This window comes from Phyllobates terribilis, unplaced genomic scaffold (assembly GCF_046119375.1).
Source record: "Phyllobates terribilis strain yellow unplaced genomic scaffold, ASM4611937v1 Scaffold_3__8_contigs__length_932513732, whole genome shotgun sequence".
Classification (NCBI taxonomy): Eukaryota; Metazoa; Chordata; class Amphibia; order Anura; family Dendrobatidae; genus Phyllobates; species Phyllobates terribilis.
The window spans coordinates 485,096,807-485,240,985 of NW_027362763.1; the positions used below are offsets into that span (position 1 = coordinate 485,096,807).

At 44.7% G+C, this 144,179-nt stretch overlaps 1 protein-coding gene across 1 annotated transcript; it reads left to right on the plus strand.

Annotated features, from left to right (window-relative positions):
- The first annotated feature begins 41,713 nt into the window (after nt 1-41,713).
- On the plus strand, nt 41,714-118,805 carry LOC141258198 (G-protein coupled receptor family C group 6 member A-like). The gene is made up of 6 exons (XM_073673194.1): nt 41,714-41,969; nt 59,204-59,501; nt 60,949-61,806; nt 109,723-109,935; nt 114,333-114,450; nt 117,479-118,805. The coding sequence occupies exons 1-6, from the start codon at nt 41,785-41,787 to the stop codon at nt 118,528-118,530; spliced, it is 2,724 nt and encodes a 907-aa protein (XP_073529295.1). The 5' UTR covers nt 41,714-41,784; the 3' UTR covers nt 118,531-118,805.
- Nucleotides 118,806-144,179: the final 25,374 nt, after the last annotated feature.

The window sequence follows — 144,179 nt, forward strand, 5'->3', positions numbered from 1 at the left end:
GCATTGATTTCAAACAGTTGTCCACATAGAAATCCTTCTCTACAAAGAGATTGGCATCCGTCTGGTACTTTGCTTCAACCTCTTGAGCTCTGCGTCTCAGCCGCCCATAGATGGCTACTGAAGGAGAAGGACTATTACCGAAAATATGTACCTTCATACGATATTCTGTGACCTTTTTGGAAGGATCATTATCTTGGAACAACAAGAACCTCAAGAAATTTCCATGTTCTTCTTTAACGAAGAAGCAATGGAACATCTGTTGGATGTCTGCTGTGAATGCGATAGAGTCTTTACGAAAGCGGAGAAGCACTCCTAGGATCTTATTATTCAGATCTGGGCCTGATAGCAGGACATCATTCAAGGAGACGCCTTCACACTTGGCACTTGAATCAAATACTACCCTGATCTGACCTGGCTTCTTCGGGTGATACACTCCAAACAGAGGCAAGTACCAACACTCTTCTGAGTCTTGAAGTGTAGGTGCTACTTCAGCATGACCGTTCTTAAATATCTTCTCCATGAAGGTAAAAAAATGGTCTCTCATCTCTGGTTTATTACGGAAGTTGTGCCTGAGGGAAACAAATTTTTTCTAAACTTGTTCTCTGTTGTTAGGCAAGCGTTGTCTTTGAGGCTTGAAGGGTAGAGGTGCAATCCAGCCCTTTTTTTGTCCTGCATCATCCCTTGCTCCATTATTTCTTGAAACAGCCTATCTTCGAATGACATTGCTGTATGATTGTCTTCTTTCATCTTGCGGAAGACTGTGCATCCAAGGTGATCTTGTTTGCCATCTCAGATGCAATCATCATGGGCAAGACTCTCTAAGATACTTGGTGCTGAAGTACTGTGTGTCATTTCTTTTGTGAATAAGTGATTTTCACACAGTTGAAGGAGAGATGGGAGTCCATTTTCAAGTGTACTGGTAAGCATGCTGTTGACCATTGCTGGTTTGTGTGCACTTCCTAAAGAGACCCTCCTACAATGACCCATCCGAGATCGAGTCTCTGGGCATATGGAGCATTGTAAGGGCCATTGATCTGCTGTCAAACCTTGTGGACTTGTAGGATATCTCTCCCAAGGAGAAAGACTATCTGAGCTTCTGGATCAAGGTTGGTGATCAGGCGTTGTATACGCTTCAGGTGAGGATGATGCAATGCTACTTGAGGTGTAGATATCTCTGACCTATTGTCGGGAATCTGATTACATTCCAGAGGGGTTGGTGAGGGTAGACACATTTTGCCATCTATAGACTCGACTATGTAACCTGTTGCTCTCCTGCCAATTGTCTCTACAATACTGGCACAAGTTCTTAGAGAGTAGGGGGCACTGGGTCCTCTGACTTTAAAGCTATCAAAGAAGGCAGACTTTGCTAACGACTTGTTACTCTGATCGTCTAAAATCATGTATACTTTGATGGCTTTGTCTTTTTGGTTTGCTGGGTAAGCTCTCAATTGGGAAATTTTAGAGCAGGACTTCCCTCCTATGAGGTTTCCACAAACTTCTGTACACTTAGAAGTAATTGCTGGAACATCAGTATTTGTTTCCTTTAGCTCCCGGCAATGCTCTGGGACTTGGGGCAGAGACCGCGGTAGTGGTCCAGGGCGTAGAGCTGTGTTATGATCAGCGCCGTCACTTTCGGCACACTTTGCATTAACGTCACAGTCCCTGGCAAAGTGGGATGTTGAAGAGCAGCATTTGTAGCAGATGTGGTTCTCCTTAAGGAAGGCCTTTCTTTCTTCCAACGACTTTTCTCTGAAAGCTCTGCACTTAAGTAAGGAATTTGGCTTCTTGTGTAAGGGACACTGTCTACTTGGATCTTTGGATTTGTCTTCTCCTTGACGGGAGGTGAATTCTTTGTGAACTGAACCTGTGGAGGAAACGTTAGTTTTGTGGACCTCTATAGTTGCTCTCCGAGGTTTACTAACATAGGTATTGGCACATAACAGCGTGAAATCAAAGCTAGGATTATTTATAATTCTTGCTTGTTCAGAGACAAAATCTACAAACACATTGTAAGTCTGTTTATACCTAAAACCATGCATAAGCCACTTGTCTTGCAGATTGAATGGGAGCTTTTGAGCAATGGAGTTCACACCTCTAGCAGTGTCAACATATGTGAACCCCACAAGATCCCCTTCTGCTTTTGCTACTGTCAACTCCATTAACAAGTCAGTTAACTCTCTAAGCTTTGCATAGTCCTTATTTTCTATTTTAGGAAAGTCATCTATTCTCTTAAACAAGGCACTTTCTATAACCTCTACTGAGCAACAGCATTCATCAAGTCAATTCCAAATTCTTTTGAGGCCGACATCTGGACAATTTACATTAATGTCTCTGATTCTCTTTGCGTGCTCGGCAGACTCGCTTCCAAGCCATTTTACCAGGAGATCCACTTCTTCACTACATGATAGACCTATGTCTCTGATAGCATTTTGGATGGAGCCTCGCCAAGATCTGTAGTTTTCAGCGCGATCACTGAACTTTACAAGTCCCTTTGTGACCAACGTACGTCGAGCAAGGAATGTGGCAAAGTCTATTGTAGCTTGATTAGCGCTGATACCAGCTGATTGTGTGTTGTCAGAGTACATGTGTGGTATGTGGTCATACCTGTCAGATGTCTCTGGTGTAGTACCTTTCTGAAGCGAAGGGAATCTCTCTAAGTTGGGTTCGATTCTGGATCTTCTGTTCTGAAGAAAGATTATTGTAGTCAGTCTTACCCCAATGTGTATTTTGTGTATTTTCTTGTTTTCAGCAGGGCAACTGATAGCTGGCGTCTGGCGGTCCGAATAATCTGGTTGGCTTGACTTGTTGACAAAATGTTCTGTCTCCGGCTGAAGGTCTGGGTAGTCGTCTGATTTGGAATGTTGATGGACGTACTCTGAAGTGCGCTGCTGTGAGTCATGGGGAGCTTGATGTAGGCCTAGTACACTGCCGCATCTGCTGTGTTCGCCATCAGAAGATATGGCAGCCTCTAATGCATCCGCTTCCGCTATGGCTGCTGCTGTTTCTTTGTCGATAGCAAGCTTCTCTAATGTCGCTTCTAAGTGTGCCTTTTCTATTACTATTTCTGCATCAAGGGATGCCTGTTGGCATGCTCATTCTGCATCTAGGGATATATGCTGTAGTATCAGTTGGATCTCTTCCTCAGCAATGGCGGAACATGCTTTCGCTGCTCCGGCTTTTGCGCTGGTTATGGTGGCGGCATTGCTGATGGATGATGCCTTGGAGGAACCAGCTCGTGATCTCATCTTGATAGAGAATGCTCGTCCTTCAGACATGATGCGACCATTAGAAGACCACTGCAATATCTGTATGCGGGCTCTGCATGGATAATGGCGGGCTCCATATGGTATGACAATTCAGTGTGAACGCTAGGAGGCTGCTGCGATATCCGTTGCTGGCTCCACGTGTATAATGGCGAGCTTCATATAATCAGATCTAAGAGCTTGTTCTTAGCAGTTGTCTCACTATACTGTCCTGTCAGGATAGCACGATGTATTACATGAGGTAATGGTACAACCTAATATTTACCTAATTACTATATAAACATACTTGTAGCAACACTGCATTAAACACATAGGCAATAACTCACCAACTATGCTTGAACAGGCTGTTTTGCAAGAACTATACAGAGCAACTTGTAAGGTAGTTTCTCCTCAGAGGAATGAAGGAAAATGGCTGCTGGTTTTCCCTCTGTGTTATAATAAGACGAGAATGCATTGCAAAATCCAGAATGCCTTAGGAATCTCCCACAATACATGGAAACTGAAAGTAAAATGTATACATAAAAATCACCAGCAGATGATGCTGTTGCTAAACAATGGGAACAACACAGTTCAACACACAGGATCTTTGTAATAAACACAAATATGACTTTATTTTTCGGACAGCAGATTCCCTGTGTCAGGACAGGATGGGGCGTATGCCGGTGACAAACCTCCTTGCTCGCAGATGTTAGACCTACTGCATCTCGTTCAGAAGTGGTTGCATCCAGAGTCCTCCACTCCTGCACATATAGTTGAGCGAGTGGTGATTGATAGATTCATACACTACCATCCCAGGTCGGTGCAGACTTGGGTGGCCCAGGGCGACCCCAGAACACGGACGACCTCGTTGGCCTAGTAGGTACCAAGTGGTTGAGAACTCACTGGGGAAATCAGATATAGTCACTTCCCCATACTGGGAAACCCAAAAGGGGGCGGGTTCACCACAAAAAGGGTTTAGATCCACAAGTGGGGGGTGTTCCACTTCCACTGAAGGTGCCGCAAAGACTGTCATTAAGAATGTGGTTTGTTGGCGGTGTCACAACCATGGACACGTAGCCGCCCGGTGTCATATGTCCCCTGAGCTAATAGACTGCAGCCTAGGCAGACGGTGTTCCTATTATGCTTATCCAGTCTGCAGTGTGGACTGTCAACCCAGCGAGGGGCATCAGGCGTATGCCATGTCCATTAATGGAGTAATGGTGCTTGGATTCTGGGAGTCTAGTGACCCTAATCAGAGCCACCCTTCCCCACCAGTTGGTCCCTACCAAAACCTTTGATGTTTGGTGCATCCATGGGGACGCCAAGGACTACCCTGTGGCCAGAGTGACAGATTGTGGTGCCCAGTTCCACGAGGTCGGGGTGGTCAAGGACCTGATACATCCCGTCATATTGGGCCGCAATTTTTCATTGTTTTGGGACTTGTGGGGGAAGGGAACCGGGCTAAGTAGCATGAACAAGAAACAGATCCCTAGGGAAGAACCCCCATTTAAATCTCAAGTGGATGAGTTCCCACTGTGGGTCCTTGCCAGTGATGAGGGTGAGACGGTGACCAAGGTGAGACGGTGACCATCTTCCTGAGTTAGATGTGTCCGGAGAGAACTTTGGGACTGCTCAGGTTCGGGACCCGACCTTAAAGGGGGCATTTGACCAGGTTACTGTATGTAATGGGGTTGCTCAAGAGCCAGTGGCCGACATCAGATTCCCCCACTTTGCAGTTCAGGGGGAGTTGTTATATCGGGTGACTAAACTAAGGGGTGATGAGATAGTGGAACAGCTGTTAGTTCGGGGGCCATACTGACGGAGGGTATTAGATGTGGCCCATTCACATGTTCTGGGGGGACACCTAGGGGTCGAGAAAACCCAGGAGAGAATATTGACGAGGTTTTATTGGCCAGGATGTTATCGGGAGATCCTAAACTATTGCAGGTCCATCCCCACCTGCCAGATAACAGCTCCCTCTTCCCACTTCTTCTGTAGTCCTCTAATCCCCCTACCAGTGATAGAAATCCCTTTTGAGAGGATTGCCATGGACCTAGTGGGGCCCTTAGTTAATTCAGCACGCGGCCACAAATACATTTTGGTGGTCATGGACTATGCAACCCGGTACCAAGAAGCGGTCGGCGAGTAGGAGCATAACCTGGGAACTTGTCCATATATTTGCCAGGACTGGTCTGCTGAAGGAGATAGTAACCCATCAAGGAACCCCATTCATGAGCAAGGTAATGAAGGAGCTGTGTAAGGTCCTCTAGATTGCAAAGCTGCGAACCTCCGTTTACCACCCGCAGACAGACGGCCTAGTGGAGCGCCTTAATAAAACCTTGAAAGCGATGCTCAAGAAAGTCATAGAGAATGATGGTCGTGATTGGGACTACCTGCTACTTTTCCTGCTCTTCTCAGTAAGGGAGGTTCCGCAAGCCTCTAGTGGTTTCTCCCCGTTTGAGCTACTGTATGGACGACATCCATGAGGGCTCCTGGATATTGCCAAGGAAAGCTGGGAAGCAGAGGTTACGCCACACCAGAGGATCATTGAACATGTTGGCCAGATGCAATAGAGAATGGCGAAAGTGATGACTATCGTGAAGGCACATCTCCTCCAGGTGCAGGAGGCCCAGACAAGGGTCTATAACCTATCAGCGAGGCTGAGGCAGATCCAGCCTGGGGATTATATTCTAGTTCTAATCCACAGAGTCGAGAGATTGTTTCAAAGACCCATATGAGGTGGTGGAGAAACTCAGCGAACTTAATTATAAAGTCCATTAGCCCGGCCGAAGAAAGCCACATCAGATATATCATGTAAACCTGCTCAAGCCATGGCGAAATTGGGAACCCTTGGGAGCTCCTTGCCTGGGAGCCGCTCCCAAAGACAAGGTGGAAGATGTCACGATAGCAGAGACTCTAAAGCCGGCCCAGAAACAACAGTGTCAAGAACTACTACAGTGGAATCGGGACCTGTTCTCAGAGTTGACGGGGCATACACAGGTGGTAGAGTATGCCCCATCACCAGGGTGAAAAGGATGTTAGACCTCGGTGTGATAGAGGAATAGAGGAACGTGCACTGTGCTCTCCGACTTCCCGGACATGCGCAATGCGCCGCTCACATCGAACATGCTTTGCTTCATCCCGGCCCCTCTATCTGTGCACTGCGCCACAGAGTTCTATTGCACAGGCACTAGGAAGTGACAATGACTCCCCGGAGCCTGTGCAATAGAACCTTGCGGCGCAGTGCACAAAGATTTGGGCCGGGAGGAAGCAAAGCGTGCTCTATGAGAGCGGCGCTTTGCACATGCCCGGGAAGTCAGGGAGCACAGTGCACATCATAGGGTCTTGTGACGTGCAGGGGAGGGTGGGAATATGATAACTAAGCATATAGGCAGGAATTTTGGGGAATAATAAACAGATAGGCGGGGATTTTTTGGCGTCCGGGGGACACCAAGCATGTGCAAAACAGAGTTTATAAAAACAGATTTCTCTGCAATCAAACCTCTACTATGGGCCATACAGGTATGTACAGATTTACTTTTCTATAACCTGTATGCCCATAGTAGAGGTCTGATATCTCCCAGGGGGTGACAGATTCCCTTTAAGGTGCAAACAGCCTTGGGGGTTAAAGAGGTTAATTAAAAATTCCCTATCCTTCCCTAACTACACTATCTATATTTTTTTTCTACTTTCTTTTTGATGATGCTTCATTTGAGAATCCCTGTGCATGCTGGATACTGAAACGAAGTTTCAGTGACCGCTGCAACCTTTATGAAACAAAGCTTCATCAGTGACGTCTATTTCAGGGTCTGGACTAATTGCGCTCTACTGAGTATGCACCGGTTGTCAATTCCGATCGATGCTCAGTAGATTCCTGTCACTGTGCACTGTTCTTCACAGTGCAGAGTGGCAATGCGCTCTCTCAATGGCTCTGATCAGCAGTGACGAGCCGGCAACAGAGTGCACGGTTAGTGTACATTGTAAGGAGAGAATGCAGCGAGCAGAGACGAGCTCCACCCCCGCAAGTGATGTCACTTCTGATCAGAGTGAATGAGAGAGTGCACTGTCACTGTGCATTGGGTAGAATAGTGCATAGTGACATGAATCTACTGAACATACATCAAAATTGACAACCAACACATGCTCAGTAGAGCAGGGACCAGCTCAGACCCTGAAATGGATGTCATTGATGACGCTTCGTTTCAGAGAGAGGGAAGAGGTTGTGGCAGCCACTGACGCTTAGTTTGAGTATCACAGCATGCACTGGAATTCTTAAATGAAACGTCAAAGAGGAAGTAGTAGAAAAAAAATAAAAGCTATTAGTGTAGTTAGGGAAGAATAGGGACTTTTATTTAAAAGGTTTTCCTACGAAAGTTAATTTTAAACAACATCTTAATCAACATACCTTTGAATAATAATAAGTTCCACAATTGGATGTGGGGGGTGGGGCTCGTTCAAACTCACCTGAGGCAAGTAACAGGTGTGAGCAATATGAAAATTCCACCTGAAATCAGATAAAAAGGGAAAAGTTGACTCATTCTTTGCATTGTGTGCCTAAACAATTTCAAGGATGCCAATACCTTCGGCCATGACTGTATATCATAAACAAAAATGTGTATAGAACTTTCCCCTATAATGATTTTCTAAGAAACAAGCTCACCAAGAATGTAAGCTTGAGTTTCAGTAATCAGGCATTTAAACAATTGTAAAATAATAGCTTATTAAATATTTGCTGACATCTGTCATGGGAAAATCAACTGGAAACACACGTTTAACAAGGTGCTTATTAAAGTGATGTGATGACTATATTGCAACTCAATTCATGTGAAATTTGAAAAATGTCAACTCTGGAAATGTCTGGAGTTTCTTAATCGTCATTAAAAAATTTTGAACAGACTACAAAATTGCACAAATGTATCCACTGTAAGTCTGTCATTTTTAATCGCAAACATCTTTTCCTAGCTCACTGAAGATACTCAGTTAGCACCTAAGTGTTGTTAGCATTTACCCCTTCACCACCTTGTGATTTTCCATTTTTTGAGCTTTTGTTTTTTTCTCTCCTTTTTCCCAGAGCCATAACTTTTTTTATTTTTTCGTAGATATAGTCATATGAGGGCTCTTTTTTTGTGGGACGAGTTGTACTTTTGAATGATACCATTGGTTTTATCATATAGTGTACTATAAAACGGGAACAAACTTACAAGTGCGGTGAAATTGCAAAAAAAAGTGCAATTCCACAGTTGTTTTTTTGTTTTTTTATTTACCATGTTCACTAATAACTAAAACTGACCTGCCAATATTATTTTCCAGGTTAGTATGAGTATGCAGATACCAAACATATATAGATTCTTTTTTATTTAAGTGGTGAAAAAAAATTCATAGTTTACAAGAAAAATTTTTTTTGCCACTTTCCAAGACCCGTAGCATTTCCATTTTTCGGGATTTGGGGTTAGATGAGGGTGTCACGGGGATACTGCAACAGAGATGGGCCAGAAGACCATGGTGTCTGGTTTAATGAACTTATGCACTGGTTAGAAGTACTTCACCATCTTATTAAACAGTGCAGATTTTTTCCTGCTAGCAGTGCAAGGGTTAATCTGTTCAGTTGGATCTCCTGGAGCTTAACTGCCTGGATTGCCTTAGCTGTTCAGTGTTGGTCTGCTATATATACTTTCTTCTGGCACTTAGGGATTGTCAGTGTTAGTTCTTACTCCCTGGTTCTGGAGTTGGAGGTGTAGTTCATGGTTGGAGTTGGAGATTTGTTCAGGAGATTTTTACTTGGAGTTTTGCTTGTGTGCACATCCTCATCCTTTCCTTGGTTTCTCATTCCTTTAATTCCCCTTTGTCCCACTCTGTTGCTCAGTGTCTGTATTTTGTATGGTTGTTATTTTCATTTATCACTGTCCATCTTCCCTTGCTTGTCTGATTAGTGTGTTCATATACACTTCAGCTTTCCACTACCCTGGGTGGGGCAGTTGATGAATAAGGGTTGATTTAGGAGCATAGCAAGGCACGTGAATCCAGCGTCTCTACCTTCAGGAGTAATCCAGGGGACAGGGATGGCACTAGTACTTGGAACCTGGTTAGCGCCCAAAGTCACAACACCATTATGACAGAGGTCTTATTTTTTGCGTGCTGAGCTGACACTTTTATTAATACTATGTTGGGGTAGATACAATGTTTTGATCGCTAGTTATTGCATTTTATTGCAATGTTGCCGCAACCAAAAAAACAGAATTCTGCCATTTTTTGTTTTTTTTCTCATTACGCTGTTTACGAATCGGATTAATTTAGTTTATATTTTGATAGATCGGGCATTTCTGAACCCAGCAATGCCATATATGTATATTTTTTATTGTTTTATTTTGAAAGGGGCAATAGGGGATGATTTGAACTTTTATATTTTCTTAAACCCACCCATGGCTGTTATATGCACATGATAGCTGATCAGTTTAGCTGTTATGTGCAGGGAAAGATATGGGCTCAGCGCCGGAGCCCGCATCAAATGAAGGGACATGACATTGGACGTACCTATACATTCAAGGTCATGAAGGGGTTAACATAATATAGGAGTGTGAGCTGGGGAGACAAAAATAATATATATATAAGCTATATTAAAACAGTCTTTTGAAGTGTTCAAAAATGATTAGTTTTTCAGTGGAAACTGCTTCAGAAAAAGGCTCCTTTTTGAGGGAATTTTTGTTTTTCTGAACCGTTTCTTGAAACTTTTTTGACGAAGTTTGAAAGAGCTTTTTCATGAAGTTAAGCATGTGCACTGTCATTCTCCTTTCATTCTAATAGACTGACGGCAAAAGGGTTTAGACCACCAGCTAGTTATTTTCCTTTGAAAGATATACAGTATTTGTGGGGAATTGAAAGTCCTTTTCAAACTTTGACATAATTTTTATGTAATTTATTTCTGCATACCTCTTCAAAACTGATCAAATGAAAATTGGATAAAGTGGATAAAGTCCAGGACATTGTTATGTTAAGAAAGGAAATAACACTTAAAATGTGAAACAATACTGTATATACATGAATCCTATTTGACCTATTTGACTTTAACAAAAAATGTCAATTGACTTACTGACAATTAACATTATTTGCGAAGAACCTGTTTTTATACCTTAAAGTCACATTGCTCTAACTTGTTCTTGTGTACAGTTTAAAGATGTCAATAAAACTTGAGGTTGCACAATCCTGGGTCTATGTTATCAAGGAAGATGTGAAAACTGAAGTAATATTTCTGTTTCTATGTAACTTATTATTTTTCACATACAGTAAAATGCAAAAAAAGTATGCCACATATAAATGATTGTTTCAACTTCCTTTCTGCACTAGTGCCATCCAGCCATACAGGAAAAAGTTGACGCTAATGCCCACAGAAGGGCAGAACACTTCGCAAAGCATGAACAGTGGTGATTGCACACGCCCAAGCTTTCATGACGTCATGCAGTGGAGCGGATCAGTTAACATACAGAGGCGGAGTGTCAGGAAGATCTATGTTACACCTAGAGATCTTAACACCTCATTTACATATTAAGATATATTTGGACTTTTCTGCAATAACTGATCAGTTCACATACAGTATATGAAGGTATTAGCTCATTCAACTTTCTATGACCTGAATGCTCACATGGATGGTTTAGAAGGGTTGATCCTTTTAGCAAAGTCCCTTTAAGTTGCTTACAGACTAAAACAATAATGCTGTAATTATATGGGAACAAATATTAGCAACTTGTATGAGTACAAAGGAGTAACTAAATATGAGTGTTAATATATACTACTGTAAATGTACTCCAATTATTGGGACTTATGATGGTTTTGCTTCAAAATTTAGAGAATCATAATAGAAAAAGGTGCTTAAAAAATAATGAGAAGGTTTTGAAGGGTGTAAAAAATGCCTTTATTAAACTATGTTAAAAAATATAATTGTACAGGTTAGCCAAAGGTAGGCACCACATACCAGCAAAAGGGAAAATTTACATATAATAAATATTAGACTGATAGATCCTAAATATACATAAGCTACCATTATTTAACCATAGAGGTTTAAATAAAACAGCTGTATAGTATAGAGTAACATGTATATTGCCCCATAAAGTATGTGCAATATTCTAAACAATGGTTGGATCTCCCTATTAAAACATGAGTGAGGAAATACAGATAAAAGTTGTAATTAATTAAGATTACCTGTGCTGGAAGGTGGTGGCAGATCCCCAAACGTGCATTTCGGAGCTACAGCCTTCTACTGGGGGAGTCACATGTAACATGGATTAACATAATAAATAAATAAGTAAATGAAAAAAATTACGTGGGTTCCCCCTATTTTTTAACCAGTCAAGGTAAAGCAGACTTATATTTAGTGTTGAGCCACATCCGTAGTGTTCGAGTTCGGTTCGGTTCGTCGAACACCCGTATGTTCGCCGGACTGTTCATCGAACTGTTCGTCGAACACCGTTAAAACCAATGGCAGGCAAACCAAAACACATAGAAACACATAGAAAACACTTCAAAGGTGTCCAAAAGCTGTCAAACTGCTCAGAAGACACAACTAACACATGGAAAAGTGACAAGTACATATAGTCATGCGAAAAGAAAAGAGGTGGAGGAGTAAAAGGAGGGGGAGACACAGATATAGGCATGTCATGCCCTTCTAAAACCAAAAAAGTGCGAAGCCGACACGGCCAGTCCGTTCCTGCCCGTGCGACCTCCATGTCGCCGGGTTTGTGCCAGAGCCGCGGTGGACCCTGACGGCCAGCCCCCCTCTCCCAATACTGGTGCCTGTCCGCTGGTGGGTCGAGCGAGCCCCCCTGCGGTGGAGGCAGGTCTAATCTTTTTAATTTAAATTGTCTCTCTAATTTAAATCCTTTTACAAGGATCTATTGGAGGGCAAGTCTCATGCCAGCAGCCGCGGTAATTCCAGCTCCAGTAGCGTCCACTAAAGCTGCTGCAGTTAAAAAGCTTTCATAAGGATCGAGCTTGGTGGTCCACTGCAAGGCGTCCTACCGCCAGTCCCAGCCCCTGTGCCTTGGGGTGCCTCCCCGATACTCCTCACTGAGTGACCCGGGGGCCCGAACCATTTCCTTTGAAAAAATTAAGTGTCTAAACTATAGGTGGTGTAGCTTGCTTAACAGCTGGGATAATCTGCTGACTAGCAGACACTGCTACTAGGCACAAAGTATTTCCTGGGCTAGATGCAGTTAAAAATTTGTAATTAGATACTCTCGTTGGACGCTGAGAAAGCATTCCATAGAGTCTCCTGGCACGCCATATATTATTCTCTTAAAAAGCTTGGGGTAGGGGTCTAGGGGACCCTTTTATAGGCAAAATCACGGCCCTGTATCGCAATCCGTCACCTAGGCTGAAGATAAATGGAACATTTTCATCACCTTTCATAATCACCAATGGGACAAGGCAGGGATGTCCTATGTCCCCTCTCTTATACATCCTAGTGACGGAGCACCTGCTCTCATCAATTTGCCATAACCCCAATATTAGGTGGATTGAGGTGGGAGGCAACGAGTACAAGTGCTCTGCATTTGCTGATGATGTCCTAGTATATATCACTCAATCACATATATCCATCCCTGCTGTTATGGCTGAAATAGATCACTTTGTTACATGGTCAAATTTTAAAATCAATGCAGCGAAGTCTGAGGCCCTCGATGTCTCCCTCCCCAAATCCATACAGGATTCCATCTAGTCCAACTTTCGTTTTGCCTGGCCCTCACAGGGTATCAAATACTTAGGAATTCCTTTTCATAGAGACCTCTCCCATCTATGTTATCTTAATTTTGGGCCCTTTATTGAACAACTCCATACAGACCACGGTTGGCAAGTTAGAACTGTAAGATTCACTACGTGAACCACTGGTGTTTTGAGGAAAAGCACATGTACACTGTGTTCCAAATTATTATGCAAAAAGTGTTTAGGAGTGATAAGGTAAGAATTTTTTTGTTTGTCAGTTAAACTCATTGATGGTGATGTGTGTCAGGGCTCTTTATATCACTGTAAGCAATTGCAGACACCTGTGCTAATTAGTTTGGCAGGTGTGTCCAATGAAAGGCAAGACTACTTAAGAAGGCTGTCCCACATTGTTAAGCAGCCTACATTTTCTGCCAAAATGGGAAAGAAAAAGGATGTGTCGGCTGCTGAGAAGCAACAAATTGTGGAGTGTTTTGGTCAAGGCATGATTACAATCAACATTGCTAAGACACTTCATCCTGATCATCGCACAATCAAGAAGTATGTAGCTGATTCACAGTACACACGTGTGCGTGCTGATAAGGGAAAATTGAGGACTCTTTCCTACAGGCAATTACGTCAGGTTGAAAGAGCAGCGGCAAAAAAGCCTTGTCATAGCAGCAGACAAGTTTTTGAAGCTGCTTGTGCCTCCAACGTCCCCCGAACAACAAGAAGCAGAAACCATCCAAAACCTGACAAATTCAATGGACGAGAGAGTTCAGAAGCTCCTTTCGAACAAGGGGTCCTATGTGAAAATGTAACATCACCTAGAATAAAGTTTTGAGTTGAAAACTGTTTGATTTCAGTTTCTAACAACCTGCTAATGCTTATAATTTCAAAAATGACCATTTTTTTGGTCTTTATTAAAATGAAAAGGTTGATCGAAAAGTTTGGGGGATCTAAGAGTGTGGCAACCCAGTAGTCATGATTACTTCGAATTCTGACAATATGAGGGTCATGCTGCAGGTAGTGCAGCAAGAAGGCACTTATGTGTCTTGCGCATCTCGGAGCCCCAAAATTATTTTCCGGGCTAGATGCAGCTAAAAATTATTTTTAATTTTAAATCTGGTGAAGCTTATTATAGATGGCCTAATAGGATCAGTGCTGCACACTGCTACAAAGCCCAAATTATTTTCCAGTCAAGATACAGATAAACATGATTAGTAATTTGAAAGCTTAAAACGGTTGGTAGGGTGATTTTAACCAATCATCAAGCTTTTACTCTCCCCAGGATGACACAGGGGTAGAAAAGTCGTTTCGGATCCATGATTTGTTCATCTTTATGAACGTGAGTCTGTCTACATTATCAGTGGAGAGCCGCGTGCGCTTATCTGTCAGCACACCACCAGCAGCGCTGAACACACGTTCAGACAGAACGCTGGCTGCGGGGCATGACAAGATCTCCAAGGCGTAAGTGGCTAGCTCCGGCCATTTATCCAGATTGGAAGCCCAAAAAGAGCAAGGGTCCAGTGACACAGTCGTGGCTTCAATGTTTACTTGGAGATACTCCTGTACCATCGTCTCTAGGCGTTGACTATGTGTCAGACTTCTTGTCTCCTGTGGCCTTGCAAAGGATGGGCTAAAAAAGTGGTGAAATGATTCCGCAAAATTGATGTTACCAGCAGATACTGTGGTTCTGTTACGGTTTGAGTGCTGAACACTTGACGGTCCCACGGTTGGCAAGTTGGAACTGTGAGATTCACTACGTGCACCACTGGTATTTTGTGGAAAAGCACATGTAAGATTCTGCAACAGTCTCTGCTGATACTCCTGCATGCGTGCATCCCTTTCTATGGCAGGAATAATTTCTGCAAATTTACTTTTGTACCGGGGATCTAACAGTGTGGCAACCCAGTAGTCAGGATTATTTCTAATTCTCACAATTCGAGGGTCATGTTGCAGGTAGTGCAGCAAGAAGGCACTCATGTGTGTTGCGCATCCAGGAGCACCAAGTCCCTGTTGTGTTGGTGGCGAGGTAACAATCATGCTTCCTTCCTCTGTCCTCTCCCCCCAACCTCGCACAACAGAAATGTGATCAAGGTCTCCCTCATCTGATGAGTCTTCCATCAGTTCGTCCTCCACTTCTTCCTGGGCTCCTGCACCTTCCTCACTAGTTTGGCTGCTACCATGCGCCCTGGTAAAATCATCTCCCCCACCCTCACATGCCTGCCGCCTTGGTGCTGCCGACCGTCTGGACCTTGCAGATGTTAGCCCTTCCGCATACAACTCCTCCTCCTCTACTTCCTCCACCTCCTCTTGTGCCACCACCTGACTCCGAATTCTGTTTAACATGTGCTCCAGCATGTAAATCACCGGAATAGTCATGCTGATAATGGCATCGTCAGCACTAAACATCTTCGTCGCCATTTCAAAACTGTGCAGAAGGGTGCATAGGTCCCTGATCTGAGACCACTCCTCCAGCATGATTTGCCCCACCTCTGAATCTCGTTGGCCCAGGCTATACGTCAGAACGTATTGCACCAGGGCTTGTCGGTGCTGCCACAGTCGCTGCAACATGTGCAGAGTTGAATTCCACCGGGTAGGCACATCGCATTTTAGCCGGTGAAGTGGCAGGCCCAACGACTTCTGTAGAGATGTAAGTCGCTGAGCTGCGGGATGCGAACGGCGGAAGTGAGCACACAGCGACCGTGCCCTCTGCAGAAGGCCATCTAGTCTGGGATAGTGGGCTAAAAATTGCTGGACAACCAGGTTCAACACGTGAGCCATACAAGGCACGTGTGTGACATTGCCCCGGCGAAGGGCCGCACCCAGGTTTGCAGCATTGTCGCACACGGCCTTCCCTGGTTTCAGGTCCAGTGGAGACAACCATTCATGAAATTGGTTCTCCAGAGCTGACCACAACTCCTCAGCTGTGTGACTCACATTTCCCAGACATTTCAATGTAAAAACCGCCTGATGACGTTGAGCCCTACTGCCAGCATAGTAAGGAGGTGTGCAGGATCCCTTCTGCGCAGTTAGAAAGCTTGTGGCATGACCAGACAGGCTTTGGGTGCAGGTGGAAGACCGAGAGGAGGTTGAGGAGGCAGAAGCAGTGGAGGAACTTTGACATAAAGAGGATTGACGCACAACTCGTGGGGACGGCAAGACTTGGACAGCAGCCCCTTGTCCTGCTGTCACCATAGTTACCCAGTGCCCAGTCAGCGACATGTAACGCCCCTGTCCATGCCTACTCGTCCAAGTGTCTGTGGTGAAATGCACCCTGTCACACACAGAGTTTCTCAAAGAAGCGGTGATGTTGTGTGCGACATGCTGGTGGAGCGCAGGCACACCTTTCTTTGAGAAGTAGTGCCGACTGGGCATCTGGTACTGGGGCACTGCGACGGACATAAGGTCTCGAAAATCCTCTGTGTCCACCAGGCGGAAAGGCAGCATTTCTGTAGCCAAGAGCTTGCAGATGGTGAAATTCAACCTCTTAGCTTTCTCATGGCTAGGAGGAAATGGTCTTTTGCTTGTCCACATCTGAGGGACCGAGGGCTGGCTATTGTGCTTAGACGGGGTTGATAAGGGTGTCCCCGGCAAACTGCCGGTCTGTGAGGAAGATGCAGGCGGACATGTTAGGTTGCCTTGATCCAAAGGTGGTGCTATCGATGTCGGACAGCGCTCAAGACCAGCTGGTGTTACCACCTCCAAAGAAAATGATGACCTGCCAATCACGCTGGCTGTTGCGGGTAAAGAGGTGGCAGGTCTGCGCCCCAAAACAGGTGTGACTGCTGTCCCCCCAGTCACAGAGGATGAAGAGGCCACGGATGCACAAGATATGGCAGACGGTGGTTGGCCCGGCCGGCTAGGCCGCATTGTAGCACACTGAGCTTCCCACTGCAACTTATGCTTCATGTCCATGTGCCGGTTCATGCATGAAGTACTCAAACTATGTATTTTTTGGCCTCTACTTAGCTTTTGCTGACAAATGTTACAGATAACACGAGTTGGGTCATCTTTATCGATCTGAAAAAATGCCCAGGCTATGCAAGGCTTAGCACCCATGCGACCTGAAGAGCCACCATGACTTGTGGTGAGAGGCAGAGTTGTGTTTGAGGATGCAGTTGTTGACGTGCTTCCAGTACTACGTCTCTGTCCAGGAAGGCGCAACCTGACCTCGTCGTCACTAGCATCTTCCTCCACCTCCTCTGCTGACCTCATCTCTTGGCTGACTGTGGGTTGACAGTAAGTGGGATCTCCGACCTCATCATCATCACCCTGTGCGTTATCACACCCGTCGTCCTCAGAGCCAACCTGTTCCTGCCCTGACAAAAAACTAAAGTTGTCGCTCCAATCAGGTATTTGAGTCTTATCATCGTCTTCCTCATTGTCTCCACTAACAGGAGTTACAGTTTGGGAATGAGGGTCTACATTATGGTCAGAACCTTCTGCGTCTGGTCCTGGATCCGACTCATAAAGATTCTGGGCATCAGTGCAGCTCATTTCCTCGTCTGGATTCACAGAAGCGCTGGAGTCGACCTCTGATTCCCAGGCTATAGTATGAGTAAACAGCTCTGCAGACTCAACCATCTGTTCTACCTCATACTCAGACGGGCAGCTGGAGATTTGGGAGCTGTGAGGAAGCAAGTGCGATTTGGGTGACACCTTTGAGGACTGGAGTATTTGTGATGTTGAAGTTGATTTGGAGGAGAGCCCACTTAAAGGAGCACTTGATATCCGTTGAAGCACCTGCTGTTTTTGTGCCTCATCTGGAATTTGTAGCGATTGGCGTGGCCGTAAGAAAGGGATCTTATCACATTGTCCGCTAAAAGAAGTAGACATTTTAGTTTGGCTGGAAGATGGTCTTTCTTCTGCACCTACCCCACGGACACAACCTTTTTTCCCCTTCCCAACACGCCTATTCCCCTTTCCACCAGCAGCAGGCCTTTTTCCACTCATTTTGGTGGTTAACTAATTCACAACTCTGGAGTTGTTTGCACAAAAAACAATGGATGGTAACCGAGCAGAGCTGAGTGGCCAAACTGTGGTATTAGGCCAAAACTATTGGCTGGGTTAGATGCAGAAAAAAATTATTTTTAATTTGCAACCTGATGGAGGTCAGTATAGATGGACTAATAGACCAAGTCCCACACACCGCTAGAAGCCCAAATATTTTTTCAGAGCTAGATGCAGAAATTTTTTTTATTCAATTTGCAACCTGATGGAGGTCAGTATAGATGGACTAATAGACCAAGTCCCACACACTGCTAGAAGCCCAAATATTTTTTCAGAGCTAGATGCAGAAAAAAATTATTTTTAATTTGCAACCTGATGGAGGTCAGTATAGATGGACTAATAGACCAAGTCCCACACACCGCTAGAAGCCCAAATATTTTTTCAGAGCTAGATGCAGAAAAAAATTATATTCAATTTGCAACCTGCTGGAGGTCAGTATAGAAGGACTAATAGAACAAGTCCCACACACTGCTAGAAGCCCAAATATTTTTTCAGAGCTAAATGAAGAAAAAAATTATTTTTAATTTGCAACCTGATGGAGGTCAGTATAGATGGACTAATAGACCAAGTCCCACACACTGCTAGAAGCCCAAATATTTTTTCAGAGCTAGATGCAGAAAAAAATTATTTTTAATTTGCAACCTGATGGAGGTCAGTATAGATGGACTAATAGAACAAGTCCCACACGCTGCTAGAAGCCCAAATATTTTTTCAGAGATAAATGAAGAAAAAAATTATTTTTAATTTGCAACCTGATGGAGGTCAGTATAGATGGACTAATAGACCAAGTCCCACACACTGCTAGAAGCCCAAATATTTTTTCAGAGCTAGATGCAGAAAAAAATTATTTTTAATTTGCAACCTGATGGAGGTCAGTATAGATGGACTAATAGACCAAGTCCCACACACCGCTAGAAGCCCAAATATTTTTTCAGAGCTAGATGCAGAAAAAAATTATATTCAATTTGCAACCTGCTGGAGGTCAGTATAGAAGGACTAATAGAACAAGTCCCACACACTGCTAGAAGCCCAAATATTTTTCAGAGCTAAATGAAGAAAAAAATTATTTTTAATTTGCAACCTGATGGAGGTCAGTATAGATGGACTAATAGACCAAGTCCCACACACTGCTAGAAGCCCAAATATTTTTTCAGAGCTAGATGCAGAAAAAAATTATTTTTAATTTGCAACCTGATGGAGGTCAGTATAGATGGACTAATAGACCAAGTCCCACACACCGCTAGAAGCCCAAATATTTTTTCAGAGCTAGATGCAGAAAATTTTTTTATTCAATTTGCAACCTGATGGAGGTCAGTATAGATGGACTAATAGACCAAGTCCCACACACTGCTAGAAGCCCAAATATTTTTTCAGAGCTAGATGCAGAAAAAAATTATTTTTAATTTGCAACCTGATGGAGGTCAGTATAGATGGACTAATAGACCAAGTCCCACACACTGCTAGAAGCCCAAATATTTTTTCAGAGCTAGATGCAGAAAAAAATTATTTTTAATTTGCAACCTGATGGAGGTCAGTATAGATGGACTAATAGAATGATGCTATGCCCAAAAGATTTTACTTCACTAGGTGCAGTAAAAAAATTGGTATTCTATACACAGGTGGTATATCTTGCAACACAGATAGGCTACTCCACTGACTAACACACTCTGCAATAGGCCAAAAAGGATTAGCTTTGCTAGATTCAGCCAAATGCTGTGAAAAAAACTTGCACAGCACTGGCACAGACCTGCCTGGCAAAAACTGATAGGAACTGATGTAACCTAGTCCTGAAAAGGACTCCAATTACAATTAGTCTTTACTCCCACAATCTATCTATTTAAGAGCACAGACCTGCTTGATAAAAGTCGTAGGAAATGCTGTAACCTAGTCCTTAAAAGGACTGCAATCACAACTATTCCCTACTCCCAAGCTATCTGTATATTTGTGCAAAAATTGGCTTGAAATTAACAAGGTATAGCGCACACAGCAACAGCGGTGCCGTCTAACACGCAGCTGCAGCAGTGAGAAAATGGTGGCGACGGGTAAAATGGCTTGGTCTTATAGGGCAAGGACATGTGACATACACTGCCAATCACACATGCCCTTGCTTGTGTGAAAAAAAGCACTTCGCTCCGTGTGTGCGCTGCTGATAGGCTGACAGATTGCACCTCCCCACTGCAAATGCGGGAAAGAGAAAAAAAAATGGAGATCTTCATTGTTCCTGCAGAGATCCATCCCCTGCCCCTCCCCCCGCCCCGCTGTACACTCAAACTGCGTATTAACATTAATTTTCATCATTACTGAGAAAAAATCCAGTTATGATTTTGGTGCACGAACAGTTATCGAACATAACCTCGAACAGCCGAATTTTTCTCAAATTGTTCGTGTTCGCCGACCGGCTCGAACACCGCCCAAAACAGCTCGAATTTGAGATTGGCGAACAGTTCGAGTAGAACAACGCTCATCTCTAGTAATAACCTGCTAATGCTTATAATTTCAAAAATGACCATTTTTTTGCTCTTTATTAACCGCTTCGCGACGGCCCACTGTAGATAAACGTCGGCGCTTGCTGGGCTCTATGCAGGGTCCTGCAAGCGCTGCGATTCCGGTGCAGAGCGTTAGCTCTGACAGGGAACATCATCGTAACCTGATTGGATCAGGTCCCAGTGATGTTAACCCTTTGCTGTCTTCTATATGCCGCGATCTATAGTGATCGCGGCATATAGAAGACAGCAGGAGGAGAGGGGGTCGTCCACTTACCTCTCCGACGGCCCCCTTATACCTTCCAGTACCTTGCGTTGCTATGGCAGCTGGAGGTCACATGACCGCCTCCAGATCTGCCATATATGGTGTCCTGCCTGGCTCAGGCTGAAGCCTGGCAGGACACACTGACTGTGAAAGTCAGCAAAGATCTCATGTAATGTAATACATGTCTTTTACATTACATGAGATCAGTGATCAGAAAAATAAAAATTAATGTCCCATACAGGGACTAAGTAAAAATGTAAAAAAAAAGTAAAAAAAAATGTTTTTAAACTGTTAAAAAAAAATCACAAAATAAATAAAAATAAATAAATAAAATATTAAACCAATAAATCCGTATATTTATGCAAAGCCAAAAAAAGTACACATATTTGGTATCGCCGCGTCCGAAACAACCCGATCTATAAAACTGTTACACTAATTAACTCCTTCTGTGCACACCGTAATAAAAATAAATAAAAAACTAAGCAAAAAAATATGCTTTTTCATCATATCACCAGACAAAAAGTGGATAAAAATGCGATCAAAAAGCAAAATGGAAATAAAAATGGTACCGCTGAAAACGTCATCTTGTTCCACAAAAAAAAGCCACCATACAGCTCCATCAGCCGAAAAATAAAAAAGTTATAGCGCTCAGAATAAAGCAATGCAAAAAAAATATTTTTTATATAAAATTGTTTTATTGTGTAAAATCGCCAAAACCTAAAAAAAAATACAGTAAGTGTAGTATCGCTGTAAATGTACTGACCCGAAGAATAACGTTGCCTAATCACTTTTACCACACGCAGAACGGCATAAAAAAAACCCTCCAAAAACATTTCCTGAATTGTTGGTTTTTGTTAATTTTACCTCCCAAAAAACGGAATAGAAAACGATCAAAAAATGTCACGTACCCAAAAATGGTACCAATAAAAATGTCAACTCGTCCCGCAAAAAACAAGCCGTCACATGACTGTCGGCCGAAATATGGAAAAATTATAGCTCTCAAAATATGGCGATGCAAAAACTAGACTTTGCAAAAAAAAGCGTCTCTTAGTGTGTGACAGCTGTCAGTCATAAAAACACGATATAAATCTGGTATCTCTGTAATCGCACCGACCCAAAGAATAAAGTAATCTCATCACTTATACTGCACGGGGAATGGCGTAAAAAATAAATAAAACCAATTCTTCACCTGCTACTGATTTATTTATTATGTCTCCCAAAGATCGCAGTAAGGCTCTGCCCACATTTATCCTGCGCTCTGCGCTGAGCTCTTACACCAGAGTTTCCGTGTAAATCTCTGAAATACGTGATTCAGATGGAACCCATGATGGAAGATTCCCTGTAATGAGGCAGATATAGGCCACTGTGGATGCCGTCTGGCCTGTGATCCCATGGTGTCATTTGTTTTAGGCGTGCATAAATGTGCGGGTGGCCACAGTTTTGTGCACTTTAGAAAAAAAGGACACCGCTAAACAGAGGGCAGATGGAGTGTAGCAGAAAGGCTCCGGAAAAGCGAAATGGCCCTTGCCCCACAAAAGAAATTCAGAAAATGTTGTGCTCCCAAATCCAAATGCCTATTCTGCAATAATTTGTTCTCCAATTGTCAAATAGCGCTCCGTCCCCCCCAGATCTCGCCGTATGGCTGAGCGGTACGATACAGCCACATATGGGGTATTGCCACTTTTAGAAGAAATTGTGTGACACATTTTTGCACCATTTTTACCCATTGCCCTGTGTGAAAATGTAAAATCTGAGGGTAAAACATTTTTTTGTGGTAAAAATGTAATTATGCTTTTTTCACTGCCCAATGGTAAAAATTAAAAAATAGTCACTACTTCCCTAGATGAATTCCTTGTGAGGTGTAGTTTACAAAATGGGGTCACTTGTGGGGGTTTCTGCTGTTTCGGCAAGTCAGCGACTCTTCAAATGTGACATGGTGTCTGTAACCTATCCCAGCCAACATAGCGCTCCTTTCTCTTCCGAACCCTGCCGTACACCAAAGCAGTGGTTTTCCCCCACATATGGGGTATCGGTGTACTCAGGAGAAATTGCACAAGTTTCTTGGTGCAATTTATCCTGTTACCCTTATGATAATGCAAAATTAGGGAATGAAAAACATTTTTTGTGGGAAAAATGTGAAAATTTTATTTTTACAGCTCAATATTATAAACTTCTGTAAAGCACCTTGGGGTTCAAGGTGCTCACCACACATCTAGATAAGTTCCCTAAGGGGTCTAGTTTCCAAAATGGTGTCACTTGTGGGGGGTTTCCACTGTTTAGGCACATCAGGGGCTCTCCAAACGCAACATGGCATCTGCTAATTATTCAAACAAATTTTACATTCAAAAAGTCTAATGGCGCTCCTTCCCTTCTGAACCCTGCAGTGCGCCCAAACAGTGTTTTTCCCTCACATAGGGGGTATCAGCGCGCTCAAGAGAAATTGCACAAAAAATTTTGGGGTCCATTTTTTCTTGTTACCCCTGTGAAAATAAAAAAAATTGGGCCTTACGTAACATTTTTGTGAAAAAAAGTTAAATATTAATTTTTTTCTTCCACATTCCAAACATTCCTGTGAAGCACCTGAAGGGTTAATAAAGTTCTTGAATGTGGTTTTGAGCACCTTGAGTGGTGCAGTTTTTAAAATGGTGTCATTTTGGGTATTTTCTGTCATAAAGACCCCTCAAAGTGACTTCAAATATGATGTGGTCCCTAAAAAAATGTTTTTGTAAATTTTGTTGGAAAAATGAGAAATCACTGGTCAACTTTTAACCCTTATAGCTCCCTAACAAAAAAAATTTTGGTTCCAAAATTGTGCTGATGTAAAGTAGACATGTGGGAAATGTTATTTATTAACTATTTTGTGTGACATATCTCTCTGATTTAAGGGCATGAAAATTCTAAGTTTGAAAATTGCAAAATTTTCAACATTTTCGCCAAATTTCTGATTTTTTCACAAATAAACGCAAGTGATATCGAAGAAATTTTACCACTATCATGAAGTACAATATGTCACGAAAAAACAGTCTCAGAATCAGGGGGATCCGTTGAAGAGTTCCAGAGTAATTACTTAATAAAGTGACAGTGGTCAGAATTGAAAAAATTGGCCCGGTCACGAAGGCAAAAACAGGCTCTGGTGCGAAGTAGTTAAAATGAAAAGGTTGATCGAAGAGTGTGGGGGATCTAAGAGTGTGGCAACCCAGTAGTCAGGATTATTTCGAATTCTGACGATCTGAGGGTCATGTTGCAGGTAGTGCAGCAAGAAGGCACTCATGTGTCTTGCGCATCTAGGAGCCCCAAAATTATTTTCCGGGCTAGATGCAGCTAAAAATTGTTATTAATTTGAAAGCTGGTGGAGCTTAGTATAGATGGCCTAATAGAATCAGTACTGCAAACTGCTACAAGGCCCAAATTATTTTCCAGCCAAGATACAGATAAATATGATTAGTAATTTTAAATCTGGTGGACTTTAGTATAGATGGCCTAATAGAATCAGTACTGCAAACTGCTATAAGGCCCAAATTATTTTCCAGCCAAGATACAGATAAACATGATTAGTAATTTTAAATCTGGTGGAGTTTAGTACAGATGGCCTAATAGAATCAGTACTGCACACTGCTACAAGGCCCAAATTATTTTCCAGCCAAGATACAGATAAACATGATTAGTAATTTTAAATCTGGTGGAGTTTAGTATAGATGGCCTAATAGAATCAGTACTGCACACTGCTACAAGGCCCAAATTATTTTCCAGCCAAGATACAGATAAACATGATTAGTAATTTGAAAGCTTAAAACGGTTGTTGAGGTGATTTTAACAAATCATCAAGCTTTTACTCTCCCCAGGATGACACAGGGGTAGAAAAGTCCTTTCGGATCCATGATTTGTTCATCTTTATGAACGTGAGTCTGTCTCCATTATCAGTGGAGAGCTGCGTGCGCTTATCTGTCAGCACACCACCAGCAGCACTGAACACACATTCAGACAGAACGCTGGCTGCGGGGCATGACAAGCTCTCCAAGGCGTAAGCTCCGGCCATTTATCCAGATTGGAAGCCCAAAAAGAGCAAGGGTCCAGTGACACAGTCATGGCTTCAATGTTTACTTGGAGATACTCCTGTACCATCGTCTCTAGGCGTTGACTATGTGTCAGACTTCTTGTCTCCTGTGGCCTTGCAAAGGATGGGCTAAAAAAGTGGTGAAATGATTCCGCAAAATTGATGTTATCAGCAGATACTGTGTTTCTGTTACGTTTTGAGTGCTGAACACTCGACGGTCCCACGGTTGGCAAGTTGGAACTGTGAGATTCACTACGTGCACCACTGGTGTTTTGTGGAAAAGCACATGTAAGATTCTGCAACAGTCTCTGCTGATACTCCTGCATGCGTGCATCCCTTTCTATGGCAGGAATAATTTCTGCAAATTTACTTTTGTACCGGGGGTCTAACAGTGTCGCAACCCAGTAGCCAGGATTATTTCTAATTCTCACAATTCGAGGGTCATGTTGCAGGTAGTGCAGCAAGAAGGCACTCATGTGTCTTGCGCATCCAGGAGCACCAAGTCCCTGTTGTGTTGGTGGCGAGGTAGCAATCATGCTTCCTTCCTCTGCCCTCTCCCCCCAACCCTGCACAACAGAAATGTGATCAAGGTCTCCCTCATCAGATGAGTCTTCCATCAGTTCGTCCTCCACTTCTTCCTGGGCTCCTGCACCTTCCTCACTAGTTTGGCTGCTACCATGCGCCCTGGTAAAACCATCTCCCCCACCCTCACATGCCTGCCACCTTGGTGCTGTCGACCGTTTGGACCTTGCAGATGTTAGCCCTTCCGCATACAACTCCTCCTCCTCTACTTCCTCCACCTCCTCTTGTGCCACCACCTGACTCCGAATTCTGTTTAACATGTGCTCCAGCATGTAAATCACCGGAATAGTCATGCTGATAATGGCATCGTCAGCACTAAACATCTTCGTCGCCATTTCAAAACTGTGCAGAAGGGTGCATAGGTCCCTGATGTGAGACCACTCCTCCAGCGTGATTTGCCCCACCTCTGGATCTCGTTGGCCCAGGCTATACGTCAGAACATATTGCACCAGGGCTTGTCGGTGCTGCCACAGTCGCTGCAACATGTGCAGAGTTGAATTCCACCAGGTAGGCACATCGCATTTTAGCCGGTGAAGTGGAAGGCCCAACGACTTCTGTAAAGATGTAAGTCGCTGAGCTGCGGGATGCGAATGGCGGAAGTGAGCACACAGCGACCGTGCCCTCTGCAGAAGGCCATCTCGTACGGGATAGTGGGCTAAAAATTGCTGGACAACCAGGTTCAACACGTGAGCCATACAAGGCACGTGTGTGACATTGCCCCGGCGAAGGGCCGCACCCAGGTTTGCAGCATTGTCGCACACAGCCTTCCCTGGTTTCAGGTCCAGTGGAGACAACCATTCATGAAACTGGTTCTCCAGAGCTGACCACAACTCCTCAGCTGTGTGACTCACATTTCCCAGTCATTTCAAAGTAAAAACCGCCTGATGATGTTGAGCCCTGCTGCCAGCATAGTAAGGAGGTGTGCAGGATCCCTTCTGCGCAGTTAGAAAGCTTGTGGCATGACTAGACAGGCTTTGGGTGCAGGTGGAGGACCGAGAGGAGGTTGAGGAGGCAGAAGCAGTGGAGGAACTTGGAGATAAAGAGGATTGACGCACAACTCGTGGGGACGGCAAGACTTGGACAGCAGCCCCTTGTCCTGCTGTCACCATAGTTACCCAGTGCCGAGTCAGCGACATGTAACGCCCCTGTCCATGCCTACTCGTCCAAGTGTCTGTGGTGAAATGCACCCTGTCACACACAGAGTTTCTCAAAGAAGCGGTGATGTTGTGTGCGACATGCTGGTGGAGCGCAGGCACACCTTTCTTTGAGAAGTAGTGCTGACTGGGCATCTGGTACTGGGGCACTGCGACGGACATAAGGTCTCGAAAATCCTCTCTGTCCACCAGGCGGAAAGGCAGCATTTCTGTAGCCAAGAGCTTGCAGATGGTGAAATTCAACCTCTTAGCTTTCTCATGGCTAGGAGGAAATGGTCTTTTACTTGTCCACATCTGAGGGACCGAGAGCTGGCTGTTGTGCTTAGACGGGGTTGAGAAGGGTGTCCCCAGCAAACTGCCGGTCTGTGAGGAAGATGCAGGCGGACATGTTAGGTTGCCTTGATACAAAGGTGGTGCTATCGATGTCGGACAGCGCTGAACACCAGCTGGTATTTCCACCTCCAAAGAAAATGATGACCTGCCAATCACGCTGGCTGTTGCGGGTAAAGAGGTGGCAGGTCTGCATCCCAAAACAGGTGTGACTGCTGTCCCCCCAGTCACAGAGGATGAAGAGGCCGCGGATGCACAAGATATGGCAGACGGTGGTTGGCCCGGCCGGCTAGGCCGCATTGAAGCACAGTGAGCTTCCCACTGCAACTTATGCTTCATATCCATGAGCCGGTTCATGCATGAAGTACTCAAACTATGTATTTTTTGGCCTCTACTTAGCTTTTGGTGACAAATGTTACAGATAACACGAGTTGGGTCATCCTTATCGATCTGAAAAAATGCCCAAGCTATGCAAGGCTTAGCACGTATGCAACCTGAAGAGCCACCACGACCTGTGGTCTGAGGCAGAGTTGTGTTTGAGGATGCAGTTGTTGATGTGCTTCCAGTACTACGTCTCTGTCCAGGAAGGCACAACCTGACCTCGTCGTCACTAGCATCCTCCTCCACCTCCTCTGCTGACCTCATCGACTGGCTGACTGTGGGTTGACAGTAAGTGGGATCTCCAACCTCATCATCATCACCTTGTGTGTTATCACACCCGTCGTCCTCAGAGCCAACCTCTTCCTGCCCTGACAAAAAACTCAAGTTGTTGCTCCAATCAGGTATTTGAGTCTCATCATCGTCTTCCCCATTGTCTCCACCAACAGGAGTTACAGTTTGGGAACGAGGGTCTACATTATGGTCAGAACCTTCTGCGTCTGGTCCTGGATCCGACTCATAAAGATTCTGGGCATCAGTCCAGATCATTTCCTCTTCTGGATTCACAGAAGCTCTGGAGCCGACCTCTGATTCCCAGGCTATAGTATGAGTAAACAGCTCTGCAGACTCAACCATCTGTTCTACCCCATACTCAGACGGGCAGCTGGAGACTTGGGAGCTGTGAGGAAGCAAGTGCGATTGGGGTGACACCTCTGAGGACTGGAGTATTTGTGATGTTGAAGTTGAGGTGGAGGAGAGCCCACTTAAAGGAGCACTTGATATCTGTTGAAGCACCTGCTGTTTTTGTGCCTCATCTGGAATTTGTAGCGATTGGCGTGGCCGTAAGAAAGGGATCTTATCACATTATCTGCTAAAAGAAGTAGACATCTTAGTTTGGCTGGAAGATGGTCTTTCTTCTGCAGATGTTACTGTTGCTTTAACACCTACCCCACGGACACAACCTTTTTTTCCCTTCCCAACATGCCTATTCCCCTTTCCACCAGCAGCAGGCCCTTTTCCACTCATTATGGTGGTTAACTAATTGACAACTCTGGAGTTGTTTGCACAAAAAACAATGGATGGGAACCGAGCAGAGCTGAGTGGCCAAACTGTGGTATTAGCCCAAAAGTATTGGCTGGGTTAGATGCAGTAAAACAATTTTATTACATACACAGGTGGTGGAGGTTAGTATAGATGGACTAATAGAACAAGTCCCACACAATGCTACAAGCCCAAATATATGTTTCAGATCTAGATGCAGATTAAAATTATTTTGAATTTGAAACCTGGTGGAGGTTAGTATAGATGGACTAATAGAACAAGTCCCACACACTGCTACAAGCCCAAATTTTTTTTCAGAGCTAGATGCAGATAAAAATTATTTTGAATTTGCAACCTGGTGGAGGTTAGTATAGATGGACTAATAGAACAAGTCCCACACACTGCTACAAGCCCAAATATTTTTTCAGAGCTAGATGCAGATGAAAATTTTTTTGAATTTGAAACCTGGTGGAGGTTAGTATAGATGGACTAATAGAACAAATCCCACACACTGCTACAAGCCCAAATATTTTTTCAGAGCTAGATGCAGATCATAATTATTTTGAATTTGCAACCTGGTGGAAGTTAGTATAGATGGACTAATAGAACAATTCCCACACACTGCTACAAGCTCAAATATATTTTTCAGAGCTAGATGCAGATAAAAATTATTTTGAATTTGAAACCTGGTGGAGGTTAGTATAGATGGACTAATAGAACAAGTCCCACACACTGCTACAAGCCCAAATATTTTTTCAGAGCTAGATGCAGATAAAAATTATTTTGAATTTGAAACCTGGTGGAGGTTTGTATAGATGGACTAGAATGATGCTATGCCCAAAAGGTTTTACATGGCTAGGTGCAGTAAAAAAATTTGTATTCTATACACAGGTGGTGTAGCTTGCAACACAGATAGGCTACTCCACTGACTAACACACACTGCTAGAGGCCAAAAAGGATTTGCTTAGCTAGATTTAGCCAAATGCTGTGAAAAAAACTTGCACAGCACTGGCACAGACCTGCCTGGCAAAAAGTGATAGGAACTGATGTAACCTAGCCCTCAAAAGGACTGCAATTACAATTAGTCTTTACTCCCAACCTATCTATTTAAGAGCACAGACCGGCCTGATAAAGTGATAGGAACTGATGTAACCTAGCCCTCAAAAGGACTGCAATTACAATTAGTCTTTACTCCCAACCTATCTATTTAAGAGCACAGACCTGCCTGCTAAAAGTCGTAGGAAATGATGTAACCTAGTCCTCAAAAGGACTGCAATCACAACTATTCCCTACTCCCAAGCTATCTGTAGATTTGTGCGAAAATTGGCTTGAAATTAACACTCAAAGTATAGCGCACACAGCAACAGCGGTGCCATCTAACACGCAGCTGCAGCAGTGAGAAAATGGTGGCTACGTGGAAAATGGCTGGGTCTTATAGGGCAAGGACATGTGACATACACTGCCAATGACACATGTCCTTGTTTGTGTGAAAAAAAGCACTTCGCTCCGTGTGTGCGCTGCTGATAGGCTGACAGATTGCACCTCCCCACTGTAAATGCGGGAAAGAGAAAAAAATGGAGATCTTCATTATTTATGCAGAGATCCATCCCCTGCCCCCCCCCCCGCCCCGCTGTACACTCAAACTGTGTATTAACATTAATTTTCAGCATTACTGAGAAAAAATCCAGTTATGATTTTGGTGCACGAACAGTTATCGAACATAACCTCGAACAGCCGAATTTTTTTCAAATTGTTCGTTTTCGCCGAACGGCTCGAACACCGCCCAAAACAGCTCGAATTTGAGATTGGCGAACAGTTTGAGTCGAACACCGCTCATCTCTACTTATATTATCAGGCTGGGAAGGTCCAGGATTATTTGGCTCTTCCCAGCCTAAAAATACAAGCTCGCAGCCGCCCCAGAATTGGTGCATCACATTAGTTGAGCCAAGTCTGGCGCTTCGCCTGGCTCTTCCCGATTGCCCTGGTGCGGTGGCAATTGGTGTAATGGTAGTTGAGTTTGATGACAGCTGTGATTTGTCAAAAATCACTGCTGGCATCAAGCCCTGGGGTTAGTAATGGGGAGGTGTTTATCACAAACCCCCATTACTAACCTGGTGATAAAAAATAAAATCACACACACAGAAAAATAACACTTTATTTGAATAAAGACTTCCTCACACTATCCCTCGTTCACCTATTTATTGAATTCTTGAAAATTCTTTTCTCATCACATTTTGGAGTGCCAAGTTTCTGCTATTAAATCTCCCAATAACTCACAGAATCATCCAGGTGATCATTGGAAAACTTCAGACGGGCCTGCACATGTGCCTTCTTGAGCAGGGGGACCTTGTGGGCACGGCAGGATTTTAAACCTTTAAGGCATAATGTGTTACCAATGGTTTTCTTGGTGACTGTAGTCCCAGCTGCCTTGAGATCATTAACAAGTTCCCCCAGTGTAGTTTTAGGCTGATCTCTCACTTTCCTCATTATCAAGGATACCCCACGAGGTGAGATTTTGCATGGTGCTGCAGATCGATGTCGGTTAACAGTTATTTTGCATTTCTTCCATTTTCTTACTATTGCACCAACAGTTGTCCCCTTCTCACACAGCGTCTTACTTAAGGTTTTGTAGCTTATTTCAGCTTTGTGCAGGTCTATGATCTTGTCCCTGACAACCGTAGAAAGCTCTTTGGTCTTGCCTATGTTGTAGAGGTTAGAGTCTGACTGATTGATTGAGTCTATGGATAGGAGTCATTTATACAGGTGACTATGTAAGACAGCTGTCTTTAATGCAGGTAACGAGTTGATTAGGAGCAACTAACTGGTCTGTAGGAGCCAGAACTCATAATGGTTTGTAGGGGATCAAATACTTATTTCTCACTGCAAAATGCAAATAAATGTATCTAATTTATACAATGTGATTTTCTTGATTTTTTTTTGAATATTCTATCTCTCAATGTTAAAATTAACCTACCCTTAAAATTATAGACTGTTCATGTAAACTTTGTCAGTGGGCAAACTTACAAAAACAGCATGGGATCAAATACTTATTTCCCCCACTGTATATACAGTACAGACCAAAAGTTTGAACACACCTTCTCATTTAAAGATTTTTCTGTATTTTCATGACTACGAAAATTGTACATTCACACTGAAGGCATCAAAACTATGAATTAACACATGTGGAATTATATACTTAACAAAAAAGTGTGAAACAACTGAAAATATGTCTTATATTCTAGGTTCTTCAAAGTAGCCACCTTTTGCTTTGATGACTGCTTTGCACACTCTTGGCATTCTCTTGATGAGCTTCAAGAGGTAGTCACCGGAAATGGTTTTCACTTCACAGGTGTGCCCTGTCAGGTTTAATAAGTGGGATTTCTTGCCTTATAAATGGGGTTGGGACTGTCAGTTGTGTTGTGCAGAAGTCAGGTGGATACACAGCTGATAGTCTTACTGAATAGACTGTTAGAATTTGAATTATGGCATAAAAAAAGCAGCTAAGTAAAGAAAAACAAGTGGCCATCATTACTTTTAGGAAAGTCAGTCAGTCAGTCCGAAACATTGGGAAAACTTTGAAAGTGTCCCCAAGTGCAGTTGCAAAAACCATCAAGCGCCTAAAAGAAACTGGCTCACATGAGGACCGTCCCAGGAAAGGAAGACCAAGAGTCACCTCTGCTTCTGAGGATAAGTTTATCTGAGTCACCAGCCTCAAAAATCGCAAGATAACAGCAGCTCAGATTAGAGACCAGGTCAATGCCACACAGAGTTCTAGCAGCAGACACATCTCTACAACAACTGTTAAGAGGAGACTTTGTGCAGCAGGCCTTCATGGTAAAATAGCTGCTAGGAAACCACTGCTAAGGACAGGCAACAAGCAGAAGAGACTTGTTTGGGCTAAAGAACACAAGGAATGGACATTAGACCAGTGGAAATCTGTGCTTTTGCCTGATGAGTCCAAATTTGAGATCTTTGGTTCCAACCACTGTGTCTTTGTGCGACGCAGAAAAGGTGAACGGATGGACTCTACATGCCTGGTTCCCAGCATGGAGGAGGAGTTGTGTTTTTCAACAGGACAATGACCCCAAACACACCTCCAGGCTGTGTAAGGGCTATTTGACCAAGAAGGAGAGTGATGGGGTGCTACGCCAGATGACCTGGCCTCCACAGTCACCAGACCTGAACCCAATCGAGATGGTTTGGGGTTAGCTGGACCGCAGAGTGAAGGCAAAAGGGCCAACAAGTGCTAAGCATCTCTGGGAACTCCTTCAAGATTGTTGGAATACCATTTCCGGTGACTACCTCTTGAAGCTCATCAAGAGAATGCCAAGAGTGTGCAAAGCAGTCATCAAAGCAAAAGGTGGCTACTTTGAAGAACCTAGAATATAAGACATATTTTCAGTTGTTTTCCACTTTTTGTTAAGTATATAATTCCACATGTGTTAATTTATAGTTTTGATGCCTTCAGTGTGAATGTACAATTTTCATAGTCAAGAAAATTCAGAAAAATCTTTAAATGAGAAGGTGTGTCCAAACTTTTGGTCTGTACTGTATATACATTTTTTAAATTTTAAAAATTATGAAAAGGAAAATGGGCTGATGCAAATGTTTGCTCACCCTTGGAGATTTGTGTGACCAAGGTTTCAGACCTTAATTTGCCTGTTAGGTTTATGGCTTGTTCTCCATCATAGTTAGAATAGGCCAGGCGATGCTCATTTCCCAGCTTTATAAAAACCCAGCCTCCTCTAACCTTGTGCTAAAAGAAAGCAGCCATGGGTTCTTCTCAGCAGCTGCCTAGCACTCTGAAAATGCTAAGGTGCAAAAGGCACAAGCTGAAGGCAAAGCAGACTTATATTATCAGGCTGAGAATGTCCATTATTATTTGGTCCTTCCTAGCCTAAAGATACAAGCCTGCAGCCACCCCAGAATTGGTGCATCATACTAGATGCTGTTACACACACGCCCGAACAGACTGGCATGAGTGTGGTTAGTGATCCCACTGGACCATGAAACGAGGAGTGCCTGGAGGGGCGTGACTAAGTATCAACTCGGTGTGACCAAGGTCGCACGGTGGCTCAGTCGACTCCGTGAACCAGGGAGGAACCAAGCAGAGCGACCAGGTGCTACTCCAGGTCAGACCACGGTCACAGCTGTTGACCCACACCGGGTGCTTTTCCTCACACAGCGCTATTCAATTATCCTAAACTTCTCTCCTGATCCTGTCATTGGTTGGTTGTTTCTACACATCCACTTGGCAGAACCCTGTTCCGATGAAGGCCATATGAGGCTGAAACGTTATTTTGAAGAATCATATAATAAAAATTCTTTAAAATTCTTTTCTCATCACATTTTTGGAGTGCCAGGTTTCTGCTATTATTTACATTGGAGTTGGATCCTATCTGAGCACCTAAAACAATAGGAGTGCCATGTAGCCTCTTTTTTATATTATTGGGAGATTTGTTTGTCAGATGAGACAAAAATTCAGCTCTTTGGCATTAACTCAACTCGCCGTGTTTGGAGGAAGAAGAAGGATGAGTACAACCCTAAGAACATCGTCCCAACCATGAAGTATGGTGGGGGAAACATTATACTTTGGGGGTGCTTTTCTGCAAAGGGGACATGACGACTGCACCGTACTGAAGGGAAGATGGATGGGGTCATGTATCTCGAGATTTTGGCCAACAACCCCCTTCCCTCAGTAAGAGCATTGAAGATGGATCATGGCTGGGTCTTCCAGCAAGACAATGACCCAAAACATACAGCCAAGGCAAAAAAGGAGTGGCTCAAAAAGAAGCACAGTATGGTCATGGAGTGGACTAGCCAGTTTCCAGACCTTAATCCCATAGAAAACTTATGGAGGGAGTTGAAGCTCTGAGTTGCCAAGCAACAACCTCAAAATCTTAATGATTTAGGGATGATCTGCAAAGAGGAGTGGACCAAAATTCCTCCTGACATGTGCGCAAACCTCATCATCAACTACAAAATATGTCTGACTGCTGTGCCTGCCAACAAGGGTTTTGCCACCAAGTATTAAGTTTTGTTTGCCAGAGGAATCAAATACTTATTTCTCCCTGCAAAATGCAAAAAAATGATCTAATTTATACAATGATTTTTTGGGGATATTCTCTCACTCAATGTTAAAATTAACCTACCCTTAAATTTATAGACTGTTCATGTCTTTGTCAGTGGGAAAACTTACAAAAACAGCAAGGGATCAAATACTTATTTCCCCCTTATATTGTAAGGTTGCAGCTGGACAGATCGTGGACGAGAGGTATATGTCCACGAGGTGCCATGCCTCGCTGATGTAGGACTCGGGAAAGCAGGCACCAGCACACATAGTGCTGAGACGTGTTTAATTGGCCCGGATTATGGGGCCGGGTTTTATGAGCAGCTGAAAGATCTGGGTGGGATCGGCTGCTCACTTACCTCTAGTCCAGGTCTTGGAAGGTCTGATTTAAGGCAGCTGGGGCTGTCTCACTCTGTCTGTGAGGAGGTCTTGCATGTGCTGCTCAGACCTTCTGAATCAAGGAAAAGCACTTGCATTTAAATGGCTGAGGCCGTGCTTGATGAACTTGTTATTTTGAGTTTTGTTCAGTTATACCTTTTTTTTACCTGAAAAAGGCTGTTATCAGTTGTTATCCTGACCGGTTTATAGACATTTAATAAACAGCCTGTCTATTTGCACCAACGAACTGCATCCCTGTGTGTAAACCAGCGCCTACAACAGAGCCAATTCTCCACAATATATATTGTAAGGTGGCTAACGGAAGCATAGTTGATGGGAGGTATGTATCACAGAGATGGCTGTCCTCAGTGATGTAACCCGGAGTGTTGCTCTAGTCCACGTAAGCACTAAGAGGATTGTTTGGTGTACCTGGGATTATGGGTAGTTTGAGAGATGGGTGAGTCTTGCTACTCACATATCTCACCTTTGGGTGTGGTTAAGGTATAAAATAGAGGCCATTGTTTAGCACCTAGTCTTTGTGTTTGGAGGGAGAAGACCTCCTGTGTGTTGTGATCTCCCAACTGAGCCACTGGACTGGATGCTACCCAGCCTGTGTGCCCACAGGACTGGATAACCAGAGACTTTGCCTTAAGGACTCTTTACTTTGTTTTTGCCTGAACTAATGGCTGTTTGTATTCCTTTTGCTTTTGCCTGGTTTATGATGTAAAAAACCAACATGGACATTTAAAGGATCATGCTTCCTCTTTGCCTCCTGACGCACCTGAGTGAGTAGAACCCCCACAATTGGTGTTAGCAGTGCGGGCAGCGTTCCCAGCAGATACGTGTGACTGCTACAGGGAGGACCGCATGTCCTGGGTGAAGTCTGTTACAAGCCAGCAAGTGACACCAGGCACAAAAAAATGGAGGACCTGCTGAAACATTTGGTGCAGGCGCAGCAGGCACAACACCTGCAGCACCAGCAATTATTGCAGCAGCAACAAATGGTGCAACAAGAGACCACTAAGCTGCTGATGCAGCAGATACAGCTTCATAAGCAGCATCAACAGGATCAGCATTGTCAGCAGCAGCAGATCGAGGTACTTGCAAAGGTGATCCATGGCACGGCGACAGCTCCGACAAGGTCACTGGACGAGTTTTCCATCCGAAAGGCGGTAAGGAGAGCCCTGCAGAAAATGACCCCGGGCGATGAAATAAAGGCATTCCTGACCATGTTTGAAAGGGTTGCTGAGAGGAAGAGACTTCCGTCAGAGAAGTGCGCAGAGATGCTGGCACCATACTTGACAGGGGAGCCCCTGAAGGCTTACTATGATTTAGCTTTGCAGGACTCCAAAGAGTATGGCAAGCTAAAAACCGAGATTCTGGCGCGCTTGGGGATGACGATGTCTGTCAGGAAACAGGGGGTCCACTGCTGGGTGTATCACCGGGACAAACCCCCTTGCTCCCAAATGTTTGACCTTTTGCACCTAGTCCAAAAGTGTCTGCAGCCGGAGTCCTCTACGCCTGCGCAGATGGTAGAGCAAGTGGTGATGGACCGGTTTGTACATTTCCTGCCGAGGCCAATACAGACCTGGGTTGCCCAGGGTGATCCCCAGAATGCTGATGAACTGATTGGACTGGTTGAGAGAAACCAGGGGGTTGACGGTTCCACTGGGTGTCCCAATGGGGGGCGGAGGCCCAAAAGGGGGTGGGGCGTCCAAGGTCCAAAGGGGCGGGGGAGGTAATGCCCAAGTGCCACAGCAAAGGCCATATAGCCGCCCATTGTCCCCTAACTCCCGAGCAGATGGACTGCAGCATAGGATGCCACTGTTCATACTATGCGTATCCGGCCTGCAGTGTGAACTGTCCACCCAGCGAGGGGTCCCAAGCAAATCCCGTGAAGGTGACAAGAATGCTAGACTCTGGGAGTCTGATAACCCTTATGAGGGCCACACTGCCTCTCCAACTGATCCCGGGGAAAAGTTTGGCATACGATGCATTCATGATGATGGCCCATTGGCCAGAGTGTACATTGAAATGGCCCATGGTACTGAGTCCCACAAGGTCGACGTCTTCCAGGACTTGTTGCACCCCATTATTATAGGTCGGGACTTTTGTTTGTTTTGGGATTTGTGGGGGAAAGGTTCAGAGTTCGCTGGTTCGGTTAAGAAAGCAGTTAACCCTGAAGAGGTATCACCACACCCAGAGTTGGACGGGATTCCCTTTTGTGTTCTTTTGGGGGATGAGGAGGTAGTGTCCCCTGAGTCTGACATTCCAGAGTTAGGGGTGACCAGTGAGAATTTGGGATTTGCCCAACATAGGGACATAACTCTGAGGGAAGCCTTTAACATTGTCACGGTCATAAATGGGATTGCACAGGAGCCGTGGGCTGACACAATATTTCCCTATTTATGATGAGTGGGGAGTTGTTGTACCGTATTACGAAAGTGAGGGAGGAGCTTGTTGGGCAGTTATTTGTGCGGGGCCCTATAGACGGAAGGTGTTGAACATGGCCCATTCACATATCTTGGGAAGACATCTGGGAGTGGAAAAAATGCAGGAACGGATCATGCAGAGGTTCTATTAGCCCGGATTTCACCAGGAAATATTAAAGTATTGCAGGTCCTGCCTTACATGCCAGTTAACCGCCCCCACCTCTCACTTTCAAAGTCCCCTCGTGCCATTGCCAATTACTGAAGTACCGTTTGAGAGAATTGCTATGGACTTGGTTGGTTCCCTGTTTAAATCTGCTCGTGGGCATCAATATACAGTACAGACCAAAAGTTTGGACACACCTTCTCATTTAAAGATTTTCTGTATTTTCATGACTATGAAAATTGTATATTCACACTGAAGGCATCAAAACTATGAATTAACACATGTGGAATTATATACTTAGCAAAAAAGTGTGAAACAGCTGAAAATATGTCTTATATTCTAGGTTCTTCAAAGTAGCCACCTTTTGCTTTCACTGCTTTGCACACTCTTGGCATTCTCTTGATGAGCTTCAAGAGGTAGTCACCGGAAATGGTCTTCCAACAATCTTGAAGGAGTTCCCAGAGATGCTTAGCACTTGTTGGCCCTTTTGCCTTCACTCTGCGGTCCAGCTCACCCCAAACCATCTCGATTGGGTTCAGGTCTGGTGACTGTGGAGGCCAGGTCATCTGGCGTAGCACCCCATCACTCTCCTTCTTGGTCAAATAGCCCTTACACAGCCTGGAGGTGTGTTTGGGGTCATTGTCCTGTTGAAAAATAAATGATGGTCCAACTAAACGCAAACCGGATGGAATAGCATGCCGCTGCAAGATGCTATGTTAGCCATGCTGGTTCAGTATGCCTTCAATTTTGAATAAATCCCCCACAGTGTCACCAGCAAAGCACACCCACACCTCACACCTCCTCCCCTGCTCCTCCATTCTTCATGGTGGGAACCAGGCATGTAGAGTCCATCTGTTCACCTTTTCTGCGTCGCACAAAGACACGGTGGTTGGAACCAAAGATCTCAAATTTGGACTCATCAGACCAAAGCACTGATTTCCACTGGTCTAATGTCCATTCCTTGTGTTCTTTAACCCAAACAAGTCTCTTCTGCTTGTTGCCTGTCCTTAGCAGTGGTTTCCTAGCAGCTATTTTACCATGAAGGCCTGCTGCACAATGTCTCCTCTTAACAGTTGTTGAAGAGATGTGTCTGCTGCTAGAACTCTGTGTGGCATTGACCTGGTCTCTAATCTGAGCTGCTGTTAACCTGCAATTTCTGAAGCAGGTGACTCGGATAAACTTATCCTCAGAAGCAGAGGTGACTCTTGGTCTTCCTTTCCTGGTTCGGTCCTCATGTGAGCCAGTTTCTTTGTAGCGCTTGATGGTTTTTGCAACTGCACTTGGGGACACTTTCAAAGTTTTCCCAATTTTTCGCAGTGACTGACCTTAATTTCTTAAAGTAATGATGGCCACTCGTTTTTCTTTACTTAGCTGCTTTTTTCTTGCCATAATACAAACTCTAACTGTCTATTCTGTAGGACTATCAGCTGTGTATCCACCTGACTTCTGCACAACACAACTGATGGTCCCAACCCCATTTATAAGGCAAGAAATCCCACTTATTAAACCTGACAGGGCACACCTGTGAAGTGAAAACCATTTCCGGTGACTACCTCTTGAAGCTCATCAAGAGAATGCCAAGAGTGTGCTAAGCAGTCATCAAAGCAAAAGGTGGCTACTTTGAAGAACCTAGAATATAAGACATATTTTCAGTTGTTTCACACTTTTTGTTAAGTATATAATTCCACATGTGTTAATTCATAGTTTTGATGCCTTCAGTGTGAATGTACAATTTTCAAAGTCATGAAAACACAGAAAAATCTATAAATGAGAAGATGTGTCCAAACTTTTGGTCTGTACACATATATATATATATACAGTCATATGAAAAAGTTTGGGCACCCCTATTAATCTTAAGCTTAATGTTCTATAAAAATTGGTGTTTTTGCAACAGCTATTTCAGTTTGATATATGTAATAACTGTTGGATACAGTAATGTTTCTGCCTTGAAATGAGGTTCATTGTACTAACAGAAAATGTGCAATCTGCATTCAAACAAAATTTGACAGGTGCATAAGTATGGGCACCTCACCAGAAAAGTGACATTAATAGTTAGTAGATCCTCCTTTTGCAAAAATAACAGCCTCTAGTCGCTTCCTGTAGCTTTTAATGAGTTCCTGGATCCTGGATGAAGGTATTTTTGACCATTCCTCTTTACAAAACAATTCCAGTTCAGTTAAGTTTGATGGTCGCCGAGCATGGACAGCCCTCTTCAAATGATCCCACAGATGTTCAATGATATTTAGGTCTGGGGACTGGGATGGACATTCCAGAACATTGTAGTTGTTCCTCTGCATGAATGCCTGAGTAGATTTGGATCGGTGTTTTGGATCATTGTCTTGCTGAAAGATCCATCCACTTTGTAACTTCATATTTATCACTGATTCTTGAACACTATTGTCAAGAATCTGCTGATACTGAGTGGAATCCATGCGTCCCTCAACTTTAACAAGATTCCCAGTGCCAGCATTGACCACACAGCCCCAAAGCATGATGGAACCTCCACCAAATTTTACTGTGGGTAGCAAGTGTTTTTCTTGCAATGCTGTGTTTTTTTGCCACCATGCATAACGCCTTTTTGTATGACCAAATAACTCAATCTTGATTTCATCAGTCCACAGGACCTTCTTCCAAAAAGAAATTGGCTTCTCCAAATGTGCTTTTGCATACCTCAGCCAACTCTGTTTGTGGCGTGCTTGCAGAAACGGCTTCTTTCGCATCACTCTCCCATACAGCTTCTGCTTGTGCAAAGTGCCTTGTATAGTTGACCGATGCACAGTGACACCATCTGCAGCAAGTTGATGCTGCAGCTCTCTGGAGGTGGTCTGAGGATTGTCCTTGACTGATCTCACCATTCTTCTTCTCTGCCTTTCTGATGTTTTTCTTGGCCTGCCACTTCTGGCCTTAACAAGAACTGTCCCTGTGTTCTTCCATTTCCTTACTATGTTCCTCACAGTGGAAACTGACAGGTTAAATCTCTGAGACAGCTTTTTGTATGCTTCCCCTGAACAACTATGTTGAATAATCTTTGTTTTCAGATCATTTGACAGTTGTTTTGAGGAGCACATGATGCCACTCTTCAGAGGAGATTCAAACAGGAGAACAACTTGCAAGTGGCCACTTTAAGTAGCTTTTCTCATGATTGCATACACCTGGCTATAAAGTTCAAAGCTCCATGAGGTTACAAAACCAAAAAAAGTGCTTTAGTAAGTCAGTAAAAAGTAGGTAGGAGTATTTAAAACAAGAAAATGATAAGGGTGCCCATACTTATGCACCTTTCAAATTTTGTTTGAATGCAGATTGCACATTTTCTGTTAGTACAATAAACCTCATTTCAAGGCAGAAACATTACTGTGTCCAACAGTTATTACATATATCAAACTGAAATAGCTGTTGCAAAAACACCAATTTTTATAAAACATTAAGCTTAAGATTAATAGGGGTGCCCAAACTTTTTCATATGACTGTATATATATATATATATATATATATATATATATAGAGAGAGAGAGAGAGAGAGAATTTCATCTTCAACAAACTTTTTCATGCCACTTTATATGGTGTTATGGTAAATATTTATGCTTTGCTTTGATTATTATTTTAGACAAGTAAATATACATATATATCTTGGATAATTTTGTATTTTTATATTATCTTTATAAGTGATATTTGTTGTATCTAATATAGAGCTGTCTTTGGATTAAAGCTTTCCTTTGTTTCTGAAAGTATAGTAAACTAGAGATAACCAGTCTCCTTAGGAATTCAGCAGAATACATAATTTATGACTTTGTTATTCCCATCTTATATATCTTCCTTTTTAGGTAATGAAATGTATTAAGCCATTCCCACTTTCTTTATCTTTGTGGTTTGTTATAAAAACTTGTGACCAGGCATCTGGGAGCAGACAAGCCTGGCACACAGACAGAATTGGTTGTGTTCTCTTGTCTCCGATCGATTGACTCCCTGATTTGATCAAAACGTGTGAAACCTTTTGAGTTTCCCCTAAAACTTTCCATATAGGTTTCTCCGTCAATGGTAATGTGAATAATATCATTGAAAACAACAACTCGTCCCACAAAAAAAACCACGCTCTCACACAGCTATGTTGCTGATTAAAAAATAATAAAGCTATGGCTCTTGGAAAAATGGGAGGAAAAAAAACAATAGCACAAAAATCTAATGACTACTCAATCTAATGTGTATGGAGGCCTAAACCTGCAAAAGCATGAAGTAAATAACATCATATATGGTGACCTAGAAAAACCTTTTACTGTTGCTAATACAGGAAAGGACTTCCCTAAACTGTTATTATAGTTCTAATATGCCAAAAATGATACTGGTCTGGATTTTTTTTTCAATTAAAGCCTCAGGTAATGCTCATACTATTTTTGTAAACTATTGAAAGCACGTCATTGTTTAAAGAAGAAAAACCAGAATGAGTTGCTGCTAACACAACAAGACAAGACACAAGAGGACTCAGTATCAGAGTGGTAGACTGGCAGAGAGATCATGATCTTGCTACTTTGTATAATTTCTTTGGGTCTCTGCTGGACACCTGTATATACATGTGAGAATAAGGAATATGCTGCAGCTTATTTACCTGGGGACATTGTAATCGGAGGACTATTTCCCATTCATCAAGGGGTATCAAATTTATTAGAGAAAACGGACAATAATAGTTTCCTGTGTAACAGGTTAGTACAGGTAACATGTTTTGTCATATAATTGTTTTTTCTTTTTTTCAGAAGTTTTACATACATCATACATGCATACATCCATCATCATACTTCCATTTATATATGTAATTTGTAAAATGTCTGACTTAAATAATAGATAGCAACAGACGAATGTAGACCTTTGGGCTAAAATTTGGTAGGGGTCACCTTCAAAGAAACAGTCATATAATGTGTTTATCTAACCTAAGTGGGCTGTGTGCAGTAGATAAGTCAGACACAGTCAATGCAAACAAGACCCAATGTGAATCTGAGTGAAATGGGACAGATGAGTTTTAGCCATGTAAAATTTTAGGTGCAAATTGCCTCTTCAGAGAGGAATAGGACTAGAACTCTAGTGCCACCTATTGGAAATAGCAATCCTGCAAGTCACTAGTGACCTTTTAACAAGCCTTTTTTATGACTTACATGGCAAGGCTCGTTAAAGGGTCAATAGTGACTTTTAGGATTGCGACTTCCAATAGGTGTCATTAGATTTCTAGTCTTCATCCTCTCTGTAGAGGCAATTTGCATATTTAATTTTCCAGAGGAGCATTGCATGGCTTATAAGCCTCCTCACTCTGACATGTCAGGCATGTCAATCTCCACAAGGAGATATGTTACTCCTTAGATCCCATCTTTTAGGTGAGAATAGCCAGAATGGGCTGCTATTTTCTTTTTCCCCTTTGTCACTTCTAGATTGTAGTGCTGACACTAAACTCCAAGCAATATGTAGGCATACATATTAGTAACAGCTGGAATCTCTGTTTTGTGGGTTGTATTATGAGTGAACCAAATACACAGTTCACCCCTTATATGAGATACAATTAGTGCCTTACCCACAGTTGAAATAAATGAGCAAAGCATTTCTATAAAGCTGTAACGTTCGGATGGGGAGACTCGCAGCCACTCCGTGCATTGTGGTCTGATTTCGGAATGATTTGTATGGACGTCTGAATGCACCCAAAGGCTATGTGCCCATGATGCAGAAATGAAGCAGAAAATTTCCGCTTCATTTCTGCATCTCCATGCCCAGAAAAACGCGTGCTGAATTAGACACGCGTTTTTCGCGCGTTTTGCACATGTGGAATTGCCTTGCGTTTTCTACTGCATTGTAGATGGCAATTCCGCATGCGTAAACGCACAAATAATGGACATGCTGCGGATTTTTCCGCACATCAAAAACACTGCGGAAAATTCCGCAGCATGGGCATTGAAAGTGCGGAATTTCATTGGGGACCATGGGGGAAGGATTACCAAGCGTTTTCGCTGCAAAAATTCCGCAGCATAAATGCTTGAAAAACACATCGTGGGCACGGACCCTGAAAAGAGAATAATCTTTTTTTGCTGTCACCTTATGGTGTTTTGTTGTGTTAAATATTTGCATACTTATTTGTTATCGCTGATGTAGTTCAACATATTATTCTTTCAAAATCCAAATCAAGGCAAAAAAAAAAATCTAGGGTATACCAAATTGCCATTTAGTCGAAAAATTCCACTATAGCAACATCCAACTAAAGTAACATTCATATGAGCACAAGGTTTCACACCATAATGGTTCACTCAGAGGTCTGTGATTTTTGTTGAACGCAAAAAAGGGTCCGATTTTCATCAGTGTTTTTGATCAGATTTTCATCAATGTTTGTTAAATATTAGTTTCTGCCATCAGAGTTATAATCAATGACAATGTAACAACATGATCAATAGTATTTGTTTTATCTGTCATTGGTTTTATTACTATGTCTAATCTTTGTATAAGTTTAAGTAATTTATATATAGCAGTAAAAGGTTTGCATCTATTTATATAGAACTATCAGTTCCATATAAATAGAGGCTAAAATAACGGCTTCCAACTCATATCAATAAGCTTACATGGCTGATTGTGCTGCAGACTTACTGCAAATTTGACCCACAAGCATCTTACTGCTTGATAATCCGCAGCATACTCATTTTCCACAATTGAAATGCATACAGCATGAGGATGAGGTTCTTAAAATCAAATCCACTTGCTCAGTACTGTAATCAACTGCAAATTTAAAGGTAACCTGTCAGCTGCTTCATGCTTTCCAAACCACAGTTTGCATCAATCAGAGCCTGGCTGCAGAATTGTAGCCAGGTATATTTTTTATAATGTGCTGCAGTGTTTCAGAGCAAATATACTTTCGAGATAATGCCGGGATCCATAGCTGGAGACAAGACTGGTTTGTCTGCAGGTGATTCACAAGTCTTTCACATATCTGAATTACACTTAAGCCTCATTCAGACATCCATGTTGCACGTACATGTTGTATCCGGTTTTTAATCACAGATACAACACCTACCCATTATCATCCTATTGTGCTGTTCCCCGGTACAATTTTTTCATGTACGTGTTTAAACACGGACATGTGAATGAGGCCTTTCAGGGAGTCTGTCAGCACAGAATGACTGTTCAAACCATGTACAGGCGCTCAGTGCTCCCCTTGCATGCCCCTTCCCCTTCCACTTGCTAGTTTTCTATCTATCTCCTCCCTTCTCTGGCTTTATGAAGAGCTGTCAATGAAGTTAGAGGGGGACAATGATGGAGGGAAAATAAGTAGGTGGGAAGGTGCACTTAAATGTTTGGCGGTGGCAAGTGTACACTGAGCGCCGTGACTTGAATATGGTGTTAAGTCATTTTGTGCTGGCAGACTCCCTTTAAGTTTATATTCTGACATTGCAGCTGCATTGCCAAGAACCTGGTGACAAAAATGCATATGGTGTAACAGCAAATTGCTGTGGTTTTGTGAGTCATCTGTGCTCGTTGCAATTGACAGCAAATTGTAGGATGACCATGGAAGTAACAATGACGCAATTGATATATGTGAATACACTCTAAGCTAAGCCAGCTCCTTTTTCGTCATGGCTTGCGCTGAAACACAGAAGGGGGCTGCCTTAGCTAATGAACTAAACGTAACAGACAGACACTTTACACTGTGTTGCAAATTATTATGCAAATAATATTTTCTCAGATTTTCCCAAAATACCTATATGAATTGCAGTCATTGTAATTTTTCAGTCAAATAACTATTAGAGTACAATTGAAAGGTTTTTGTAAAAACTGCCTATGATAACAGTATATTTTTAAAAAAATAAAAAACTCAAACTGCACTCAAAATGCATGTTCCAAATTATTATGCACAGCAGAGTTTTCAACCTTTTCTTTTTAATAAAGACAAAAAAATGGTCATTTTTGAAATTATAAACATTAGCAGGTTATTACAAACTGAAATCAAACAGTTTTCAACTCAAAACTTTATTCTAGGTGATGTTACATTTGCACATAGGACCCCTTGATCGAAAGGAGCTTCAGAACTCTCTCGTCCATTGAATTTGTCAGGTTTTGGATGGTTTATGCTTTAATTGCTTTGCATGAGGACAGAATACCCTCCCAGAGCTGTTGCTTAGATGTGAACTGCCTCCCGCCATCATAGACACTCCTTTTGATGAGGCTCCAGAGGTTCTCAATGGGGTTGAGGTCAGGGGAGCATGGGTGCCACACCATAAGTTTGTCCCCTTTTAAGACCACAGCAGCCAGAGATGCAGATGTGTTATGTGCAGCATGAGACGGGGCATTATCATGCATGAAATGATCTCGATGGTCCAGATGAATGGAGTGGAGGATGGCTGGTTGATGGACACCCCATGCTACGGCGCCAATAAGGAGGAGGTGGAGTAATGTTTTGGGCTGGAATCATGGGGAGAGAGATTGTCGGCCCCTTTAGGATCCCTGAAGGGGTAAAGATGTATGTTGAGTTTCTCAAACAGCACTTACTTCCATGGTTCAAGAGGAAGAACCGTGCATTCTGCAGCAAGATCATTTTCATGCATGATAATGCCCCGTCTCATGCTGCACATAACACATCTGCATCTCTGGCTGCTGTGGGCATAAAAGGGGACAAACTTCTGGTGTGGCACCCATGCTCCCCTGACCTCAACCCCATTGAGAACCTCTGGAGCATCATCAAAAGGAGTGTCTATGATGGAGGGAGGCAGTTCACATCTAAGCAACAGCTCTGGGAGGGTATTCTGTCCTCATGCAAAACAATTAAAGCAGAAACCATCCAAAACCTGACAAATTCAATGGCGAGAGAGTTCAGAAGCTCCTTTCGAACAAGGGGTCCTATGTGCAAATGTAACATCACCTAGAATAAAGTTTTGAGTTGAAAACTGTTTGATTTCAGTTTGTAATAATCTGCTAATGCTTATAATTTAAAAAATTACCATTTTTTTGTTCTTTATTAAAAAGAAAAGGTTGAAAACTCTGCTGTGCATAATAATTTGGAACATGCATTTTGAGTACAGTTTGAGTTTTTTATTTTTTAAAAATATACTGTTATCATAGGCAGTTTGTACAAAAAACTTTCAATTGTACTCTAATAGTTATTTGACTGGAAAATTACAATGACTGCAATTCATATAGGTAATTTGGGAAAATCTGAGAAAATATTATTTGCATAATAATTTGGAACACAATGTATGTAGGAGGGAGACAAAGCTCCCTTCCTGTGTAGGAATGTCAGGAGAAGTTACATGCGACCGGGTCTGAAATCAGTCCAATGGTGAAGTTTAGAAAATTTAAGTACGTTTAAAAATTTTCATTTGTAAACCAGACTTTTATTGGGCGACTTCCTGTAAGAAGGTGAAAATGTTGCCCACGTTTCCCTTTGAAGACGTGTATTGCTCTAACGTGTTATGATGCTTGTGTGTTTATGATGCTTGTGTTTTTAATGATTTGCAATGTTATGTGATGAAATTGCTTTATGCCCAGCAGCAGGGAGTTAATATAGAGTGATAGGGTTAATAGTTGGAACTAGCCCAAAGAGGGAGGGGCTAAAGTGAAGGGACAGCAGAAAGGTTCCTGTCAAGGGTCAGGTAAGGCCTAGCCTGCAGCAGAAGCAGACCTACTGTCTGATTTAGGCCACGGCCCCACTATCAGTATTTGGTCAGTATTCGGTCAGTATTTTTTCTCAGGAGTAGGAGCCAAAACCAGGTGAGCAACAATCAGAGAAAAGGTATAATAGAGACAAGTCACCAATTCTGTATTTATCACCCACTCCTGGTTTTGTCTCCCACTCCTGAGAAAAAATACTGACCACATACTGATAGTGGGGCAGTGGCCCAAGAAGCAGAACCGCATGGGGTGGGTATCCCTGAAGTGAGCAGAAACTGAGGCAATGGATAACATGATCCAGAGTAGTAACAAAGGAAAAGTGTTAGAAGGAGTGAGTGATTTCCCAGAGACGGGAAGTAGTAGTAGCTCCCCTAAGAGGAGAAATACACAAAACAGAGGGTTGAAGAATAGGACTTTTTTGGTGCTGTTGCTGGCGACTAGGAAAGCTCCCAAAGTGCAGTGCTGGGGGGTGGTGAAGCTTGAGAAAGAGGCTAATGGACAGAGGCAGAGCAAAGTCAGTTATACAGCTGCTATCTACTGTACATACTTCCCACTTTATTGTTCAGTAAAGGACAGTTTATTTTTCAGTGATGGTCTTCCTCATTGAACTCTACAACATCTGGTCCTGGCCAGCGGAAGTGAAGGGCATCATGCGGTCTGCAAGGGCATAGCGCCCCCACAGCTAAACTTCACACACCCAGTCAAAACCCCCATTTTCATGTAGCATGCCGGGGTGTGAAACACGAGTACCTTGCCCATGGCTACCACATAGTGCCTTGTTACACTCCTTAAAAGACTGATAGTGTCATGTAGTGTCAAGCGACTGTGGGCACTTATCCAATCCCTCGAACTAGGGGCACCCTAGTCTATCCTTGTCCCCCAGATTACTCCTGAAGGTGGAAATGCCAGGTTCTCATAACTATCTATGCTCCTAACTTAACCCTTATCTGATCCCTCCTCCAACCAGGGAGGTGAATGGTTGAAGTGTATAGGAAAACACTAACCAGACAGATAGAGTTAACAGACAGGGATAAAAGGAAACTACAATCACACAAATACACTCACAAAACAACAGAGTGAGAAACAGAGGAGGTATAGGAAAGGGAAACTAAATGTGAGCAATCTCCAGAAAAACTCTCCAACCACCTACTCCAAACACTGAACTTTCTCCTTCACTGCCAAACCAGGAGCTAGAAACATCACTGGCAACTCCCAAGTGCCAGTGGCAAGCATATATACCAGAGGGAAGTGACCAACACTGAACAGCTGAGACAATTCAGGATGGAAAGCTTCAGGAGATCAATTTAACTGATTAACCCTTGCCATGACAGCAAGGAAACCTGCAAAGTTTAATAGGATGGTGAAGCAGTTGTAATAAGTGCAGTTGTTCGTGTAAACAGATGCCCGGGTTCGTCTGACCCCACTCTGTCATGGTATCCCCATGACACGTAGTTGCCGATTGACTCAGCCTAAATTTTAAATAATTTAAGAGACAGGAGTTTTTTTTTTTATCATTTTATTCAAATATACTACTGGGTTGGATTTGAGTTACACTGGCAATCCTTTCATAAATGAAGGACTTATTTATATTCGGTTATCTTGCAGTCTAAACAGGCTGACGATCACCCAAAGAATGAGCAAAATTTCCATTTGTCAGGTAAATGATATTTTGGTTTCCACTAAAGATCATCATTCTCAACAGCACATGTGTACACAGGATGAGGCGCTGCGCCACGAACAATGGCAGGCTATGCGGACTGAATGATCAATGCAGATTGTTCAATGCATATCTCAAGTGTGGTCTGCCTGTGTAAATAGGTTAGTAAATGACCGCCAATCAGCAAACAAGTAGCTGATAGGTTGTCATTTAGTGCCACTGGTTAGTTCATGAAAATGGACCTTTAGTCTTAAAGACACATTTTGAAAACAATAGAAAGTAGAGAATACTGAAAAATAAGCATCAGCAGAATGGTTTACATTCCAATGTACAATGTAGATAATCTGCATAGCACAAGTGAGTAGTGACTACTTACTGGAAGTTAGAAAATGTAAGGAATTTCCTCTCTTCATGCAAAAAGAAAACAATCAGTTAGGATTTTTTGTCTTGTTATGACATTCAATAGTGGACTCTGCGAAAATTTAAACCATTTTATTTTAATAAATGAACAACAGCAGAACATATTGTAAATGTGCATTTTTATGATGCTGTTTAGTGATGAGCGTGTTGTTAAACAGCTGCGACACATGCAGGGATTGCCTAACAAACAGGCAATCCCTACATGTGTCGCAGCTGTCTAATGGCCGTGACACATGCAGTCACGGCGGCTCAAACATAGATGCTGAACATGGCAAAAATACTTGTCGAGCACCCAAGCGTGCTCGATTAAATGGGTTAATCGAGCACGCTCACTCATCACTAGCAGAGATGAGCGTTGTTCGACTCGAACTGTTCGCCAATCTCAAATTCGAGCTGTTTTGGGCGGTGTTCGAGCCGTTCGGCGAACACGAACGATTTGAAAAAAATTTGGCTGTTCGAGGTTATGTTCGATAACTGTTCGTGCACCAAAATCATAACTGGATTTTTTCTCAGTAATGATGAAAATTAATGTTAATACGCAGTTTGAGTGTACAGCGGGGCGGGGGGAGGGGCAGGGGATGGATCTCTGCAGGAATAATGAAGATCTCCATTTTTTTTTCTCATTCCCGCATTTACAGTGGGGAGGTGCAATCTGTCAGCCTATCAGCAGCGCACACACGGAGCGAAGTGCTTTTTTTCACACAAGCAAGGGCATGTGTCATTGGCTGTGTATGTCACATGTCCTTGCCCTATAAGACCCAGCCATTTTCCCCGTCGCCACCATTTTCTCACTGCTGCAGCTGCGTGTTAGACGGCACCGCTGTTGCTGTGTGCGCTATACCTTGTTAATTTCAAGCCAATTTTCGCACAAATCTACAGATAGCTTGGGAGTAGGGAATAGTTGTGATTGCAGTCCTTTTAAGGACTAGGTTACAGCATTTCCTATGACTTTTATCAGGCAGGTCTGTGCTCTTAAATAGATAGGTTGGGAGTAAAGACTAATTGTAATTGCAGTCCTTTTCAGGACTAAGTTACATCAGTTCCTATCAGTTTTTGCCAGGCAGGTCTGTGCCAGTGCTGTGCAAGTTTTTTTCACAGCATTTGGCTAAATCTAGCAAAGCTAATCCTTTTTGGCCTATTGCAGAGTGTGTTAGTCAGTGGAGTAGCCTATCTGTGTAGCAAGCTACACCACCTGTGTATAGAATACCAATTTTTTTACTGCACCTAGTGAAGTAAAACCATTTCGGCATAGCATCATTCTATTAGTCCTTCTATACTGACCTCCATCAGGTTGAAAATTGAATATAATTTTTTTCTGCATCTAGCTCTGAAAAAATATTTGGGCTTCTAGCAGTGTGTGGGATTTGGTCTATTAGTCCATCTATACTGACCTCCATCAGGTTGCAAATTCAGTATAATTTTTTTCTGCATCTAGCTCTGAAAAAATATTTGGGCTTCTAGCAGTGTGTGGGACTTGGTCTATTAGTCCATCGATACTGACCTCCATCAGGTTGCAAATTAAAAATAATTTTTATCTGCATCTAGCTCTGAAAAAATATTTGGGCTTCTAGCAGTGTGTGGGACTTGGTCTATTAGTCCATCTATACTGACCTCCATCAGGTTGCAAATTAAAAATAATTTTTATCTGCATCTAGCTCTGAAAAAATATTTGGGCTTCTAGCAGTGTGTGGGACTTGGTCTATTAGTCCATCTATACTGACCTCCATCAGGTTGCAAATGAAAAATTATTTTTATCTGCATTTAGCTCTGAAAAAATATTTGGGCTTCTAGCAGTGTGTGGGACTTGGTCTATTAGTCCATCGATACTGACCTCCATCAGGTTGCAAATTAAAAATGATTTTTATCTGCATCTAGCTCTGAAAAAATATTTGGGCTTCTAGCAGTGTGTGGGACTTGGTCTATTAGTCCATCTATACTGACCTCCATCAGGTTGCAAATTAAAAATAATTTTTATCTGTATCTAGCTCTGAAAAAATATTTGGGCTTCTAGCAGTGTGTGGGACTTGTTCCATTAGTCCTTCTATACTGACCTCCACCAGGTTGCAAATTGAATATAATTTTTTTCTGCATCTAGCTCTGAAAAAATGTTTGGGCTTCTAACAGTGTGTGGGACTTGTTCTATTAGTCCATCTATACTGACCTCCATCAGGTTGCAAATTAAAAATAATTTTTATCTGCATCTAGCTCTGAAAAAATATTTGGGCTTCTAGCAGTGTGTGGGACTTGTTCTATTAGTCCATCTATACTGACCTCCATCAGGTTTCAAATTGAATATAATTTTTTTCTGCATCTAGCTCTGAAAAAATATTTGGGCTTCAAGCAGTGTGTGGGACTTGGTCTATTAGTCCATCTATACTGACCTCCATCAGGTTGCAAATTAAAAATATTTTTTTTCTGCATCTAGCTCTGAAAAAATATTTGGGCTTCTAGCAGTGTGTGGAACTTAGTCTATTAGTCCATCTATACTGACCTCCATCAGGTTGCAAATTGAATATAATTTTTTTCTGCATCTAGCTCTGAAAAAATATTTGGGCTTCTAGCAGTGTGTGGGACTTGGTCTATTAGTCCATGTATACTGACCTCCATCAGGTTGCAAATTGAATATAATTTTTTTCTGCATCTAACCCAGCCAATAGTTTTGGCCTAATACCACAGCTTGGCCACTCAGCTCAGCTCGGTTCCCATCCATTGTTTTTTTGTGCAAACAACTCCAGAGTTGTGAAATAGTTAACCACCAAAATGAGTGGAAAAAGGCCTGCTGCTGGTGGAAAGGGGAATAGGCGTGTTGGGAAGTGGAAAAAAGGTTGTGTCCGTGGGGTAGGTGTTAAAGCAACAGTAACATCTGCAGAAGAAAGACCATCTTCCAGTCAAACTAAAATGTCTACTTCTTTTAGCGGACAATGTGATAAGATCCCTTTCTTACGGCCACGCCAATCGCTACAAATTCCAGATGAGGCACAAAAACAGCAGGTGCTTCAACGGATATCAAGTGCTCCTTTAAGTGGGCTCTCCTCCACATCAACTTCAACATCACAAATACTCCAGTCCTCAGAGGTGTCACCCCAATCGCACTTGCTTCCTCACAGCTCCCAAATCTCCAGCTGCCCGTCTGAGTATGAGGTAGAACAGATGGTTGAGTCTGCAGAGCTGTTTACTCATACTATAGCCTGGGAATCAGAGGTCGGCTCCAGCGCTTCTGTGAATCCAGACGAGGAAATGATCTGCACTGATGCCCAGAATCTTTATGAGTCGGATCCAGGACCAGACGCAGAAGGTTCTGACCATAATGTAGACCCTCATTCCCAAACTGTAACTCCTGTTGGTGGAGACAATGAGGAAGACAATGATGAGACTCAAATACTTGATTGGAGCGACAACTTTAGTTTTTTGTCAGGGCAGGAACAGGTTGGCTCTGAGGACGACGGGTGTGATAACACACAGGGTGATGATGATGAGGTTGGAGATCCCACTTACTGTCAACCCACAGTCAGCCAAGAGATGAGGTCAGCAGAGGAGGTGGAGGAGAATGCTAGTGACGACGAGGTCAGGTTGCGCCTTCCTGGACAGAGACGTAGTACTGGAAGCACGTCAACAACTGCATCCTCAAACACAACTCTGCCTCTCACCACAAGTCGTGGTGGCTCTTCAGGTCGCATGGGTGCTAAGCCTTGCATAGCCTGGGCATTTTTTCAGATCGATAAAGATGACCCAACTCGTGTTATCTGTAACATTTGTCAGCAAAAGCTAAGTAGAGGCCAAAAAAATACATAGTTTGAGTACTTCATGCATGAACCGGCACATGGACATGAAGCATAAGTTGCAGTGGGAAGCTCACTGTGCTACAATGCGGCCTAGCCGGTCGGGCCAACCACCGTCTGCCACATCTTGTGCATCCGCGGCCTTTTCATCCTCTGTGACTGGGGGGACAGCAGTCACACCTGTTTTGGGACGCAGACCTGCCACCTCTTTACCCCCAACAGCCAGCGTGATTGGCAGGTCATCATTTTCTTTGGAGGTGGTAACACCAGCTGGTGTTGAGCGCTGTCCGACATCGATAGCACCACCTTTGGATCAAGGCAACCTAACATGTCCGCATGCATCTTCCTCACAGACCGGCAGTTTGCCGGGGACACCCTTATCAACCCCGTCTAAGCACAACAGCCAGTCCTCGGTCCCTCAGATGTGGAGAAGTAAAAGACCATTTCCTCCTAGCCATGAGAAAGCTAAGAGGTTGAATTTCACCATCTGCAAGCTCTTGGCTACAGAAATGCTGCCTTTCCGCCTGGTGGACACAGAGGATTTTCGAGACCTTATGTCCGTCGCAGTGCCCCAGTACCAGATACCCAGTCAGCACTACTTCTCAAAGAAAGGTGTGCCTGCGCTCCACCAGCATGTCACACACAACATCACCGCTTCTTTGAGAAACTCTGTGTGTGACAGGGTGCATTTCACCACAGACACTTGGACGAGTAGGCATGGACAGGGGCGTTACATGTCGCTGACTGGGCACTGGGTAACTATGGTGACAGCAGGACAAGGGGCTTCTGTCCAAGTCTTGCCGTCCCCATGAGTTGTGCGTCAATCCTCTTTATCTCAAAGTTCCTTAACTGCTTCTGCCTCCTCAACCTCCTCTCGGTCCTCCACCTGCACCCAAAGCCTGTCTGGTCATGCCACAAGCTTTCTAACTGTGCAGAAGGGATCCTGCACACCTCCTTACTATAATGGCAGTAGGGCTCAACGTCATCAGGCGGTTTTTACTTTGAAATGTCTGGGAAATGTGAGTCACACAGCTGAGGAGTTGTGGTCAGCTCTGGAGAACCAGTTTCATGAATGGTTGTCTCCACTGGACCTGAAACCAGGGAAGGCTGTGTGCGACAATGCTGCAAACCTGGGTGCGGCCCTTCGCCGGGGCAATGTCACACACGTGCCTTGTATGGCTCACGTGTTGAACCTGGTTGTCCAGCAATTTTTAGCCCACTATCCCGGACTAGATGGCCTTCTGCAGAGGGCACGGTCTTTGTGTGCTCACTTCCGCCGTTCGCATCCCGCAGCTCAGCGACTTACATCTCTACAGAAGTCGTTGGGCCTGCCACTTCACCCGCTAAAAAGCGATGTGCCTACCCGGTGGAATTCAACTCTGCACATGTTGCAGGCACTGTGGCAGCACCGACAAGCCCTGGTGCAATACGTTCTGACGTATAGCCTGGGCCAACGAGATCCAGAGGTGGGGCAAATCACGCTGGAGGAGTGGTCTTAGATCAGGGACCTATGCACCCTTCTGCACAGTTTTGAAATGGCGACGAAGATGTTTAGTGCTGACGATGCCATTATCAGCATGACTATTCCGGTGATTTACATGCTGGAGCACATGTTAAACAGAATTCGGAGTCAGGTGGTGGTGCAAGAGGAGGTGGAGGAAGTAGAGGAGGAGGAGTTCTATGCCGAAGGGCTAACATCTGCAAGGTCCAGACAGTCGGCAGCACCAACGCGGCAGGCATGTGAGGGTGGGGGAGATGGTATTACCAGGGCGCATGGAAGCAGCCAAACTAGTGAGGAAGGTGCAGGAGCCCAGGAAGAAGGGGAGGACGAACTGATGGAAGCCTCATCAGATGAGGAAAATAATTTGGGCTTTGTAGCAGTGTGCAGCACTGATTCTATTAGGCCATCTATACTAAGCTCCACCAGATTTAAAATTACTAATCATGTTTATCTGTATCTTGGCTGGAAAATAATTTGGGCTTTGTAGCAGTGTGCAGTACTGATTCTATTAGGCCATCTATACTAAGCTCCACCAGATTTAAAATTAATAATAATTTTTAGCTGCATCTAGCCCAGAAAATAATTTTGGGGCTCCGAGATGCGCAAGACACATAAGTGCCTTCTTGCTGCACTACCTGCAACATGTCCCTCAGATTGTCAGAATTCAAGGTAATCCTGACTACTGGGTTGCCACACTCTTAGATCCCCCACACTCTTCGATCAACCTTTCATTTTAATAAAGAACAAAAAAATGGTCATTTTTGAAATTATAAGCATTAGCAGGTTATTACAAACTGAAATCAAACAGTTTTCAACTCAAAACTTTATTCTAGGTGATGTTACATTTGCACATAGGACCCCTTGTTCGAAAGGAGCTTCTGAACTCTCTCGTCCATTGAATTTGTCAGGTTTTGGATGGTTTCTGCTTCAATTGTTTTGCATGAGGACAGAATACCCTCCCAGAGCTGTTGCTTAGATGTGAACTGCCTCCCGCCATCATAGACACTCCTTTTGATGATGCTCCAGAGGTTCTGAATGGGGTAGAGGTCAGTGGAGCATGGGGGTCACACCATAAGTTTGTCCCCTTTCATGCCCATATCAGCCAGAGATGCAGATGTGTTATGTGCAGCATGAGACAGTGCATTATGATGCATGAAAATGATCTTGCTTTGGAATACACGGTTCTTCTTCTTGAACCATGGCAGGAAGTGCTGTTTGATAAACTCCACATACATTATGGAGTTCATCTTTACCCCTTCAGGGATCCTAAAGGGGCCCACAATCTCTCTCCCCATGATTCCAGCCCAAAACATTACTCCACCTCCTCCTTGTTGGCACTGTAGCCGTGTTTGCGTGGGGTGTCCATCAACCAGCCATCCTCCACTCCATCCATCTGGACCATCGAGCGTTGCACGGCACTCATCCGTGAACAAAACAGTTTTGAAATCCGTCTTCATGTATTGTTTGGCCCACTGGAGCCGTTTCTGCTTGTGTGCAGTGGATAGAGGAGGTCGACAGGATGGCGTACGCACAGCTGCAAACCTCTGAAGGACCCTGCATCTTGTTGTTCGGGGGACGTTGGAGGCACCAGCAGCTTCAAAAACTTGTCTGCTGCTATGACAAAGCATTTTTGCCGCTGCTCTTTTAACCTGACGTAATTGCCTGTAGGAAAGAGTCCTCAATTTGCCCTTATCAGCACGCACACGTGTGTACTGTGAATCAGCTACATACTTTTTGATTGCCAAGACACTTCATCCTGATCATAGCACAATGTTGATTGTAGTCATGCCTTGACCTAAACACTCCACAATTTGTTGCTTCTCAGCAGCCGACACATCCTTTTTCTTTCCCATTTTGGCAGAAAATGTAGGCTGCTTAATAATGTGGGACAACCTTCTTAAGTAGTCTTGCCTTTCATTGGACACACCTGCCAAACTAATTAGCACAGGTGTCTGCAATTGCTTACAGTGATATAAAGAGCCCTGACACACATCACCATCAATGAGTTTAACTGACAAACAAACAAATTCTTCCCTTATCACTTCTAAACACTTTTTGCATAATAATTTGGAACACAGTGTACATGTGCTTTTCCACAAAACACCAGTGATTCACGTAGTGAATCTTACAGTTCTAACTTGCCAACCGTGGTCTGTATGGAGTTGTTCAATAAAGGGCCCAAAATTAAGATAACATAGACGGGAGAGGTGTCTATGAATAGGAATTCCTAAGTATTTGATACCCTGTGAGGGCCAGGTAAAGGGAAAGTTGGACTGGATGGAATCCTGTATGGATTTGGGGAGGGAGACATCGAGGGCCTCAGACTTCGCTGCATTGATTTTAAAATTTGACCATGTAACAAAGTGATCTATTTCAGCCATAACAGCAGGGATGGATATATGTAATTGAGTGATATATTCTAGGACATCATCAGCAAATTGTACTTGTACTCGGTGCCTCCCACCTCAACCCACCTAATATTGGGGTTATGGCGAATTGATGAGAGCAGGTGCTCCGTCACTAGGATGTATAAGAGAGGGGACAGAGGACATCCCTGCCTTGTCCCATTGGTGATTATGAAAGGTGATGAAAATGTTCTGACGCGCCCCCTGGGCCTTGGGACACCCGGAGCCGGACCCTTTTTGTGGATGCTGGTGGTTGTAGTCTCCGTGGCGGTGACCTGGTTCCGTGGCTCAAGGCGGTCAAACCAGTGGCGGAACTATTTATGTGGTTTTGATGTTTAAACGTCCGACTACGCCACCCATGGATTGCGGTCAGAGTGAACCGCCGCTGCAGGGCAGACCGCTGAGGCTGGTGTTGTGGGTGCAGCAGAGCGTAGCATAACTCCCCACGGGAGGAGCATAGCCTCAGGGCAGTGTATGCGGAGGATGGGGGTGATGGTGCAGGGCAGCAGCAGTAACGACACGGAGTCAGTGATGCAGTCCAGGGCCTTTACTCACAGTTCTTATTATCCAGTCCACTTCTGCAGGTAACGGCTGTCCACACCATACTGTGCTCACCAGGTGAGGGGCTCAGACAACTCCCAGATAACTTTGGAGCGCTTCACATGACCCCCTTTGTGTGTCCTTTGTCTGGCCTTTCTTACCAACCCTTCTGTCCGGCTGCCTCGGGCCTCCTCTTGGTAAACTTGGCGCCAGTTTCACTGACCCTATGTGGTGCCTTCCTAGCGGGTGTAGCGAGGGGCTGCGCCACATAAACTGTCACAGCCTCCGGTTTCTAGCTGAGGGTCGTTTCCCGCCTCCACTAGTTTCGGGGACCGGTCTCCCCCTTTGGCCTGACCCCTCCACGCAGGTGGATTCGGGCGTGCGGTGGCGACTCGCCCGTCCGCACCCCTGGGATCCCTTTGTTCCTCGTTCCTGGAGCCTTCTCTGCTCCTCTTCCTTCCTTCTCCCTCTTCCAGGCCTGGGCCTATGTTACTAGGCCCGCCTCCGGAGCAAGGCTCATGCAGAGCCCCTGCTCCCTGTCACTTCTGCTCAGACTTCTCTGCACTGAACTAAGATGGTGCCCACCTTTTATACTCCCTTCTCAATGCACCCAGGAACTGCTTCCTCCCTGCTCCTGCACTACAGGGTTCCCCTTCCTCAGTGTTCCCTCCCCCCACTCCAGCCAGCGACAGGGACTGTCGTGCCCATCTCAGGGGCATATTGGTCGCCCTGCCCCACGGCAATGTGGTGTAATGCATGCAGGTGTCGGGTCCTGATCCACACTCCATCCTTACCTGAGAGTGAGATATCACACCTCTGGGTGAGGTGCAATACCTCTGTAGCAACCGAGCCCTCAGGGTGCTACAGTTCCATTTATCTTCAGCCTAGGTGACGTATTGCGATACAGGGCCGTGATTTTGGCTATAAAAGGGTCCCCTAGACCCCTACCCCAAGCTTTTTAAGAGAATAATATATGGCGTGCCAGGAGACTCTATGGAATGCTTTCTCAGTATCCAACGAGAGTATCTAATTACAAATTTTTAACTGCATCTAGCCCAGGAAATACTTTGTGCCTAGTAGCAGTGTCTGCTAGTCAGCGGATTATCCCGGCTGTTAAGCAAGCTACACCACCTGTAGTTTGGACACTTAATTTTTTCAAAGGAAATGCTTCGGGACCACGGGATACTCAGTGAAGAGCATCAGGAGGCACCCCAAGGCATAGGGGCTGGGACTGGCGGTAGGATGCCTTGCGGTTGACAGCTGAGCTCGATCCTTTTAAAAGCTTTTTAACTGCAGCAGCTTTAGTGGACCCTACTGGAGCTGGAATTACGCGGCTGCTGGCATGAGACTAGCCCTCCAATAGATCCTTGTAAAAGGATTTAAAGTGTATTCATTCAAATTAGAGAGACAATTTAAATTAAAAAGCTTAGAGCTGCCTCCACCACAGGGGGGCTCGCTCGACCCACCAGCGGACAGGCACCAGTATTGGGAGAGGGGGGCTGGCCGTTAAGGTCCACCGCGGCTCTGGCACAAACCCGGCGACACGGAGGTGGCACGGGCAGGAACGGACTGGCCGTGTCGGCTTCTCACTTTTTGGATTTTAGAAGGGCATGACATGCCTATATCTGTGTCTCCCCCTCCTTTTACTCCTCCACCTCTTTTCTTTTCGCATGACTATATGTACTTGTCACTTTTCCATGTGTTAGTTATGTCTTCTGAGCAGTTTGTCAGCTTTTGGACACCTTTGAAGGTGTTTTCTATGTGTTTCTATGTGTTTTTGCTTGCCTGCCATTGGTTTTAAGGGTGTTCGAAGGTGTTCGACGAACCGAACCGAACCGAACTCGAGCACTACGGGGGTGGCTCAACACTAATCACTAGTGCTGTTATGATTACGACACTAAACTTAGTTTTCCAATATAGAAGTAAAACTTTATATATTGAATGATTTTATTCAACTTTTTGCTTTTTCAACTTATTTTTTTATATATTTTTTTTATTGCAGTTTATATGTACGAAGCATGATTGAAGCTCTTTCCATGATATACGCCATTGAAAAGATTAACAATTCTACCTTACTGCAAGGGATTAAATTGGGCTATGAAATTTATGATACATGTTCTCATACTTTGAAAGCCATTGAATCTACACTAAAGTTTCTTCCAGATTGTCCAATATTACAAAATTCTACAGACTGCAGCTATAGAAAAGAAATAGGACCCATCAAGGCAGTTGTGGGAGAAACATATTCCGAAATTTCTATTGCTGTTTCCCGGATACTTGGCCTTTATCTTATACCACAGGTATGAATACATTTAATCCTATTTAGCATAAAGTTTGTACTTTATGGAATGAGGCATACATGTACAGTATATACTGTATATTTTTGCAAGTAGACATTTACCTTAGATTTAATTTGTTTTGACTGCAAGATAATGTAATGTAAATGGACCTTAAGATTCCTTTCATTTATCAAAGGATTCCCATTGCACCTCAACTTCTGATCCAATGGTATATTTGAATAGATTTAATTAGAGCCCACTGAGTATTCCCACATGTCTCAACACATATAAACTATAAAGTAACATTTTTTTTCATATTAGGCCACGTTCACACGTTGAGTATTTTGTCAGTATTTTATATCAGTATTTGCAAGCCAAAATACAGAAGTGGTGCACCGGTTTCTATGATACTTTTCCTCTGGTTGTTCCACTCCTGGTTTTGGCTTATAAATACTGAGGTAACAAACTCACCAAACATTCAACGTGTGCACGTGGCCTAAAAGGCATTGTATGCACATACCCCTAGTGGTCATATGTATAGTCTTTTGAGCAGTTTTCTTCTACTTCAGGTTTTGAGAAAGCCTAGTGCGAGAAAAGAAAGTACATGATAGAAAAAACTGATGGAAATGTTCTGAACTAGATGCTTCCAAAAAGGCTGCAAAAATTGATTCTGTAAAAAACTTTGCAAAAATGCTTGAAAAAGTATTCAAAACTGCTTCAGGAAATATTATAAAAAAAAACATTTCACAAAGAAGGATCTTCTAGAACAGGGATGTCAAACTCAAACACACAGAGGGCCAAAATGAAAAAATTTGACAAAGTCGAGGGCCAACAAGTATACAGTATAATGGGCCCCACATAGTCCTCAATACAGAATAATGGGCCCCACATAGTCTTCCATAAAGAAAAATGTGCACCACATAGTCCTCCTTACAGTATAATGGGCCCCACGTAGTCCTCCATACAGAATTACAGGCCCCATATAGTTCTCCATACAGAATAATGGGCCGCACATAGTTCTCCATACAGTATTAGGGGCACCACATATTCCTCCATACAGAATAATGGGTCCCACATAGTCCTTCATACAGAATAATGGGCCCCACATAGTCCTCCATACAGAATAATGGGCCTCACATAGTCTTCCATACAGGATAGTGGCCCCACATATGGGTGGTGGCTCTGGTGTCGCAGGCCAAATAAAACCACCCTGCGGCCCAGAGTTTGACATGTTTGTTCTAGAAGCAGATTCCACTAGAGAGCTCGTTGTTTTTGACCGCCTCAAATAAACTCTGTGTACATATACCCTTATACTGAAATTATCCAAACTTCTATTTTCTTCTACATTGTTTTTATGTTCTAATTATAAGTAAAGCAAATTAAAAAAGTGAATATTGTTGTGTTGCTTATTGTATCAGTAAGCTTCATGTTATAAACATGTTTGTATTTGTAATTCTAATTCATACAGATAAGCCCGGCATCATCTGCTGCAACCTTAAGCGACAAAATAAGGTTCCCTTCATTTTTACGAACTATTCCAAGTGATACACATCAGACAAGAGCAATTGTGGAACTCATAAAGACATTTCAATGGAACTGGGTTGGAATCATTTCAAGTGATGACGATTATGGGCGATCAGCTCAGGATATTTTAAATAGTCTTTTTAAACTAGAAGGAATATGCACGGCCTTTTCCAGAACAGTGCCATCCTATGTAGATCATCCAGATCTGAAAGCCTCTTTGGATAGTGCCATAAATGACATAAGTAGTAGCTCAACAAATGTTCTGGTTGTCATTGCAAAAGATCCCATTGTTGCCAAACTTATTAAAGAATGTATTCAACTGAATGTTTCCAAAATTTGGATAGCCAGTGACAGCTGGTCAAATTCAATGGAAGTTATGAGTCTTGAAAACATTGAAAAGGCTGGTACTTTTCTTGGACTAAATTTTAAAATGGGCTATATTTTGGGATTCGAAGACTATCTAAGCCACTTACCATCTCCAAGCAATGAAACCATTAATAATTTTCTTCAAGAATATAGAAAATTAAGATTTGAGTGTACAGAAGAATACAGGCAATATCTGCAATGTATTAATTCATCATCTGAAAACTGTGTTTTTAACAGTTCTCTAGAAATTAAGTCCCCAGTTGCATGCCAAATGGATAATCTGTCTTTTGTGAATGATGACTACTTGGTGAGAAATATTGAATGGAGTAAAACATACAGTACACATCTGGCTGTTATAGCCATAGCTAATGCTCTTAATAAGGTTTTGTGTAATAACGGAGTATGTGAAAAAAAGTTGGACTTCTCACCAAGTCAGGTAAAGTATATACCTATAAATATTACATTGGAAATACAGTGGCAATACATTGTTTAGATATTGCATCAATTGAGAAACTTTCATATTTTAAACTATGGTGTTGAATTATAATTAATTAGGTTTAACAACAACTTAATATCTACCTTTGGCTCAATCCATCCCGATTCTTTAACCATAATTAACATTTAACATCTCTCTTTAGAATAAATGATACGTTACCATATACTGGAGTCACGAGTGGTGGGAGCCCCACCAATTACAAGAACGGTGTTCTGTGTTTCTTGTTATTCTCACTGTATGTCAGAATGGCACCGTTGCATTTAAAGTTAATGGGACTAATTATTATTATTATTATTATTTATTGTTATAGCGCCATTTATTCCATGGCGCTTTACATGTGATAGGGATATACATAACAAAAGCATTTACATAATCTTAACAAAACGAGTCAGCGACTGGTACAGGAGGAGCGAGGACCCTGCCCGCGAGGGCTCACAGTCTACAATACCAATGGAGATTAAATTCAACATTTTCAAGCCTATTGCCACTGACATATAAAACCAAGCCTCTAGCCATGCAGTTTTCCCTCACAAACAATTCTAAGAAAAATGTGCCATTCTAAAGAGCTCATTGAATTTAAAGGGGTTGCTTCCTTTCAATTTGGTTTCTACCCTGGCTGAAGTTTGTTATAAAACAAGAAACCACACTATACTCACCATTCCTGAGTCCAGTGGCGAGTCTCCGCCATTACTCCAGGCATCTAGCATTAGCTGTGGCACTCACGTTACCTTGAAAGTGCAGCAGCCAATCAGTGAGCTCAGAGGCTCTGCCAGTGTACACATAACATCCCCTACCGATACACTAAGTTCGCTTATTGGCTGCCGCACTGTTGACAAGACATCAGTGCCACAGTCAATGCCAGGCACTGGGAGACTCACCAATGGACCTGGGAAAGGTGAGTATAGAACGGATCTTAGTTTAAAGGAAACTGTTAGAACCCTCCTGTTTGTTTTTTCCATCTTGTGTTTTGCGGTCACGTGACCATCTGCCTTTATATTCCAGCTCCGCCCTTCTGGCTGTGCTGGACTTCAGTGTTTTACTGTTTCTCTAGCCTGGTGCTTCTGTGCCTTTCTCTGTCAGTTTGCTTGGTCCTTCTGGGACCTCTAGCACTTTTTGTCAGTTTGTCTTTTTGTATTCTGCAACAACTTCTCTGTTTAGGAGGTCTCCCATTTTTGTCCCAGTCCTTAATTCTTTTAGGGACACCTCCCTTAATGCTATAGGTCTTCGTTCAGACTAGCCGAGGACTAAGGTGGGTCTGTTCGCTAGGAACAGGCAGCCCGCTACATCGTAGGGATTCAGCTTAGTCTTACTGTAGGGACAGTTTTCCCCTATCTTTCCTTAGTTCATGTTGCAGATCATAACAGTAAGTCCAGCCCAAAAGACTAAAAGGAAAGAAATTCGGGGATCAGTACTGTTTCCGTCCAGGATTTGACTCAACGCCTGCAGGGATTGTCTCTGGAGGTGGCCGAGCTTCAACAACACGTGAGTAGCTGTTCTGGAGCGCATTTTGTCGAACCCAATATAGGACTGCCTGATGTTTTTTATGGCAAACAGCAAGATTTTTTTTCCTTTAAAAATGCTTGTTTGTTATATTTTCGTTTGAGACCAAGGTCCTCTGAGAATGAATCACAGGGCATTGGTTTTATTATGTCACTTTTGTGCAATGAACAACAGGGTTGGGCCTTTTCTCTCCAACCTAATGATCCGTGTTTAAGGTCTGTTGAAGAATTTTTTTCGGCTATGGGGCTATTATATGACGATCCTGATCGAATCTCATCTGCGGAGGCAGAACTCAGGCGTTTGAATCAGGGGTCAGTTGATGTTGAAAATTATTGCACACACTTCAGGAGATGGGCCTCAGAAGTTAAATGGAATGATCCTGCGCTGAAATGTTTATTTCTTGCTGGTCTGAGTGAAAGGGTTAAGGATCTGCTTATTGCATTCCCTGCACCTGAGACTCTGCAGGATGCCATGCAAATAGCTGCTCGTGTGGACAGGAGGCTGAGATGCAGGCTGAATGAGGTAAAGACTCCTGTAATGTCAGTTCCTAGTCCCCAGAAAATCTGCTCAGACGGGGGAGAACCAATGGAGGTTGGGGCGATGTCACTCCGCTCTCAGGAAAGAGACCGGAGGTTCGCCGAGGGATTGTGTCTTTATTGTGGTAAAGCTGACCATTTGATTAAGTATTGTGAGCATCGTTTAAGTAAAGAAAAAAAAAAGGTCAGTTATGCCCGTATAGCTTGTTTACGTTCTGCAGGAGTATTTCTTTCTGGGAGTACTACTTTGCAGGGAGATTTGATTGAATTTCAGGTATTTGTGGATTGTGGTTCAACACTTAATGTGATTGATAAAGGGTTTTTGAAAAACCTTAAATTGAAATCCAAACTTTTGTCATCACCTATTTCTGTGATTGCAATTGATAACACTCCCTTGAAATGTATTACTCACAAGGTTGCTGCATTTCCCCTCACTATCAATGGAGTTCACCAAGAAATTTTGGACTTGGTTGTTTTAGATAATTTACCCTCTCCGGTTGTTCTAGGATTGCCTTGGTTAAAACTGCACAATCCTTTACTGGACTGGTCTACTAATGTGATTAAGTCTTGGAGTCCGAAGTGCTATGATAAATGTTGTAATGGTCGCATTGCAGCTGTGGAAAAAGGGGAATTACCTGTACCTATTCAAGATTTTTGGAGGTTTTTTTCAGAGGAGGAGTCGCAAGTTTTACCTCCTCATAGGGATTATGATTGCGCCATTGAGTTTGTTCCGGGAGCTACTCTTCCCAAGAGTCGCTTGTTTAATTTGACTATCCCTGAAAGAAAGGCCTTGGAGGAATACATACAGACTAGCCTGACTGCTGTTCACATTAGACCTTCTAAGTCGCCTGTGGCAGTTGGATTTTTCTTTGCTTAAAAAAAGGACGGGGGTTTACGTCCATGTCTGGATTTTCGTGAAATTAATATGATTACCATACGTAATTCCTACCCATTGCTGTTAATTCCTGACTTGTTTAACCAATTAGTGGGGGCCAAGTGGTTCTCTAAGATTGATCTCCGGGGGGCATACAATTTGTTACGAGTGAAGGAGGGTGATGAATGGAAAAATGCTTTTAACACTTCGGTAGGTCATTTTGAGAATCTGGTGATGCCTTTTGGTCTTACCAATGCACCTACATTTTTTCAGAACCTTACTAATGACATCCTGAGACCTTTGATTGGTAAGAATGTTGTTGTGTATTTGGATGACATTTTGATTTACTCACCAGATCTACAGTAGAGTCCCATTGGCAGAGTGTATGTGAAGTTTTGCAGTTATTGAGTGATAATTCACTCTTTGCTAAGCTGGAGAAATGTGAGTTTGCTGTGCAGAAAATTCGTTTTTGGGCTACATTGTCTCCAGCGAGGGCTTTGAGATGGACCCTGTGAAGGTTCAGGCTGTGCAGGAATGGCCTAGGCCTATTGGTTTGAAATCTACAGTCATGGCCAAAAGTTTTGAGAATGACACCAAAATTATATTTTCACATGATCTGCTGGCCTCTGGTTTTTATTAGTGTTTGTCTGATGTTTATATCACATACAGAAATATAATTGCAATCATATTATGACTACCAATAGGTTATATTGACAGTTAGAATGAGTTAATGCAGCAAGTCAATATTTGCAGTGTTGCCCCTTCTTCTTCAAGACCTCTGTAATTCTCCCTGGCATGCTCTCAATCAACTTTTGGACCAAATCCTGACTGATAGCAGTCCATTCTTGCATAATCAATGCTTGCGTTTTGCCAGAATTTGTTGGTTTTTGTTTGTCCACCCGTCTCTTGATGATTGACCACAAGTTCTCAATGGGATTAAGATCTGGGGAGTTTCCAGGCAATGGACCCAAAATCTCTATGTTTTATTCCATGAGCCATTTAGTTATCACCTTTGCTTTATGGCAAGGTGCTCCATCATGCTGGAAAAGGCATTGTTGGGCGCCAAACTGCTTTTGGACAGTTGGGAGAAGTTGCTCTTGGAGGACATTCTGGTATCATTCTTTATTCATGGCTGTGTTTTTAGGCAAGACTGTGAGTGAGCCGATTCCCTTGGCTGAGAAGCAACCCCACAGATGAATGGTTTCAGGATGCTTTACAGTTGGCATGAGACAAGACTGGTGGTAGCGCTCACCTCTTCTTCTCCGAATAAGCTGTTTTCCAGATGTCCCAAACAATCGAAAAGGGGATTCATCAGAGAAAATGACTTTGCCCCAGTCCTCAGCAGTCCACTCCCTGTACCTTTTGCAGAATATCAGTCGGTCCCTGATGTTTTTTCTGGAGAGAAGTGGCTTCTTTGCTGCCCTCCTTGAAACCAGCCCTTGCTCAAAGAGTCTCCGCCTCACAGTGCGTGCAGAAGCACTCACACCAGCCTGCTGCCATTCCTGAGCAAGCTCGGCACTGTTGGTAGTCCGATCCCGCAGCTGAAACAGTTTTAAGATACGGTCCTGGCGCTTGCTGGTCTTTCTTGGGCGCCCTGGAGCCTTTTTGACAACAATGGAAGCTCTCTCCTTGAAGTTCTTGATGATGCGATAGATTGTTGACTGAGGTGCAATCTTTGTAGCTGCGATACTCTTCCCTTTCGGCCATTTTTGTGCAGTGCAATGATGGCTGCACGTGTTTCTTTAGAGATAACCATGGTTAGCTGAAGAGAAACAATGATACCAAGAACAAGCCTCCTTTTAAAGTGTCCAGTGATGTCATTCTTACTTAATCATGACTGATTGATCGCCAGCCCTGTCCTCATCAACACCCACACCTGTGTTAATGGATCAATCACTAAAACGATGTTAGCTGCTCCTTTTAAGGCAGGACTGCAATGATGTTGAAATGTGTTTTGGGGGTTAAAGTTCATTTTCTGGGCAAATATTGACTTTGCAAGTACAGTAATTGCTGTTAAGCTGATCACTCTTTGACATTCAGGAGTATATGCAAATTGCCATTACAAAAAATGAAGCAGGAAACTTTGGAAAAATTACTATTTGTCTCATTCTCAATACTTTTGGCCATGACTGTATACTGGAATTTTTGGGTTTTGCCAATTATTACAGGAAATTCATTAAGAATTTTTCTGTAATTGTTAAACCTCTAACCGATCCCACCAGGAAAGGTGCGAATACGGCCCAGTGGACTACTGAGGCTATTGAAGCGTTTGAGTATCTCAAAGAGAGGTTCAGTTCTGCCCCTATCCTTATGCAGCCTGATGAGACCAAGCCTTTTTTGGTCGAGGTCGATGCTTCATCGGTGGGGGTCGGAGCAGTTTTGTCTCAGGAGAACAAGGGTGGAGTACATTCTTGTGCCTTCTTTTCGAAAAAATTTTCGGAAACCGAACTGAATTATGATGTTGGTAATCGGGAGTTGCTGGCTATTAAACTTGCGTTTGAACATTGGCGTCATTTTTTGGAGGGCGGTAGATTTCCTATTCAGGTTTTCACAGATCATAAGAATTTGATCTATCAGGATGCTGCCAAGCGCTTGAATGCCCGTCAAGCTAGGTGGGCACTTTTTTTTTATCGGTTTCATTTTTCAGTTACCTATATCCCTGGCACTAAGAATGTTAAAGCCGATGCTTTGTCTCGCAGCTTCACTCCTACGGTCGGTGCCGAGGAGGAGGAGAGCATTTTACAGAAAGGAGTTGTGGTGGCGGCATTGGACTCAGTTTTGGAGAATGGAATTCTGAAAGCTCAGGATGATGCTCCATCTAACACTCCCCATGGGAGGTTGTTTCGTGCCTAGAGCCTTTAGGAGAGATTTGTTTGTGGAGTGTCATGAGTCTCGGTTGGCAGGTCATCCAGGAATTTCAGAGACTAATAGACTTATCAGTCGCAGTTTTTGGTGGCCTGGATGGCATAAGGAAGTTATCAAGTGGGTGCATCAGTGTACTGTGTGTGCTAGGTCAAAGGCTTCACATACTCCTGCTGTGGGGTTGCTTTGCCCTCTGGAGGTTCCTAGTGCGCCTTGGACGCATCTCACAATGGATTTTATTACTGATCTTCCTGTGTCCAAGGGTTTTACTGTCATCTGGGTGGTCGTGGGCCGTTTTAGTAAGATGTGTCATTTGGTTCCATTCATTAAGTTGCCCTGCGCCAAGACACTCGCTAAGGCGTTTGTTAAGGAGATTGTCAAGCTCCATGGTGTTCTCACGGATATTGTTTCTGATAGAGGACCTCAGTTTGTGGCTCACTTTTGGCGTGCTTTTTGTGACAGGTTGGGAGTCCATTTGTCATTTTCGTCTGGTTATCATCCTGAGTCTAATGGACAGACTGAAAGAAAGAACCAGGATGTTGAACAGTTTTTGCGTTGTTTTGTGGCAGACAATCAAGTGGTGTGGTCTGAGTTTCTGCCTCTCGCACAATTTGCTCTTAACAATCATACATCCTCCTCTGCTGGGTGTTCTCCTTTTTTGTTGTTGTACTGGGAGACATCCGTCTTTTGGTTCGTTCTTCGTGCCGGAGGAGGAGAATTTTTCGGGTGATTTGGAGAGAGTTTGGACTAATGTACGTTGCAACCTTCAAGAGGCCAACAAGAAGTCCAAGAAGTATTTTGACAGGAAATGTAAGGAGTTTTTGTTTACTGTGGGTGACATGGTTTGGTTGTCCTCGAAGAACCTGCAGTTGAGGATTCCCTCTAAAAAACTGGGTCCTAAGTTTGTGGGTCCATTTAAAGTGCTTCAGGTTGTTAACCCGTCTGCTGTTAGGTTGGATGTCCCTACTTCCTGGAAGATTAATCCTGTGTTTCATGTTTCCTTGTTGAAAAAGGCTGATGTATCTGATAGGGACACCACTGTCACAGTTCCTCCTCTGGTGGAAGACGGCGAATATGACATTTCTCGTATCTTTAATTCTAGATGGCATAGAGGGAGATTACAGTATCTTGTCTCCTGGAAGGGTTTCAGTCCCGAAGACAACTCCTGGGTAAGGACGGATGATGTCTCTGCTCCTAGGCTTGTTAAAGCTTTCCACAGGAGGTTTCCGGATAGGCCTGGGCCTGGAGGATCCGGAGAATCCTCATAAAAGAGGGGGTACTGTTAGAACCCTCCTGTTTGTTTATTCCATCTTGTGTTTTGCGGTCACGTGACCATCTGCCTTTATATTCCAGCTCCGCTCTTCTGGCTGTGCTGGACTTCAGTGTTTTTCTGTTTCTCTAGCCTGGTGCTTCTGTGCCTTTCTCTGTCAGTTTGCTTGGTCCTTCTGGGACCTCTAGTACTTTTTGTCAGTTTGTCTTTTTGTATTCTGCAACAACTTCTGTGTTTAGGAGGTCTCCCATTTTTGTCCCAGTCCTTAGTTCTTTTAGGGACCCCTCCCTTAATGCTATAGGTCTTCGTTCAGACTATCCGATGACTAAGGCGGGTCTGTTTGCTAGGAACAGGCAGCCCGCTACATCGTAGGGATTCAGCTTAGTCTTACTGTAGGGACAGCTTTCCCCTATCTTTCCTTAGTTCATGTTGCAGATCATAACAGAAACAACCCCTTTAAGTGTGGTCAGTTTGTGAAATCTCTTCCCTTCTAAAAATTGAACTATGAGTGGTATTATTGGAAAGTGGAAGCATTTAGGAACCACAGCAATTCAGCCTTGACGTGATGGACCACTTAATGTTAGAGAGAGTTATCGTAATGTGATGAGGTGCATAGTGCAGAAATGTCGTAAACATGCTGCCAACTCAACAAAGTTGAAAGACTTCAACAGCATTAACATAATCATTAAAACTGCACCTGGAGATTCATGTCATGGGTTTCCATGAAGTTATATGCAAGCTTTACATCACAAAGCACAATGTTGAGCATTGGATGTAGTGGGGTAGAGCAAGCCACTACTGTACTCTGAGGTTGTGGAAACGTGTTTTGTGGAATTGTAAGAGACGCAAGGGCTGAGGTGTTCTGCTGCGACCCTAGACACCAGTGAAACTGGGTGTATATGCGATGATAACCTCTAAAGATGTTTCTCTCTCAGGCCGCTCACTATTTGAGGATACAGAAACCTTAGATTTACAATATAAGTAAGAAAAGATTTAGTGCAGGTTATAAAAATTAGCTGGTCTTTACTGGTGAACTTGATGGAACTTATATACAAAAGGTATCAAGTATATGACTAGTTGACTACATCTACTGTATTGGACAGAGGCTCAGACTTAGCAGTTAAGCCCCCGTCACACTAAGCGAGATCGCTAGCGAGATCGCTGCTGAGTCACAAATTTTGTGACGCACCAGCGACCTCAGCAGCGATATCGCTACGTTTCACACATAGCAGCGACCAGGCCCCAACTGCGAGATAGCTGGTCATGTCGAAATGGCCTGGACCATTTTTTGATCGTTGAGGTCCCGCTGGGTAGCATGCATCGGTGTGTTTGACACCTTACCAATAGTGTTGAGCCACCCCCGTAGTGTTCGAGTTCGGTTCGGTTCGTCGAACACCCGTGTGTTCGCCGAACTGTTCGTCGAACTGTTCGTCGAACACCTTCGAACACCGTTAAAACCAATGGCAGGCAAACAAAAACACATAGAAACACATAGAAAACACCTTCAAAGGTGTCCAAAAGCTGACAAACTGCTCAGAAGACACAACTAACACATGGAAAAGTGACAAGTACATATAGTCATGCGAAAAGAAAAGAGGTGGAGGAGTAAAAGGAGGGGGAGACACAGATATAGGCATGTCATGCCCTTCTAAAATCCAAAAAGTGAGAAGCCGAGACGGCCTGTCCGCTCCTGCCCGTGCCACCCCCGTGTCGCCGGGTTTGTGCCAGAGCCGCGGTGAACCCTGACGGCCAGCCCCCCTCTCCCAATACTGGTGCCTGTCCGCTGGTGGGTCGAGAGAGCCCCCCTGTGGTGGAGGCAGCTCTAAGCTTTTTAATTTAAATTGTCCCTCTAATTTGAATGAATACACTTTAAATCCATTTACAAGGATCTATTGGAGGGCAAGTCTCATGCCAGCAGCCGCGTAATTCCAGCTCCAGCAGCGTCCACTAAAGCTGCTGCAGTTAAAAAGCTTTTATAAGGAACGAGCTCGGCTGTCCACCGCAAGGCATCCTAGTGCCAGTCCCAGCCCCTATGCCTTGGGGTGCCTCCTGATGCTCTTCACTAAGTATCCCGTGGTCCCGAAGCATTTCCTTTGAAAAAATTAAGTGTCCAAACTACAGGTGGTGTAGCTTGCTTAACAGCCGGGATAATCCGCTGACTAGCAGACACTGCTACTAGGCACAAAGTATTTCCTGGGCTAGATGCAGTTACAAATTTGTAAGTAGATACTCTCGTTGGATGCTGAGAAAGCATTCCATAGAGTCTCCTGGCACGCCATATATGATTCTCTTAAAAAGCTTGGGGTAGGGGTCTAGGGGACCCTTTTATAGCCAAAATCACGGCCCTGTATCACAATACGTCACCTAGGCTGAAGATAAATGGAACTGTAGCACCGAGGGCTCGGTTGCTACAGACGTATTGCACCTCACCCAGAGGTGTGATATCTCACTCTCAGATAAGGATGGAGTGTGGATCAGGACCCGACACCTGCATGCATTACACCACATTGCCGTGGGGCAGGGCGACCAATATGCCCCTGAGATGGGCACGACAGTCCCTGTCCCTGGCTGGAGTGGGGGGAGGGAACACTGAGGAAGGGGAACCCTGCAGTGCAGGAGCAGGGAGGAAGCAGTTCCTGGGTGCATTGAGAAGGGAGTATAAAAGGTGGGCACCATCTTAGTTTAGTGCAGAGAAGTCTGAGCAGAAGTGGCAGGGAGCAGGGGCTCTGCATGAGCTCTGCTCCGGAGGCGGGCCTAGTAACAGAGGCCCAGGCCTGCAAGAGGGAGAAGGAAGGAAGAGGAGCGGAGAAGGCTCCAGGAACGAGGAATGAAGGGATCCCAGGGGTGCGGACGGGCGAGTCGCCACCGCACGCCCGAATCCACCTGCGTGGAGGGGTCAGGCCAAAGGGGGAGACCGGTCCCCGAACTAGTGGAGGCAGGAAACGACCCTCAGCTAGAAACCGGAGGCTCTGACATTTTATGTGGCGCAGCCCCTTGCTCCACCCGCTAGGAAGGCACCACATAGGGTCAGGGAAACTGGCGCCAAGTTTACCAAGAGGAGGCCCGAGGCAGCCGGACAGAAGTGTTGGTAAGAAAGGCCAGACAAAGGACACACAAAGGGGGTCCTGTGAAGCGCTCCAAAGTTATCTGGGAGTTGTCTGAGCCCCTCACCTGGTGAGCACAGTACGACGTGGGCAGCCGTTACCTGCAGACGTGGTCTGGATAATAAGAACTGTGAGTAAAGGCCCTGAACTGCATCACTGACTCCGTGTCGTTACTGCTGCTGCCCTGCACCATCACCCCCATCCTCCGCATACACTGCCCTGAGGCTATACTCCTCCCGTGGGGAGTTATGCTACGCTCTGCTGCACCCACAACACCAGCCTTAGCGGTCTGCCCTGTAGCGGCGGTTCACTCTGACCGCAATCCACGGGTGGCGTAGTCGGACATTTAAACATCAAAACCACATAAATAGTTCCGCCACTGGTTTGACCGCCCTGAGCCACGGAACCGGATCGCCGCCACGAAGACTACAACCACCAGCATCCACCAAAAAGGGTCCGGCTCCGGGTGTCCCAAGGCCCAGGGGGTGCGTCAGAACATTTTCATCACCTTTCACAATCACCAATGGGACAAGGCAGGGATGTCCTCTGTCCCCTCTCTTATACATCCTAGTGACGGAGCACCTGCTCTCATCAATTCGCCATAACCCCAATATTAGGTGGATTGAGGTGGGAGGCACCGAGTACAAGTGCTCTCTATTTGCTGATGATGTCCTAGTATATATCACTCAATCACATATATCCATCCCTGCTGTTATGGCTGAAATAGATCACTTTGTTACATGGTAAAATTTTAAAATCAATGCAGCGAAGTCTGAGGCCCTCTATGTCTCCCTCCCTAAATCCATATAGGATTCCATCCAGTCCAACTTTCCCTTTGCCTGGCCCTCACAGGGTATCAAATACTTAGGAATTCCTATTCATAGAGACCTCTCCCATCTATGTTATCTTAATTTTGGGCCCTTTATTGAACAATTCCATACAGACCACGGTTGGCAAGTTGGAACTGTGAGATTCACTACGTGCACCACTGGTATTTTGTGGAAAAGCACATGTAAGATTCTGCAACAGTCTCTGCTGATACTCCTGCATGCGTGCATCCCTTTCTATGGCAGGAATAATTTCTGCAAATTTACTTTTGTACCGGGGATCTAACAGTGTGGCAACCCAGTAGTCAGGATTATTTCTAATTCTCACAATTCGAGGGTCATGTTGCAGGTAGTGCAGCAAGAAGGCACTCATGTGTGTTGCGCATCCAGGAGCACCAAGTCCCTGTTGTGTTGGTGGCGAGGTAACAATCATGCTTCCTTCCTCTGTCCTCTCCCCCCAACCTCGCACAACAGAAATGTGATCAAGGTCTCCCTCATCTGATGAGTCTTCCATCAGTTCGTCCTCCACTTCTTCCTGGGCTCCTGCACCTTCCTCACTAGTTTGGCTGCTACCATGCGCCCTGGTAAAATCATCTCCCCCACCCTCACATGCCTGCCGCCCTGGTGCTGCCGACCGTCTGGACCTTGCAGATGTTAGCCCTTCCGCATACAACTCCTCCTCCTCTACTTCCTCCACCTCCTCTTGTGCCACCACCTGACTCCGAATTCTGTTTAACATGTGCTCCAGCATGTAAATCACTGGAATAGTCATGCTGATAATGGCATCATCAGCACTAAACATCTTCGTCGCCATTTCAAAACTGTGCAGAAGGGTGCATAGGTCCCTGATCTGAGACCACTCCTCCAGCGTGATTTGCCCCACCTCTGAATCTCATTGGCCCAGGCTATACGTCAGAACGTATTGCACCAGGGCTTGTCGGTGCTGCCACAGTCGCTGCAACATGTGCAGAGTTGAATTCCACCGGGTAGGCACATCGCATTTTAGCCGGTGAAGTGGCAGGCCCAACGACTTCTGTAGAGATGTAAGTCGCTGAGCTGCGGGATGCGAACGGCGGAAGTGAGCACACAGCGACCGTGCCCTCTGCAGAAGGCCATCTAGTCTGGGATAGTGGGCTAAAAATTGCTGGACAACCAGGTTCAACACGTGAGCCATACAAGGCACGTGTGTGACATTGCCCCGGCGAAGGGCCGCACCCAGGTTTGCAGCATTGTCGCACACGGCCTTCCCTGGTTTCAGGTCCAGTGGAGACAACCATTCATGAAATTGGTTCTCCAGAGCTGACCACAACTCCTCAGCTGTGTGACTCACATTTCCCAGACATTTCAATGTAAAAACCGCCTGATGACGTTGAGCCCTACTGCCAGCATAGTAAGGAGGTGTGCAGGATCCCTTCTGCGCAGTTAGAAAGCTTGTGGCATGACCAGACAGGCTTTGGGTGCAGGTGGAAGACCGAGAGGAGGTTGAGGAGGCAGAAGCAGTGGAGGAAAAATGACATAAAGAGGATTGACGCACAACTCGTGGGGACGGCAAGACTTGGACAGCAGCCCCTTGTCCTGCTGTCACCATAGTTACCCAGTGCCGAGTCAGCGACATGTAACGCCCCTGTCCATGCCTACTCGTCCAAGTGTCTGTGGTGAAATGCACCCTGTCACACACAGAGTTTCTCAAAGAAGCGGTGATGTTGTGTGCGACATGCTGGTGGAGCGCAGGCACACCTTTCTTTGAGAAGAAGTGCCGACTGGGCATCTGGTACTGGGGCACTGCGACGGACATAAGGTCTCGAAAATCCTCTCTGTCCACCAGGCGGAAAGGCAGCATTTCTGTAGCCAAGAGCTTGCAGATGGTGAAATTCAACCTCTTAGCTTTCTCATGGCTAGGAGGAAATGGTCTTTTACTTGTCCACATCTGAGGAACCGAGGGCTGGTTATTGTGCTTAGACGGGGTTGATAAGGGTGTCCCCGGCAAACTGCCGGTCTGTGAGGAAGATGCAGGCGGACATGTTAGGTTGCCTTGATCCAAAGGTGGTGCTATCGATGTCGGACAGCGCTCAAGACCAGCTGGTGTTACCACCTCCAAAGAAAATGATGACCTGCCAATCACGCTGGCTGTTGCGGGTAAAGAGGTGGCAGGTCTGCGCCCCAAAACAGGTGTGACTGCTGTCCCCCCAGTCACAGAGGATGAAGAGGCCGCGGATGCACAAGATATGGCAGACGGTGGTTGGCCCGGCCGGCTAGACCGCATTGTAGCACACTGAGCTTCCCACTGCAACTTATGCTTCATGTCCATGTGCCGGTTCATGCATGAAGTACTCAAACTATGTATTTTTTGGCCTCTACTTAGCTTTTGCTGACAAATGTTACAGATAACACGAGTTGGGTCATCTTTATCGATCTGAAAAAATGCCCAGGCTATGCAAGGCTTAGTACCCATGCGACCTGAAGAGCCACCACGACTTGTGGTGAGAGGCAGAGTTGTGTTTGAGGATGCAGTTGTTGACGTGCTTCCAGTACTACGTCTCTGTCCAGGAAGGCGCAACCTGACCTCGTCGTCACTAGCATCTTCCTCCACCTCCTCTGCTGACCTCATCTCTTGGCTGACTGTGGGTTGACAGTAAGTGGGATCTCCGACCTCATCATCATCACCCTGTGCGTTATCACACCCGTCGTCCTCAGAGCCAACCTGTTCCTGCCCTGACAAAAAACTAAAGTTGTCGCTCCAATCAGGTATTTGAGTCTTATCATCGTCTTCCTCATTGTCTCCACCAACAGGAGTTACAGTTTGGGAATGAGGGTCTACATTATGGTCAGAACCTTCTGCGTCTGGTCCTGGATCCGACTCATAAAGATTCTGGGCATCAGTGCAGATCATTTCCTCGTCTGGATTCACAGAAGCGCTGGAGTCGACCTCTGATTCCCAGGCTATAGTATGAGTAAATGTAGCACCCTGAGGATTCGGCTGCTACAGGGGTATTGCACCTCAACCCAGAGATGTGATATTCCACTCCCGGGTAAGGATGGAGTGTGGATCTGAGCTCGGTAGGCTGCATGCACTACATACATCCCATTTCCGAGGAGCAGACCGACGGTACTCCCACTTAGAAATGTGCAGGTACGACCGAGTCTGTTCCTGGCTGGAGTGGGAGGGGGGGTGGAACATCCCAAGTAGTGTAGGGGCAGATAGGGGGAGCAGCCTGGGTAAAGATAGGAGCTCATTGGGTGCTGGTCACCTGAGCTCACACATAGAGAGTGTATATAACGTGGGCACCAACTAAGAACAGGGTCAGTTGCAGAGAGAAAGTCAGCGAGCGGAGGAGAAGAGAGACCCAGAGTGAGAGAGGAGAGAGAGAGACCCAGAGGGGGAAACAGAAGAAAGGACTCTAAGACCCTAAATTAAATCCCCGGGTGAAGAGTCGGCACAGGGTACCGGAACTCAAGCTGGTGGGGGCAAAAACACACCCCAGCCAGAGACCGGAGGCCGTGGGCAGCGTTTGCCACGGCCACCCACCACATCCACCACGAAGGCATACCACGTGGAGGGTCAGGAAACCCAAGGCCAAGGGTCTCCCAACAGAAGGCCCGAGGGAGCTGGACCTGGGTGGATCTCTAGTGGGGACGGCCAGAGGAAAGGACAGAAGGAGAGCTCAGGGTCACGCTCCGGACTTATTTGGGGGTTGGCTGGATCCAGAACCTGGTGGACGCAGCACAGCTCGGGAGGTCACTCGAAGCTGGAGTGACCGGAACATCAGCAGTGAGTAAACATCCTAAACTGCATAACCCGACTCTGTCTCTGATTGCCGTCTACACTGCATCACCACAACCCCATCCTCTGCACCTGATCCCCCTGAGGCTATACCCCACCCGTTGGGGGTTATCTATCACAAGCTGCACCTATACCATCAGCCTCAGCGGACCCTGCTGCAGCGGCGGCCATAGTGACCGCAATACAACGGGTGGCGTAGTCGACAATAAAGAACTTAATAACATCTGTAGGACTGCCACATACAACTGAGTTTGACACCCTGGGCACGGACCGGGTCACAGCCACTCGGAAGACTACAACCCCCATCTGATCCGGCTCCGGGTATTCCCCTAAAGAATATGGCCCAGGGGGCGCGTCAACTTTGGCGTAGTCGGCAGGATTACGTGCCCACAACAACCGGGTACTGCGTGCCTGAAGAAAAGAATGAGTTTACCTCAAAGAGAAGTCTCCTGCCGGTTCCGGAGGGTCCCCGCCATCGGACCCCATCACCAGTCGATTCCAGCCGGTTGTCCGCCATTAACAGCGTTTTCCCGCCATCTGCAGAGTTTCCCGCCACTGGGAGACGATTCCCGCCATTTCCAAAGGTTTCCCGCCTTGGAAGAGCGGACGCCATTATGGGCGTGCCAGAGGGTGGCGAGAGGCCACCTCCCATCGTGGGTCAGGACCGAAGATGGCGCCAAAAGTGGAAACCGCCCCCACCAACAGAGACTGTGATGCTATAGGTGTCTGTCAGCGTGAAAGAACAGCCCCTGGAGCTGACAATCACCAAATGGCCTCGGGACCGCCCTCGAAGTGGGAGGAGACGAAAGGAGAGAACAAAGATGGGTGCCGCCTGGAGCAGTCTGGAGCGAGCGCACCCGGAGGCAAGAAGCCTGGAGAGGAGTAGCAGAGAAGCTCACCCGGAGATGGCCAGAGAGCAGAGCAGCACCGGCCCGCTGGCCAGGAGCCTGCTGGAAGAAGAGCAGAGCAGCACCGACCCGTTGGTCAGGAGCCTGCTGGAAACCACGACCCCACTAGGCCTAGTGGAGGTCCTCGCACAGCTCCCCCGAGACCGGGAGTGTGCACAGACTGCCCTGGAGGGCCTCGCACGGAGGATGGCCCGGGTACAGCGAGAGACATTGGCGGAGTGGAGCCGAGAGATGGCCCAGCAAACCAAGACCCGGAGCACGCCAGCCAAGATGAGGAGACAGACCGCCTCTGAGGATGGCGCGGGAGGACCCAAGGCCGGAGACGGCGCCGAGAAGGGAGCCGAACGCATGGAGGCAGGTAAAGGGGACGTCTATACCCCAAACCAGGACACCGCTTACCTGCCCCAGCTCCCCGTCGCAGAGCCCGAAAGTCCCCCTGCTGTGCCCGAAAACGCCATGTCACCGACGCAGACTAGGCCCCAACCGGAAGCCGCCGCCGCGACCCCTGTGACACCATGCGCACCGACCCCGAGCGTGGCAAAACAGGAAGTAACACCAGCCTGGTCGCAGGGCCTAGAATTCCCGGGCGTCGCATCACCAACAGCGCCCCCTACCTCCGCGGAGCCTCCGGCCTGGCCGCAAGGCCAGGTAGCCCAGGGCGCCGCCGTCCTGACGGTGCCCTTCACCTTCCAGGTGCCCCAGGCCTGGCCGCAAGGCCTGGGCAACCCGGGCGCCACCACCACCGCGCCCGCACCCGTAAAACCAAGGGTGCCGCGTCTGGGAGAGGACTTGCTTGCCTAGCACACGTGGCCGGACGGGCAGCCTTTCATCTGGCCCCAGAGATATTATGAACTGGAGCACCAGAGGAGAGTTGGGGCCATGTGTGCACCCCTGATTCCGGCTCCGAAGCCCGTGATAAGGATCTCGCCCCCGCTTGAAGAGACCCAATTTGAGTGGGACCCCACCGGAGAAGACCTAATGGGGTTCACTCAAGAAACCAGGGCAGCTGCAGCGGAGCGTGCTGAGTGCTGCCGACAGCAGCTCGAGGAGTATGCGAGGGAGCGGAGAGAGAGGCGGGTCCGGGAACAACAGGCCCAAATAAGGAGCGCCGAGCAGAAGAGCCGAACCAGGAGGGACCCCCGTGCAGCGCACAGTCCCCGCACCACCGGGACTGTAATTAAGTTCAACATGCAGCATGGGTGGGGCTTCATCAGAGACCACAACACCCCCGGCGACGTCTTTGTCACGCGCAGAGATGTGGAGTCCCATCTGCCGGAGGGGCACAGAGGTCGTGACCTTTATATCGGGGACGAGGTCACCTTTACCCGGCACAAGTGTGCCAAAGGACCTTACGCCCTCCATGTGCATCGCCTGACAGAGGAGGAGCTGCGATGTGAGGAGGAAGAGCAAGAGGATCCGGACGGGTCTGAAGCTGAGATCCCCAAAGAAGGAGCAGGAGGAAGACGTTGTTGAGTACAGCGGAGTAGGTGCTGTAAATAGTTACCCGATCGGGGTATAAAGAAACTGTTACTGCAAATATAGTCCCCGTTGGGACCAGCTGAGTGAACTGTTTACCCGTTTACCCTTAATTCCCACTGACCGAGGACTGAGAGCGGTCATCCCTATTCCCATTACCTGGCCGAGGACTGAGAGCGGCCATATCCTTGTATATAGTTGCGCGTCCTAAAGCGCCCCCTACCGGTTTTATAGGAAAACCATTTTTCTAAGAGACTGTCGCACTTTTCCCGGACACACATTGCACAGTGTCCGGAGGAGGAACCAGAAAAAGAAGAAAGAATGTTTTTTATGAAAAGTTTTATATGATGTTTTATTATGTTTATGTTTATGAAAAAAAAAAATGTATGTTTGGTGTTGTTTTTGTCTTACAGCCCGAGGACGTGCTGTGATTTACCAGGGGGGAATGTAGCACCCTGAGGATTCGGCTGCTACAGGGGTATTGCACCTCAACCCAGAGGTGTGATATTCCACTCCCGGGTAAGGATGGAGTGTGGATCTGAGCTCGGTAGGCTGCATGCACTACATACATCCCATTTCCGAGGAGCAGACCGACGGTACTCCCACTTAGAAATGTGCAGGTACGACCGAGTCTGTTCCTGGCTGGAGTGGGAGGGGGGGTGGAACATCCCAAGTAGTGTAGGGGCAGATAGGGGGAGCAGCCTGGGTAAAGATAGGAGCTCATTGGGTGCTGGTCACCTGAGCTCACACATAGAGGGTGTATATAAGGTGGGCACCAACTAAGAACAGGGTCAGTTGCAGAGAGAAAGTCAGCGAGCGGAGGAGAAGAGAGACCCAGAGTGAGAGAGGAGAGAGAGAGACCCAGAGGGGGAAACAGAAGAAAGGACTCTAAGACCCCAAATTAAATCCCCGGGTGAAGAGTCGGCACAGGGTACCGGAACCCAAGCTGGTGGGGGCAAAAACACACCCCAGCCAGAGACCGGAGGCCGTGGGCAGCGTTTGCCACGGCCACCCACCACATCCACCACGAAGGCATACCACGTGGAGGGTCAGGGAACCCAAGGCCAAGGGTCTCCCAACAGAAGGCCCGAGGGAGCTGGACCTGGGTGGATCTCTAGTGGGGACGGCCAGAGGAAAGGACAGAAGGAGAGCTCAGGGTCACGCTCCGGACTTATTTGGGGGTTGGCTGGATCCAGAACCTGGTGGACGCAGCACGGCTCGGGAGGTCACTCGAAGCTGGAGTGACCGGAACATCAGCAGTGAGTAAACATCCTAAACTGCATAACCCGACTCTGTCTCTGATTGCCGTCTACACTGCATCACCACAACCCCATCCTCTGCACCTGATCCCCCTGAGGCTATACCCCACCCGTTGGGGGTTATCTATCACAAGCTGCACCTATACCATCAGCCTCAGCGGACCCTGCTGCAGCGGCGGCCATAGTGACCGCAATACAACGGGTGGCGTAGTCGACAATAAAGAACTTAATAACATCTGTAGGACTGCCACATACAACTGAGTTTGACACCCTGGGCACGGACCGGGTCACAGCCACTCGGAAGACTACAACCCCCATCTGATCCGGCTACGGGTATTCCCCTAAAGAATATGGCCCAGGGGGCGCGTCATAAACAGCTCTGCAGACTCAACCATCTGTTCTACCTCATACTCAGACGGGCAGCTGGAGATTTGGGAGCTGTGAGGAAGCAAGTGCGATTTGGGTGACACCTTTGAGGACTGGAGTATTTGTGATGTTGAAGTTGATGTGGAGGAGAGCCCACTTAAAGGAGCACTTGATATCCGTTGAAGCACCTGCTGTTTTTGTGCCTCATCTGGAATTTGTAGCGATTGGCGTGGCCGTAAGAAAGGGATCTTATCACATTGTCCGCTAAAAGAAGTAGACATTTTAGTTTGGCTGGAAGATGGTCTTTCTTCTGCACCTACCCCACGGACACAACCTTTTTTCCCCTTCCCAACACGCCTATTCCCCTTTCCACCAGCAGCAGGCCTTTTTCCACTCATTTTGGTGGTTAACTAATTCACAACTCTGGAGTTGTTTGCACAAAAAAACAATGGATGGTAACCGAGCAGAGCTGAGTGGCCAAACTGTGGTATTAGGCCAAAACCAGGGGCGGAACTACCGCCCGTGCAGCCGGTTCATTGAACGGGGGCCCCGAGGGAGAGGGGGCCCCTCCAGCAGGGCCGCCATCAAGGCATGACTGCCCTGACTCCAGTATGGGGCCCGGCCGGTAGGAGCCCCCTCGGAGCCCCCCTCTTGTGCGTCTCTCTCCTCATGGGGCCCCCGGCCCCATGCAAAGCGCCGGGTCCAGGACATCTCATAATTCCTCTGACTTCCGGTCATGTGACGGCGCCGTCACATGACCGGAAGGCAGGAGAACCTGGTGTCAGCGATTTGGACGAGCGCCAGGATTCTGCAGGGATCGCATGGGGGTAAGTATAACAAGTTTTATTTTTTTTTAAATACAATTAACTAGGAGTGGGGGGAATGGGAGATGCACATGGGGGGGGGAGGGGAGAGATGAGAGATGCACATGGGGGGGGAGGGGAGAGATGAGAGATGCACATGGGGGGGGAGGGGAGAGATGAGAGATGCACATGGGGGGGGAGGGGAGAGATGAGAGATGCACGGGGGGGTGGATGAGAGATGCACGGGGGGGTGGATGAGAGATGCACGGGGGGGTGGATGAGAGATGCACGTTTGGGGGGGGATGAGAGATGCACGTTTGGGGGGGGGATGAGAGATGCACGTTTGGGGGGGGGTGAGAGATGCACGTTTGGGGAGGGATGAGAGATGCACGTTTGGGGGGGGGTGAGAGATGCACGTTTGGGGGGGGGTGAGAGATGCACGTTTGGGGGGGGATGAGAGATGCACGTTTGGGGGGGATGAGAGATGCACGTTTGGGGGGGGATGAGAGATGCACGTTTGGGGGGGGATGAGAGATGCACGTTTGGGGGGGGATGGGAGATGCACGTTTGGGGGGGGATGAGAGATGCACGTTTGGGGGGGGATGAGAGATGCACGTTTGGGGGGGGATGAGAGATGCACGTTTGGGGGGGGATGAGAGATGCACGTTTGGGGGGGGATGAGAGATGCACGTTTGGGGGGGGATGAGAGATGCACGTTTGGGGGGGGATGAGAGATGCACGTTTGGGGGGGGATGAGAGATGCACGTTTGGGGGGGGATGAGAGATGCACGTTTGGGGGGGGATGAGAGATGCACGTTTGGGGGGGGATGAGAGATGCACGTTTGGGGGGGATGAGAGATGCACGTTTGGGGGGGGATGAGAGATGCACGTTTGGGGGGGGATGAGAGATGCACGTTTGGGGGGGGATGAGAGATGCACGTTTGGGGGGGGATGAGAGATGCACGTTTGGGGGGGGTGAGAGATGCACGTTTGGGGGGGGGATGAGAGATGCACGTTTGGGGGGGGATGAGAGATGCACGTTTGGGGGGGGGATGAGAGATGCACGTTTGGGGGGGGGATGAGAGATGCACGTTTGGGGGGGGGATGAGAGATGCACGTTTGGGGGGGGGATGAGAGATGCACGTTTGGGGGGGGGATGAGAGATGCACGTTTGGGGGGGGGATGAGAGATGCACGTTTGGGGGGGGGGTGAGAGATGCACGTTTGGGGGGGGGATGAGAGATGCACGTTTGGGGGGGGATGAGAGATGCACGTTTGGGGGGGGGATGAGAGATGCACGTTTGGGGGGGGGATGAGAGATGCACGTTTGGGGGGGGATGAGAGATGCACGTTTGGGGGGGGATGAGAGATGCACGTTTGGGGGGGGATGAGAGATGCACGTTTGGGGGGGGATGAGAGATGCACGTTTGGGGGGGGATGAGAGATGCACGTTTGGGGGGGATGAGAGATGCACGTTTGGGGGGGGGATGAGAGATGCACGTTTGGGGGGGGGATGAGAGATGCACGTTTGGGGGGGGGATGAGAGATGCACGTTTGGGGGGGGTGAGAGATGCACGTTTGGGGGGGGATGAGAGATGCACGTTTGGGGGGGGATGAGAGATGCACGTTTGGGGGGGGTGAGAGATGCACGTTTGGGGGGGGGTGAGAGATGCACGTTTGGGGGGGGGGATGAGAGATGCACGTTTGGGGGGGGGATGAGAGATGCACGTTTGGGGGGGGGATGAGAGATGCACGTTTGGGGGGGGGATGAGAGATGCACGTTTGGGGGGGGATGAGAGATGCACGTTTGGGGGGGGATGAGAGATGCACGTTTGGGGGGGGATGAGAGATGCACGTTTGGGGGGGGTGAGAGATGCACGTTTGGGGGGGATGAGAGATGCACGTTTGGGGGGGATGAGAGATGCACGTTTGGGGGGGGATGAGAGATGCACTTTGGGGTGGGATGAGAGATGCACGTTTGGGGGGGATGAGAGATGCACGTTTGGGGGGGATGAGAGATGCACGTTTGGGGGGGGATGAGAGATGCACGTTTGGGGGGGGATGAGAGATGCACGTTTGGGGGGGGATGAGAGATGCACGTTTGGGGGGGATGAGAGATGCACGTTTGGGGGGGATGAGAGATGCACGTTTGGGGGGGGATGAGAGATGCACGTTTGGGGGGGGATGAGAGATGCACGTTTGGGGGGGGATGAGAGATGCACGTTTGGGGGGGGTGAGAGATGCACGTTTGGGGGGGTGAGAGATGCACGTTTGGGGGGGGTGAGAGATGCACGTTTGGGGGGGGGGTGAGAGATGCACGTTTGGGGGGGGGTGAGAGATGCACGTTTGGGGGGGGGTGAGAGATGCACGTTTGGGGGGGATGAGAGATGCACGTTTGGGGGGGATGAGAGATGCACGTTTGGGGGGGATGAGAGATGCACGTTTGGGGGGGGATGAGAGATGCACGTTTGGGGGGGGATGAGAGATGCACGTTTGGGGGGGGATGAGAGATGCACGTTTGGGGGGGGATGAGAGATGCACGTTTGGGGGGGGGATGAGAGATGCACGTTTGGGGGGGGATGAGAGATGCACGTTTGGGGGGGATGAGAGATGCACGTTTGGGGGGGGATGAGAGATGCACGTTTGGGGGGGGATGAGAGATGCACGTTTGGGGGGGGATGAGAGATGCACGTTTGGGGGGGGATGAGAGATGCACGTTTGGGGGGGGATGAGAGATGCACGTTTGGGGGGGGATGAGAGATGCACGTTTGGGGGGGATGAGAGATGCACGTTTGGGGGGGGATGAGAGATGCACGTTTGGGGGGGGATGAGAGATGCACGTTTGGGGGGGGTGAGAGATGCACGTTTGGGGGGGATGAGAGATGCACGTTTGGGGGGGGATGAGAGATGCACGTTTGGGGGGGGATGAGAGATGCACGTTTGGGGGGGGATGAGAGATGCACGTTTGGGGGGGGATGAGAGATGCACGTTTGGGGGGGGATGAGAGATGCACGTTTGGGGGGGGATGAGAGATGCACGTTTGGGGGGGGATGAGAGATGCACGTTTGGGGGGGGATGAGAGATGCACGTTTGGGGGGGGATGAGAGATGCACGTTTGGGGGGGGATGAGAGATGCACGTTTGGGGGGGGATGAGAGATGCACGTTTGGGGGGGGATGAGATATGCACGTTTGGGGGGGGATGAGAGATGCACGTTTGGGGGGGGATGAGAGATGCACGTTTGGGGGGGGATGAGAGATGCACGTTTGGGGGGGGATGAGAGATGCACGTTTGGGGGGGATGAGAGATGCACGTTTGGGGGGGGATGAGAGATGCACGTTTGGGGGGGGATGAGAGATGCACGTTTGGGGGGGGATGAGAGATGCACGTTGGGGATGAGAGATGCACGTTGGGGATGAGAGATGCACGTTGGGGATGAGAGATGCACGTTGGGGATGAGAGATGCACGTTGGGGATGAGAGATGCACGTTGGGGATGAGAGATGCACGTTGGGGATGAGAGATGCACGTTGGGGATGAGAGATGCACGTTGGGGATAAGAGATGCACGTTGGGGATGAGAGATGCACGTTGGGGATGAGAGATGCACGTTGGGGATGAGAGATGCACGTTGGGGATGAGAGATGCACGTTGGGGATGAGAGATGCACGTTGGGGATGAGAGATGCACGTTGGGGATGAGAGATGCACGTTGGGGATGAGAGATGCACGTTGGGGATGAGAGATGCACGTTGGGGATGAGAGATGCACGTTGGGGATGAGAGATGCACGTTGGGGATGAGAGATGCACGTTGGGGATGAGAGATGCACGTTGGGGATGAGAGATGCACGTTGGGGATGAGAGATGCACGTTGGGGATGAGAGATGCACGTTGGGGATGAGAGATGCACGTTGGGGATGAGAGATGCACGTTGGGGATGAGAGATGCACGTTGGGGATGAGAGATGCACGTTGGGGGGGATGAGAGATGCACGGAGGGGGGGATGAGAGATGCACGGAGGGGGGGATGAGAGATGCACGGAGGGGGGGATGAGAGATGCACGGAGGGGTGGATGAGAGATGCACGGAGGGGTGGATGAGAGATGCACGGAGGGGTGGATGAGAGATGCACGGAGGGGTGGATGAGAGATGCACGGGGGGATGAGAGATGCACGGGGGGGTGAGAGATGCACGGGGGGGTGAGAGATGCACGGAGGGGGATGAGAGATGCACGGAGGGGGAGCTGCACATGGGGGGGTGAGAGATGCACATGGGAGGGTTATGTTTACATAACTTTGTTGCCTTATAAAGAGCGGGGGGGGGGGGCCCCCAAAAATTTCTTGCACAGGGGCCCACTACAGTCTGTGTCCGCCCCTGGCCAAAACTATTGGCTGGGTTAGATGCAGAAAAAAATTATTTTTAATTTGCAACCTGATGGAGGTCAGTATAGATGGACTAATAGACCAAGTCCCACACACTGCTAGAAGCCCAAATATTTTTTCAGAGCTAGATGCAGAAAAAAATTATTTTTAATTTGCAACCTGATGGAGGTCAGTATAGATGAACTAATAGACCAAGTCCCACACACTGCTAGAAGCCCAAATATTTTTTCAGAGGTAGATGCAGAAAAAAATTATTTTTAATTTGCAACCTGATGGAGGTCAGTATAGATGGACTAATAGAACAAGTCCCACACGCTGCTAGAAGCCCAAATATTTTTTCAGAGATAAATGAAGAAAAAAATTATTTTTAATTTGCAACCTGATGGAGGTCAGTATAGATGGACTAATAGACCAAGTCCCACACACCGCTAGAAGCCCAAATATTTTTTCAGAGCTAGATGCAGAAAAAAATTATATTCAATTTGCAACCTGCTGGAGGTCAGTATAGAAGGACTAATAGAACAAGTCCCACACACTGCTAGAAGCCCAAATATTTTTTCAGAGCTAAATGAAGAAAAAAATTATTTTTAATTTGCAACCTGATGGAGGTCAGTATAGATGGACTAATAGACCAAGTCCCACACACTGCTAGAAGCCCAAATATTTTTTCAGAGCTAGATGCAGAAAAAAATTATATTCAGTTTGCAACCTGATGGAGGTCAGTATAGATGGACTAATAGAATGATGCTATGCCCAAAAGATTTTACTTCACTAGGTGCAGTAAAAAAATTGGTATTCTATACACAGGTGGTATATCTTGCAACACAGATAGGCTACTCCACTGACTAACACACTCTGCAATAGGCCAAAAAGGATTAGCTTTGCTAGATTCAGCCAAATGCTGTGAAAAAAACTTGCACAGCACTGGCACAGACCTGCCTGGCAAAAACTGATAGGAACTCATGTAACCTAGTCCTGAAAAGGACTCCAATTACAATTAGTCTTTACTCCCACAATCTATCTATTTAAGAGCACAGACCTGCCTGATAAAAGTCGTAGGAAATGCTGTAACCTAGTCCTTAAAAGGACTGCAATCACAACTATTCCCTACTCCCAAGCTATCTGTATATTTGTGCGAAAATTGGCTTGAAATTAACAAGGTATAGCGCACACAGCAACAGCGGTGCCGTCTAACACGCAGCTGCAGCAGTGAGAAAATGGTGGCGACGGGGAAAATGGCTTGGTCTTATAGGGCAAGGACATGTGACATACACTGCCAATCACACATGCCCTTGCTTATGTGAAAAAAAGCACTTCGCTCCGTGTGTGCGCTGCTGATAGGCTGACAGATTGCACCTCCCCACTGCAAATGCGGGAAAGAGAAAAAAAAATGGAGATCTTCATTGTTCCTGCAGAGATCCATCCCCTGCCCCTCCCCCCGCCCCGCTGTACACTCAAACTGCGTATTAACATTAATTTTCATCATTACTGAGAAAAAATCCAGTTATGATTTTGGTGCACGAACAGTTATCGAACATAACCTCGAACAGCCGAATTTTTCTCAAATTGTTCGTGTTCGCCGACCGGCTCGAACACCGCCCAAAACAGCTCGAATTTGAGATTGGCGAACAGTTCGAGTAGAACAACGCTCATCTCTACTTACCAACGACCTCGTTGGCGACTCAGAACTTAGACACATAGGCGTGCATTTGGGTTGCATCTTATACAGGTCGCTACGGGTCGCCGTATCGTTGCTGCGTCGTTGGGAAGATCTGACTGTTTGACATCTCACCAGCGACCACACTGCGACGCAGCAACGATCCCTGCCAGGTCGTATCGTTGTCGGGATTGCTGTAGCGTCGCTAAGAGTGACGTTACCTTTAGTTACAAGTAGTGGAAAACTGCTTGCAAGGCGCATTTCAAAAGCATAGCATAGGTGTCCTGTCCTATCCATCTCACTGTCCACAGCCCTCTTCTGTGCAGTACCCGAGGACCGGCCTAGCAAGTCAAGTATTTCTTCACTAATAAATCTCTTAGGTCCGGCCTACATGTTGCATAAGGAACAAAATTTTGCCTACTGCTGTCTGAGGGTCCCACAAACCCACAGTTATAAATTCCTTGGCTTTATCCGCTACAGCTGAGCTCTCCTTTCTCACTGCTACACTTTCTAGGTCATCAAGTATATTCCAACTGTATCTGGAAGCAAACAGCCACTTCTCAATCAGTTACCTCCAGCTACAACTTTTCTCCTTCCTTCCACACCCCCAGTCTGCGGCTTATACTCTGTGGTTTATACTCTGCAGCTTATACTCTGCGGCTTATACTCTGCGGCTTATACTTTGCGGCTTATACTCTGCGGCTTATACTCTGCGGCTTATACTTTGCGGCTTATACTCTGCGGCTTATACTCTGCACTCCTCACTCACATCTTTCATCGTCACCTCTCAATCCTCAACTGAACTGTAACAACATCCAATGGTCTATTTATAGACAAAACCACTCCCATTCTTCCATATTGTTCTACATAATTAATGTTTAGTCATTTAGTCATGCTTTAAGTACTAACAATGAGCATTAGATTGTGACAAAACCTCACTCTGCAGTGCCCAAACATAGGAAACATGCACTACAATTATAGTCTATGGTAATGTATATACAGTACAATGTACACTTTAAAAAAGCAAATCACTCTGTTCAGACATAAACACACTAAGTTGAACTACCTAGTAACATCTTCCAAGACTCCTTCCAAAGGCAGGGCTGTAAGGCTGGGTTCATATGATCATACTTTCTCCATCCAAAAATAATGATTTGATTCTTCTAATCAGACTCTGATCAGAGTGGAATCCATTTTTCTCAGATGTGGAAGAAATAAAAAAAACAGTTTCTCCATCTTCTCCATTCTGTCAGTCCATGAAAATCGGGCAGCACTCGGACCTCATCCCAGTGCTGTCTGATTTTTTTTCACCGACCCATAGACTTGAATGGCCGAGTGCCATCCGATTCTCTGAGTCAAATCATGCATGCTGCTATTTTTTTCCTTGGACTGAGGAAAAAGTCAGACATGTGCACTGCCTCATTGAATTACATTGGTCCAAGTGCGATCTGATCTTTTGACGAATCGTTTCTCGGACCAAAAATATGATTGTCTGCATGAGCCCTTACTCTTACCAGTCCATCTGCCCATTCACCCACTTTTTTTTACATAAAAGAGATTACAATAAAACACAGCAGTATATATGAAATTACAATACTTTGCATTCAGACATTCATGTGTCACATACGTGTTTTATCTGTGATTTTCATGGATAGAACACATACCCATGGTAGTCTATAGGGTTGTTCGCATGTCCACATTTTTTGTTAATAAATACCATTTACCACATGTCTACTTTACATCACCATCATTTTTGAAACATAATTTTTTTTTTGTAATGAAGTTTGAACAGTTAACAGTTTATCAGCAATTTCTCATTTTTCCAACAAAATTTACACCACCAATTTTTTAGGGACCACATCACAAATGAAGTGGCTTTGAGGAGCCTATGTAACAGAAAATGCCAAAAAAGGACACCATTTTAAAAGCTGCACCCCTCAAAGTGCTCAAAATGAATCTCAAGAAGAGTATTAACCCTTTAGGAGCTTCACAGAAATTAAAACAATGTGGAAGGAAAAATGAAAATTAACATTTTTCCCACAAAAATCTTGCTTTAGCCCCAAATTTTTCATTTTCACAAGGGTAACAGGAAAAAATAGACCCCAAAATTTGTTGTATAATTTCTCGTAAGTTCATTGATATCCCATATGTGGTGGAAAACTATTCGTTGGGCACATGGCAGGGTTCAGCAAGGAAGGAGCACCATTTGACTTTTGGAGCACAAAATTAGTTGGAATAGATAGCTGTTGCCATGTCACATTTGCAGAGCCCCTGATGTGCCTAAACAGTGAAAAAACCCCACAAATGACCCCATTTTGAAAGTACACCTCTCAAACAGTGTTTCTAGATCTGTGCTGAGCACCTTGAAGGTTGAGTCTGGAAAATGAAAATTAAGATTTTTCCCACAAAAATGTTGTTTTAGCCAAACTTTTCATTTTTACAAGGGTAACATGAGAAAATGGTCTCCACTCCAAAATTTGTTGTGCAATTTCTCCTGGGTACGCTGATACCCCATGTGTGGTGGAAAACTACTGTTTGAGCACACTGCCAAGCTCTGAAAGGAAAGAGATATGTTATTGAGCACAGACTTTGATGGAATGGTCTATGGGCGCTATCTTGCATTTGCGTTTGAAGAAAAATAGAAAATTACCTTTTTCCCACAAACATGTTGATTTAGCCTCAAATTTTACATTTTCACATTGGTAAACAGGAGAAAACGAATGGTACAATTTGTTACACAATTTCTCCTATCTACACCAATGCACCATATGTGGTCAAAAACTACTTTTGAGGCAAAGTACACAGCTCAGAAGGGAAGGAGCACCATATTATAGGCCAGATTTTGCTGTTATGGTTTACGGATGTCATATCACGTTGGCAGAGCCCATAAGGTGCCAGAACAGCAGAGCCCTCCCATAAGTGACCCTATTTTACAAACTAAAGTCCCTAAATTAATTCATAGAAGGGTGCAATGATGATATTGACACCACAAGTGTGTCATTGAAACGTATACGGTTGGGCGGTGAAGAAAAAGTAATTACATTATTACCACAAAAAATAGTTTGTTTTAGCCCCATATTTTACATTTTCACATGGGGAAATTGGTAATAATGGCACCAAAATTTGTCATATAATGTCTGCTAAACGTGGCAATACCCCATATATGTCTGTACAGTACTGCTTTGCCACACAGCAAGACACAGGAGGGAAGGAGCGCTATTTGACTCTTGGAGCAAAGAGTTTCCTAGAAAAGTTTGTGAACTCCATATACAGAGCCCCTCAGTTCCAGTGCAGCAGAATCACCCCTCAAGTGAACCCATATTAGAAATTACACCCTCTCGGAATTTGTCTACAGGCGTAGTGACAATTTTGACTCCATGGCAGCTTTTCATAAACAAACAGAAATAGATGTTGTTGAGTGAAAATTGCAAATCTGTCATTGTAGTACCCAGTACATTGAAGTGCCCAGTTCATTGTAGTGCCCGTACGCTGTGCCCAGCACATGCTTCTGCAAACACGCAACTCATAAATTAAGTGGGTTCTCATCGCTACAGTACTGACACACATGTGGATGCCAAATGTGGTTTAGGCACATTGTGTAGTTTAAAAGGAGGGGGCATTTGGGTTTGGGAGTGCAGAATTCACTGGATTTTTTGGGGGGGCAAGGAGCCCTATTTCCGTTAACAGATGAATGGGGACTTGCTTTTTTGTGGATTGAGTAGAGGCTTTGTTGGGAACATTTTACATAACATTTTGGAGTACATTTATCTGGCACTCTGCGCTGAGCACTTACATCGCAGTTTCCATCTAAATATACAAATGATGTGATTGAGATTAAATCCCCGAGGGATCAATTAACTATAATGAGTTAGCAGAGTTACTCTGGACTTTGTCTAGCCACAGCTCAGCACTGTCTCTCTTTTCAGAGGTACACAAAACTGTGGCTGACCATGCTTTTATGCACGCTTAAAAAAAACGTACACTGCCGGATCATAAGCCAGAGTCCAAAGTATCTCCATCTGCTTCATTATAGAGAATGTTCCGTTTGGAGTTCTGTCCAAATCACGTATTTTAGAGACACAAATGGAAACCCCAGTGTAAGCGCTCTGCGCAGAGCGCATGATAAATGTAAGCCGAGCCTTACTGTGATCTTTGGGATGTAGAATAAACAAATTAACAGCAGGTCAAGAAATAGTTTTATTTATTTTTTACGTTGTTTCTTGTGCCAATTAAGTGATAAGGCGGATTTATTCTAAGGGTCGGTGCGTGTACAGCAATACCAGACTGACATTTATTTGTTTGGCTACTATCACACACTAAAATAGTTTTTTTAAAAAACATATTTTAAGAAGCTAAATTTTTCTATATTTCTGCTGACAGAGTCATGTGAGGGCGTTTTTATATTTTTGTGAGGCAGAATGAACAAAAAACAGCAAATACAGGAATTGCATTTTTTTATGTTGTTCACCATGTGGTAAAAGTGGTAAGACAGCTTTATTCTTCCTCTCAGCACAATTACAGCGATTTCACAGTTTTGTCTTGTTTTTATGTTTTTCCTCTTTTACACAATAAAAACTATTTTTTAGAAAAAAGAATTGTTTTTGTATCGCTATAGAGCTATAGCGCTTCTATTTCTCCGCTGCCAGAGCTGCATGGCAGCTTATTTTTTGTGGGACAAGATGAAGTTTTCGGCTATACCATTTTATTAACAGACTTTTTGATCGTGTTTTATTCCACTTTTTGTTCTGCAGTATGATGAAAAAGCATAGTGTTTTGCTACGTTTTTTATTATTATTTTTTTTTACAGTGTTCACTGAAGTGGTGCACTGGTGTGACAGTTTTTTAGATCAGGTCTTTCCAGATGGAGCAATACCAAATATATGTACTTTATTTGTTTATTTTTGTTTTTACATTAGTATACAGAGTTAATAATTATTGAATACTACACCAATTTTCTGGTAAATATATTAGTAAAGGTGCTATTGAGATGAAATTCTCACCATATGTAACATCCCATCCAATCCACACAGGCAAATAAATCAAACCATAGTCCGTAAATTAAGTTATGTGTTATGATGAGAAACAACACAGGGAAAAAGTATTGAACACATGAAGAAAGAGAGGTGCAAAAAGCCATGGAAAGTAATGACACCAGCTGAAATCTATCAGCAATTAGAAAGCAGTCCTTAGTGACAAATACTATCAGCTGGTTCAACTGATGGCATACCAAAACATATCTCATTTCCAAGGTCCCACACAAAAAACATTTCATGATAGGTAAAACCAGTGAGCTGTCTCAAGACCTTTGTAACCTTATTGTTGCAAAACATACTGATTGCATTGCTTACAGATGAATTTCTAAACTACTGAAGGTTCCAGTGAGCACTGTCTGGGCCATAATTTGTAAGTGGAAAGAGAACATCATTTCATCATAAACCAGCCATGACGAGGTGCTCCCCACAAAATTTCAGAAAGAGGAGTGAAAAGAATTATCAAAAGAGTTGTCCAAAGGCCAAAGACAACCTGTGGAGAGCTACAGAATGACCTAGAATCAGCAGGCACAATTATTTCAAAGAAAACTATAAATAGTGCACGCAACCTGCATGACCTGTATGCAAGCTCGCTATGCAAGATTCCATTGCAGACCAAAAAGTATGCTCAAGTGCATTTAAAGTTTGCTCAAAACATTTAGACATGCCTGTGAAATGCTAGGAGAATATGATCTGGTCAGATGAGACCAAAATTGAACTCTTTAGATTCCATAATGCACACCATGTTTGGGGCCAAATGGTACTGCATATCACCCCCAAATCACCATACCAACAGTGAAGTTTATAGGTAGGAACATCATGATGTGGGGCTCTTTTTCAGCATACGGCACTGGCAAACTTCATGTGATTGAAGGAGGGATAAGTGGACAAATGTACCAAGACATTCTTGGACAAATGTACCAAGACATTCTTAATAAAAATCTGCTACCAACCACCAGGATGACGAACATGAAATGAAGGTGGACATTTCAGCAAGCCAATGATCCCAAACACACAGCCAAGGAAACTCTCAATTGATTTCAGAGAAAGAAGATAAAGCTGCTAGAATGGCCCAGGTAATCACCTTACCCAATCTCATGGTTTCATATCTGATTGTGGCCTAGGGACGCTTTGAGTGACAGCTCAGCCACCCTATGGGATCTAAAGTGTGCTGGACCGTCGGTTTTGTGAGTGACAGTTCAGTCATCCAATCTGACCTTGGGGTGTACTTGGCTTCTCAGCATTTTGATTGACAGCCCTGCTGCTCAATGGGGTCTGGCCTGCAGGCGTTTCCCCGAGTGTCTCCCATCTTTAAGTATTTGCAAGCTACATAGCTTGGATGCTGTTTGCAGTCGAGTGTCAATTGTAGCTTTGCTTAGTTAGGCGTCCGAGCTTGCTTTGTGTCTGACTTTTTGATCCTGTTAATGACCTCGGATTTGTTGTGACTAGTGCTGAGCCACCCCCGTAGTGTTCGAGTTTGGTTCGGTTCGTCGAACACCCGTATGTTCGCCGAACTGTTCGTCGAACTGTTCGTAGAACACCTTCGAACACCGTTAAAACCAATGGCAGGCAAACAAAAACACATAGAAACACATAGAAAACACATAGAAAACACTTCAAAGGTGTCCAAAAGCTGACAAACTGCTCAGAAGACACAACTAACACAAGGAAAAGTGACAAGTACATATAGTCATGCGAAAAGAAAAGAGGTGGAGGAGTAAAAGGAGGGGGAGACACAGATATAGGCATGTCATGCCCTTCTAAAATCAAGAAAGGCTGGAGTAAAAATCTAAAATCAGCCTACCAACACCCAGACGTCGTGACAAGAAAATTAAAAAAAGAAATATCTTTAGGTAGAATGGCGGTTCCATTCAGAACACTTTCCTTACAAGACGTAGTGGTATCCCCGTTGTGAGTTGTGCCAAAAACGGAACCCAATATATTCGGACTAATCCACCATTTGTCATATCCAAGGGGCAGGTCCGTAAACGACAACATCGACACGGAACCAAGTACAGTAGTATATACTGTACATCCTTTGACAAGGCAATCAGGCGGATCAAGAAGTTGGGAAGGGTCACCCTAATGGCCAAAACAGACATTGATGCGGCGTTCCGGTTACTTACTACCTGTGCCTCCGAATAGTGTCCACCTATTGGGCTGCTTCTGGGAAGGAGCATACTATATTGATCACTGTTTGCCCATGGGGTGCTCCAGATCCTGCTCACTATTTGAGGCGTTTAGTTGCTTCCTCGAATGGGTTGTAATGGACGTTTCTAAGGGGGCACATATTATCCATTACCTCGACAACTTCTTATGCCTGGGCCCAAAAGATTCGCCACAGTGTGAATACACGCCGTAGTCCACCTGTGAGAAGGAGAGAGCTGGAGGGAGAGCGGACACCACAGAGCCGAGGGGTTAGATGGAGAACGGAAGAAGGAAAGAGGGCGAGGGAGGTAAGGGAGTACAGTGGAAGGCCGACCTGAGCTCCCCCTCGTTCCTGCTGGGCAGGGAACAGCCTTGAGAAGAAAAGCCGCTTGCACAACCCTTTGAGGTTACAGGCGCGAGCGGGCAGAGGGACTAAACTGGAGTGCGAAGCCGACACGGCCAGTCCGTTCCTGCCCGTGCGACCTCCGTGTCGCCGGGTTTGTGCCAGAGCCGCGGTGGACCCTGACGGCCAGCCCCCCTCTCCCAATACTGGTGCCTGTCCGCTGGTGGGTCGAGCCCCCCCGCGGTGGGGGGGAGTAACATCTGCAGAAGAAAAACCATCTTCCAGCCAAACTAAGATGTCTACTTCTTTTCATGGACAATCTGATACAATCCCTTTCTTACGGACACGCCCATTGCTACAAATTCCAGATGAGGCACAAAAACAGCAGGTGCTTCAACGGATATCAAGTGCTCCTTCAAGTGGGCTCTCCTCAACCTCAACTTCAACATCACAAATACTCCAGTCCTCAGAGGTGTGACCCCAATCGCACTTGCTTCCTCACATCTCCCAAGTCTCCAGCTGCCCGTCTGAGTATGGGGTAACACAGATGGTTGAGTCTGCACAGCTGTTTACTCATACTATAGCCTGGGAAACGGAGGTCTGCTCCAGAGCTTCTGTTAATCCAGATGAGGAAATGATCTGCACTGATGCCGAGAATCTTTATGAGTCGGATCCAGGACCAGGTGAAGAAGGTTCTGAGCATAATGTAGACCCTCGTTCCCAAGCTGTAACTCCTGTTGGTGGAGACAATGATGAAGATGATGATGAGACTCAATTACCTGATTGAAGCGACAACTTGACTTTTCGGTCAGGGCAGGAAGAGGTTGGCTCTGAGGACGACGGGTGTGAGAACACACAGGGTGATGATGACGAGATTGGAGATCCCACTTACTGTCAACCCACAGTCAGCCAGTCGATGAGGTCAGCAGAGGAGGTGGAGGAGGATGTGACTAGCCCAGGGGATGCGGATGACTCGGTACCCAGGCCTTTGCCTGGCCTTTGGGATGTCGCGGTGGTCGGCTCCCGGGCCCGTACCCTGGGGTCACTCTTTAAAAGGGTGGATAATTGTTAATTTTATAACAGTTCGTGACGCCACCTGTGGTATCTGGTGAGAAGCACCAGCGCTGCAGCAGTCCACTGAGGCCGGCGATAAGGCAGCTCGATGGTATAGCTCCCCACAGGTGGAGCTAGGCCTCAGAAAAGCGTATGTAGGGTGAATGCAGGACAAGCGAGACAAAGCTGGGTCAGAGCAAGAACGGGAAAGGACACGGTAGTCACTTCAGTACCTTTTACTGGTGGAAATTCAGGCACATCCCGGAGCACTGTAGGGTGAAGGGTGCATATCAGGATCCTCCCCAATGAGCGGGATGTAGGGCCTCCTGCTTCTTGCCTCTGCGTAGTAAGTTTCTGACCTGCCTGGAGCTAAGCCTAACTTTGTCTCTGTCCTGCGCTGGCTGACCTTGTGGTAGGGCCTTGTCTTGGAGTTCACGCTCCCAGAATGCGGGGCCTAAGCATCTCCTGGCTCTGTTACGTATCAGCACCTTAGCGATCCTGGGACTTGTAGCTCACCAGGGATTCCGGTTATGCCTTACTGGGTCATAGAGATCCCGGTAAGCTCGGATCCGGTGTCCGGTAAATGCTTCGGGGTGAACTGGTTAAGCTCCTCTGCCCCCTATGTACTAACTCTCCACTCGCCTTCTGCCTACTCGGGCCCTCACTAGGCTATACACACTAACGGCAGCTTGCCGCGCTTCACCGATCTTATGGCGCCGGCACACCTTAAGCTCTAACTGGGCTCCCTGAATCTAGCTAACAGGAACCTCGTGTTCCACTGCTGAACTATTAACTGAGTTCTATAGACTAGACTGAGCTCCACTGCAGACTGACCTCTCTTAGGCTTCTCTACTGCAGGAACTCTTCAGAGGACCTGAACTGCCTAGCTCCACCTTCCCTATTTATATCCCTAACGGGCTCCCTCTGCTGGTCTGAGGTGGAAGGTGGAGATGTGTGAATGTTTATGGGGGCCTCTTGTGGAGGATTCCATCAATGCACTCTTCTAGGATCTGTGATACCAAGCGCAGCTGGGCGTCACAGATGCTATTGACGACGAGGTTAGGTTGCGCCTTCCTGGACAGAGACGGAGTACTGGAAGCACGTCAACAACTGCATCCTCAACCACAACTCTGCCTCTGACCACAAGTCGTAGTGGCTCTTCAGGTCGCATGGGCTCTAAGCCTTGCATAGCCTGGGCATTTTTTCAGATCGATAAGGATGACCCAACTCGTGTTATCTGTAATATTTGTCAGCAAAAGCTAAGTAGAGGCCAAAAAATCCATAGTTTGAGTACTTCATGCATGAACCGTCACATGGATATGAAGCATAAGTTGCAGTGGGAAGCTCACTGTGCTACAATGCGGCCTAGTGGGCCGGGCCAACCACCGTCTGCCCCATCTTGTGCATCCGCGGCCTCTTCATCCTCTGTGACTGGGGGGACAGCAGTCACACATGTTTTTGGACGCAGACCTGCCACCTCTTTGCCCGCAACAGCCAGTGTGATTGGCAGGTCATCATTTCATTTGGAAGTGGAAACACCAGCTGGTGTTGAGCGCTCTCCGACATCGAGAGCACCACCTTTGGATCAAGGCAGCCTAACTTTTCCGCCTGCATCTTCCTCACAGACCGGCAAGTTTGCCGGGGACACCCTACTCTACGCTGTCTAAGCACAACAGCCAGCCCTCGGTCCCTCAGATGTGGACAAGTAAAAGACCATTTCCTCCTAGCCATTGCAAAGCTAAGAGGTTGAATTTCACCATCTGCAAGCTGTTGGCTACAGAAATGCTGCCTTTCCGCCTGGTGGACACAGAGGATTTTCGAGACCTTATGTCCTTCGCAGTGTCCCAGTACCAGATGCCCAGTCGGCACTACTTCTCAAAGAAAGGTATGCCTGCGCTCCACCAGCATGTCACACACAACATCACCGCTTCTTTGAGAAACTCTGTGTGTGACAGGGTGCATTTCACCACAGACACTTGGGCGAGTAGGCATGGACAGGGGCGTTACATGTCGCTGACTGGACACTGGGTAACTATGGTGACAGCAGGACAAGGGGCTGGTGTCCAAGTCTTGCCGTCCCCACGAGTTGTACGTCAGTCCTCTTTATGTAGAAGTTCCTCCACTGCTTCTGCCTCCTCAACCTCCATGTCTGGTAATGCCACCCGCTTTCTAACTGCGCAGAAGGAATCCTGCACACCTTCTTACTATGCTGGCAGCAGGGCTCAACGGCATCAGGCGGTGTTTACTTTGAAATGTCTGGGAAATGTGAGTCACACAGCTGAGAAGTTGTGGTCAGCTCTGGAGAACCAGTTTCATGAATGGTTGTCTCCACTGGACCTGCAACCAGGGAAGGCCGTGTGCGACGATGCTGAAAACCTGGGTGCGGCCCTTAGGGGCAATGTCACACACGTGCCTTGTATGGCTCACGTGTTGAACCTGGTTGTCCAGCAATTTTTAGCCCACTATCCCGGATTATATGGCCTTCTGCAGAGGGCACGGTCGCTGTGTGCTCACTTCCGCCGTTCGCATCCCGCAGCTCAACGACTTACATCTCTACAGAAGTCGTTGGGCCTGCCAGTTCACCGGCTGAAATGCGATGTGCCGACACGGTGGAATTCAACTCTGCACATGTTGCAGCGACTGTGGCAGCACCAACAAGCCCTGGTGCAATACGTTCTGACGTATAGCCTGGGCCAACGAGATCCAGAGGTGGGGAAAATCACGCCGCAGGAGTGGTCTCAGATCAGGGACCTATGAAGTTGACGCGCCCCCTGGGCCGTGGGGTACCCGGAGACGCTGGGGGTTGCAGTCACTGTGGCGGTGACCCGGTCCGTGACCCAGGGCGGTCAATCCAAGGGTAATTTGTATATATGGGTTTTATAATGTCCGACTACGCCATCTGTGGAGTGCGGCCAAAGGGGCCGCCGCTGCGGAACAGTCCTCTGAAGCTGGTGGTTTTGCAGCAATGGTATTATTACTCCCCACAGGAAGAGTTACACAACCAAAGCAACCACGATCAAAAAGCCAATATACATCATTAAAATTAATTTATTAAATATTCCATTTCGTTAAAAATTGTTGTGATATACAGATAGTTGGTACAAAAAATGGTGCAAAACAACACACAGTGTGCAAAAAAATTCCACCGCAATATGGGACACACAGGACCCAGGTTGTACTGCCTAATAGTTATTAAATAATCATCCAAGTAGCATGGTGTTTGTACATAAGCCAATATAATCTGACTAATAAAGGCGGCTCATATACTAGGTGATCTCATTATTAAGAAAAAAAGGTTCATATCCTGAAACATTATAAGGTCCCAGAAAAATAATTAAATATTGGTACACGTCACAGGATCATGTTATACCTATATCAAACCACCATGTGTGTATCTCTATGCATATAGTAACAGTATATATATGTGTTAACAGTATGTAAACCTACAATACATTGGTACTTTACATAGTGGTTCCGTATATGATGACAATATCACTATCGCGTTGGGGTGGGAGCAGGGCCCATGTTGGAAGCCTAACATAGCAGCGGTTTGGTGTCTAGGTATTAATTTTGACTCATGTTGATATATATACCAAGTGATATTGTCATCATATACGGAACCACTATGTAAAGTACCAATGTATTGTAGGTTTACATACTGTTATCACATATATATACTGTTACTATATGCATAGAGATACACACATGGTGGTTTGATATAGGTATAACATGATCCTGTGACGTGTACCAACATTAATTATTTTTCTGGGACCTTATAATGTTTCAGGATATGAGCCTTTTTTTCTTAATAATGAGATCACCTAGTATATGAGCCGTCTTTATTAGTTAGATTATATTGGCTTATGTACAAACACCATGCTACTTGGATGATTATTTAATAACTATTAGGCAGTACAACCTGGGTCCTGCGTGTCCCATATTGCGGTGGAATTTTTTTGCACACTGTGTGTTGTTTTGCACCATTTTTTGTACCAACTATCTGTATATGACAACAATTTTTAACGAAATGGAATATTTAATAAATTTAATTTAATGATGTATATTGGCTTTTTGATCGTGGTTGCTTTGGTTGTGTATATCTATCTTACGATTTTGCCACTATATGGTCTATAGTTGCCACTCATTATATTATAATATGTGTATGAGTATACCATGAAGTGGCACTGTTTGGAAATTATATTACCCACAGGAAGAGTGTAGCTTCAGGGCAGTGTGGGTGGATGATGGTGCTTGTAGTGCAGGGAGTCAGTAATGAACACAGAGTCCGTGTGATGCAATCCCAAGATCTTTACTCACAGTTGTTGCAGTCCAGATTACAGGTACCAGAGCAATCTCCCCCGTCGTGCTGTGCATACTAAGTGAGGGGCTCAGTCCACCACCAGATAGCTCCGGAGTACTTAGCAGGACCCCCTTCTGTGTGTCCTTTCTCTGGCCTTCTCCCTGCACCTCACACCCAGTGACACTTCTATCCGGTATCCTCGGGCCTTGGCGGGCGAAGTGTGTTCCGTTCCCTGGGTCCTATGTGGCTACCTTCTTAGTGAGACTGGTGTGGACTTTTGCCTGCAGTACATGAAATGCTGCAGCCTCCGGTTTCTAGTTGAGCCTTGCTGTTTCTCCGCTAGTTGAGGGACCGGTTCCCCTTATCTGGCCTGACCCCTCTACCTCCTGGTAGCAGCGGGCGTACGGGTGGCGTTCTGCACGGCCGGTACCCCTAGGGTCCCTTCGGTTCCTGGAGCCTTCCTGCTCCCACTCCTCTCTTCTCTCCTTCAGTCCTAGTCCTCCCAGGCTAGGCCCGCCTCTGGAGCAGAGCTCATGCAGAGCCTCTGTTCCTGTCACTTCTCCTCCTCTGACTGGCTTGCTCTTTCTAAGATGGCTTCCTATTTATACTCTCCCTGTCATGTGCTCCCCTAAGCTGCTTTCTCCACCCACACCCACTACATAGGACCCTCCCGCCAGCTAGGGACCTGGGACTGTGCTCTCCCTTAGGAGCAATCTCGCCCTACCCCCACTGCGGGTATGTGTTGGATGCAGGTGTTAGGGTCCCGAGCCATACTCCTTCCTTACCTGAGGGTGAGATACCACACCTCTGGGTGAGATGCAGTACCTTTGTGGCGACTGAACCCTCAGGGGCACCACACACCCTTCTGCACAGTTTTGAAATGGCGACGAAGATGTTTAGTGCTGACGCCAATGCCATTATCAGCATGACTATTCCAGTGACTTACATGCTGGAGCACACGTTAAACAGAATTCAGAGTCAGGTGGTGGGACAAGAGGAGGTGGAGGAAGTAGAGGAGGAGTCGTATGCGGAAGGGATAACATCTCCAAGGTCCAGATGGTCAGCAGCACCAAGGCGGCAGGCATGGGAGGGTGGGGGAGAGGGATTAAACAGGGTGCATGGTAGCAGCCAAACTGTTGAGGAAGGTGCAGGAGCCGAGGAAGAAATGCAGGACGAACTGGCTATGGGCATGTAAGACTCATCAGATGAGGAAGACCTTGATCACATTTCTGTTGTGTGAGTTTGGGGGGAGAGGGCAGAGGAAGGATGCATGATTCTTACCTCGCTACCAACACAACAAGGACTTGGTCCTCCTGGATGCGCAAGACACATGAGTGCCTTCTTGCTGCACTACCTGCAACATGACCCTTAGATTGTCAGAATTCGAAGTAATCCCGACTACTGGGTTGCCACACTCTTAGATCCCCGGTACAAAAGTAAATTTGCCTAAATAATTCCTGCCATAGAAAGGGATTCACGCATGCAGGAGTATCAGCAGAGGCTGTTGCAGAATCTTACATGTGCTTTTCCACAAAACACCAGTGGTGCACGTAGTGAATCGCACAGTTCAAACTTGCAAACCGTGGAACTGTCGAGTCTTCATCACTCAAACCGTAACAGTAACACAGTATCTGCTGGTAACAGCAATTTTGTGGAATCGTTTCAGCACTTTTTTAGACCATCCTTTGCAAGGCCACAGGAGACAAGAAGTCTGACACATAGTCAACGCCTAGAGACGATGGTACAGGAGTATCTCCAAGTGAACATCGAAGCCATGACTGTGTCACTGGACCCTTGCTCATTTTGGGATTCCAATCTGGAAAAATGTCCGGAGCTCGCCACTCACGCCTTGGAGATCTTGTCATGCCCTGCAGCCAGCGTTTTCTCTGAATGTGTGTTCAGCGCTGCTGGTGGTGTGCTGACAGATAAGCGCATGCGGCTGTCCACTGAGAATGTAGACAGACTCACGTTCATAAAGATGAACAAATCTTGGATCTGCAAGGACTTTTCTACCCCTGTGTCATCCTGGGGAGACTAAAAGCTTGAGGATTTGGTAAAATCACCTCACCAACCATTTTGAGCAACTCTGGGGCAATTGATGCCACTTAAGTGGTGTCTGTGCTACAATTTTTGGAAAAAATGGAGACTCTTTTTGGAGTCCCCTTGCTGTGTTTTATGTGACGTTGCCATCGTCAATTCCAGGTGGGTTGGGTGGCCCCCCCCTTTTAACTGTAAGAAACTACATACACTATGCCTTGGGGTAACACAGATGGTTGAGTCTGAAGAGCTGTTTACTGAGAGGTCTGCTCCAAAGCTTCAGTGTCTGCTAGTCAGCATAGAATTTTTAACTGCATCTAGCTTAGGCAATACTTTGGGCGTAGTAGCCCAGCTGCGAAGCAAGCTGCACCGCCTATGTATCCAATAAGAATTTTTAAATGCATCTAGCCTAGGCAGACTGTGGGGACCCCCAACCAAACCTAGACGCTCAGCCCCCCTACCGCTCCCCTTTCCTTGACAATACAATAATGTAACTCTTACAACTGGATGGGTGAGGATCGGTCACAGCTTTATTAACTCTTTATACTCATTCCATTAGAAAGGCATTTTATTTCTAAAATAATTCAGCTTGTTGGAGCATGCCCTGGGTCTCCACACCGGCAAGTTGGCCAACAAGTGTAACTCTCCAACATGTCCTTTCTATTTCCAGGCCACGGAGGATCCTGCGTACTCGTATACAGGACTCTGACCCCCATCCATCACTCTTAGCGCTTCTTCCACTCCATCCTGGAGTCCTGACAGGAATATGTCCAGTCCAATGTCCATTAAGTGAACACCGTCGGGCTGTATGAGGCCTGCTTTATCTCCATCCAGTTGTCGGTGTTGTATCACTACACTGCCTCTGTCTCTTCTAAATTTTACCATCCGAATATTTATTACCCGCCTTGTCCGTTCGATGGCTGTGATGTCTCGCGCACCTTGCCATACTGCTATCGGCACAATCTCTGACCATACTATAGTTAGTTTTGTGAAAAATTCTCTGAAGCGCTCAGTGTCTAGTTTCATTTATTGCCATTAGTTATGCGCTCTTGTGATGACCTAGGTCGTTTCCCCCGGCCTGTATAACTAAGATGACCGGATCTCTTGCCTCTCTCCCTACCTTGATTACCTCCATGAGTACCTGTGGCCATAGCAGGCCTCTAATACCTCTCCAGTTGAAATATGTGTTATGAAACTCTAATTTCCTTCCGCCTGGGCGGACTTTCGCCCTTTTTTCTGCCCAATATATATACGAGTGGCCTATCACCCACACTGTTGGCGTAGCCTCACCTGTAAAAGAAACAAACCACGTTAGGATAACAAGTCCGGTCTTATGTATCTCGCCAAACACGTGGATCGCCATCTACCTATCCTCTGAACTTCCGTTTCTGACAGTCCTGCTCTTGCTGCTTCCATGGCCGCGCCTATGCGGAATGAGTGTGTCCCATAATCTTTGGGGTGGTTCCCTGCCGATGTTATGCATTTATTAAATATAGCTTGGAACTGGTATCTTGATAATGGCATTCCATCAATGTGTGATAGGAAGAAACTACTTTGTGATCTGATGGTTATATATGTTTTTACTATTGTTACCTGACTCAGTATACCATTAGTGGGTTGTAGAAGTATTCAAGTGCCCCTGCCCGCTGGAACCGTTTTCGATTGGCGTATGCGTAGACGTATTGCATTATTGGCTATGATTACGTCCTGGTGTAATAAGCCTCCACTGGTGGTAATTTTGGATTGAGGGACTAACTCGCTTATGCATAGCGCCTCGAAGAAGGCGATTGCAAATGCAGTAGACAGTATTGTTGCTTCAAATTGTGAGTGTCATGTTAATGGTGTTAGGGATATGATGTGAGAAATCAGTTTTAGTGACACGTGACGGGCCAAATACACTCCTGACTTGGCTGACCCCTTTTCCATCCTTTTATGGATTGTCTGATGATGAATCTCTTTGTCACATCTCCCCAATTCAGTAGTTGGAAGAGAAATGCTACTCCGGTCAGCCACCGCTGCGCTGACGCCCCTGATATGCCCCTCATCATTAGCTGGTGGAGAAATTCTATGGTGACTTGTAATCTGGCTTGTTCACATTGGTCAACCTGTCTGCCTGCTACTAGTCGTGTCCACTCTTCACATGCCTTACCGTATGCTTGCCACGTCGACGGGGCAACTGACGCTCTGATTAATGGCATCAACTATTCGCCACTAGATCCCATAGGGAGGGTGGGCAACTGTTGCCCGATGGGTGGGCGTTGGGGAGGAGCTCTGTGAAAATCTGCCAATTGAATTGTGATAAAGCGTTAGCAGCAGCCTTAGACCCCTCAGCATCGTGGCTAGCGCGGACCCATACATTGTGTTTTAGGCACAGGAATCCTAGCCGGCGTAGTAGGCCTAGCACTGGGAGAGACGATGATGCCATGATCTTAATGCAGTGCGCTAGGCTGGTGTTTTTTGTTATGAAGCATATATTTTTGTTAGCCAGGCGCTCGCCCCATATTTCTATTGCTACTACTATTGGGAAGAAAAATTATTTTCCGGGCTAGATGCAGCTAAAAATTCTTATTAATTTCAAAGCTGGTGGAGCTTGATATAGATGGCCTAATACAATGAGTACCACACACTGCTACAAGCCCAAATTTTTTTTCAGAGCTAGATTCAGATAAAAATTATTTTGAATTTGCAACCTGGTGGAGGTTAGTATAGATGGACTAATAGAACAAGTCCCACACACTGCTACAAGCCCAAATATTTTTTCAGAGCTAGAAGCAGATAAAAATTATTTTGAATTTGCAACCTGGTGGAGCTTAGTATAGATGGACTAATAGAACAAGTCCCACACACTGCTACAAGCCCAAATATTTTTTCAGAGCTAGATGCAGATAAAACTTATTTTGAATTTGAAACCTGGTGGAGGTTAGTATAGATGGACTAATAGAACAAGTCCCACACACTGCTACAAGCCCAAATATTTTTTCAGAGCTAGATGCAGATAAAAATTATTTTGAATTTGCAACCTGGTGGAGGTTAGTATAGATGGACTAATAGAACAAGTCCCACACACTGCTACAAGCCCAAATACTTTTTCAGAGCTAGATGCAGATAAAAATTATTTTGAATTTGCAACCTGCTGGAGGTTAGTATAGATGGACTAATAGAACAAGTCCCACACACTGCTACAAGCCCAAATATTTTTTCAGAGCTAGATGCAGATAAAAATTATTTTGAATTTGCAACCTTGTGGAGGTTAGTATAGATGGACTAATAGAACCAGTCCCACACACTGCTACAAGCCCAAATATTTTTTCAGAGCTAGATGTAGATAAAAATTATTTTGAATTTGCAACCTGGTGGAGGTTAGTATAGATGGACTAATAGAACAAGTCCCACACACTGCTACAAGCCCAAATATTTTTTCAGAGCTAGATGCAGATAAAAATTATTTTGAATTTGCAACCTGGTGGAGGTTAGTATAGATGGACTAATAGAACAAGTCCCACACACTGCTACAAGACCAAATATTTTTTCAGAGCTAGATGCAGATAAAAATTATTTTGAATTGGCAACCTTGTGGAGGTTAGTATAGATGGACTAATAGAACAAGGCCCACACACTGCTACAAGCCCAAATATTTTTTCAGAGGTAGATGCAGATAAAAATTATTTTGAATTTGCAACCTGGTGGGGGTTAGTATAGATGGACTAATAGAACAAGTCCCACACACTGCTACAAGCCCAAATATTTTTTCAGAGCTAGATGCAGATAAAACTTATTTTGAATTTGCAACCTGGTGGAGGTTAGTATAGATGGACTAATAGAACAAGTCCCACTCACTGCTATAAGCACAAATATTTTTTCAGAGCTAGATGCAGATAAAAATTATTTTGAATTTGCATCCTTGTGGAGGTTAGTATAGCTGGACTAATAGAACAAGTCGCACACATTGCTACAAGCCCAAATATTTTTTCAGAGCTAGATGCAGATAAAAATTACTTTAAATTTGCAACCTGGTGGAGGTTAGTATAGATGTACTAATAGAATTATGCTATGCCCAAAAGGTTTTACTTGGCTAGGTGCAGTAAAAAAAAATGTATTTTATACACAGGTGGTGTAGCTTGCAACACAGATAGGCTACTCCACTGACTAACACACACTGCAAGAGGCCAAAAAGGATTAGTTTAGCTTGATTTAGCCAAATGCTGTGAAAAAAACTTGTACAGCACTGGCACAGACCTGCCTGGCAAAAAGTGATAGGAACTGATGTAACCTAGCACTCAAAAGGACTGCAATTACAATTAGTCTTTACTCCCAACCTATCTATTTAAGAGCACAGACCCGCCTGATAAAAGTTGTAGGAAATGATATAACCTAGTCCTCAAAAGGACTGCTATCACAACTATCCCCTACTCCCAAGCTATCTGTAGATTTGTGCGAAAATTGGCTTGAAATTAAAACTCACAGTATAGCGCACACAGCAACAGCGGTGCCGTCTAACACGCAGCTGCAGCAGTGAGAAAATGGTGGCTACGTGGAAAATGGCTGGGTCTTATAGGGCAAGGACATGTGACATACACTGCCAATGACACATGCCCTTGCTTGTGTGAAAAAAAGCAGTTCGCTCCGTGTGTGCGCTGCTGATAGGCTAACAGATTGCACCTCCCCACTGTAAATGCAGGAAAGAGAATAAAAAATGGAGATCTTCATTATTTCTGCAGAGATCCATCCCCTGCCCCTCCCCCCGCCCCGCTGTACACTCAAACTGCGTATTAACATTAATTTTCAGCATTACTGAAAAAAAATCCAGTTATGATTTTGGTGCACGAACAGTTATCAAACATAACCTCGAACAGCCGAATTTTTTTCAAATTGTTCGTGTTCGCCGAACGGCTCGAACACTGCCCAAAACAGCTCGAATTTGAGATTGGCGAACAGTTCGAGTCGAACACCGCTCATCTCTAGTTGTAACTATTCGTGTGAATTATCCCTTCTGCTTTTGACGCTTTCTGACTTCAGGTATCTGACCCCGGACTTTGCCTCTGACTATTCATTTGTTGTACTCCTTTGTCTTGAGGTACCCTCCTGGCATTTGACCTCGGATTGTTACCTGACCACACCTTTCTCTTAGCTTAAAGGCCCCGTCACACTTAGCGAAGCTGCAGTGATCCCGACAACGATATGCGTCGCTATGTGATCGCTGGTGAGCTGTCAAACAGGCAGGCTCACCAACAATCAGGGGAGCAGCGACATTGTGGAAAGAATCTTTCCATGATGTCCTGCTCCTGGTTACCAGCCTGCTGAAGCAGGAGCAGGCTGGTAACCATGATAAACAGCGGGTTACTAGGGGCACACGCGCACCTAGTGACCCGCTGTTTATCATGGCTATGAGCCTGCTACGGTGAGCGGGAGGTTAACACTCACCGTAGCAGAGTGGTAACCATGATAAACAGCGGGTTACTAAGTGCACGTGCGCCCTTAGTAACCCGCTGTTTATCATGGTTACCAGCCTGATCGCTGCTCCCGCTGGTCACACACAGCGATGTGTGCTGACCAGCGGGAGGGCAACGACCAAAAAAAGGTCCAGGACATTCTGCAGCGATCAGGGACCTCACAGCAGGGGCCTGATCGCTGCAAAGTGTCACACATAGCGACATCGCTGGTGAGGTCGCTGTTGCGTCACCAAAACCTTGACTCAGCAGCGATCTCGCTATATGAGACGGGGGCTTTACCCTCTGTACTACGAGCCCTCCCGGTATCTGACCTTGGACATCCTGATTACCCTGTCTCACAGATTGCTCGTGAGTAGTGACTCAGCGTCACACTTGAATCCAACAGAAAATGTATGGAAGTGTTTGTGTGGAAGAATGGGCCAAAATCACACCAGAGTAATGCATGCAAGTAGTTTCTCCATACAGGAGGCGTCTTGATCCTGTGATCACCAACAAAGGCTTTTGTATGAAGCATTAAATAAATTTTAGTAAGTGTGTTCATTACTTTTTCCATGTGTCCTTTCTCATTTCACATAATTTAATGGGTTGTTACTGAGATCTGGTAAGAATTTCATGTAGATAACACTTTTATAAATATATTTATATTTAAAATTGGTGAAATGTTCAATACTTATTTCACCTGCTGTATGTATTTATTGGTTATCTTTTTCATTTTTTTGTTCTTTTTCTTACTCTTTTACCTAGTCCCTCAATGAGACATCACTTTTTCCTGCTCTGATCGCAGATCTAATAGTTTGCAATGCTTTTACATTGCAAGGTATTAGATCAGTCTCTCTCACACAGGCAGGAGGCATGTCAGCTCCTGCACTCAACAGGAACTTAGAGGCCACCGTTCCTTGGTGACTCCGAGGTCATCTTTCGGCACGGGTAACCATGAAGACCATTACAATCACAATTGTGTTGTGCCGATCAGAGTAAAGAGGGAGCTCCCTCCCTTTGCAAGCTGATCGCTGTCGCATTGACACAGGCATCAGAGGGGTTAAATGCTCGCAATTGGCGCTAGCCCCAATCAAGGGCATTTCTGCAGGGTGTCAGCTGTGATATATAGCTTACGCCCACTGATGATCATGCCGGCTCTGCCAGTGAACCAATGTGATTGTCGAGGCCTCTTAGTTGGTCTGAAATTAAATCTTAATGTTTTAGCACACCAAGACATTTTGATCAATTTTATGCTTCCAAATTAGTGTGAACAGTTTGGGGAAGATTCTTTTTTGTTCCATCCTGACAATACCCAGTGCACAAGGTCCATGAAGACACGATTGGATGAGTTTGATGTGGATGAAAAGGCACAATCCCTGACCTCAACTAAATCGTACACATTTGGGATGAACTACAACAGAGATGGTGAGCCTCGTACATCAGAGTCTGACCACATATATGCTCTTCAGGATGATTGGGTAAAAATTCCCACAGACACATTCCAAAGTCTTGTAAAAACTTTTCCTCAGGCAGCAGCTATAGCTGCAATGGGATCAACTAACCATATTAATGTCTTTTAATTTAGAATGAAGAATAAACACTATCTGTTTTCAGCTGAGGTAGCTGAGTTTTGGCTCTTTTATTTTAATGCTGCTTGCTTTAAGCATGGCTTCTTTCTAATATTTGCCCAGAAGCAATTTTTTTGGGAATCAGCTCCATTTTTTATTACAGTTGAGAGATTTACAGCAAATTTGGTATGAATTTAGCCAAATATGTATTTAGGACCCTGTTTAAAAACTAGCTACCTTATGTCTTATGCTTAATTTTATTTCTTTCCTTTGAATTGAGATTTATCACCTTATTTCATGTTTTTTTCTTTCTGCAATGTTAATAAAATATAACATTATTTTATGCAGGTACTTGAAAAACTAAAGAATGGGAATTTTTCCTTAAATGATGAAACATTTAACTTTGACTCATCTGGTGATGCCTTGATTGGATATGATGTGCTTACTTGGCATGTAACTAATTCAACTACTGTGATTAAGTTTCTTGGTAAATATGAAATATCAGAAAGCAAGATCTACATAAACAAAAGCCTAATTAACTGGAATACAAAAAATAATCAGGTAACAAAATGATTTTAAAAAATCTATAAACCATTGTAATAGACTAGTTAGACAATTGTATAACTCGAATGAGGATCACAATGCAATGTTTGGACTGGCCAGCAGCTTTCCCGACCTGAGCATGACAGCTCCATAGAAATACATGCTGTCACACTCGGGTCAGGAGAGTCAACAGCCAGACTGAGCATTGTGTTGCAATCCTCACACAGCCGTCTGACTTTTCCCTAAAACATGTATATTAGAGTACTGCTACATGAAAGAAGAAAAAATGTTTCTGAACTTTCTGCTAGTAATCTCATTGAATAATGCTGCGGGCAGCTTCTACCAAGCTAAATCAAAGGTTTAAAGCCACAAATACTATATGAACAAATGCTATGTGGGAAAACTTACAGTCATGGTCATCGTTATTGGCACCCATGAAGTTTAAGTTCATAATGTGGAATATCTCCTGAAAAAAATGAATCAAGTGAGACAGTTTTTTGTATAGAGCACTCGTGTTAAATACAAAAGAGCAAATGATAAACAATAATTTAACACAAAAACAATTGGAGGGAAGAATAGAAAAACCTAAAGCTTGATGTGTCACTGGCATTGGCACCCTTTACAATAATTTAGTATGGAAACACACATTTTGACTCACCTGTGGTAAATCACAAAAGAGATTCTCCTGTGATTAATTGCTGGTGCCCATGTGACATGAATTAGCCAATAAATGATGACTTCAGTGTTTTAAAAAAACTCATGGTAGGCCCTGTTCCTTTGTCATGATGGTGAAGACATATCTGTCTGAGGACATCATATCTGCTATTATTAGCAAACACAAGACTTTCAAATGGTATAAGGCCATCTCCAAAGACATTGGTATCCCAATTTCAACAGTGCGCAATGTTATTAAGAAGTTTTCCAAGCATGGAACCGTCAAGAACTTCCCTGGACGTGGGGAAAGAGGAAAATTGACAAGAGAGGTCTTCGAAGGTTGGAGGAAAAAACTCCACATCAAACATCCAAGGCCCAAAGGCTTATCTGGAACAGTCTGAGGTCATGGTTTCAACAAGTACCATATGCTGGAGCAAAGCTTTATGGGCGAAGGCCAAGGAAGAAACAATTGCTAAAGAAAAGACAGAACAGAATAAAACAGAACGACTGATCTTTGCCAAAGAGTGCCTTGACAAACCACAATCCTTCTGGGAAAATGTTCTGTGGACAGATGAAACAAAAATGGAGCTTTTTGACAATGCAAAGCAACAGTATGTTTACAGAGAGCACAATGAAGCTTATAAGGAAAAGAACACCTTACCAACCGTTAAGCATGGTGGAGAATCCATAATGCTGTGGGGTTGTTTTGCTGTGTCTGGTACTTGAGGCCTTGAACGCATCACAAGAATCATGATATCAGAGAATTATCAAGAGATTTTAGAGCGAAATGTCCTACCCAGTGTAAGAAAACTTGGTTTGAGTCGAAGATCATGAGTCCTCCAACAAGACAGTGATCCAAAGCACACATCCAAAAGTACACAGGAATGGTTGAAAAAGAAAAAAATTGACTGTTTTAAAATGTCCAGCAATGAGTCTTGATTGACCTCAATCCCATTTAAAATCTTTTGGGTGAGCTGAAATCTGCCATTGGGAAAAAGAACCCTGCAAACATTCAAGAGCTTGAACAAACTGCAAAGGAAGAGTGGGAGAAAATTCCAACTGAGAAGTGTAAGAAGCTTATAGATGGTTACAAGTAACATTTGGAGGCTGTCACCAATGCCAAAGGGTGTGCAACCAAGTATTAATTAGGGGTGCCTTTATTGCTGCACATGCTGTTTATTCTCTTTCTTCTTTGAAATTGCAACATGAAAGTTGAATAATAATGTTTTATTGATGTGTTACTTTGGACCACTGAATTAAAAAATCCTGAGGATATAACTTTTGTATATTTCTATTTATTTCTAAAGATATTGTATGGTCTATGAAAAAATTAAGGGGTGTCAATAATGGTGACCAGCACTGTATGTTCAGTGTTTTTGTCCCTTTGGTTTTCTCAGTTGCTTAATGAAAAACAAAGAAGGTATACGTTCAAAGAGGTACATAGGTTTTTTCAGGCTTTTTTTATGAGCAGGTGAAAAAAAGAGCTCAGAAAATTCTTTATAGACTTTTCTTGATCATTTGTAATGTAAAACGACACTTTTGTTCATATGTTCTGGCTTTTGAGCATTTTTTAATCACTTCCTGTTGTGAAAAACACCTGGTGGTAACAAGAAAATGAATATCACTTTTAAGTGTCTCCTGATAGAAAATTTTCCAAGCCATGCACTGTCCAAAATCACTTTAGGAAAAAACTGCAAAAACACTTGAAACACTCTTCAAAACCGCTTCAAGAAAAGCTTCAGAAAATGAAAAACTCCTCAAAAAACTTCCCACAGCAGAGTTTTCTAAAGCGGTTTCCCCTAGAAAACTAAGCATTTTTGACTGCCTGAAAACAACTCAGTGTGAACATATTCAAAAAGTTAGCATTATCCTTATCATGGCATGGTTATCCAATGCCATTAATCTTGCTTAATTGAGGCCACATATTTTGAAAAATTTAAGTGGTTTCCTGTACACATCAGCTAGTTTCATATAAGCTTTTCTTGAAAGTGGGTGCATATATTTCTTATACAAGTTAAATCTTTTTCGCACATCAGTATTTTAGTCAATATTTTGCATTCTTCACATACAAGTTCTATCTCTGAAAAACATGTTGCGCACGGTGGCTCAGTGGTTAGCATTGCAGCCTTGCAGCACTGGGGTCCTGGGTTCAAATCCCACCAAGAACAACATCTGCAAGGAGTTTGTATGTTCTCCCCATGTTTGTGTGGGTTTCCCCCTCACTCCAAAGACATCCTGATAGGGAATTTACATTGTGAGCCCCAATGTGGACAGTGATGATAATGTCTGTAAAGTGCTGTGGAATTAATGGTGCTATGTAAGTGATTAAAAGCTTTTGGGGCTGTTCACATGTCTGTGAAGTTTCGCTGACTGAGTGGTCCATACAGAGACATGTTTGATTTTGATCATGAGCCTTGGATCAATCTCACCAATGCAAATATATAGATCCATTAAAAATCATACAGTACTACTCGGATACCACCCCTGTGTTCTCCATTTTTCACAGACTGTTTGATTTGAGAAACTTTCAGCAGTTTTTTTATCTGTAAAAAAATGATGTAACTATGACCAAACTCTAATGGTAAAATCTGACACACTAAGGGTTCATTCAGACGCCACTGATTTTTCTTATGTGCAAAAAAAATGGTCTGTGTTTCATCACTGTTTTTTTTTATCAGAGTTTCATTAGAGTTTAGTCAGAATGTCAGTTTTTACCATCAGAGTTAGGTCAGAGTTTCATCACTTTTTCTAAAATGAAAAAAAAAACTGATGGAGGTTTCTCAAGCATGTCAAATCAAACAGAAGGTGAAAAGGTAAAAATGGACAGCACACAAATGGTATCCGAGCATCCGAATGATGTCTGATTTTTTTTCCAGACACATAGAGTTGCATTGGTGATTGTGATCTCAGACTCCGATCAAAATTGGACATGTCTCTGTGATTTTTTGCGGACCACTCAGTCTGAAAATATACATGGACATACAAACAGCTCCATAGACTATTATATGTGTGAATTCTATCCATGAAAAGCAAGGATAAAACTCATATAAGAAATAATCTTAGATCGTTTTTTGCTTACAAGAAAAATCACTGATGTCTGAATGAGGCCTAAGCCAGAACCAAAAGTGGGACATAAACATAGAAAAAGTATAATGAAAAGATTTGCAATTCTTCCCTATATTGGAACAACTCCTGGTTTTGGCTTGCCAAGATACTGCTGTGTGAAAGAAGACTTAAAGCCATTTTACAGAATAAGGCCACGTTCACATTTTCAGTATTTGGTCAGTATTTTACCTCAGTGTTTGTAAGTCAAAGCCAGGAGTGGAACAATCAGAGGAAAAGTATAATAGAAACACGTCACCACTTCTGTATTATTCCTCTGACTTCCAAATACTGAGCTAAACTACTAAACAAATGAATGTGGTCTAAAAAGATAGATAATGAGGAGAATGCTATTAAATGCCAAAAGTAACATTACCTGATAATCCCCTGCCATTCCAGCAACCTGTTTTCACGGTAGAGCTGCTATTATCTGCCCGTCTACCGAAGTGACCACTGATTTTACCATTGAGTGACACTAAAATTCAATGGAAAACACATTTCATGTTGTCATTTTAAAAGTACTTTTCATGCATTCTCAAACATTAGAAAAAAGACTTGTTTGTTTGCCGTGTGCAATGCTAGTATGGAGTCCAATATGATGCATATAATGTATGTGCAAGTTAATTTTTTTTACAAATAATTTATTTATTACTTTACAGGTTCCTTTTTCGAATTGTTCCAAGTCTTGCATTCCTGGATATTTTAGAAAGTATTCTTACATAAGCTGCTGCTATGAATGTGTTCTTTGTGCTAAAGATTATTACTCCCCTATGGCTGGTAAGTAATATGTTAATAGCCTTGAACTGCACTGCTTTAGCTTCTACTACTAGCATGATTTCTAAATTTGTGTACTATGTAAAAATACAAGTAGAATAAAATCCTCATTTAAACAATAGCTCATTTTCTGTTGACACATTCCTCTGAGGCTTCCTTCAGACATCTACAATTTTTCACATATGTAAAAATACAGACTATTTTCATCAGTGTTTTCAATCTGGTTTAATCGGTGTTGGTCAATTCATTCCATTGATGACTTTTTTTTTTACAAAGCTATTCATTACAATGGTAATCACAGAAAGCAAACGGATTATACACTGAAGCCATCTCAGTGCTGTCAGTGATTTTCACTGACCCATAGACTTGTATGGATAATTTTGGTCCATAATTGAGCTAAAAAATGGACATCTCCATGATTTTTTTTGGACCACTTGATCTGCAAAAAAACATTGACATGTAAATAGCCCTATAGACTACTACATACAGTGACATAGATAGAACATACAGTATAGACCAAAAGTTTGGACACACCTTCTCATTTAAATATTTTTCTGTATTTTCATGACTTTGAAAATTATACATTTACACTGAAGGCATCAAAACTATGAATTAACACATGTGGAATTATATACTTAACAAAAAAGTGTGAAACAACTGAAAATATGTCTTATATTCTAGGTTCTTCAAAGTAGCCACCTTTTGCTTTGATGACTGCTTTGCACACTCTTGGCATTCTCTTGATGAGCTTCAAGAGGTAGTCACCGGAAATGGTTTTCACTTCACAGGTGTGCTCTGTCAGGTTTAATAAGTGGGATTTCTTGCCTTATGAATGGGGTTGGGACCATCAGTTGTGTTGTGCAGAAGTCAGGTGGATACCCAGCTGATAGTCCTACTGAATAGACTGTTAGAATTTGCATTATGGCAAGAAAAAAGCAGCTAAGTAAAGAAAAACGAGTGGCCATCATTACTTTAAGAAATGAAGGTCAGTCAGTCCGAAAAATTGGGCAAACTTTGAAAGTGTCTCCAAGTGCAGTTGCAAAAACCATCAAGCGCTACAAAGAAACTGGCTCACATGAGGACCGCCCTTGGAAAGGAAGACCAAGAGTCACCTCTGCTTCTGAGGATAAGTTTATCCAAGTCACCAGCCTCAGAAATCACAGGTTAACAGCAGTTCAGATTAGAGACCAGGTTAATGCCACACAGAGTTCTAGCTGCAGACACTTCTCTACAACAACTGTTAAGAGGAGACTTTGTGCAGCAGGCCTTCATGGTAAAATAGCTGCTAGGAAACCACTGCTAAGGACAGGCAACAAGCAGAAGAGACTTGTTTGGGCTAAAGAACACAAGGAATGGACATTAGACCAGTGGAAATCTGTGCTTTGGTCTGATGAGTCTAAATTTGAGATCTTTGGTTCCAACTACCGTGTCTTTGTGCGACGCAGAAAAGGTGAAAGGATGGACTCTACATGCCTGGTTCCCACCGTGAAGCATGGAGGAGGAGGTGTGATGTTGTGGGGGTGCTTTGCTGGTGACACTGTTGGGGATTTATTCAAAATTGAAGGCATACTGAACCAGCATGGCTACCACAGCATCTTGCAGTGGTTTGCATTTAGTTGGACTATCATTTATTTTTCAACAGGACAATGACCCCAAACACACCTCCAGGCTGTGTAAGGGCTATTTGACCAAGGAGGAGAGTGATGGGGTGCTACGCCAGATGTCCTGGCCTCCACAGTCACCAGACCTGAACCCAATCGAGATGGTTTGGGGTGAGCTGGACTGCAGAGTGAAGGCAAAAGGGCCAACAAGTGCTAAGCATCTCTGGGAACTCCTTCAAGATTGTTGGAAGACCATTTCCGGTGACTACCTCTTGAAGCTCATCAAGAGAATGCCAAGAGTGTGCAAAGCAGTCATCAAAGCAAAAGGTGGCTACTTTGAAGAACCTAGAATATAAGACACATTTTCAGTTGTTTCACACTTTTTTGTTAAGTATATAATTCCACATGTGTTAATTCATAGTTTTGATGCCTTCAGTGTGAATGTACAATTTTCATAGTCGTGAAAATACTGAAAAATCTTTAAATGAGAAGGTGTGTCCAAACTTTTGGTCTGTACTGTATAGATCAGGCACAAATGTCTGAATGAAGCCTAAAATGGGTTACTACTCAGACAACCCCTTCTCAATCACTATATTTTCTCCATGTAAAAGAAACTACAGCTCATACTCACCTCCGGTGATGGCACTGCTCCAGTTGTGTCGGTGCCTGCTCTCCTGGGGCTCATGTTAGATTCTTATGTCACACGAACCCTGCAGCCAATCAGTGGCTGCTTCGCTCTCACCTCCTTTGGATATAACTGATATCAGGAGGAAATCAGAGAGCCGCAGCATGCTCTAATGTCTTCTGGGTGTCAAATGGCCACTGACTGGCTGCTGGGCTTGCATGACATAAGAATGTCACATGAGCCCCAGGAGAGCAGATGCTGACATCACTGGAACACCGCCCATCCCGGAGGGGAGTATAGCTGTTATTATATTACATGGGGGAAATATAGTGATTAAGAAAGATAATAGCGGACAACCACTTTAAGGCTCTGTTTGTGCTACTATCATGGCTTCTATTCATAAGGAACTGTGAATTTACAACAGATCTAATTTCACGCGCATTCTGACTGACCTCACTGACTCACTTTAGGATATGTCATTTATTGGGTGCTGCTATTTTTTGTGGCAAAAATAGAATTTGAGACGGCACAATTCTTGCTGTTAAAAATAACTTCATCCCTGTCTGATAGGAAAGAATAGTACAATGAACAGAGCCTGAAGTATTAGTCTAGATTTTTTATTAGAAATATTGTTAAACCCAGTTACTCTGATTACCAGGAAGATGACATCTAATAATAATCCATGGCACATATTGCAGAGTGGATGTGTGATCGGGGTGGCACTTGTGGTTCGGTGATCAGTTCTCTTGCCTTGCAGCACCTATGTGTTCCAAAATTACACATCTCTTTAATATTTCTTCCCCAGATATGAATGAATGTCTGAAGTGTCCCTCCTGGCAATGGTCAAACAATGGAAGTGATCAATGTACAAACAGGACAATTGAATATTTTGATTGGAAAGACCCGTATGCCATTACACTGGATGTTTTCTTGGCCATTGCATTTCTGCTTTTGATAGTATCAGGAATTTTATTTGCTAAACATTTTGATACGCCAGCAGTAAAAGCTGCTGGAGGCTACTACACCTTTTTATTAATGATATCGCTGCTTATTAGCTTGGTGGGCATTGGATTTTTTATTGGAGAACCAAACAATACTATCTGTAAAATCAGACAACCTCTCTTTGGAATTAGCTTCACCATCTCTGTATCTTGTATCCTGATAAAATCAATCCGAATCCTAATAGCATTTGAGTCTGCCGAAAAAGGCAAAGTATTAGTTAACTTAAAGTACCTGCCGGTTGTTATTATTATTGCATTAGGCGGTATTCAGGTGCTTATTTGTACACTATGGCTACTGATGAATGGACCTTACCGTCACGACTACATAGTGAATGACATCATAATACTGAAGTGTGATGAAGGGTCATATGCAGCCTTCGGCATCATGCTTGGCTACATTGGGTTCCTTGCATTGATTTGTTTCCTTATAGCTTATAAGGGCAGAAAACTGCCTGACAAATACAATGAGGCTCGATGTATCACATTCAGCATGCTGGTCTATATGTTTGTGTGGATTCTCTTTATCCCAATCTATATAAACACTACAAGTGGCATGTATCTTTCAGCAGTGCAAGCTGTGGCAATTGTAACCTCAATATATGGAGTCATATCTTGTCATCTTTTGCCAGGTTGCTACATCTTAGTTTTTAAAAGAAAGACTTGCACTCGAGAAAAATACCTGCAGAGTATCTTTTCATTTTATAAAGCTAAAAGAAAGGTGCAGTCATTTTGTAAGGACAAGATACAAATGGAGGGTCCTGCATCTATTGTAAAGCCAGATATTGTACCCATCCAGTCATCTCAAGTGAGGTTGGGCTCTGCAGCTGAAGTAAGGAAAAGACATAATAGCTGTTAGTAGAATAAAAAAAATCTAAAATGAAAAAAATGGTTGGGGGCATGGTTTACCAATTATATTGATTTTTTTGGATGTGTTTCAATCCTGAGTAAATCCTTACCTTTCTAGTAGAAATCTATTTAGCTGATTTTAGGGAAATTGTATGCTAATGAGTTGCAAGTGCAGTTTGTAGGCCCTGCACTCACAGCTCTCCTGTCCTCTCTCCTTATTCCCCCCCAGCTCCCAATCTGTCAATCAGAGACCAGAGGCAAGCACCAGGCAGGAATAGTAAGAAAAGTAGCAAAGCTGTAAGTGCAAGTCCCACCCACTTCACTTGCTGCTCATTAGCATACAATTTCAGATAAGGATTTCTTTAAAACAGAAAAATAGATTTCTACAACAAAGGTAAGGGTTTAATCAGCATTAAAATGCCTTTACATACATGTAATTTGTTTGGGGTATAACATGCCCTTGAAAGGTTCCCTTTAACACTAAAGTATCTTTTTTTTGCAGTTTGTATTGCGGGTATTGTCCCCTCCTAGACTTTGCAACCTTATCTACACATTTTTCCCAGAAAGGTTTTATTATAAGCTAAGCCTGGTTCCTATCTCTTCCCCATTTCATTGTAGGCCTGCCTGGGCACATGGAGATGCGAGTCAATAGAGTTAGGGACCATCCATATTGCAGTCACCTTGATGTGTTTAGAGAGATTTTATGCTTTTGTTGACCAAATACTTTTTCATTTTATTTGTGTATAGCAATAGTGGAATTCATGTATTCATTAATCGCAGTGTGCTGATGCACAATGTATTTATATATGTTGGTAAAATGGAACCAGTCTTGGGAAATGTACATGTAAATACTGATATAGAAGGGAAAATATTTTCCTCTATATTCTATTTTTTTAGTATTAACTGCTCTCATAGTCTCGTATTTTGTTTAATATTTTCCTTAACGTTTTATATTTGGTCTAATATTTTCCTATTTCTTATATAATGTTTTTAGAAACTGTGTATGCTATGGGTATTTTATTGAGAAAAAACATACTATTAACAAAATCTCATAACATGTTTGTGTGAAGAGGGCAGCTGATGAAAAATTTTCAATAGGAACTGTCTGTAAATGATATAAGAAACCTGCTCACATGGTTAATAAACAGAATTGTTTATGCTCACAATGTACACTGCATAAAATGCTTACCCTGTAGTGCTATACATTGCCTAATTTTGTGTGTGATTTACTTAGTAGCACTTTTGCAAGCACACGTGTGTATGCAAGTACACACATACATATACAGTGGTGTGAAAAAGTGTGTGCCCCCTTCCTGATTTCTTATTCTTTTGCATGTATGTCACACTTAAACGTTTCAGATCACTAAACAAATTTTATATATTAGACAAAGATAACACAAGTAAACACAAAATGCAGTTTTTAAATGAAGGTCTTTATTATTAAGGAAAAAAGAAATCCAAACCTACAGGGCCCTGTGTGAAAAAGTGATTGCCCCCTCCTTTAAAATATAAATTAACTGTGGTTTATCATATCTATGGGAACCTGAGTTCAATTTCCCAAGCCACAATCAGGCCTGATTACTGCCACGCCTGTTCTCAGTCAAGAAATCACTTAAATATGACCTGCCTGACAAAGTGAAGTAGACCAAAAGATCCTCAAAAGCTAGACATTATGCTGCGATTCAAAGAAATTCAGGAACAAATGAGAAACAAAGTAATTTAGATCTATCCATCTGAAAAGGTTATGAAGCCATTTCTAAATCTTTGAGACTCCAGCGAACCACAGTGAGAGCCATTATCCATGGATGGCAAAAACATGGAACAGTGGTGAACATTCCCACGACGAAAATTACCCCAAGAGAGCAGCGATTCATCCAAGAGGTCACAAAACACCTCACAACAACATCCAAAGAACTGCAGGCCTCACTTGTTTCAGTTAAGGTCAGTGTTCATGACTTAACTATAATAAAGAAACTGGGCAAAAATGGCATGCATGGTAGAGTTCCAAGACAAAAAACACTGCTGAGCAAAAAGAACATAAAGGCTCATTTCAGTTTTGCCAGAAAACATCTTGATGATCGGCAAGACTATTGGGAGAATACTCTGTGGACAAACGAGACAAAAGTTGAACTTTTTGGAAGGTGTATGTCCCATTACATCTGTTGTAGAAGTAACATAGCATTTCAGAAAAGGAACATCATACCAACAGTAAAATATGGTGGTGGTAGTGTCATGGTCTGGGACTGTTTTGCTGCTTCAGGACCTGGAAGACTTATTGTGGTAAATGGAATCATGAATTCTGCTGTCTACCAAAAAATCCTGAAGGAGAATGTCTGGCTATCTGTTTATGACCTCAAGCCGAAGTGCACTTAGGTTATGCAGCAGGACAATGATCCAAAACACCCCAGCAAGTCCACCTCTAAATGGCTTCATAAAAAAAAAAATTAAGACAGTTAACAAAATGAAAACAAAATTAAGAAATTAATTACAAGTGGCAGTATACTGAAAGCACGGTGGTGGCAAATCGTTCTGGCTGTATGAGGTCATGCAAAACTCCCAGCGGACATTCCTGCAATGTCTGGAGCCTAAGCCTCAACTTGGGGGCTATGGAGAGCATCAACAACCCTTCCGTACATTGGAAAATGGACGTGGAACCACTTGAGAAAAACGTAGCGAATCTCGGGAATACTGCAGTGCTGCATGGGGAATCCCTAGGGCTAACATGACTTGTTAAATTAGGGATAGTCCGAGCTGAACATAAGAAAATAATTGAAATGTACTGTGTTGATGGAACAAGAACTGGAGGGTGCTGTGCCCTATACTGTATGTTAAAGACTGATGTACTTGAACAGTCCAGTAAAGTTGAACTTGTTAAAATGAACCGGGTGTACCCTGATATGTGTGCGGCTGGTCCTGGAACTCAGGACGTGGAGACAGCAAAGGCCTCCGGCCTAAAAGTGAGTTCAATGCAATGTACACAGCACAACACTTATATACTGGGACAAGATTTATTTGTAAAATGTCTGAGTGTTATGGAGCAACAGCTCGCCCATGGCTACCATCCAGGGCACCTTACACTTAAACAGGAGATTTACAGTGAAGGAAAACAGTACATCTCTCTGAACAGTGTGTGGGAGGATGTGGTTAGTACTGACCAAAAAGTTGATCTTCAACAGATTAAGGCCTCTTTCACTTGTCCCGGTGTTTCCTGTACAGAAAAAAGCAGTAGTGGTGAGATCCATGGTCCGTGTCCGTATGCCATTCGTATGTCTGTATGTGACATCTGTGTGGCATACGTGTTACATCCGTGCATCCATGTGTCTGTATGACACATCCGTGTGTCGTCTGTATGTCCATGTGACACGTAACGGCGCCTGGGAAAAGCAGTGCAGTTTGCTCTGAGCCCAGGCACCAACTGTTGAAGACAAACCTCATCATTGTCATTGAGACAATGATGGGAGTTGAATTCAGCCACCCATCTAGTATAAAATGAAGAATTAAATTAAAGATAAAAAAATGGCGTGGGCTCTCGCGTCATTTTCATAACCAGCAGAGGAAAAGCCGACCACTGGGGGCTGATATTACTAGCCAGGGAAAGGGGCCATCCATGTGTCATCAGTGTGCACATGTGCAGCATGTATTTTGTGCGTGCCGCGCAAAAAAACTGACATATCTGCAGGTTTTTCTCACAAGGTCCATGTGAAAAGCCTGACATGTGAGCACACCCATTAAATACAATGGTGTGCATATGTCCGTATTTGCGGCCCTTTAAAAACGGACCGAATACAGACATACAAAACAAACGTGTAAAGGGGCCCTTAGAAACTAACAGGCTCCACGGAAGGAAGACTTATGACTGTTATTGAAAGTAAAGTGGCTATATTGGTCACGGATATTTTTATTTTAAATGTCAAAAATATATATTTTTGTACATTTTGAATTGTTTCATTCTCACTTCATTCTCACTTTCACAAATTGAAAATAAACAAAAACAATACAGACAAGTCCTTCCACATAGCACAGGGCAACTACTCTCCCCCCCTCCCCTGGGCCAAAACTGCACAAACCGAACAATGCATTCCAGTTTATTTCCTCCTGCCCCATTGTTGTCTTCTTTTGATAACATTTGAAAGCAAGTAATCCAGTTTACTAAAATCTCCTCCCCAGCACCCCACTTCAGCTGTACATTGCTATCCCACTGTCCTCTTTGGCACACTATGACTATCTAAGCTCTAATCACAGCACCCAGGGGCTATAAAAAGGCTAAACCACTCTACCTTTCCTGAATCTATAGGGGTCACACGGGCCGAGATGTTCTGTCATCATCACCATGAACACCAGTGCGATGGTTTCCTCTGGGTGAGGGTGTGATGTCTAAATACCTTTATATAGCAAAAATGCATTCTTTATGTACTGAACTGTCAGGATTCCAAGATGTCAATCACAACCCGTCCTATATCTCAGAGGGCGCGCAGTAGGAGTACGATGAGCTATAATGGCAACGACCATAAGGGCAACAGGGTTCTCTCTCTCCTCCCCAACATTTTTTTTACAAGGAATTACAAGCTTTTCAGTATTGAAATCCTTAGAAATGTATTTGCTACGAATTGAATTTTTGGGAAGATTTGGTGAAGTCGAAATTAAAAAGGTCATTCCTAGTATGCGGCTCAGAGATAATACTTCTCACCTTGTTTATCTCACTAACTATCTCCACAGGAAAATTGCTACCCTCTATCACAAATCTCCCATCAGCAGGGCTGTCTAATTGTTGTAAACCTTTCCTAATTTATCATTTAATATGCATTTCTTATATTCCACAGTGCTTTACATACATTATCATCACTGTCCCCATTGGGGCTCAACATCTAAGTTCCCCATCACTATGTCTAAATGTGAGAGGAAACCAAAGAACCTGGAGGAAGCCCACGCAAACATGGGGAGAACATACAAACTCCTTGCAGATGTTGTCCTTGGTGGGATTTGAACCCAGGACCCCAGAGTTGCAAAGCAACATTTCTATCCACTGCTGCCACTTTGTGTCTGGAATTTAACCTTCACTTTCACTCACATTTGCATAAGGAGATATTAATCATACTTTAACAGTTATATTAAGCATAATCACACAAGAAATATATTAATTCAGTATATCACATCAAAAATCACAGTATTAAAGACTTGAGGTGGTATCAGAGACATCTTTTCACTCCTTTACAAACTTTCTACCTATTCACTTAATGCCCAGTAGATGGAACCAAAATCTCATTGTCAGCTGTGTGCTACATTTACCAAACAGTGTATAAAGTACAATTTGCTTGAAAGAAATACAGGCTTCATTTATAAGGTGCTATTGTCCCTTTTTACTTTCTTACTCTAGCCGTCTAAGAGAAGGGACACCATTTGGGTATATATTTTAGGGTGCCAGCCTCTGCAGTTAGACAGGGTCCTTATTTTTTTAGAAGTAGCAATAAGAATTATCTCTGGCACTGATATCCTACTTCCCCTTACATGCAGGATCAGCCTAACACATACAGTGGGTACAGAAAGTATTCAGACCCCTTTAAATTTTTCACTCTTTGTTTCATTGCAGCCATCTGGTAAATTATAAAAAGTTCATTTTTTTCTCACTAAAGTACACTCTGCACCCCATCTTGACTGAAAAAAACAGAAATGTAGAGATTTTTGCAAAAAAACTAAAATATCACATGGTCATAAGTATTCAGACCCTTTGCTCAGTATTGAGTGGAAGCACCCTTTTGAGCTTCTTGGGAATGATGCAATAAGTTTTTCATACCTGGATTTGGGGATCCTCTGCCATTCTTCCTTGCCGATCCTCTCCAGTTCCATCAGGTTGGATGGAGAATGTTGGTGGACAGCCATTTTCAGGTTTCTCCACAGATGCTCAATTGGGTTTAGGTCAGGGCTCTGGCTGGGCCAGTCAAAAATGGTCACAGATTTGTTCTGAAGCCACTCCTTTGTTATTTTAGCTGTGTGCTTAGGGTCATTGTCTTGTTGGAAGGTGAACCTTCGGCCAAGTCTGAGGACCAGAGCACTCTGGAAGAGATTTTCATCCAGGATATCTCTGTACTTGGCCGCATTCATGTTTCCTTCAATTGCAACCAGTCGTCCTGTCCCTGCAGCTGAAAAACACCCCCTTAGCATGATGCTGCCACCACCATGTTTCACTGTTGGGATTGTATTGAGCAGGTGATGAGCAGTGCCTGGTTTTATCCACACATACGGCTTAGAATTATCACCAAAAACTTCTATCATTGTCTCATCAGACCAGAGAATCTTATTTCTCATAGTCTGGAAGTCCTTCATGTGTTTTTGAGCAAACTCTATGCGGGCTTTCATATGTCTTGCCCTGAGGAGAGGCTTCCGTTTGGCCACTCTGTCATAAAGGCCCGACTGGTGGAGGGCTGCAGAGATAGTTGACTTTGTGGAACTTTCTCCTATCTCCCTACTGCATTTCTGGAGCTCAGCCACAGTGATCTTGGATTCTTCTTTACCTCTCTCACCAAGGCTCTTCTCCCACGATTGCTCAGTTTGGCTGGATGGCCAGGTCTAGGAAGACTTCTGGTGGTCCCAAACTTCTTCCATTTAAGGAGGCCACTGTGCTCCTAGGAACCTTGAGTAATGCAGAAATTCTTTTGTAATCTTGGCCAGATCTGTGCCTTGCCATAATTCCACCTCTGAGCTCCTTGGGCAGTTCCTTTGAGCTCATGATTCTCATTTGTTCTGACATGCACTGTGAGCTGTGAGGTCTTATATAGACAGGTGTGTGCCTTTCCAAATCAAGTCATATCAGTTTAATTAAACACAGCTGGACTCCAATGAAGGAGTAGAACCATCTCAAGGAGGATCTCAAGGAAATAGACAGCATGTTACTTAAATATGAGTGTCTGGGCAAAGGGTCTGAATACTTATAGCCATGTGATATTTCAGTTTTTCTTTTTTAATAAATTTGCAAAAATGTCTACATTTCTGTTTTTTTTCAGACAAGATGGGGTGCAGAGTGTACTTTAAAGGGGAAAAAAATATACTTTCTAGAATTTACCAAATGGCGATCACTAAAATGCTCGGGTACTCGTTGCTCGGATCGAGCAAATTGGAATACTCGGGTGCTCGATCCGATGTAAGTCTATGGGAAACTCGAGCATTTTTCATGTGGCTCCCCCCGGTGGTCTGCAGAGGGCCTAAAAATTGCCCAAATCGATGGGAACAGTGCTCAATTGACATGGTAACAGCATGGGGAAGACCCCTGGAAGCATTTCTGACTCCCAGGTCACTACTGTCAACAATGTTGTTAGAGTATTACGCCACTTTTACGGACTCACAATAAAGCATGCAAAAATAAAACCAAAATGGATTTTCCTGGGAAATATGTTAAGGAATATCCTTTCCAGGGTAATTATTTGTATACAAGGCAAAATAAATAACCAAAACCAAAAATACTCCTCCACACCTTGGGCTATGTTCACACGTAGCGTTTTTGATGCGTTTTTGCACTTTTGCATTGCTTTCAACCAAGACAAATACATTCACTGGGAAATGTCATTTTAACATTTTACAACCTTATCTGGCCATGTGGTGTGTGGAACATCATCAGACACATGCATACAGTGCTGAAAAGACATGGGAACAGCATGGGGAAGACCTCTGGAAGCATTTCTGACTCCCAGGTCACTGCCTAAAAGTGTGCCCATCATAAGTAATCCTTGGCACATGCGAAGATGCCTCCCTCCATGTACCTGTCCTTGCAACAATCACTGTCCACGTCCTTGTCTCAGTGCAGCTTTCAGTTGTCCCTACCCCATTCCTTGGAATGCAAGCGCAAGTATGCAGCCAGCCACCAACCCTCCCACAGGCTGCAATACTATACTGCCAAATTTTTGACAGCTGCTTGCACCTGAAATGTGGCCTTTTAGGCTCATGGAGAAGGAAGCTGTCCACAATCTTATGGCGGAGGTGACCGGGTATCCATACTCGGTCCCCAGCCGCCACTATTTTTCCCGGTATCGCCTCCGCCTTCCACATGGATTGGTCCCACAACATTACCCGTGCCCTCCCCAGTGCACTTACTGGGAAGGACCACCTAACCACAAACATGTGGACAGGTGAATGTGGCCAGGGATGGTACGGAGCCAGTCCACAGCTTTTTTTGCTGAGTTGTATTGCCCAACAGCCATATTCTTTAGCTTGGTGAAAGGACTTGGGAAACCATATCTACCCAGCTGTCATTTCTCCCAGGAAGTCCTCTAAAGCTCCTTTTACTTGAAATGTGGACTTTTAGGCTCCTTTCTGGCGGAAGCTTTTCATAAACTCATGCTGGCGGTGGCTGGGTGTCCATACTCGTTCCTCAGCCACCACTATTTCTCCTGGTATCGTCTCCGCCTTCCACAAGCACGGGTCCCACAACATTAACCGTGCCCTCCCCAGTGCACTTACTGGGAAGGACCGCCTAACCACAAACACTTAGCATTAAGCATGTTATCATCAGCACAGCCTGTTGCCACTTGGCCTAGGCAGTGCTGCAGTGCTGTCAGTTTGTGACTGATGTGGTCATTTCGGAAATGGAGGAGGAGGTGCAGGAGCTGAACAATGTGATTACATTGAGGTTAAATTGGTGACGCTGTTTTTTATACTAAAGAAAGATCCTATTGTTTTGGGGGTTTTTTACATCATTTTTTAAGACAAATGCATTCACCAGGAAATGTGTGACACATCATCAGACACATCCTGCTTTATTTATGATGGAGGGATTCTGAAAGTCATAAAGCCTATTTTTATAGGGCCATCAGACCGCCCTTACTATTCTTAAAAAGCCAGCAGTCGGCCCTCGCTATTGTTAGAGAGCCATCAGCCGGCTATGCTTTGTTGTTCCCATTATTAACAAGTGGGTCTCCTATACTGTTATTGCGTATGCAGTGACTGCACGGGCTGCCAAAAATTTGGATGCAACTCAATACCCCTTTGAAGAGACATAGAGGAGAGTCTCAGTAAAAAAAAATTTCCCATTATAAAGGAGCGGGTCTCCTATAGTAGTAATGCCCATACTGTGACTGCAAGGGCTGCCAAAATTTGGGAAATACCCCACTAAGAATTTAAAGACACATAGAGCAGGGCCACAGTAAAGACAAATTCCCATTAGAAAGGAGAGAGTCTGCTATACAGCTATTACAGTTATTCCCCCATGATGAAGCGGTCATTTATACAAGCGAAACGTGCGTAGGGGACGTGGGGAATCTTCTCACCAGGTTGATTGTCCCACTGGCGTCCATCTCCAACTGCTGGGTATGTTCATGAGTCCAATTATTTAACATGTATTCTCCCTTGAGCCTATTGATAACTACCAAGATGTACTAGGTACTATACCTTCCCTTTGACTCACGGTTTAAGCTATGGACTCATTAGATACTATCAGTATGTACTACGTATAGGAATGCCCTTGTGGCATAGTCACTAATCATGATACCACATTGTAATTGGCGCCACTGGCTACTCACAGCTTGAGGTCTGTGTTGATCACTTTTTTGGGCATAAATGTTATATGGTGTGTTTTTTGTTACTGATTTTAATCTTTATATGTAATAAAATTTGAATAATCGTTCTAAGCTACTGAAGGCTCGATTTTTCTCCTTGTTATAAATTATACAGTTATAGGGTATTCAGTGAGTCCAACGGCTGACCAATTTTAGGAAAGACCCCACTAAGAATTTAAAGATACATAGAGCAGGGCCACAGTAACGACAAATTCCCATTAGAAAGGAGAAAGTCTGCTTTACAGTTATAGGGTATGCAGTGAGTCTAAAGGCTGACCAATTTTAGGAAAAACCCTACTAAGAATGTAAAGACACATAGAGCAGGGTCACAGTAACAAGTACAACATGTTCACGTTAGAAAAGAGAGGGTCTGCTATACAGTTATAGGGTATGCAGTGAGTCCAATGGCTGACCAATTTTAGGAAAAACCCCACTAAGAATTTAAAGACACATACAGCAGGGCCACAGTAACGACAAATTCCCATTAGAAAGGAAAGAGTCTGCTATACAGTTATAGGGTATGCAGTGAGTCCAACGGCTGACCAATTTTAGGAAAAACCCCACTAAGAATTTAAAGACACACAGAGCTGAGCCACAGTAACGACAAATTTCCATTAGAAAGGAGAGAGGCTGCTATACAGTTATAGGGTATGCAGTGAGTCCAACGGCTGACCAATTTTAGGAAAAACCCCACTAAGAATTTAAAGACACATAGAGCAGGGCCACAGTAACGACAAATTCCCATTAGAAAGGAGAGAGTCTGCTATACAGTTATAGCGTATGCAGTGAGTCCAACGGCTGGCCAATTTTAGGAAAAACCCCACTAAGAATTTAAAGACACATAGAGCATGGCCACAGTAACAAGTACGACATGTTCCCATTAGAAAGGAGAGAGTCTGCTATACAGTTATAGGGGAATGCAGTGAGTCCAACGTCTGACCAATTTTAGGAAAAACCCCACTAAGAATTTAAAGACACACAGAGCTGAGCCACAGTAACGACAAATTTCCATTAGAAAGGCGAGAGGCTGCTATACAGTTATAGGGTATGCAGTGAGTCCAACGGCTGACCAATTTTAGGAAAAACCCCACTAAGAATTTAAAGACACATAGAGCAGGGCCACAGTAACGACAAATTCCCATTAGAAAGGAGAGAGTCTGAGGAGAAAGTCGCATCTGGAGGAGCTCCTGAGCCTATTTTTAAATCCCCTCTAATCCCCTTTTTTCTGTTTTTTTTTTCTCCCATCCAGACCCATCCACATGCTCTAGAAGTCTTTACAGCCTCATCTGGCCCTAAATAGAGACTTTTTTTCAAATCGATCTCACACAAAAGATTTGGGCCTACTGGGAAAGCCAGGACTGCGGCCTTTCCCATGGGTACATGCAGATCTAAGGAGCACGTCCTTACGTAGCGAGCTCACGCCAAGCTCTGAAGTGGGACGTCCATCAACTGACTCAACCCCGATACCCAGACGCAAGCCGGCAGTGAATCGCTGCTGCGAGGTGATCCGGCTTCCAGACAAGGCCAGGAACGCGGCTGATACCGGCAGAGTAGACCCGGCACGTACTGCGCAGCAGTCTGCAGCTTTAGTCGGACCGCAGCAGAGACCCGTGGCGAACCGCGACCCCTTCATAAGGTACCGCAGCCCCCCGTCCACAGCACCCACCGCCACTCCTGGAACTAAAAAGGAAATAAAGACTTATATTAGAAATACTGTAAGGGGGAAGACCGGGGTATAAGTACTTTCAGAGCAAGGGATCCGGAACTGCCGGGGCCGTGCCTCTGGTTGCAGGGGGAAGACAGACTGCGAGCACAGGAGTCAGGTGACTGGGAAGTTGGGGGCGTGTCCAGAGTGAGAGCTGGGAGGTCAGGTGACCAGGAAACTGGTGGCGTGGCTAGAGAGAGGAAGAGACGAGGACGTTCGTACGGAAGAGAGGAGCTGGGTACTGCTCAGCAGAGCAGTGTGAGAGGGTCCAGGCTCCAGGCTACAGTACTTGGAGCAAGATCCGAGTGCAGTGGACCGGAGGAGTCAAGCTGACTCGAGGGAGAAGAGACGTAGGGTCCGTGGAGCTGAGCACGAGAGGTGCCGTGTTATGGACTAGGGGCTCAGCGGGTAAAACCGGAGACCGCCCGCTGCCGCCAGAAGACGGAGCATTGTTTGGGCGGGGACGCCTGTAGAAATCAACCCCTGGCATCAGCTGGCAACTGCCTTGTTAGGAGCAAGAGTCAGCTAAGTGAAAAAACTGTCGATTACAACTGGTTAGACTCTGCTATATCTAGTCAAACTGTGAACTGTCAGTAATAGACTTTTACCTGCTACTTCCCTCCCTTGTTCTCCCCCATATTTTCCCCTGTTACTCTCTGCGTGGAGATTGACCCTGTTATCATAAACCTCCCATGTTTATTAACTCCGTATTGGCTGCTCTGTGTTTCTGTGTCACTGCATCTAAAGTACCTGTGTTACAGTACTTACCAGTCCGGAACCTGCTGCTGAGGGTGCCCACGTCGCAGCTGCTGAGCTGATGGCCTGCCAGAAGATTTGGGGGCTTCTACTCCTTCGGTCTTGGGTCCGGGAGTCCTTGTAGGGCTGCTTCACCTGCCCTGGTCCTGCTGTCTGGGGCTTTCCCGCCGCTGGAGCCGCCGCCATCTTGGTTGCACTGTGGCCCATAAGAGAAGTGACGGGTCTGGAGACAGGAGCTGAGTCTCACTCTGCTATCTTCCCTAATATAGCACCGAGCAAGATAATAAGAGGTATACCCAGGGTCGGAATGGGGTGCCTAGGGCCCACCAGGGGAACTGACTCTAGGAGCCCACACTACAGCCCACCATAAACGGTTTTATTACTTGTTATGTTTTTCTATAATGTACTATAGTTACATGATTGGCCGCGGTGTGGAGCACCAAGCGCCAGGACTTTGTTCGAAATGTCATTCCGTACTGCCAGAGTCCCTTTAATGGTAACTTGTCACCTTGAAAAATGCTATTTATCTGCAGATATAGGGGTAATCTGCAGGTAAATAGGGTTTAAAGCCTGGTTAGACGGCTTAATGGAAAAGCGTTGGCTACACGGAGAAAATTACGCTTTATTCTCCCTGCCACCACTCGCTTCCTGTTATAAGGTCGGTGCAAGGACGGAGACATTACAGTCACCGCGAACTACAAAGTGAGCGTGCTGCAATAACGTCTGGCACCTTGATTGTGACACTTCCATGGAGCCCAACCTCAGGCTGAGCTTCATTGAACGACTAACATGGCGGCAGCACCTGGCAACTAGTGCTGAGCAAGCGTGGTCGGATAAGGTGTGATCCCAGCATGCTCAGGTGTTATCTAGGTATCTTGTAGTGCTCTGTTAATATGCTCGAGTCCCCAGGGTAGCATGTTTTGCGGCGGTAGGCAGACGCAACACATGCAGGAATTGCTTGTTTGTTAGGTAATCACTGCATGTGTTGCTTCTGTCTACCGCTGCAAAACATGTTGCCGCAGGGACTCGAGCATATTAGCAGAGCACTACAAGATACCTGGATAACACCCGAGCATGCTGAGATAACACCTTGTCCGACCACGCTCACTCAGCACTACTGGCAACCCATCAGCAACCTGCAACTACGTCACAGGGGGCTGAAGGGAGCAGGTGACTGCATGCACCGGCCATCGTGCTATCTAAATGCCGCTGTCAGTGATTGACAAGGGCACTTAAATACTCAAAACAGCAGTAATCAAGGCGAGCTCTGATCACTGCTGTTACAGGCAGACGCCGGCTATGTAACACAGCCGACATCTGCCTGGTATGGAGCAGGCTCAGCTCCTGAACCCACTCCATACAAGTACAACCCTATGGTTATGACAAGGTTAGCAAATTTCACTTGTCTGTTCCTAAATGTGGAAAGACAAATGGAATTCCCTAACACATGTGAGCAAGTCCTAATAGATTTAGTAAAGGTGCCCCAAGCATATGAATGTTATTACACACCACAATGGACTCTTACATACACGCATCTTACAAAAATACATATTATTCCAGATACGTAGACACATACAAACACGCAGATGCGCACAAACACATCAGTACATGAATACATCATCTGAACCATCATCATTTGTAATGTCAGGTCAGCCCCATATATCTTTGTATCACATAAACCTACAACTCCCAGTATGTAATTAACAATAGAGATACTGGGAGTTGTTATCAGTCATCATCAGACTGCGGACCATACAGGAACCACAGTACTGATGAGACGCAGGCAGTATCACAAATGAACATTTACATCCAGTTATCTTACCTGAGATGGTTTCTCTGATTAGAGTCGTTCTCTTTCTTTTCTTCCTCTTGTCCAGTCTCCATGCTGACTTTTCTCCCTCTTGTCCAGTCTCCATGATGACTTTTCTCATCCACAGCTCGTCTCTGCAGACTTCCATCTTCTCCGGTCTTCTGCAGCACATCCCGACACGATGCCCTTAAAGATAGCAGTGTCATTATAATGCTCCTGAATAAAAATATCTACACTGAGCCCCTGAATAAACCTAACTCTTACAATGCTCCCTGCACAAAATATGACATACACTCTACCCCTCTTATGGTACCTGCTCTCCACACTGTCCTCTCCTTACCATACTGGGCCCCCTGTTCACATTGTCCTCTCACACTGTGTCCCCCCTATACTGCCCAGTCTCTATACTGTGCCCCTTCATCACACTCCCCCCTCCTCAGCATACTGTTCCCTCCTTACTGTGCCCTCACACTGTTCCCCCCATACTGCCGCATCACTATATAGTCCCCCACACTACCTAGTCTCTGTGCTGTGTCACCTCACACTTTTCTCCCTCCATACTGTCTCCTCACACTATTCCCCCACTCTCCATACTGTCTTATACATCCCTTCCCCATTCTGTTCCCGCACCCATTCCAACCCCTCTCCTAGTTCACCATACTGTTTCTTCACACATCACCCCATTCTGTCTCCTAAAATTTCTCTCCCATCTCTCTCCAAATATAATAAATCTTCGGAAGAGCACACAGACATGCAGAAGCGCGCTTACACACATGAAAACAAGCGCACACTGACACGTCACACACTGACACTAAGGGCTCTTTCACACGTCAGTACATGCGGTGACCGTTTCCACACGTACCAGAGACACTGACACACGTAGACCCATTCACATGAATGCGTATGTGCACATGTCAGTGTGTTTCCACTTTCCACAGACCATGTGGTGTCCGTGGGCAAAACACGCTGACATGTCTGTTTTTTACCTGGTGTCCAGACCGCAAAATGTCCCGCACACTGATGACAGTTAGCACCCGATGCTTGGGAAGAGCGCTGAGCGCTGCCCTCATCATAGATCCCTGCAGGCACTGCGATCAGCACCAGCAGGGTCAATGATGAGAGTAATAGTCGATACAAGCTGTGTCCAACTGTAAAAAGAATAAAATAAAAAAATCCTTATACTAACCTCTACTAAGTGTCACCCGCTGTAATCCATGCGAGCTCTCACGCCGAGGAGAATGTCTCCTGCAGCGAGTGGGCTCCGGAGCTGCGCTCAACAAGAGGTGCCCTGTCATTCACTAAGCGCAGCTCTGGAGCAAGCTCGCTGCAGGAGTCATTCTCCTCGGTGTGAGCGCTCGCACGGATTACAGTGGGTGAGTATAAGGATTTTTTTATTTTATTCTTATTTTTACAGTTGGACACGGACACGGTGGGAGTAGACTACTACTCTCATCATTGACCCGGCTGCTGCTGATCACAGCGCCTGCAGGGATCTATGATGAGGGCAGTGCTCAGCACCCAGCTCTTGGGAACAGCGCTAACTGTATACTGATTCCCAAGCGCCAGTATGTGTCACACGGATGACACACAGGTGGACACGGATATCTCCAGTCCCGTAAATATCAGGACATGTGAAAGAGCCCTAATATACACACGCAGATACACATACTCACAGAAATGGGGACACGTACACACACAGGCAAGCACACACAGAAATGCACAGACACACTCAGACAATCACACACACAAAAATGCAGACACGCAGGGAAGCACACACACACTTGTGAAGACACATAAACACACAGGCATACACAATGTACACACACAGGCATATAGACACACACGCATATACACACACACGCACACATACAGGCATATATGCACACACACACGCATATACACACACACACATACAGGCATATATATACACACACACACAGGCATATACACACAGGCATATACACACACAAGCAGAGACATATACACACACACAGGCATATACACACACACAGGCATATAAACACACACACACAGGCATATACACACACTGTACACACACACAGGCATATACAAAAAAGGCATATATACACACAGGCGTATACACACTGTACACACAGGCATATACCCACACTGTACACACACACAGGCATATACACACAGGCATATACACACACAGGCATATACACACACAGGCATATACACACACTGTACACACACAGGCATATACACACACATGCAGGCATATACACTCACACACATGCAGGCAGCATATACATAAAAATCCATACAAACACACAAATATTACACTACCTTGGCTTCTCTCCTGCCCATACAGTGTACAGACACGCTCCTAATGTGGGAGACTGCAGTGCAGGGCGCACTGTGACGTCACTTTTAGCAGACGTGCGGCCCTCTCTGCTGAGTGTGACGCTGCAGTGCAGCCCCTGCTCTCCTGCTCCCAGTCCCCTCCCGCTACTGTCCTGGGCATCGCGGTGGTGAAAGTGCGTGCGCGCGCCCTTAAAGGGCCCACGACCACTTTTTTTTTTTTTTTTATTCTCCTGTTCCCCCTGCAAGGGGCACGGGGCCCACCGGGAAATTTCCCGGCACCCCGCCAGGCCAGACCGACCCTGGGTATACCTCTACTCTATAGATATCTCCCCCTCTCCAAGCCTCTGCACCCATCTCTTATTAACCCAAACCTCTCTAAAACCACCAGTGAAGTGGTATAACAGAAGTGGCATAACAGAAGTGGATGCACATCCCACCTGAACCTATGATTCTACAATTCTATATTTCTACAATTTTATATATATATAATATATATAATTTCTACAGCTCCTAACAAGATATATATTGACTTTCTCTTTCACTAATTTGAAATAGCATTTGCCTTGAAATATTGAGGAATTAGCATTATTTCTCTAAAGCATTCCACTCTAATTAACAAAAGAACTGTAGCGACATCCAGTGGCTGAAGAATAGAACAACAACCTATAATGCTATTTACACTAATTTCACTGCATTTGACTTAACCTTTGCGATGTAAGGGTTTAAGCACCAAGAACTGTTCATCTCAAACCCCCCAACTCACTCATTCACTTATTAATATTGTCTCAACATATAACATGTAAATTCTACAAGATACTCAACACAGAACTCTAAATTTAAATCTATATCTAGGGACCTTCTGCAAAATGGTCAAAATAGGAGGAGGGCCCTCAAGAGACACAAGCTTGCAATCAAAAAATTTGAAAGGGGAAATGGAAAAATTTATTAAAAAAGCCAACATTCCTCCCTCTATTTCTTCAAATAAAACTCCCCCTCCTTCAAAAATCTCTACTCCAACCTTAAAAAGCTCTTTAAATGAAGAGCAAAACAGTGATACAGAAAACACTACGCATGACACAAGACCAGTATCTCACTCATTCTTCCACAAGGCCCTTCAATCAGCACTTGATCCGGTATTGAAAGAAATAAAAGACCTAAAACAAGAAATTACACAGGTTGGATCTAGAGTAGATACACTAGAATCAACTCGAGTCACTATACAGCTTCTCTGTAGCAACAGCGGATAGCCTTCAGAAATGCCAGCACTATCTAAACTCGGCTTTTGAAACCCTTGAAGACCAAGAGAACCGTGGACGCCGAAACAATCTCCAAATAAGAGGTCTTCCAGAAACCGTCTTCCCGGAATCCATCCCTTCCATGATTAAAACCCTCTTTTATCCAGATCCTAGGGGAGAGGTACCAGGATGAGATCACTATAGAAAGAGCTCACAGAGCCCTTAGAAAATAACCCAAACCCTCTGAACCACCCAGAGATATAATCTGCCGACTTCTGAACTACAAAGTTAAAGAGGATATCCTTAAAAGTTCCTGGAGCTCAGATTGCATCTTCTTTGAAGAAGCGCGTATCCTGATTTTTCAAGATATCTCCCCTCAAACTCTTCCGAAAAGAAGGACTCTGAAACCGCTTACAGACGCTCTAAGACAAAAGAAAATCCTCTACTCCTGGTTATTCCCCTTTGGCATCTCATTTACTACTGAAGGAAAAAGAATGATCATCTGCACTAAAGAAGATTTGGATGAAGCGCTTATACTCTTAGACCTTCTTGATATCCACATTGAAGACTGGAGTTTTGTGCAAGACTTAGCGACTCTACATCCAGTCCCCCCTCCACCCTCTTGGAAACCTGCTCCGACTGGACAACCGGGTAAACAAAGAAGGCGACAAGGAAAACTCACACCTAAACACCTAATCTCTGACTGAATCTGCATGATGTTTTGTCAAGAATCCTAGGTCTTTTCTCCGCTTCCCAGACAATATGGTAGAAGTCTTTCTCTGATGGCTTTTCAGCCGCAGATCCTGGTCTTAATCTTCCTTTTTTGGAAATGAAATTTTGACTAGACTCGGTTAAGATTTTACCTTTTTTGACTTCCTTTGCTTAATAACGTTACCGTCCTTTAACATAATTGATGTTAGAGTTCAAGTGTTGACACTGATCTCACTGCAATTTCTCTCAAATGTTGTGCAATGTATTTCTAAGTGCTCTCAATTGCATAAGAAATTTAGCTATTTGTATTCCAGATAAAATTAATGTTCCTGTTGAACAACTGACTGTTTTTCTTCCCCCCAACTGTCAACCCTCCCGTCTCCTTCTCTTCTCACTCCCCTCCTCATAACTCCCCAAGCGGTTCGATCTGACTATACAGATAGATATCTTCTGCTTCCTCCGCCAAGGACATCGATTTCTCAAATAACCAGAATTCTCGCTTCATCTAGATCATCTCCTCGCTCACCATTTCCACTCAAAATGTTTATCCAGCTGATCCAAAAACTTGTAGATCCACACCTCTGTAAGTATGGCTTGTGTTAAGATTTTGTCTTATAATATTAGGGGAATTAATTCCCCTTATAAACGAGGCCAAGTCATTAAATACCTAAAAAAAAAAAAATCTGATTCTGTTTAATACAAGAAACACACTTTAAAGACGGGCATATACCTTCCTTTCCCAACTCACCCTTCTCCAAATGGGTACATAGCCCCTCCAACTCAGGAAAGTCAAATGGATTTAGTATTGGTATAAGTAATCAAGTCCCATTTACACTCCATGATCAGCTGAGAGATAAAGATGGCAGATACATCTTTATAAAAGTTAAAATTGGCTCCACCCCTCTTACCATTGCAAACGTATACGCACCAAACAATGACCAGGTTAAATGGCTTATTGAAACTATTGATATTTTACAAGATTTCTCAGAAAAGGGATCCTAGTGTTGAGAGGAGATCTAAATATTGCCTTAGAACCAAATATTGACACTTATTCAGGGAAATCAGCTTTCTCTCAGAAAGCGCTTGTCAAGCTTAAACACAAACTCATAACTCACACTTAGTGGACCTCTGGAGACTTGCTAACCCCACTAATAAGGACTATACCCATTTTCCAGCCCCTCATAACTGATATCTAAGGATAGACTACATTTTAGTTCAATCACATTATGTAGGCCAATTTTCTAATCCAAAGATAGGATCCCATATATTTTCAGATCACTCTCCGATAGAAGTCCGCCTGACTATCCCCCATCTACCGAAGAAAGAATTTAGTTGGAAGCTAAATGACTATATTCTCAAAGATATAGATAATTGTAGAGAAATTACCCAAAAACTAACTGAATTCTTTAAAATTAATGATAATGGAGAAGTCTCAACTCAAACAATATAGGAAGCCCATAAAGCATTCATTAGGGGTGAATTCATCTCACTGGCTGCTCACATTAAAAAAAGAAAGAGAAAGAACAACAGGAACTTCTTAATAAAATTCAACACATAGAAAAACAACAAAAGCAGTCTCTGCTTCTCTCCCAATACTCTCAACTTAGCGAACTTAGAACCAAATTATGCAACCTCTTAAACTTACAATCTGCTAAAAATTACTTACACTCCAAATTTAAATATTACGCCCACGGTGATAGACCGACTAGGTTTATGATGGCGCAGATCAAACAGAGAAAAACAAAATCATTTATATCACGATTCAAATCCGACACTGGATCTATTGTCTTTAAAACAGAAGAGATAGCATCCGAATTTAAAAAATACTATGAGAAATTATACAACCTAGAAGCGCACTCCCAAGAACCTATTGGACATAAAAGAGATAGAATCCAAAAATTTCTTAAAACAATTTCACTTCCACAGATCTCTGAGTCTCACGTAAATACCCTCTGCTCCCCGATCACAGAAAAAGAAGTGACTGATATAATAACCTCAGCTCCAAAAAATAAATCCCCTGGACCAGACGGTCTCTCCTCTCTCTACTATAATAAATTTGGCCAAACTCTTCACCCTCATTTAATAAAACTTTTCAATGAAGCCCTTAATGGTATCTGTCTCCACCCACAAACACTTTCTGCTAAAATCTCTATAATCCCAAAAGACGGAAAAGACAATACTTTATGTAGCAGTTATAGGCCCATATCCCTGTTAAACACACACCTAAAATTATTGGCTAAAATCCTTGCTAATAGGCTTAGAGCCCTACTTCCAGACATTGTTAATGTTGACCAAGTTGGTTTTGTCCCTGGCAGGGAGGGTAAAGATAACATCTATCGTGTAATCCAACTAATTCACCTCTCTCGGTCTTCACCCTCACCTTTAATTCTGCTGGGTACGGATGCAGAAAAAGCATTCGACCGCGTTGATTGGTTGTTTATGCGTGAAGCGCTGGCAGCATTCAATATCCCCAAACAATTTATAAAACAATCTTCTCGATGCATAGCAAACCAACAGCGAATGTACTTGTCAATGATAATTTGTCCACATCCTTTAACATTTCAAATGGTACCAGGCAAGGATGCCCACTCTCTCCACTCCTCTTTATTCTCACATTAGAACCTTTTTTGCAAAAACTAAGAGAGGAAGAGAAAATCATAGGCATTAAATGTGCAGGTACCGAGCACAAAGTTGCTGCTTACGCAGATGATCTACTTATCATGATTTCTAACCCGAAAACAGCTGTTCCAGTTATCTTTACATTACTTGACGAGTATGGTGCGCTCTCTAATTTCAAAGTGAATCTCAGCAAATCTCAAATTCTAAATATAAATATCCCAGAATCACAAAAAACTCAATTGGCAATCGGGTCTCCCTTTAATTGGTCCCTCCCCTCAATTCGTTTTCCTGGGGTTGTAATCTCTCCAAACTTACAATAACTCTTTAGACTGAATTTTCCCCCCTACTACAGAATATTTCGAGACTCATTCCCTACTGGAACATCTCATATATCTCCTGGTTAGGCAGGAAAAAACTACTTAAATGTATGATATGACCTAAATTAACCTATGTAATACAAGCTATACCATCTGCCTAATTCTTTTTTCACTGACTCTCGGACACTCCTCAGCCGTTTTCTTTGGCATAACCAAAAACCTAGACTTTCTCCACAAATATTATCCCTCCCACACTCTGAAGGAGGTATTGATCTGCCTGATCTAAAAGTAATCCAACAAGCCACCCATCTTCAAAGAATCGTAGATTGGATCAGTCACCCATCACAAAAGTCGTGGATTAAAATAGAAGAAATAAATCTTAAATTTCCCCTTAGACAACTCATTTTTTCAGCTACAAATAGTATTAATCATGCGCTAATTAAAAACCCATTTACCTCTACAACCTATAAAATTTGGTCGAAATCTCATATCAGACAAATAAGCTCTCCATTCCCATCCCCCCTCCTTCAAGTAAGAGACCTTACACTCTCTCACTCTCCTGCTCATAATGCCACAATACATAATTCAGTACGTAACTTAACAACACCACTTCAAGATATTATTGACAATGGGGTTATTCATTCCATTGCTGAGCTTAATCAACTGTTGGACACAACTTTTTTCCACCCCTTCATTTACCAGAAATTCATTTCCAATCTTAAATTATTATTTAAAACTCCTAATTATAACAGGGAAATGACTGATTTTGAAACTCTTATTGCAACAAAGAAGCCTAGAAGAAAAACACTATCCATACTACAAAAACAATTATGCTCAGCTAGAATCCCTGATAAACTTCCCTTTGTCTCGAAATGGGAGCTAGACTTGAACAGATCCTTCTCCCCTTCTGAGTTAAAAAAAATACTATTGGCGCCTAAAACTACCTCTAGATGTATCAGAATTAGTGTTGAGCAAGCACTAAAATGCTCGGGTGCTCGAAGCTCGGGCCGAGCTCGCCGTGATACTCGGGTGCTCGACCCGAGCAACGAGCCCAATGTTAGTCTATGGGAGACTCGAGCATTTTTGCGGTGGCACCCCCGGCAGTCTTTTAAAAGCCTAACAAGTGCCCAAAACGATAGTGACAGTGCTCAAATGACATGGGGACAGCATGGGGATCGCCCCAGGAAGCATTTCTGACCCCCAGGTCACTGCTGTCAACAATGTGGTCAGAGATATTAAGCCACTTTTGCAGGCTCACAATAAAACGAAAGTGAAACTTTTTTCCTGTGAAATATGTTAAGGAACATCCTTTCCAGGGAAAAGACTTGTGTATAAGTTAAAATAAATGACCAAAAACAAAAATACTCCTCCACACCTTCGGCTATGTTCACAAGTAGCATTTTTTATGCGTTTTTGCACTTTTGTATTGCTTTCAACTATGACAAATGCATTCACCGGGAAATGTCATTTTAACATTTTACAACCTTATCTGGCCATGTGCTGTGTGACAAATGCATAAATTGCTGAAAAGACATGGGAACAGCATGGGGAAGACCCCTGGAAGCATCTCTGACTCCCAGGTCACTGTCTAAAAGTGTGCCCATCATAAGTGATCCTTGCCGCATCAGAAGATGCAGACTTGCAACTATCCCCATGCAAGTTCTAGTCCCAGGGTAATGTTCAATTGTACCTCCCCCATTCCTTGCAATACAAGCGCAAGTATGCAGCCTGCCACCCACCCACCCCCAGGCTGCAATACCATACTGCTTGCTTGCTTGAACTTGAAATTGGGCCTTTTAGGCATGTGGAGGCGGAATCTGGCCAACACGTCATGGCTGTGTTGGCGACCTGGAATCCATACTCAGTCCCCAGCCGCCCGGCAGCCGGGAGTCCATACTCAGTCCCCAGCCGCCCCGCGGCCGAGTGTCCACACGGTCCCCAGCAGCCTGGGGGCAGTCGGGTGTCCATAAACGGTCCCCAGCCGCCCCCATTTCTCCTTGGAACATCCCCCCACACACTTTTCTTAGCCCGGCCTGCTTTAGGCAGCATTGGACGAGCCCACCAGAGAACCAGACTCCTCCGGTGGGCCCTGACTTCTCCATCGGTGGAGTTGAGAGTGCCAAGGTGAGGAGCATGATGATGATGACAGAAGTTAGCATCTGCTATGTTTTCTTTTAATGCAAGTGTAAGTGTGCAGCCTGCCACCCACCCACCCCCAGACTGCAATTCATACTGCTAGCTTGCACTTGAAATGGGGCCTTTTAGTTTAGAGGAGGCCGAAGCTGGCCACTACCTCATGGCTGCTTCGGCAGCGAGGTATCCATACTCAGTCCCCATCCGCCCCTATTTGTCCTGGTGTGCCTTATACATAAGATTAAGCGCGTATACCAAAACATTACCTGTGCCCTCCCCAGTGCATTTAGTGGGAAGGAGAGCCTATTCCGCTGTAGTGTGTGCATGCCAAACCCCTGTTCATGGTACATACGAAGATGCCTCCCACCTTGCACCTGTCGTTGCAGACTTGCAACTATCCCCATTCAAGTCCTTGTCCCAGGGCAGTGTTCAATTGTACCTCTCCCATTCCTTGCAATGCAAGCGCAAGTATGCAGCCTGCCACCCACCCACCCCCAGGCTGCAATACCATACTGCTTGCTTGCTTGCACTTTAAATTGGGCCTTTTAGGCATGTGGAGGCGGAATCTGGCCACCATGCCATGGCTGTGTCGGCGGCCTGGTATCCATACTCAGTCCCCAGCCGCCTGGTGGCCGGGTGTCCCCGCTTGCTCCCCAGCCTCCAGGGGGTGGCCGGGTGTCCATACTCGGTCCCCAGCCACCCCTATTTGTACCGGTAACCTTTCCCACACTTTTTTTAGCCTGGCCTGCTTTAGGGCAGCATTGGCCGAGCCTACCGGACTATCAGACTCCTCCGGTGGGCCCTGGCTTCTCCATGAGGGGAGTTGAGAGTGCCAAGGTGAGGAGCATGAAGAGGATGATAGAAGTTAGCATCTGCTTTGTTTTGTTGTAATGCAAGCGCATGTATGTAGTAGCGGCTAGGCCTGAGGAGGTCAGCGTTTTGGCGCATATCCTACCTCCTCCGAGGATTGCTGGATGTTTTCCTGCTACTATCCAAGTTCTATGACTCCCGTTAAAACAAAGCTTCAGGTGATAAATGATGGATGAGGTAGTGGCAAAGGAGAAAGAGCAGGAGGAACAGGGACCATTCACATCAATATCAGGCCAGTCAACCAGATATGTCTTGTAGGATATGTTTCTGTAACAAAAGGAGCGGTTCGGCTACATAGTTATAGGGCATAGAGTGAGTGCAATGCCTACCAAAAATTTCGAGGCACTCCAATGCCCCTTGGAAATGACATGGAGGTCAGAGGGCGTTAACTAAACCTTTTTTTCCATTTATAGCAACTGGGTCTCCTGTGCACTGTTGGCCTAAGCAGTGAATGGAATGCTTTCCAAAAATTATGAGGTACTGCAATGCCCCTTACTAGAGCCATGTGTGGCACCCCAGGGGTCTTGTCACCACAGTAATAGAGATTACGTCGGAGAGCAAGTGGGAGGTTTCCTGGTCAGGATCCCTTAAACATGCAACATCCTCCTGCCCCAGTCCTGGGAGGGGAGAATTCTGCCCTTATAAACTGGATCTGGGGTGGGGTTGAGTGAGTCAGAGAACAGAGAACAGTCAGAGTGAGAGCAAGGGAAAGTAACAGCAAGGAGCTCTGTAGGAGCTAGGAGCTAAAGACGAGGGTCTGGAAGCTGAGCAGAGCTCGCCCTGGCAGAAGACAATAGGAACAGGACACAGGAGTCCGAAGCTGTGAGGACTTATATATCCAGCAGCAGAAACCAGCCGGCAGGGGATTTCAGGTCCTCTGGCCATAGAAGCCCGGAGGCTCAGTCACAAGCAAGGGACCAGCACCGCCATCGTGGAGCGGAGGCTAACAGAAGGCCCCAAGTCACCAGCCATACGGGTGAGCACTACACGGTACACTCAGGGACGTGGGCTACTTCTACCCGCTTACAGCAAGGTAGCCAGGAAGAGTGCAGACAGACGGGGAGGCCTACAACTCCACCTGGCCAGGGGAACTCCTGCTTGCTCACAGACTGACCAGGCCTCTTATGCTAGCCAGTACTCCCGGGAGGGTCTACCTTATAATCATCAGCAAAGACCCTGAACTGCACTGCAAAGACTCTGAGTCATTCCTGCTGCGCTCGTGCACCATCACCCCCATCATCCACACTCACTGCCCTGAGGCTATACTCCTTCCGAGGGGAGTTATCCCATTTTATGCTGCGCGCACAACACCAGCCTCAGCGGTCTGCCTCGCAGCGGTGGTACTCCCTGACCGCAATCCACGGGTGGCGCAGTCGGACAATTAACCTCAAAACCTAAGAAAGATTGCCACTGGTTTGACCAGCCTGAGCCACGGGACCGGGTCACCGCCACGGAGACTACAGACCCCAGAGACCCGGCACCGGGTATCCCACACATGTGTACACATGGCCCAGGGGGCGCGTCACATGCAGTACAGCATATTACAAACATAAGTCCCATTATTGGGGAGTGGGTGTCCCATAGTATTTGCTTATGCCTTGCAAGCAAAAGCTGCCAAAAATTAGGACGGAGC

Excerpts from the sequence above, each read along its gene's own strand:
- LOC141258198 (XM_073673194.1), top strand. The coding sequence starts at position 41,785 with ATGATCTTGCTACTTTGTATAATTTCTTTGGGTCTCTGCTGGACACCT. Across the intron at positions 41,970-59,203 it reads AATAGTTTCCTGTGTAACAG|TTTATATGTACGAAGCATGA; the intron begins GTTAGTACAGGT and ends TTTTTATTGCAG. Across the intron at positions 109,936-114,332 it reads GGAATACAAAAAATAATCAG|GTTCCTTTTTCGAATTGTTC; the intron begins GTAACAAAATGA and ends ATTACTTTACAG.